This window comes from Ovis aries, chromosome 14, assembly GCF_016772045.2.
Source record: "Ovis aries strain OAR_USU_Benz2616 breed Rambouillet chromosome 14, ARS-UI_Ramb_v3.0, whole genome shotgun sequence".
Classification (NCBI taxonomy): Eukaryota; Metazoa; Chordata; class Mammalia; order Artiodactyla; family Bovidae; genus Ovis; species Ovis aries.
The window spans coordinates 53,231,992-53,340,273 of record NC_056067.1 but is presented as its reverse complement, the minus strand read 5'-3'; the positions used below and the strand labels follow the sequence as shown (position 1 = coordinate 53,340,273).

At 49.6% G+C, this 108,282-nt stretch overlaps 4 protein-coding genes across 10 annotated transcripts; 3 read left to right on the top strand and 1 right to left on the bottom strand.

Annotated features, from left to right (window-relative positions):
* Window positions 1–25,050: 25,050 nt before the first annotated feature.
* LOC101120688 (insulin growth factor-like family member 1) lies at window positions 25,051–27,773 on the top strand. Its single transcript, XM_015100251.4, has 4 exons — window positions 25,051–25,244; window positions 26,287–26,340; window positions 26,453–26,717; window positions 27,589–27,773. Exons 1-4 carry the CDS (start codon window positions 25,154–25,156, stop codon window positions 27,611–27,613), a joined length of 435 nt encoding a protein of 144 aa, XP_014955737.2. The 5' UTR covers window positions 25,051–25,153; the 3' UTR covers window positions 27,614–27,773.
* Window positions 27,774–40,113: 12,340 nt separating this feature from the next.
* On the top strand, window positions 40,114–44,688 carry PGLYRP1 (peptidoglycan recognition protein 1). Its single transcript, XM_004015325.5, has 4 exons — window positions 40,114–40,408; window positions 43,125–43,246; window positions 43,937–44,114; window positions 44,249–44,688. Exons 1-4 carry the CDS (start codon window positions 40,140–40,142, stop codon window positions 44,295–44,297), a joined length of 618 nt encoding a protein of 205 aa, XP_004015374.3. The 5' UTR covers window positions 40,114–40,139; the 3' UTR covers window positions 44,298–44,688.
* Window positions 42,974–65,133, bottom strand: CCDC61 (coiled-coil domain containing 61). Of its 7 annotated transcripts, XM_060398133.1 has the most exons (16): window positions 65,096–65,133; window positions 61,310–63,869; window positions 58,505–58,626; window positions 56,812–56,970; window positions 56,480–56,562; window positions 53,503–53,660; window positions 52,766–52,927; window positions 47,948–48,158; window positions 47,787–47,869; window positions 46,915–47,084; window positions 46,721–46,796; window positions 46,294–46,433; window positions 46,141–46,219; window positions 45,908–45,965; window positions 45,189–45,267; window positions 44,763–45,075 (listed from the first exon to the last, which is right to left on the bottom strand). In XM_060398133.1, the coding sequence occupies exons 4-16, from the start codon at window positions 56,957–56,959 to the stop codon at window positions 44,978–44,980; spliced, it is 1,545 nt and encodes a 514-aa protein (XP_060254116.1). In that variant the 5' UTR covers window positions 56,960–56,970; window positions 58,505–58,626; window positions 61,310–63,869; window positions 65,096–65,133; the 3' UTR covers window positions 44,763–44,977. The 7 variants fall into 7 exon arrangements, 6 of the variants coding, with proteins under 6 accessions (XP_060254116.1, XP_060254117.1, XP_042088141.1 ...); XR_003591577.3 differs by lacking the exons at window positions 58,505–58,626; window positions 61,310–63,869 and adding an exon at window positions 42,974–43,658 and having other exon boundaries at window positions 44,802–45,075; XM_060398134.1 differs by lacking the exon at window positions 58,505–58,626.
* Window positions 65,134–81,359: 16,226 nt separating this feature from the next.
* On the top strand, window positions 81,360–107,752 carry NOVA2 (NOVA alternative splicing regulator 2). Its single transcript, XM_027978509.3, has 4 exons — window positions 81,360–81,501; window positions 92,045–92,188; window positions 97,271–97,437; window positions 106,318–107,752. Exons 1-4 carry the CDS (start codon window positions 81,417–81,419, stop codon window positions 107,398–107,400), a joined length of 1,479 nt encoding a protein of 492 aa, XP_027834310.1. The 5' UTR covers window positions 81,360–81,416; the 3' UTR covers window positions 107,401–107,752.
* The last annotated feature ends 530 nt before the right edge of the window (window positions 107,753–108,282 follow it).

Here is a 108,282-nt window from a genome sequence, read left to right as displayed (position 1 = left end):
ACACAGGGGAAAGCAGAAATGAAAGTTTGTGAAAGATAGTCTTGACACTAGCACTTAGGTGCCTGAATCTGGCCTTACCTGAACACCATTTTAATCATGGAACCATTATGGGGTTTTTGGTGGTTGCTGTTATTGTTAAATATTGTTTTATTTATTTACTCTGTGCTTAGATTAGTTGAGTTGATGTCAGCTGCTTACCCTCCAAAGAATCTGGATAAACTGAGGGACTATGTCCTAAACCTCAGGAGAGAGATGTGTGAATGAGAGGCCAAATCTAGAAAAGGCTGCAGGAGAAGCAGTATTCTATTCAAGGGAGCAGGGGTTATCCAACTCACAGCAGAAAGCCAATCTGAGGCCTTACGGTGTCCAAGGAAAACTAGCATATGTTAAACAAAATTAAAACAGGACTAAAACTTATACACATAGATGCGCCAGGCATCTATGATCTAGGTATGATCTAGGTATGATCTAAGTTTAATGTTTTAAACTTCACTTGGTTGTTCCTGGCAGCAAAAGCAATACAGGAAATGTGTTTGTTGAAATAGTTTCTAAGTTTTGCTAAAAGGATATGTCTGAGGGACTTCCCTGGTAGTCCGGTGGCTAAGACTCTGTGCTCCCAAAGCAGGGGTCCCGAGTTCAATCCCTGGTCAGGGAACCAAATCCCATATGCTACAAATAAGGTTTCACACGCCGCAATAAGAAGATCCTGCATGCCACGACTTAGATCAAAGATCCCATATGTTGCAGCAAAGATACGATGCAGTCAAATAAATTGATTGATTTTTTAAAAAGGAGTGAATTTTTTTTTTTTTTTTTTTTGCCTGAGCTGCATGGCTTATGGGATCGAGCCTACCTAGTTCACTACCAGGGATCAAACCCAGGCAGGCCCCTGGCAAGGGAAGCTGAAATGATCTGATGCTTCCTCACTCACCTTCCTGGTGGTTGATGCTGCCTGTCACCTAGAACCTCCCCTGGGGACTGTGGCTAGAGCATCTACATGTGGTCCTTCCATGTGGCTGCCTGGGCTTCCTCCCATCATAGCCGCCAAGTCCCAGTGGAGAGGAAGACTGAGTGAGAACACACGCAGAAGCTGTGTCTCCTTTACAACCTAGCCTTGGGAGTCATCCAACGTCACTTCCCGCGCATTCCTTCCGTCAAGGCAATCACAAAATACTGCCCAGTGGAGGGAAAGAGACTCCACATCTCGATGGGAAAGATCAAGCTTCCACAGGGAAGAACATGTGGACCTGGAAACATTACTGCAGCTATTTTGGGGAAATATCTGCCACGCTTTTTACAGAACATTACCTTGGAGTTCTGCCTACAAGCAGTGCCGTGGAGGTGGAGTCTTAGGGTTTGGGATATTGGAAGAAAAAATGCGTATTTTATCAACAGGGAAATAGGGTTCAGCAACAAAACCCCAGAACCACGAACATACCCAGTCTGACGAGTCAGCATTACTGGCTACTGTTTTCTGGGCATCTGCTTGGGCATTTTACCTGCTGACGTTCACTTTATGACTCACTTTCCCTGCTGTCGAAGCCTGGGGAGAATAGCTCCTAGCCGTTCCACAGCCGCCACCTCTTGTGATCTAATTCTTTTTTAAATTTCTAAACATATTTATTTATTTGGCTGCACCTGGTCTTAGTTGTGGTAGGTGTGATCTAGTTCCCTGACCAGGGATCAGACTCGGGCCCCCTGCATTAGGAGCTGAGTCTTAACTGCCGGACCTCCAGGGAAGTCCCATCTTGTGATTTGATCTTATCTCAGCTCTCCCCATCCCTGACTCTGACTGTTAATAATATGGGCTTATAAAGATCAGCTGGCATTCCTGGAACACTGCCAGGAGCAGAAAATCCCTCCAAACTAGAGCCAAGCCAGCCTGGAACCAGACGATGGATTAAATAGGACGAGCCCTCAGTGCTATGCACGGGCTCTATGCTGAGTGCAATTCCTGCTCTTTCTGGAACATCAGGACAGCTCCATTAGGTGGGCTCCATTATTTTCCTGCTGATCAATGGTTATGATCCATGGTTCTACAGCCAGCCTGCTTGGGTTCAAATTTTCCCTCCATCACTTGCCAGCTGTGTGAGCTTGGGCATGTTGCTTAACTTCTCCGTGACTGAGTCATTTCTGTAAAATGCTTTTAGTTTAAAAATAGAAAAACCCTGAAGTAGATCAGACTATTGTTTCCAAATCTTCACTCCCCTGCCAGTCAAGGGGCTCCATCCTGGAGGGTGAACGGGCATAGCTCAGACAGGCACGGTCACTACGTGTCCACACGCAGACATGTCCGTGTGCCTTTTGATGTCACACACATAGGTGTCATGTAACAGGCTGCCATTAACACACAAGTCAGTAGCAACACATGGATTCTGACAAGTGCACGTGCTGGCACATACCGTGATTGAGATCTATGTCTTGGCCTTGCTGTTTAGTCGCCAAGTTGTGTCCTACAACTCTTTTCCCACCCCATGGACTGCAGCCCGCCAGGCTCCTCTATCCATGAGATTTCCCAGGCAAGAATGTTGGAGTGGGTTGCCATTTCCTTCTCCAGGGGATCTCCCCAACCCTGGGATGGAAACCGGGTCTCTTGCGTTGGCAGGCGGATTCTTTACAGCTGAGCCACCAGGGAAGCCCGTCTTGGCCTTAGGCATACCTTAATGTTAGCCTGCTTGTTGCTGTTGGCACGAGGATGCGTGTTGATGCATACACAGATAAGTGACGCGTGTAGGTAGCCGGGTTCTGTAACAACACCTGTCATCCATAAGACACGCGAAACTCACATGTATGACTGTAAGCACATGCATCTAAAAATCTCTTGCATCACATGGTTCTCTGCAAAGACTCTGACGTGTATGTTGGTGTAAATGTGGGAAACCACCCCGCCGCGGGGGTGATAGTGACTCAAGCCCCCCTGCACGAGTGCTCCGCGCTTTGGCACGCCCTGCAGTGAAACCTCTCGTTAGACTCCGGAGGCCAGGACGCCCCTCCCCAGTTCTCGAAGCCCCCCTGCTCCCTGGTACATCCCTCCTTCGCGGTTCAGTGAGCAAGTCTCAGCACTTGCAGCCATCCTGGGAGATGTGTGTAAATCTGTAAGTCTTCTGACATTTTGGTGGCCCGGGAATCCAGATTGTTGCGATGCACTGTGCGGCCTAGACCAGAAGGGGGTTTCCTGGGTTCCTGCTCGAATGGGGTGCAAGAAGAATCTCTTAACGACCGTCTTAGGCTACAGAGGCTCCCACTTTTACCTATTGCCAGCAAGAATTTTGCATATATATTAAAATCTATCAACAACCTCAGATATGTAGATGATGCCATTCTAATGGCAGAAAGCGAAAAGGACCTGAAGAGCCTCTTGATGAGGGTGAAAGAGGAAAGTGAAAAAGCTGGCTTAAAACTCAACATTCTGAAAACAAAGATCATGACATCCTGTCCCATCACTTCATGGCAAATAGAAGGGGGAAAGTGGAAACAATGACAAGTGTTACTTTCTTGGGCTCCCAAATCACTGTGGACGGTGACTGCAGTTGTTAAATTAAAAGATGCTTGCTCCTTGGAAGGAAAGCTGTGACAAACCTAGACAGTATATTAAAAAGCAGAGGCTTCACTTTGCGGACAATGCTTTGTATAGTCAAAGGTATGGTTTTTCCAATAGTCATGTACATATGTGAGAGTTGGACCTTTATTTTTGGGAGCTCCCAAATGACTGCAGATGGTGACTGCAGCCATGAAATTAAGATGCTTGATCCTTGGAAGAAAAGTTATGACCAACCTAGATAGCATATTAAAAAGCATAGTCAAAGCTATGGTTTTTCCAGTAGTCATGTATGGATGTGAGAGTTGGACTATAAAGAAAGCTGAGCGCCAAAGAATTGATGCTTTTGAACTGTGGTGCTAGAGAAGACTCTTGAGAATCCCTTGGACTGCAAGGAGATCCAACCAGTCCATCCTAAAGGAAATCAGTCCTGAATATTCATTGGAAGGACTGATCCTGAAGTTGAAACTCCAATACTTTGGCCACCTGATGCAAAGAACTGACTCATTTGAAAAGACCCTGCTGCTGGGAAAGATTGAAGGCAGGAAGAGAAGGCTCAGCGGAGGATGAGATGGAGTTTGAGTAAACTCCGGGAGTTGGTGATGGACAAGAAGGCCTGGAGTGCTACAGCCCATGGGGTCACAAAGAGTCGGACACAACTGAGCGACTGAACTGAACTGAATATGCTCATCATATTGGAGAATCATAGCACTGACATTCCCCGTCTTTAGGGTATTTGAGTGCCAGACAAATTAGCCAGTCGCTCTGTTTTTTCTTCTCTCTTAATAGATATATGAATGTTTTCATTTAGCCCTTATTTCAAAATGTTGTCTATCAAGAAAGATAGACATTTGACTGGATCTTGTCGTATTCACTTTAAATCTAAACTTATTAGTCATCAAAAGCAGGGACATCTGGCCCTGTAATGTCTGAGAATGTCGACCTAGTGGATCACTTCCTACTTATCATAAATTACAGACTCACCATCAGTCGTCCACAATTCTGAGATCCAAAGAGCTCTGAAAAGGAGAGCATGCCATCGAGTCCACTTGACGGCAAAGGCTGACCCCACATGGACCACTCTGGTGATCTATATTTATCCCACTGTGGTGTAAACAGCCCACATTTCACTGCGGGAATATTGATCTGTTTGCTTCCAGGACTCACTCTGAACCCAGGTGGGCTGACCTCATACATGTCACGTATACAAACCACCTTTCTAAAAATCAAACACCTCCTTCATTCTTAAACATACATGCTTAGTAAAGGACTGTCGAGCTTATTTTTCTTTGGGTTCTTTTCTAAACTACAGATAATATCTTGCCATCTCTTCTAAATTAATTTTTTTTTGGTTGCGTTGGGGTCTTTGTTTCTGGGTGGGCTTTCCCTAGTTGCGGAGCACAGGTTCTAGGTGGATGGGTTTCGGTAGCTGCAGCATGTGGGCTCAGGAGCTTCGGCTCGCAGGCTCTAGAGCTTGGGCTTTGTAGTTGTGGTGCATGGGCCTAAATGCTCCATGACATGTGGGATCTTCCTGCACCAGGGATTGAACCCGGATCCCTGGCATTGGCGGGCAGCTTCTTATCCAGTGCACCACCAGGGAAGTCCTACCATAATTTTTAGAGATTATAGGTACAGATGAGTTAGTCTGTGCATGAATTTCATTTCCTGGTAACAAAAGGAATATATTTTAAAATCTATTATTTTTAAAGGGGGTACTGGATTGAATAGATTTTGTATCTATTATTACAGTCAATTGAAATGATTATATCACTAAGCCAGTGATTCCCAAAGCATGGTCTGCAGACCCCTGGGAGTCTCTGAGCTCCTTTCATGAGCTCTGTAGGATCAAAACTACTTGCATCAGGATACTAAGATGTTATTGGTGTTACTCTTTTAAAAATTTATTTGGCTGTGCCAGGTCTTAGCAGCATGTGGGAGTCTAGTTGCCTGACCAGAGTTCAAACCCAGATCGCCTGTATTAGGAGTGTGGAGCACTAGCCACTGGATCACCAGGGAAGTCCCCTGGCCTTACGCTACTTCCCGCTATAAGGTAAAGTTTTCCAGAGGCTATGTGGTACTTGATTATGTCATTGCTCTGATATTAACATGCAGTGTATTTATCATTCCTACTTTCCAATCAATAAATAAATCTTTAAAAAGTTATCGGTTTAGGGGCTTCCCTAGTCATCCAGTGACTGGGGCTCCATGATCCCAGTGCATTACAGGGGGCCCGGGTTCAACTCCTGGTTGGGGAACTAGATGCCACTTGCCACAATTGAGACCCAGTACAGCCAAATAAATAAGAATTTTTAAGAATGATCAGTTTAGATTCATATATGGTAAATTGGAAGACCTGTCCTTTAGTGTGGTGGTGCCAGCTCTTACTGGCTCAGGAGAGTGAATTGTTTAATTTCTGATCATATGTGCCAATTGTTAAATCTTTGGTAGCATGAAATGGGTCATGGTTTGGAGGATTTACACCACAGAGACATTATATCACGGATTTTTTTTCAGAGAGCTGGATGAACATCACACCATATTGTGTATTACCCACACCAACACAGACTCTTCAGGATCCTGGAGATTTCCCAGGCAAGCCAGTGGTTAAGATTCCCATGCTCCCAATGCAGGGGAGCACCCATTTGATCCCTGGTCAGGGAACTAAAATCCTGCATATTTCCCAGTGTGGCTAAAAGAAAGAAATAAAGAGATGTTATAAAAATGATTCTTCTTTCCTCGATAATTTTTAAGAATATGAGGGCGTTCTGAGACCAAATCATATCAGAACCAGTCCTCTATCTAAACGAAAAGCAATCAAGCCCTAATCTAAGCCTGACGCGCCCCCTGGTGGATGTGATGATATACACACCCCCAAACATACACACCTAAAAAGTGCGTGGATGTGTGTGTGTCTGCTTGGTTGTGAAACAGCAATGTACACGTAAAGATCACAGTGGTCACGTATTTTAACACTTTCCGTTTACTTTTATAACTTTATTTATTACTTCTGGGTGTCCTGGGTCTTCTTTGCGGTGTGCGTGTTTCTCGCTGCTGTGACGTCTCTTGTCGCAGGGCACGCGCTGAGGGGGCACGGGTTTCAGTGCTTACAGCTCGTGAGCTTAGTCGTTTCAGCTCCCAGGCTCAGTAGTTGTGGCCCACGGGCTTAGTTGCCCAGTGGCATGTGGGATCTTCCTGGACCAGGGATCCCACTCACGGTCCCTGCATTGGCAGGCAGATTCTTAACCACTGGACCACCAGGGAAATTCAGTCTTCACTCTTACAGGCCAATTATTTTGTAGAACAGCCCTCGATTCGGGGTTGTCTGATGTTTGCTCATCATTCGCTCCAGGATACGTATCTCTGGTAGGAACACTATAGAAGGGATTCCGTTTTCTTACTGCGTCCTTTCCTGGGACACGTGATTCTGATTTGTATCATTATCCATGAAATTAACTTTGATTACTTTTAATGATTTGAGCCTGTCAATATCTCTTGTTTTTGTATTGTTTAGTCGCTAAGTTGTGTCTGACTCTTTCGTGACCCCATGGGCTGTAGCCCACCAGGTTCCTCTGTCCATGGGATTTCCCAGGCAAGAATACTGGAGTGGGTTGTCACTTCCTTCTCCAGGGGATCTTCCTGACCTGGGGATGGAACCTGTGTCTTCTGCATTGACAGGCGGATTCTTTCTGCTGAGCCCAGGGAAGCCCACCCGGGAAGAATACTTGTGTATAATGGAGGCACTTTCCCCCCTGTGATCTGTGCTTCCACCAGATGGCGCATAGCATTCCTTCAAGTTACAATGTCGACAGCCATTCATCGCCGGTTATTGCTTAGATCCATTCATCCACGAGTCACAAAAATAGTAATCATGTAATCCTGCCCTTTATTCCAGGCTTTTTTTGTTTGGATTACTTCTATGAAGAAAAAAATTCTTTCTACACTAACTGTATGTCCTGAGGTCCAGGTCTTACGTGAAAGGCAAAATAAATACTTGATTTTGGGGGGGACCAATTCTCATAATACTGACCTGGTTCCCTGATCCTGTAACAGGAAGAAGGCTTGTCCTTTTCTCTCCTGTCCATGGAGGAGAAAAGTGTCAGAAGACAAAGTTCAACTGAGTTAATTTTAAAGATCTTATTGGTTTTATTCAAATACTCATGAGTTGGGTAGTATCCAGTTTAGCAGATGGAGAGGGGTACCAGGTGCTGTCATAAATCCTGTCTGTTCCCATAACAGGCACAAGTCCTTTACACCCCAAAGGCATAAAGGCTGTCAGTATAGATGTTAACCTTCATTCCTCCGCCCTTAAGGCAATTCGAGTGAAAGTCATTCATTCACCTTTCTGAACTCACTTAGCAGGACCTACTATGGGGCTTCCCTGGTGGCACAATGGTAAAGAATCCACCAGCCAGTGCAGGAGACGCTGGTTTGATCCCTGGGTTGGAAAGATTCCCTGGAGACGGAAATGGCAATCCACTCCAGTATTCTTGCCTGGAGAATCCCATGAACAGAGGAGCCTGGCGGGCTACAGTCCATGGGGTCACAAAAGAGTCAGACATGACTGAGCGACTGAGCACAACCTGCTGCTGTTGCTGCTGCTAAGTCGCTTTAGTCGAGTCCAACTCTGTGCGACCCCATAGAAAGCAGCCCACCAGGCTCCCCCATCCCTGGGATTCTCCAAGCAAGAATACTAGAGTGGGTTGCCATTTCCTTCTCCAATGCATGAAAGTGAAAAGTGAAAGTGAAGTCGCTCAGTCGTGTCCAAGAGCACAGCATAGGGCTTGCTATTCAAAAGGTTGTGTTGATTACGGGTAGGGTTTCCTGCCTAGAAAATCCCGTACTCTTCTTGGAGGTAAGAACCTTGGACATGAAAAGTAAGATCAACTTGGAGAAGAGGGATTTCTGACAAATCTAATCTAGGACAAGATAATAATCTGATATTGGCGGCACCATTTGGGGATGTCCGATCAGGGGGTAAAAGAAGCAAGGCGTCAGGGTTAAGGTTTTGACAGGGGTGTATGTGAGAGGCGGAGAGTAGGTCTGTAGAGACATGAGAGGTTCTGTGTGTTCTCATTAAATGATCAGTCTTCACAGCCTGAGGGACTCAAAACCAAATCATAGATGACATAGAAGTTTGGGAGTTGCACACACAGCACCTTAGGAGCATGTGCTCAAGGACAGGAATCCCTCCCTCAGAATCACTAATTCTGCTTGTAAAAATATGAACTGGTTGATACCACGAATTACTGCTGCTGCTGCTGCCGTTGCTGATGCTAAGTCGCTTCCATTGTGTCTGACTCTGTGCGACCCCATAGACGGCAGCTCACCAGGCTCCCCCGTCCCTGAGATTCTCCAGGCAAGAACACTGGAGTGGTGCCGGGGTCTAGCCCCGGTGGATCCAGGGTAATTCGAAGGGGAGACGGAGTAGGCGTCCTAGGAAAGAACTTATTTAATTATAGATATATAGAGAGATTAGAAACGGATAGTGTAGTAGGAAAATTAGTGGAGAAAAAGAGGCTGAATAACTTGGTTTACGTGGAATACCAATCACCACCTATGTAGGCCACAGGCATCTTTCTGTTCTCCGGAAGGAGAGGAGGCACTGAGGCCTCCCTGGTCCAATTTTAGAAGCCCAGGCAAGATTAGCAGGCTTGGTGAGTACCCACGTACCAGATGGGAATTCAGCCAGAAAAACGGAGAGCGAGAAAGAAATGACATGGGGGAATCAGTCTTTCCAGAAACTGATCCCATTTCTTTACTTTTAGGTTTGCTTATATACCTTTTGTTATAGATAGGGATGAATACAGAGTCATGCGGGGGTCAGCAGTCCTGACCTTCATCAAAATCAGGTGCTTCACATAAATATAAAAAAAGGTCTTAGGGGTTTTACATCATCTTCTGGACGTGAGGCTTGCTGACATTTTATGATCCTTTCTTTCTTATAACAAAAAAACTTATTTTCTCCAAGGGTGTTTTTTTCTTAAACCAGGCACCACCCTCCAAATAAAGTTGCATTCCTATAGGGTGAGGGTATAGTGAGTTACAATCAAGAAAGGAATTTATTTAACCTAAGGTTAACATGATTAATCTTAAAGGTTAATACTTATTTCTCCTATATGCTAGTTACATTCATTATAAGGGCAGGGAATATGGAGATTTAGCAGCAAACATCAGCCCAACAAATGAAAACTCTTCACCAATGTTCCCCTTAAGATCTATTTAGTCGTAAGATAAAGTTACATTTTTACATAGCAAGGACACAGTGATTTATAACAAAGTACAGTGATCTATTACAAAAGAGAAAATTCATTAACTCAAAAAGTCTAGTATTGCTAACATCAAAAACTGCTATATTTCCTTTTCTATATTCCAAATACATTGATTAATATATTCCCAGGTGCCTAAGGATATGGAGGCCTGGCGGCAATCATTGACTCAACAATGAGAAAAAGCCCTATGCTAATTAAGACTTTCAAAATACTCCAAACTCTCTGTGCTGTTTATGGTTGAGATGTAGTAAACAATCATGTGTATAGTGGCAGGAGTGTGGCTAATCCTGTCACACAAGCTAGTCTGCCAGTAGAGAGGTTTGACCTGAGACACCCTTGTCACGCCCAGGAATTTTCATTGACTGGAGCTGCAAGATTACTTCTTCTCCGAGAGAACCGGTGGGGAACAGCCCCCCTAAAGTCAGAGGTGTAGGTGAGAGCACGAAACAGTAAAGTAGGCAGACTCTGGTTTTGGGGGTAGATGCTCAGGAACAGGGGATTTCCTGAGGCTCGACCCGCCTTTGCGTATGCCGAAGCCTCCTTCCTCATGACCTTTGCCATGGGCGGAGTTCCTCACGCTGGCTCCCGGCAGAGTGGGTTGCCATTTCCTTCTCCAATGCATGAAAGTGAAAAGTGAAAGTGAAGTCACTCAGTCGTGTCCAACTTCTAGCGACCCCGTGGACTGCAGCCCACCAGGCTCCTCCATCCATGGGATTTTCCAGGCAAGAGCACTGGAGTGGGGTGCCATTGCAAGAAACACGACTATAATGAGGTACCACCTCATAGTGCTCAGAATGGCCATGATTTAGTCTAAAAATAATAAATCCTGGAGAGGGTGTGGAAAAAAGGGAGCCCTTCTACACTGTTGGTGGGAATGTAAGCTGGTGCAGCCGCTATGGAAAACAGCACGGAGGTTCCTCAGAAAATTAAAAATAGAACTACCATATGATCCAGCAATCCCATTCCCGGGCATATATATTCAGAGAAGACTACAATTCAAAAAGATGCATGCACCCCTCTGATCATAGCGGCACTATTCCTGATAGCCAAGAGATGGAATGGTTTGCCTTGGAGATGAACAGAGATCATTCTGTCATTTTTGAGATTGCATCCAAGTACTGCATTTTGGACTCTCTTGTTGACCACGATGGCTACTCCATTTCTTCTGAGGGATTCCTACCCGCACTAGTAGATATAATGGTCATCTGAGTTAAATCCACCCATTCCAGTCCATTTTAGTTCGCTGATTCCTAGAATGTCGACATTCACCCTTGTCATCTCTTGTTTGACCACTTCCAATTTGCCTTGATTCGTAGACCTGACATTCCAGGTTCCTATGCAATATTGCTCTTTACAGCATCGGATCTTGCTTCTATCACCAGTCACATCCACAACTGGGTATTGTTTTTGCTTTGGCTCCATCCCTTCATTCTTTCTGGAGTTATTTCGCCACTGATCTCCAGTAGCATATTGGGCACCTAATGACCTGGCGAGCTCCTCTTTTGGTATCCTATCATTTTGCCTTTTCATACTGTTCATGGGGTTCTCAAGGCAAGAATACTGAAGTGGCTTGCCATTCCCTTCTCCAGTGGACCACGCTCTGACAGACCTCTCCACCATGACCTGCCCATCTTGGGTTGCCCCGCAGGCATGGCTTGGTTTCATTGCCTTAGTTGGCAAAGTAATGTCTCTGCTTTTGAATATACTATCTAGGTTGGTTATAACTTTTCTTCCAAGGAGTAAGCGTCTTTTAATTTCATGGCTGCAGTCACCATCTGCAGTGATTTTGGAGACCCCAAAAATAAAGTCTGACACTGTTTCTACCGTATCCCCATCTATTTCCCATGAAGTGATGGGACCAGATGCCATGATCTTCGTTTTCTGAATGTTGAGCTTTAAGCCAACTTTTTCATTCTCCTCTTTCACTTTCATCAAGAGGGTTTTTAGCTCCTCTTCACTTTCTGCCATAAGGGTGGTGTCATCTGCATATCTGAGGTTATTGATATTGCTCCCGGCAATCTTGATTCCAGCTTGTGTTTCTTCCAGTCCAGCGTTTCTCATGATGTACTCCGCATATAAGTTAAATAAGCAGGGTGACAATATACAGCCTTGACATACTCCTTTTCCTATTTGGAACCAGTCTGTTGTTCCATGTCTGGTTCTAACTGTTGCTTCCTGACCTGCATACAGATTTCTCAAGAGGCAGGTCAGGTGGTCTGTATTCCCATCTCTCTCAGAATTTTCCACAGTTTATTGTGATCCACACAGTCAAAGGCTTTGGCATAGTCAATAAAGCAGAAATAGATGTTTTTCTGGAACTCTTGCTTTTCCATGATCCAGCGGATGTTGGCAATTTGATCTCTGGTTCCTCTGCCTTTTCTAAAACCAGCTTGAACATCAGGGAGTTCACGGTTCACGTATTGCTGAAGCCTGGCTTGGAGAATTTTGAGCATTACTTTACTAGCATGTGAGATGAGTGCAATTGTGCGGTAGTTTGAGCATTCTTTGGCATTGCCTTTCTTTGGGATTGGAATGAAAACTGGAATTTCTTTGGAAGGAATGATGCTAAAGCTGAAGCTCCAGTACTTTGGCCACCTCATGTGAAGAGTTGACTCATTGGAAAAGACTCTGATGCTGGGAGGGATTGGGAGCAGGAGGAGAAGGGGACGACTGAGGACGAGATGGCTGGATGGCATCACGGACTCAATGGACGTGAGTCTGAGTGAACTCCGGGAGATGGTGATGGACAGGGAGGCCTGGCATGCTGCGATTCATGGGGTCGCAAAGAGTCAGACACGACTGAGCGACTGAACTGAACTGAAGAGATGGAAGCCATCTAAATGTCCATCAAGGGATGAGTGGATAAAGACGTGGTGCATATATACAACAGAATACTACTCAGCCGTAAAAGAGGATGAGGCAATGCCACTGGCAGCAACAAGGATGCAGCTAGAGATCATCGCGCAACATGAAATAAATCAGAAAGAGGAACACCAACACTGCGTGATATCACTTACACGAGGAGTCTACAGTTCGACACAGATGAACCTATTTACAAAAGAGAAACAGATTCAGACGTGCGGTTGCTAAGGGAGAGAGGGGGCTGGGGAGGGATGGAGCGGAGTTTGTGATGACCAGTTGCAAACTGGTATATACAGACTGGACAAAGAAGAGAGTCCTGCTGTAAATCACAGGGAAATATATTCAGTATCCTGTAATAAACCATCATGGGAAAGAATATATATATATATGTGTGTGTGAGTCACTTTGCTCTACAGCAGAAATCAACACAACATTGTAAATCAACTGTAAAATCAGTTTTACAATCAATTTTTACAAATTTTACAATCAATTGTCAAATCATTTTACTCTGATAAAAATGATTAAAAACAGAAATTATACAGCAAAAAAAAAAAAAAAAACAAGGAAATTTCTGGGTCACGCATTGACACACAAACAGAAGTATTCAAAGGCCTTTGTAAGCCTTAAAAACCAGGTGTCTGTCTCTAGGTCATGCTCTTGCCCCAGTTCCTCCTGCATACCTGACACTCTCTCCGTCTTCCTGTATGTTTCCTGGGAGAGGTTCTCTCTGGCCAGATAAAAACAACACCTAGATGCTGCCAGGAGGAAGATTTAGTCCATTTATTCTTGGGGCAAAGGGAAATCCAGCGAGGAAGCAGGTGAAATGGGAACTGTCAGCATCATCCTGGCCTTCACATCCAGGAGCCCGGCTCTGCCATCCTGGACTTGGAGCTGGGGGAAGGACATGGCTTGGCTTATTCAGGGGTGTCTGTGACCAGGGCCGGCCTGCCTTTCCCAGATGGGCTGGGCCAGCGGGGTTGGAGGCTGTTGGAAGGATTCAGGGGACCTGGGGACTGTTCCAGCCTATATCACTGACCAGCATGGGACCTCAGCTCAGTGTCTTGCTTGAATCAGGTTGAGAGAATTCAGTAAATGGCCAATTGATTTCATATCTACCGTCCAGAACCCCAGCACCTTTTACACACAGTAGAGGCAGAGTCCCAACAGCTGAGAGAGCTTCTGTTCAGCATCGTCACAAGCCTGGGCTCAGGAGAAGAAGTCAGAGCCATCCGCACACAGAGGACCCAGGCAGGCAAGAGGCAGGAGACAGATGGGCCCCAGCGTGAACAGCTGGAGTCGGTTCCCTGTGAACAGAAACTCCAGAGCAGCAGGAGCAAGAGGCCGTGCCCAGATAAGAGACAAAAGACCACATGTTCTTCATCCTCAAAGCATCCACATGTGCAGAAAGGCCAAAAGGGAGGGGGTGTCACCTGTTAAGTGATGTCCTCCTACCCATAGCCATTTTCACTAGACTCCATGTTGGCTAAGAGACGCGTGGGAGCAAGATGACTGGCCACAGGATACCTGGGGGAAACGCCCCACACAAGTGATTCAGACCACCCTGAGGGGGCAGCTGTCTTTGAGCCCTCCCACCTGTCTATCCACACACACTCCTAACTCCTCTCAGTAAGCACTCGACTTGCTTCCCATCTCTCTCTCTCTCTCTATGTGGAAATTTATTTCTACACAGCTGATGGGCCTGGGCCTTGTCACTGACCCCTGGTCCCTGGTGGGCTAGTGGTTAGGATTTGGTGCTCTCGTCGCGGCGGTCTGGGTAAACTCCGGGAGTTGGTGGTGGACAGGGAGGCCTGGCGTGCTGCAGTCCATGGGGTCGCAAAGAGTCGGACACAAGGGAGTGACTGAACTGAACTGAACTGAACTGACTCCAGTCTCCGGCAGGGAACCGAAATCCTGCCTCAAGCCGTTGCAGGCTGAGGCCACCTGAGATGAGGCAGAAGTTGGGGGTGGTCTCTGAGGGAGCTGGCAGTGGCATGGGATAGTGCCACATGTAACGGCTTTTACGACACTCGAGAAGGAACAGAAGCAGGATTCCAGCCCGAAGCCTCATCGCTGTGGAATCAGAGCTCTCAGAGTCCATGGAGCCCTGGCCTGCCCCCCCGCTGCCCTCCTAACAGCACAGCCTCTGAGTCTCCCCTGCGGTGTCGGGGTCCCCCTCCTCTGTCCCACTGCAGGGACTGACGCAGCAGTCCTGAGACACTAGACTCCAGGCCGCGGCATGGGGGGCTGGGCTTCTCCCTCTTCAGTGATGCCAGCCCCCTCGCTGGCCTCCGTGCAGTCTGGCCTCACGCCCCTTTCTGATCATGCTGACCAGGTGTGCATTCCTCCAGAAAACTCCTGGTAACACTGAGGACCAAAGAGAGGAACCCCGTCATGGGAACAGGACATGACAGGGCAGGTAAATTAGGGTTTCTCAGGAAAAGAGGAGGTGATTCCCCCAAACCTTCTCCATTCCCAACTGTAGTAACAGCTGGGTTTAGTGACTCAAGGAGGGAAACAGATATTACATCATTATTCGGCTTACATACAGTCCCAGAGAAAAGCGCATGAACCGACATAGAGGACTCTGCTCAGAGCACTTTCTCTGCTATTCTAGTCTATTCTTATTCACGGAACACATAATAGTGTTTATGCCCAAGTGAACTGGTTTTACATCCTACCCAAAAATGTCCCAGTTTTTTTTAATTGGCTCCGTCAGGTCTCAGTTGCGGCGCGTAGGGTCTTCGTTGCGTCCCATGTGATCTCTGCAGCGCACACGGACTCTCTAGTTGCGGCGCGTGGGCTCAGGAGTTGTGCTCGGGCTTAGTTGCTCCCAAGTATGCGAGATCTTAGTTCCCCAACCAGGGAGGGATCAAACCTGATTCCCTACCTTGCTAAGCGGGTTCTTCTTTTAAAAAATAATTTTCTGTATTTATTTTTGGCTGTGCTGCGCCTTCGCTGCTGCGCGGGCCTTTTCCTAGGTGCAGAGAGCCGGGACTGCCCTCTATTGGTGGTGCAGGGGCGTCTCACTGCGGTGGACTGTCGTTGCAGAGCAGTTTCCAGGGCACGCGGATTTCAGCAGTTGCGGGTTCGTGGCAACAACTCAGCAGTTGCGCTTCCCAGGCTCTAGAACAGAGGCTCAACAGTTGTGGCGCTCAGGCTTAGCTGCTCTGTGGCATGTGAGGTCTTCCCGGATCAGGAATTGAACCCCGGGTCTCCTACATTGGTAGGTGGATTCTTTACCACTGCTCCGTCAGAGAAGTCCCTGCCCCAGTCTCTTCCTTGGGAAACAGAGTTCCCTGTTCACTTTGAAATGAATTAATCACACCTGACACTAACACCACATCGTATATCAATGATACTTCAATTAACGTTTTGTAATTAAAATTTAAAAATTAAATTTAAAAAATGTTAATGAAAAAAAGTTAAAAAGTTTCTAGCTCAGAGGTGTTGTTACAGGTCATCTCTGGGGGCGGGGGTTGGGGGGGTCTGAACATGAATTCAACACTTGCAGCCCTGCCAGAGATGAGTCGGATCCCATTCGCTGTAAAAGTCCTGCTATTTGTCGCCATTTGTCATTTGAGTAGCTTCTTTTTTCTGTGGCTGTGACTGCTGCTTCTGCTGCTTCACAGTATCGGAAGCAGGAAGGGATCTGGCCTGGCCTTCAGGTGTGGCAAGGGGTCGCCTGTGTTACATGGAGCAGGGACCAGCCTGTGACAATGACAACCACAGGGAGAATAGATAGCATGATCAGACATCAAAGGTTGGGGCCTTCTGGCCCCGGGGAGTCCCGGTCTCACCTCCTAACGGGCACGCTGCATACCTGACATCGTTTCAGAAAATATATTCCACCAAGTTCCTGCCTGCTCCCTAGTAGGGGATCCCTGAGGCCAGATGGTGATAAAATTTCCTACAACCCAGGAGGAAGTTCAGTCTTTTTACAGCCTGGTACTGAGGGGAAGTCCCTGACTCTGCAGATTAGCGGTACATTCCAGAAGCACTGCTGGGGTTTGTTCAGGAATCCCTGAACACAGGACCTCCTTGCACTTTCCCAGGGGCTGGGCTTGAGCCTGATGGAGTTTCCCTGGTTGGTATTTGGGGTGTCTGGGACCAGTCCGGACTGTGTCTCTGACCTGCAGTGGGGCCTTATGCCAGGGTTTTCCTTATTTCCAGGGAACTGAGGTGAGAGATCACAACCAATGAGACTTCAGCATCTCTTTTTTCCCAGTTTTCTGAGCATCCTTTGCCAGTTGGAGCACCTAAGACCATGGTGGTGACGAGGCAGCCGTGGTCCCTGTCTTCCCAGAGCTCCAGGTCCAATAGAGATCCCAGACTCAACCCCAGATGACAGGCAACTTGTTTGGGGACTGTGGCTATTTTTTTTTAATTTAACTCATTTTATTTTTTTATTGCACTGGGTCTTCGTTGCTGCCTGGATTTTTCTGTACTTGCGACGAGCGGGGGCTACTCTCCACTCTCGGTGCGTGCGCTTCTCATTGCAGTGGCTTCTCTTGTGGAGCACGGGCTCTGGGGCTTGCAGGCTCAGCAGATGTGGCGCTCGGGCTCAGTTACCTTGGGGCATGTGGGATCTTAGATTCCAGACCAGAGATCAAACCTGTGTCCCGTGCATTGGCAGGTGAATTCTGAACCACTGGACCATCAGGGAAGTCCCTGTGTTTGGGGACTGTGGATGTGGGCTTTCAGTTGCCTCTGCTGCCCACTGGGCCGATGACTGCCCAGGAATGGTCCTGGAGGACAGAACAACACACAGGCACCACTGTATTTAAAATAATGCTTATGTTTCCCCTAAACAACAGCAACAGGCCTCCCCCAAGGAGCTCAGTGCCATGTGAAGCGGGAAGGAACAGTGACTTTGACTTTGTTCTTGGGTCCAGGACCTGGGGTCAGGGTGAGGTTTGTTTTTTCAGTTTTTATTTGTTTTGGGTTGTGCTGGATCTCTATTCCTGTGCCAGCGTTTCTCTCGCTGCCGAGCACTAGGTCCAGGGCACTTGGGTTCAGTAGTTGCAACTTGCTGGCCCCAGAGCAGAGGCTCAATATTTGCAGCCCACGGGCTCAGTTGCTCCCAGGCATGTGGAATCTTCCCGGATCAGAAACAGAACCATGTCTATCGCGTTAGCAGGCAGATTCTTTACCACTGAGCCACCAGGGAAGCTCCACAGTGAGGTTCTTGAATGTGTCTGGGGTCGAGCGTGTGACTTTCCTTCTGCCCCCAAGAGAAGGAGAGCGTGGTCTCCCCAGAAATGCCTTAGAGGTGAGTGAGGTGAAGCTCAAAAGCTCAAAAGTCACACAAATATAGAGAACAGACTTGGGAGTTTGGGGTTACCAGTTGCAAACTCACATATACAGGATGGATAAGCACCAAGGTCCTGCTGTACAGCACAGGGAGCTATATCCAATATCCTGCAAATTCATAATGGAAAAAAAAATAAAAAGAATGTTTATATATGTACAATGAATCACTTGGCTGTAGAGCAGAAATGAAGACAACTTTGTAAATCAACTACACTTCAACAAAATAAAATAAAAATAAAAAGCTGCTTGGACTTCCCTGGTGGCTCAGTAGTAAAGAATCTGCCTGCCAGTGCAGGAGTTGCAAGTTTGATCCCTGGGTCATGAAGATCCCACAGGCCACGGAGCAACCGAGCCCGGGTGCCGCAATTACTGAGCCTGTGCTCTGGAGCCAGGAATCACAAGTACCGAAGCCCTCCAGGCTCCGAAATAAGAGAAGACATCGCAGTGAGAAGTCTGAGCATTGAGACTAGAGAGTAAACCCCGCTCGCCACAGCTAGAGAGGAGCCCGCGCAGCAATGAAGAACCCAGCCCAGCCAATAAATAAATTTAAAAAAAATGTTTTTTTAAAGTTGTCAGAGTCAAACCTGAGAAACTGACCCTCCTCTCACGCAAGGTGTTGCCTATAAATGGTCTATTTGGCCCTTTGGAAAAAGTGCAGAAGTTCAAACCCAGGGCTCTCTGACTCCAAAGCCTCATCACTTTGGGGGCTGGTGTCCTCTGTCTATGGAGCCCTGGTTGGGCCCCCCACAGCCTTCCCGGGTACAGCCTTTCAAACCCACCCCCACTGCCCTGACCTCCTCCTGCTTGTCCACCCAGGAAATGACTCAGCCACCCGGAGAATGAACTCCGGATGGGCAGAGGACTGTTTCCTCACTCCTAAGTGACACCAACTCCAAGCCTGCCCTGGGCAATTGGTTTCCCTTGGGAACTGGCCCGTGTCCACACCAGCCTCAACCGTCTTTTTGGTAGAAACACCACGCTGATGCCAAACACCTGGGACGGACGACGTGAGAGCTGAGCCCATTTTTTCAAAAGACACAGTGGGACAGCAAGTCACCGGAACTTTGGAAAGCAGCAGGCAAGCCTGTGCCTGGAGTCTTTCCAATCTCTTGTCTGTTTATTAATCTTTGTATGTGACTCACTGGGGAAAATAGATATTACATCCTTAAGTGAGTTACACACAATCCAAAAATATGTGATTACCAAGTATTTGTGAAGAGACTCTGCCGTGCACACTCTCCTATATTCCATGAATTTTGTCTTCATTTTAAAAGCTTTAAAAAGCTTTTAATGAATGAATAAGAATCCACCGGCCAATGCAGGTGACCCAAGTTCGACCCCTGGTCTGGGAAGATCCCACGTATCATGGGACAATTAAGCCTGTTCCCACAGCTACTGAACCTGTGCTCTAGAGCCCATGTGTCGCCAACTGTTGAGCCCAGGCACCCAAACCACTAAAGCTCGAACACCCGAGAGCCTGCCCACTGCACCTACCATGGGCCTAGAGCCTGTGCTCCCCAAGAGGAGCCACCGCAATGAGACGCCCACGTGCTGCAAAGAAGAGTAGCCCCACTCGCCACAACTAGAGAGAAAGCCCATGCAGCAGTGAAGCCCAGCACAAGCAAAGGCAACAATAAAATAAAAAGTATCTTTTCAAAAGCCCTAAATGGAAGAGTTAAAACTAGCAAAGTCTTAGAAAAAAGAACGGAGTAAATGTTCATGGCTTTGGATTTGAAAATCATTTCTTAGATATGACATCAAAAGCAAAGAAGGAAAGGAAAAAAAAAAAACAGACAGGCTATGGTGGACTTTTAAAAAAGTTTAAAGTTCTGTGTATCAAAGGATACTGTCGAGAAAGTGAAAATGCAACTCACAGAATAGGAGAAAATATTTGCAAATCACAAATCTAATAAAGATCTGAAAGGTAATCTCCAGAATATATCCAGAATTGTAACTGAAAATCAAGGGCTTCCCTGGTGGCTCAGTGGTAAAGAATCCACCTGCCAATGTAGGAGACACAGGTTTGATCTCTAGTCTGGGAAGATCCCATCTGCCTTGGAGCAGCTAAGCCTGTGCACCACAACTGCCGACCTGTGCTCCAGAAACCGGCAGCCACAACCGTTGAAGCCCAAGAGCCCTAAAGCCTGTGCTCTGCAACAGAAGAATCCACCATGATGAGCAGCCCCTGCACGGCAACTAGAGAGCTGGCTCGCCACAGCTAGACAAAAGCCCGCACAGCAGTGAAGACCCAGCATGGCCAAAAATAAATACACTTAATTCTCTAAAAACCGAAAAGTAAAAACGTTTGAATGCAGATGGTGTCAGTCCAGGGAACACAAGGAACTGTCCACAACACTGGTGCTGACCAATCTCTTTGATTAGTTCTGTTGCTGGACCGCTACTTTCCCTGAGTAGCTTCACTTTACAGGGTGATTCAGAGTCCCACCTGCGCATGCAGGGTGAAGGCTGGTGTGGTTTGCCTCAGTCTGAAACCCTTGATCTGTTTGGTTCCAGACGAAACTCATCCCCTTCTCACTGAGGATCAAACGCACAACTAGGCCTGATTCTCAAGTGTCTTTCTTGACAGCAAAGCCACAAAAAACTGTGAAAAGTGCTCAGGAGAAGATATCCAAGGTGCTATCAGGATGTCATGACATTACAGACCTCATCCTCGGAATTGAGGGGCATCTCAGGAGGGTGGCGTTTAAACTGAAATCTGGGGGGTGAATGGAAGGCACGTGAAGGGAGTGGGGAGAGGGTCTGACAGACACCGCCATGTAAGAACCCTGGAACTTGGGGATGTAGGGGACACACAGGAGTTGGGAAGAGAGTGGTGAGGCATACAACTGAGGACATAGCTGTTGAGCCCTGGGAGGCATCTGGGTTGTGATCAGGCTTCCCTGGTGGCTCTGACAGTAAAGAATCTGCCTGCAATGCAGGAGACCGGGGCTTGATCCCTGGATCAGGAAGATCCCCTGAAGGAGGGAACGGCAACCCACTCCAGCATTCTTGCCTGGAGAATCCCATGGGTGGAGACACCTGGCAGGCTACAGTCCATGGGGTTACAAAGAATCAGACCCAACTAAGCAACTAACACACACACACACATGCACACACACACACACGCACACACAGGGAGTTATAATAAGCCGAGGGCAATAGGGAACCACGAGGAATGTGCAGGAAGGACACTTGGCACCACCGCCTTTTACTGAGGGCCTCCTTGTCTGCAGAGGCTGGGAAGGGTCAGTCCGCCTTTCCCACAAGCGCTGGCGGCTAGGGTTCCGGATGTATCTGCAGCCCTGGGCATCACAGCCACGCAGTCACCAGGTGTTTCCCCAGCAGCAGCCGTGAGTTTAGGCAACGGCTCTGAGGTGCCAACAAGCCACTGAGCAGGAACGGAGTATCTGGATCCTCAATGCAAGGAGGGACAGCCTAGAGCCTCTCCCTCCAGCTACTCCTAAGACACATAAGCTCTTAATCGACTATATCATTTGGAGGATCCAACCAGGGCTGGGTCAAGCCAAACCATCCATTCTTTGGTCACTTGAAGTCACGTTGCAGGGAGCAGGGATGTGTTTGTGTGATCCCAGGGATAGAGCTGTGCAAAGGAGGGACACAGCCTCCCCATCAGCCAGCAGAGGAGGGACCTCATGGATCTGGGGAGTCCCAGCCCTCCTCCTGCATACCTGACATTCCTTTCACACACCTGTAAGTCCACCTCATTCCTGCCTGTTTCCTGGGAGGGGCTCCCTACGGCCAGATGGAAATAACACTCAGACACTTCCAGGAGGAAGACCTAGTCTATTTATTCCTGGGGCAATGGGAAAGCCAGTGGGGAATCGGTGAGAGCAGGAACAGACAGCAACCCCCTGGTATCACATCCAGGGAGGCAGCTGTGCCAGCCGCAGCCAGGACATGTGGGAACGTTCACCTGGGGCTTCCCCAGGGTGGCCTATGAGCAGAGTCTGCCTGTCCTTCCTAGATGGGCTGGGCCAGGGATGTTCAGAGGCCCCTGGACTGGGGTTCAGGAGACCTGGGATCTAGTCCAGCCTGAGTCACTGACCAACAGTAGCACCTTGGGTCAGTGTCTTGCTTGGCTTCAAGAAACGGAATGACAGAATAAAACAAATAGCTGTGTGAAGTCAGGATCTTAGACTTGTTGCCAAGACAGCTAGAACTTTCTCTAGCCATAAGTAGAGGCAGGTCCCCAAAATCTAGTGATGGCATCAGCCGACACAGGCCAGGTGCCCTCACAGACCTGGACTCTGACGTGGACAGTGACTTCCCATGTGTCTCGGTGGCAAAGATTCTTCCTGCTAATGCAGGAGACGCGGGTTCGATCCCTGGGTTGGGAAGATGCCCTGGAGGAGGAAATGGCAGCCCACTCCCGTATTCTTGCCTGGAGAACCCCAAGGACAGAGGAGCCTGGTGGGCTACAGTCCATGTGGTCGAGAAAGAGTGGGACACGACTGAAGCAACTGAGGACGCACACACGTGTCTACTGATCTCAGAAGTGGCCTTGCTCTTCGGGCAGCACCCCGGCGCCCCGCCTCTGTGCTGATCTCCTTTCACTCTCCTGCTCTTCAGTGACTCAGCTCCAGGCCCAGGAGTGAGGTCTGGGCTCGTCTCTCTTCAGAAACAGAACCCTAACCCAGCCCTAGAAAACATGCCTTCTGCCACATCTTGGCTGCTATCCAGGCATCTACAGCACCCCAGATCCTCACAGAGGCAACGGTTCTCCTGGAGCGATTCCAGGAAGCGAATGGAATCAAGGTCATGAGCAATGTGCTGCTTCAGACTCTAGAACATGACTTGACAACTAGCGCTGGGCAAAGGAGGATCCACCCTTGCTTCAAGCCTCCTCCATTCTGGATTTTGTTAATCAACACCCGCAACTTGTCAGAAAACAGACATTACATCATTACCTGGGTTCCACCATTCCTGAAGGCAAGTTTCAGTACACAACATTTAATTGTGAAATAATAAGATTCTGCGCAATTAGCAGAGACGTGGATTGGTCTCAAGACTGTCATACAGATTGAAGTCAAAAGAGAAAAACAAATATCATGTGTGTGTGTGGAATTTAGAAAAATGGTACAAGTGATCTTATTTGCAAAGCAAAAACAAAGACACAGATGAGAACAATGCGTGGATGCTCAAGGGGAAAGGGGCGGGGGGGGGGATGAATCGGGAGACTGAGGCAGACATATATACACTATTGATACTGTGCGTAAAACAGACAGCTGAGAGTCTACCCTATAGCACAGGAAACTCTGTGGTGACCTAAATGGGAATGAAACCCAAAAAAGAGGGGATATATGGAAACATAGCTGATTCACTTTGCCATACAGCAGGAACATGACATTGTAAGGCAGCTATAGTATATACTTGTATATTATATAAAAGTCAATAATTTTTTAAAAAATCCTGGAAAAAAGATTCTTTGCAGCACATACTAATCCATTCCTTAATCTATGTTTTCTTCAATTAAAAAATGATATAGCTGATGACCAGCTTGAGTGGTTGTCTAACCTACTAAAATGTTGCAGTCCACAGTTGGGAACTACTCAGCGACTGCAGAAACCCCCAAACTTCAAGGGGCGACGTGGGACCGGGAGGGGAGCACGTCGTAGCTGGCCCCCCTTTTTTGTTGTTCAGTTGCTCAGTTGTGTCCGACTCTTTAAGACCCCAAGGACTGCAGCACCCCAGGCTTCCCTGTCCATCACCATCTCCCAGAGCTTGTTCAAACTGATGTCCATCGAGTCGGTGATGCCATCCAGCCATCTCATCCTCTGTTACCCACTTCTCTTCCCGCCTTCAATCTTTCCCAGCATCAGGGTCTTTTCTAATGAGTTGGGTCTTTGCAGCAGGTAGCCTAAGTATTGGAGCTTCGGCCTCAGCATCAGTCCCTCCAATAAATATTCAGGGTTGATTTCCTTTAGGATTGACTGGTGTGATCTTGCTCTCTAAGGGACTCCCGAGCGTCTTCTCCAGCACCACAGTTTGAAAGCATCAATGGGAAAAAGAAAACATTTAGGACTCTGGTCACTGCACAGGTATTTCTGCTGTAGCAGGATCTTCCCTGAGCTCCTAACCCTAGTCTCAACCTTCCTGTCCACCTTCCCCAGAGCAGACCTGCTGGGATATTTGTAGACACAGATCTGAATACTCTCCTTCCATGCTCAGGACATGGACACGGTGCCCAGTGCACTGAAGATAAAATCCCTGAGTCCTCAGTGCTCACGAGGGACTGACCCTGCCCCCCTCCCACTCGCTCCAGCTCCCTCTCTCTCTGGGGCTCAGCCTTCCTAAAATACAGCTCAGCCTCATCCTTGAAATATTAGTTCACATATCCCCTCTTCCAGGAATCCCTCCTTGAACACTCAAGGCATCTCATGACCTCCCACCCTAATCTGGGCTCCCATAGCCACTGAGTTTTTACCCAAACCTGACCTCTCTGAGTCATCATGGTCTTAAGGATGGTCTGGAGCCCTCTACGATGCTACCGAGTAATCACTGCAGCTGCAGCAACCTCTGTCTAACACAGGGCTTGCCACACAGCTCATTCTCAGTGAATCTTTATTGCCAGGCTCTTAAATGTGTCTGTCATCTATTTTAGACTAAAAAAAATAAAAAAGGGGTCAGGCTTCCCTGGCAGCTCAGTGACAAAGAGGCAGGAAGGGAAGCCACTGCAATGAGAAGCCTGCGCCCCGCAACTAGAGAGCAGCCCCTGCTCCCCCCAACTAGAGAAAAACCCGCACAAGGCAACAAAGACCCGGCGTTGCCTAAAATAAATAAATAAAATTATTATTTTTTAAAGTCCAGAAAGTAGAAGAAGACTTAGAGGATCTGATCAGAAAGCTGGCGGGTGGATTCATCCTGGGAGAGTGGGAAGGACCCCAAGGATCCGTATTTGCAAAAGAGGCTGCAGTGTTGGGGATGGTGAGAGGGAGGCTCTGGTGAGGAGGAGGAGGAAGGCACCCCAATCGGACTCCTCCTGGCTCTCAAAGGATTGACATCATGTTTGACAGTGACGTGACTAAGCTCACATTCAAAACCTGTTGCTGCCCCAGGGGCCCCGCGTGTCTCTGCAGGCCCGGCAGGAAGGCAGGAGAGCTGATGGCAGCAGGCGCCGCTTTCTGGGGCAGGTGGGGGCGGGGCTCGGAGGCATATGTATAAAACCGCCTGCTGGGATCTGCCGCGCTTCCTTCCACTCCACCGAAGCCATCCCAGAGCCATGACTCCGCGACGCCGCATCCTCGGTAAGAAGGACCAAATCCTGACTCTCTTGGAACCCAAATCCAAAATCAGCCTCAATGCCATCCTTGCCTCAGTCCATCACTCCTCCTCCCTAGCCCCCAGCCAGACAAGTGACCCCATCATAGCAGTACCCCTTCCACATCCCCGAGGGCGTGCATGCCTGCTCAGGCGCTCAGTCATGTCCAGCTCTTTGGGACCCCATGGACTGTAGCCCACCAGGCTCCTCTGTTCATGGGATTCTCCAGGCAAGAATACAGGAGTGGCTTGCCATTTCCTTCTCCAGGGGATCTTCCTGACTCAGGGATTGAACCTGTGCCTCTTGCATTGGGTGCTGCTGCTAAGTCGCTTCAGTCATGTCTGACTCTGTTCGACCCCATAGACGGCAGACCATCCCTGGGATTCCCCAGGCAAGGCTCCTCCATCCCTGGGATTCTCCAGGCAAGAACACTGGAGTGGGTTGCTATTTCCTTCTCCAGTGCGTGAAAGTGAAAAGTGAAAGTGAAGTCGCTCAGTTGTGTCCAACTCTTAGCGACCCCATGGACTGCAGCCCACCAGGCTCCTCCATCCATGGGATTTGGCAGGAGTGTTCTTTATCCCTGAACCACTTGGGAAGACCAAGAGCAGCCCCATCCATGTCCCTGATCAATTTCCAAACTCATGCCCAATGCCATACATTATGACAGGCTCCCACCCCAAATCCTGGCATCTAAATTTTAATATTGGTCATGGACGTAACACGACACCAGTGTTAGCTCAGCTGCCTTTAACACTTGACTCCAGCTGAGCCTCCTGCTCTGAACTCTTCCCTCCCAGGGAACACCCATATCCCTCAGAACCCCAAACCCATTTCTCTGAGTCCTGCCTGCCTCCTCTCAGCTTCCACAGACCCCTAATCCGCAGACACCCAACACAGGTCTGCCTCTAAGCTTTCCCTGAGCCTCGGTCAGGACAGACACCCCCTCGGACCTCCCCTCCTCCAGGCTGGCCTCCAATGGCTGCCCTATCCGCTTTTGAGGCCATGAGTCATCCCTTTTCCTCCCGCAGCTGTCTTGGCCGCTGTCTGCATCCTTTTGCTTCTCCGCTCACATGGTGCCCCAGGTGAGCCCAGGAGGGACGTGGATGCTGGAGGGTGGGGTGCCGCTTCCGGAAGACCCCAGCCCAGGACTTGCCCACCCCGCTGCCGGGGTGACACCATCTCTGTTTCCTCCAGTGTCCCCCACAGGCACTCAACTGTTGCTGTGTCAGTCACACGAGCGATGCGGGGACCAGTTCTATGACCCCCGGCAGTACTGTTGCTATGACGATGCCGTGGTACCCTTGGGCAGGACCCGGAAGTGCGGAAGCTGCACCTTTAGGGTCTGCTTCGAGCAGTGCTGCCCGTGGTTGGTGAACAGGCCCCAGGAGTCCTTCGTGGTGAAGGTGAAAGGTCAAAACTGTTACTCGGCCCCATCCTTGGATGATCGGGTTTGTGGCAGGTGAGGTTCTGCGCCTTCCAAGGGAGGAGGGGGCATGGAGGAGAGGGGACCTGCACACCGGTTCTATGATTCAACGGCCCCCCGCCCCACCGAGTGCTCTTCTGGGTCCTTCTGTCCCCGTCCACCTGCTCTATTCCATCCACCAAAGACTCTGATGCTGGGAGGGATTGAGGGCAGGAGGAGAAGGGGATGACAGAGGATGAGATGGTTGGATGGCATCCATCACCAACTCAATGGACATGGGTTTGGGTGGACTCTGGGAGTTGGTGATGGACAGGGAGGCCTGGCGTGCTGCGGTTCATGGGGTCACAGAGTCGGACACGACTGAGTGACTGAACTGAACGGAACTGAACTCCCTTCTCTGTTGCTTCTTTCTCCTTTTGTTTTTATTTCTATTTCATCCTTTTCTTTGGTCAGCTCCTGTCTCTCTTTTCCACTCCTCTGCCCATCCCTCCCTCTGTGTCCATCTCTCTCTTGCTCCCCACCCCCTCTGTCTCTCTTCAGTGCTGACAGATGATCAGAGGTCAGCTGGATGCTTCGACCTGAATGAGCCTGGAGAGATGTGCCGGCCCCTTAGATCTGGGACATGGAGTGGGTTTTAGAGGGATAGGAGACACTCAGATTCAATCCCTCCCTCCTTATTCTGTCTCCTTCGTAACAGTCATCCTAAATCTGTCCTGAGCAGGGGGACTGGTCCCCCTTCTGTGACCGTGGACAATCGTGAGAGGTGACTTTGCTGTTGGACGTCCCCAGGACCCTGAGCTCTCACAATGACCCCTATGACCAATACCGTGAGGGATGATCAATCCCCAGGCTGGCCCTGGGGACGCTTAATGAGTTCCGTCATTCCCTTTGGCATTTTCTCCACCAGGAGCAAAACGGGAGGCACTCTGTGAATTCTGCAACCTTACATATTCGGTCATGGCGGGACCTCGATGCACACGGAGTCCTTTCTCCACTTCCCAAGGTGGCAAGACAACATCCACTTTTCCACTTAAGAACAAATTTCAAGTTACCATGACCTCCTGGTTGCACTGAATAAAAATTCCACTTCAATCACAAGGCTCCGCTTTCTTGCACTGATGTCGACAGGGTGTGGCACAGGGTCGGGGGCGCGACTCACAGGGAGGGAGGGACGGGGTCTTCGGCGCGGAGTCTGGACTGTTCTCTCCCTCCCAACCGCCCAACCAAGCAGGGAGGGCGGGTCGGCGCGCCCCCTGGCGGGCACTGGGCCCAGCGCGGGGCGGGGCGCTTCTGAGTGTGAACCAGGAGGCAGAAAGAAAAGTCTCCCCTTTCTTGGAAATCCAAGCCCGGGGCTGGACTTTGCACTGGCCCGGAAATTGTGGTGTGGGGGTTGGGACTCTCACAAAGGAAGAATTTGTCTCCAAAAAGGATTTCCTAGAAAGAAATCAAAATTTGTGGCTTTACAAGATTCTGGAAACGCAGAGCACAGGGAAAGGTCAGAGCAGTCAATTTGTAAGACTTCCTCCCCTGGAGTCAGCTCTGCTCAGAGAAGGGCCTGGAAACTTCTGGAATGTTCGAACCTTTAACCGAAGGTCATTTCAGCCCAGGCCTCTCTAAGGGCCACAACCAGTGACGCTAGCATTCCACAAAGGTTTAGAACAGAAAGCTGGGGAGACGGCTGTGATTGTCCGAGGCCCGTTTGGGGGCACGCCCAATTCAGGGACAAAAGGTATCACTTTATTCTGTGTAATTCTGATATAAAATTGTTTTATATCAACATAAAATTAACACATAAGAAAATAATTTCCAAAAAGTACGCTATAGAAGTCTGGGTCCAGGAAGGGACGGGACTGGCCCATGAAGTAAGTGCAAGGAGGAGGGAGTTTGGTTCCAGGGTGGGCAGGTGGGTTTGGACACCCTTTCAAGTTATTCTTCACCAGAACGTTCCAGAAGGGGGCTGGGTGCAGATGTCGCTGGGGCCTTCCCTGGTAGTCCAGTGGTGAAGACTCCGCCATGTGTAAAATAGATAGCTGGTGGGAACCTGGTGTAGAGCCCAGGGAGCTCAGCCCCGTGCTCTCTGATGACTCAGAGGGGTGGGATGGGGGGATGGAAGGGAAGGCCAAGAGAGAGCGGGTGTATGTTTGCATAGAGCTGATTCCCTTCTTTGTATAGCAGAAGCTAACCCAACATTATAAAGCAATTATATGCCAAAAAAATAAACAGAACAGAGGCTAGAACAGAACTAAGCAGGCTTCCCTCGTGGCTCAGAGGTTAAAGCATCTGCTTCCGATGCAGGAGGCCTGGGTTCGATCCCTGGGTGGGGAAGATCCCTTGGAGACGGAAATGGCAACCCATTCCAGTACTCTTGCCTCGAGAATCCCATGGACGGAGGAGCCTGGTAGGCTACAGTCCATGGGGTCGCAAAGAGTCGGACATGACTGAGGGAGCTCACTTTCACTTTCTAAAAATAAATATAAATAAAATGAAGTGCAAAAAAAGAAAAAGACTCCTCCATGCTTCTACTGCAAGGGGCACCAGTGCCATCCCTGGTTGGGGAATAAGACACTGCTGCTGCTAAGTCACTTCAGTCATGTCCGACTCTGTGAAACCCCGTAGACGGCAGCCCACCAGGCTCCCCTGTCCCTGGGATTCTCCTGGCAAGAGAACTGGAGTGGGTTGCCATTGCATTCTCCTGAATAAGACATTACACGTCACGAAAATGAATTAATTAACTAAGAAAATAAAAATAAAGAGAAGATCAGGAGGTGGGGCTGCAGATGAGGGGGTAGGAAGGTGGGACAGGGCTGTGGGGGTGGGGCACTCAGGGTCTAGCCCTATGGGTGGGCCCCAGACTCCATTCAAACATGGGAACCAGAGCTCAGTCTAGGAGATCAAGGGCCAGGCAGCACAGGTTCGTCGGTGAGAGGCTCTGGGAACTTCAGGTTGAAATCTTGCCTCCAAGTGTCCCTCGACTTTTCCTCTTTCTTCTACCCTTTCCCCGTCCTTCCCAGTTGCCTCTTTTCTCAGTCTACGGCCTCAGGATTCAGATCCACCCACCTTTCTCCTCACCAGCAGACTCCAGTTTACTTACTTACTGTAAGTTACTTACCGTAATGTTGACACAAGGCTTCCCAGGTGGCTCAGGGGATCCTCCTGCCAATGCAGGAGACGCAGGTGCAACCCCTGCATTTCGAAGGAATCAGGAAGATCCCCTGGAGAAGGAAATGGCAACCCATGCCAGTATTCTTGCCTGGGAAACCCCAGGGACAGAGGAGCCTGGAGGGCCACCGTCCCTGGGGTCACAAAGAATTGGATATGACTTAGCAACTAAGCAACAGTGTTGACACAGTCCCTTCTGGGTGAGATTCTGGAAGAGGGAGCTGGGTGGGGAGGACTGGCACTACATTCTCTTGCTCCTTTACTGGAGGGGAAGGTGGTAGAGAAGGGGCTTTGAAAATCGCCTCAGCTTGGGATAGGAGGACTGTCCCCATCATTTCCGAGGTGCTGTAGGATCCCCTCCACAGACACCACCAACTCAGCACAGAGACACATGGCCCAGAATGAGAAAAGTTCTAGCATCTGGGTGACCTCCAGTCCTGGCTTGGGACTTGAAGCGGCCTTGGTTGGCGCATTTCTGCGTCCACTGGGGCCTTGACTAAGATTGCGGCAGAGTCACCCCCTTGGAGAGCTTGTGGAATGATAAGCTCACCGTGTTTGAGAGAAGATTCCCATTTCTGGGAGATGGAGGCGACCATGGGAGAGATGGTGCCGGGAGAGAACTGACTGTTCTCCCCCTCCATTCTCTACCCAGTCGCCGTGACTGGATTGTCCATGGGCTCCTCTCACTAAACCTCTTGATGAACAATGTCCATTGGTGCGGAAAGCGCCTTCCAATATACTAACTATTTTATTAAAAATTCCACACCTGTAGAAGCTTCCCTGGGGGTCCAGTGGTTGAGTCCAAGCTTCCATTGCAGAGGCTCCAGGTTGGCTGCCTGGTCCGGCAGCTAGATCCCACATGCTGAAAGTAAAGATCCCAAGTGCTGCGACCAAGACCTGGTGCACCTAATAAATACAATCTTTTAAAATTAAAGGAAAAAAGCAAACAAAAAAAACCCAAAGCCTTTCCTGGCTCAAAGAAACAGAGCTCCTTGGAGAAATGACTGGTCTGGGAGCTGAAGCAGGGAAAGCACAAGATAGGCCTGAAACATGTGGGGCCAGAAAGTGTGAAAGGGAGTAGACACAGAGTAACAGGGACTTGTCAAAAGGACCTTGTCCCACAGTTTCTCATCACACATGACCCAATGCTGCCCTCCAGGTGCTTACTCTTCACCTGCACACCCCATCAGGAGATGCACGTGCGGCGGCATTGGCGGGCTGGGCGGTCCTCGGTACCCATCTCAGCAGGCCAGCGCCTCCATTGCACGAAAGTGGCTCTCATGCAACCCCCTCACACACTTAGACCCCTTGTTCCGCATTTCCAGACGGGTCGGGTGTGTGGCCAGCCTCACCACTGACCTCACGCATTTGCTTCATATGCTTTGGTCCTGGTCCAGCGCTTGGAATCCCGCAACCCACGGCCACTAGTACAACTCACGCGGGGTGCACGGAGGACACTCCACCCAGTCCCGACCACATACCTGGTCGCTGTGGGGCAGAACAGGGAAGGAGAGCAGTTATGTCGCGGGAGAGACAGGCCCCCAGGAAAATCACAAAACAGGACTCCTTCGAGGCTAACCCACCTGAGACGAAGGGAGAAAACGCACGGCGACAAATGTGGACAATCAGGGTCGGTGCGCCCTCTAGCGGCGAAAGTGGGGACCCGCGGGGAAGGATGCTCCATTTCCCACAACGCCAAGAACAATCCCCAGTCAGAGCTGAAGGTGAAATGAAACTGTATTTCATCCAAGTGAAATACAATGTACCAGGCTTTTCAGAAGTAGTTATTCGTTTCCTTACTTACTGTCTGTCTTCCCCACTTGAACGTGAGTGCTGGAAAGTCCTGTTTTGCTCACAGCTGAATTCCTAGCACCTACAACAGGTAAGTGGGACATTGAGCAGGTGCTTAGTAAGTTATATGGACTGGAATTAACAACAATTTTGCCCTCGAATTCAGGCTTGAGTCTGTCTCCGCAGGGGAAGGCATCCCCAGGAGCTGAAATGTGTCCGAGTCCCCGTTTCTGGACATGGTCTGGGACCTCAAAGCTCCCAAATTTGCTGAACAAGTAGCTCTTAGCCTTTTTCTGAAACTTGCACATAGGTCTGTTCCCTGAGTCAGTGATGTAAGGGGATCAGGAGTGCACCCCTAAACCTGAGGAAACCTCCCTATCTCTGGGGCTGTGGACAGAGCAGGGGCAAGCTGGTGGGGTGTTCAGGTGGCCCCCATGGTGGGATGGTGGAAGGGCATTTAGAAAAGAAGAGGGATGGTCTTCAAGTTAGGAGTGGAGGGGCCTCCTGTCTGGAAGTCTCCATGTTCCTGGGTAGAATTCCAAGCTGTCAGGGACTTCTAAATTCCAGTGGGCTCTTCCAGCCTCCAGTTCCTCCCCATTCCTGCAGGATGGGTAGCTGGGAGCACCTGTGAATGGAGGTTGCTTGAGTTAGCCCAGGTAAGGGGAGGAGGGAGGTGTGAAAGGAGAGCAGTCCCCTCCCCCAATAAAAAGGAACTAAAATCCAGTGTTTATCACAGGAGCATCGCGAAGTACTGGAAGACAGACAGAGGGTACCCTCGCTATCCAATAAGTGTGGGAGAAAGCTGCCCCCCTTCCCCCACCCTATCTCCCCACAGTGAACCAAGGACTTTGGCAGAAAAGGAAGTCCGCTTTGAAATTACACCACCCAGAGTCGTTTGATAGGGACTGTCACTTTGCACGTATCTTTCTGTTTTCTTTTTCGGAGGTGTCTTTGTGAAGCGGGTAGATCATAGTTAGTTTAGCAGCTGTTTGTTTGGTGTAAAACTTTTCAAAACTATTTATTGGGACTTCCCTGGTGGTCCAGTGGTTAAGAATCTGCCTTCCAGTGTAAGAGATGTGGGTTCGATCCCTGGTCAGGGGACTAAGATCCTACATGCTGTGGGGCAACTAAATCCTGTATCACAATGAAGATCCCATGTAAGACCCAACACAAATAAATCAACATATTTTTAAATATTTCTTTATTTTGGCTGCACTGGGTCTCAGCTGTAGCACCTAAGATCTTCACTGCAGCGCCCATGTGGGATATAATTCCCTGACCAAGGATGGAACCTGGACCCCCTGCGTTGGAGTCTTACCCACTGGACCACCAGGGAAGTTCTGGGTGTATAACTTTTAAATCTTTAGCAGTAGGGTATACAGGCCTCCATCTGTACTCTATTAACCATCATGTGAGAGGCGGCCCCAGTGTTTACAACAGCCCTGTGAGGGAGGGACTGTTGTGAAGTCCATTTCACAGATGGAGAAAGTCAGGGTGACTCAATGTGTGATATTCATATGCATTTATTGCCAACTGTGTGCTTAGAGCTTAGGCTATAATGGTGTGTGAGAGGGGGAAATGATAGCCCATTTTTTATCTTTAAATGGTGCAGTTATACATCCTGTACTTTGGGGGACAATCTTGTGTTTGCCCATTGATGCAACATAAATATTAAGGGCCCCCTCATTCACTCTTAGGTGTCATGGTTTAGACAATAAATTATATGATGGCCCTTCTTAGAGACCTCACTGTATAGGAGAAGCAAAGATTAAAGAATGAAACAGGGAGATTTATAACTACAGTTGTGACAAATACAGAGATGGAAGTAGCGTGGAGAAAGTAAAATAGCAGGGCTTGTCTTAGTCCCAGATACCAGAAAGGTAGTGTCAGTCTGAGAAGGAGACCCCAAAGGACTAGTAAGTGACAGCTAGGATGCACCAGGCGAGCGGGCAGCACTCCACGCTCAGGAACGTCGAGGGGAACGCAAAGATGCTGCTTTGTATTTTAAACTTGTTCTTGCTAGAATCACCATTTAATTGGACTTCTATCATTGTTGCTATAACAAAAAAAACAAGTATTTTTTACTAACTGCAAGAAAATCTCGAGGGGGTTTCAGTTCATTTCAGTCGCTCAGTTGTGTCCGACTCTTTGCAACCCCATGAATCGCAGCACGCCAGGCCTCCCTGTCCATCACCAACTCCCAGACTTCACTCAAACTCATGTCCATCAAGTCGGTGATGCTATCCAGCCATCTCATCCTCTGTCATCCCCTTCTCCTCCTGCCCCCAGTCCCTCCCAGCATCAGAGTCTTTTCCAATGAGTCAACTCTTCGCATGAGGTGGCCAAAGTATTGGAGTTTCAGCTTTAGCATCAGTCCTTCCAATGAACACCCAGGACCTTTAGAACAGACTGGTTGGATCTCCTTGCAGTCCAAGGGATTCTCAAGAGTCTTCTCCAACACCACAGTTCAAAAGCATCAATTCTTCAGCGCTCAGTTCTCTTCACAGTCCAACTCTCACATCCCTACATGACCACAGGAAAAACCATAGCCTTGACTAGACGGACCTTTGTTGGCAAAGTAATGTCTCTGCTTTTCAATATGCTATCTAGATTGGTCATAACTTTCCTTCCAAGGAGTAAGCGTCTTTTAATTTCATGGCTGCAGTCACCATCTGCAGTGATTTTGGAGCCCCCCAAAATAAAGTCTGACACTGTTTCCATTGTTTCCCCATCTATTTGCCATGAAGTGATGGAACCAGATGCCATGATCTTCGTTTTCTGAATGTTGAGCTTTAAGCCAACATTTTCCCTCTCCTCTTTCACTTTCATCAAGAGGCTTTTTAGTTCCTCTTCATTTTCTGCCATCAGGGTGGTGTCATCTGCATATCTGAGGTTATTGGTATTCCTCCCGGCAATCTTGATTCCAGCTTGTGCTTCTTCCAGTCCATCATTTCTCATGATGTACTCTGCATGTCAGTTAAATAAGCAAGGTGACAACATACAGCCTTGATATGCTCCTTTTCCTATTTGGAACCAGTCTGTTGTTCCATGTCCAGTTCGAGGGGGTTTGTACCGGCTGAATTAAGTATTTTAAAAATCAAACAACAGCTGATGAGTTATATATTTTAAAAATTCAGCTTCCTAAAACATAGCGAATAAATCTAATTTCATCCTATGAATCAAGTACTCAAGTAGTACTATATATAAAAGAGACAACTAACAAAGACCTACTGTGTTGCACAGGGAACTATACTCAATATTTTGCAATATTTATAAGGGAAAAGAATCTGAAAAAGAATATAAACACATATATATGTAAATATGTGTGTGACTGAATCACTTTGCTGTACACCTGAAACCAATCCAACATTGTAAGTCACCTATACTTCAATTGAAAACTTACATGGGACTTCCCTGGTGATCCAGCAGCTAAGACTCTGAGCTCCCAGTGTCGGGGGTGGGGGTTTGATCCCTGGCCAGAGAACTAGATCCTACATACGCAACTAAGAGTTCCCACCTGATGCAGCCAGATATTTAAATAAATAAATATTTTAAAATTACATTAAAAATATTTAAAAGACTCACGTAATACAGTCCCAATTGTTATGGGCAGTATAACAATTACCCATTGTTATAAATTGCTCTAAATGTTCGCAGGGGCATGTCTCAATTTTAGGCTGACAAGACACAGAATAAATAAAATTATAACAAGGGAAGTCTTCACCCCACCTAGCTAATGATTGCACTCTTAGTTTCGTTAAGGAATATGTGTAAATATTTCTGTCTTTTTACAAAAGGTTAGTTGAGTGTTTTGTAATCTGAAAGTTAAAGTACAAGGTTGCTGAATTTCTTCAAGTTCCTCTTTGTACAGAGTCCGCTGAGGGCAAGGTAGTCAAAGTTTCCTCATGGACAGCAAGAGGGCAGGGTGGCTGGGCAACTCCGGAAGAAGGTCTTGGCCACGATCGCGGTGAGGCTGGGGTGGAAGCAGCCCATTCTGTTGGCCATGGTGAGGAGCATGGGTCTCATCCTGAGTCATGAGAAGCCACAGAAAAAAATAAGACTGGCTTTTTGATTTGAGCCTGGGCCTCACAGGGGCCAGGGTGCATGATGCCAGGTCATCAAGAAGGTAGGAGCAAAATCCAGGTGTGAGAAGATGGTAACTGAATCAGAGTGGAGAGAGCAGAAATGGACAGGAGTATCCTGATTGATAAGATATTTAGGAAATGGACTTCCTTGGTGGTCTAGTTGTTAAGAATCCACCTTGCCAATGCACGGGACACAGATTTGATCCCTGGTCCTAGAAGATTCCATATGCTGTGGAGCAACTAAGCCCGTGTGCCACAACTACTGAGCCTTCACAGTCTAGAGCTCGTGTTCTGCAACAAGTGAAGCCCCTGCTCACAGCAACTAGCAGAAGTCCTCCTGGGCAATGAAGACCCAGCGCAACTAGAAGAAAAAAAACGTGGGGGGGATATTTAGGAGATAGCAGCATCATGACTTGGGGATGGATTAAACAAGCATCCAGTCATTCAGTAGCTATCTACTGAGCACCTGCTTGGTGCTGGGCATCATTTTGGGTGCTGTTTTGGGGAGAGGGTAGGAGAGGGTCAAGGATGGTGCTCAGACTTATGGCTTTTGTAACTGGAAGATGTTCATATCATTCCCTCAGACAGGGACTCCCGGAAGAAGGCCAATTCTGGAGGAGGAAATCGTGACCCGTTTTGGAAATCTTGTGTTTGAGATGCCTCTGGAGCACCCCAGTGCAGATGTCAAGTAGGCAGGTGGATGTGCAGATCCAGGATTCAGTTGAGAGCTCAGACATAAAAATAGAAAAGTCATCTGCATTTTGGTGTGACTGAAGCTATGGTCTGGATAAGGTCACCTAGCAGAAGAGTATAATAATCAGCAAGGGAAGAATGAGTCTGAAAGTGAGAACAAAAGGCCAGCCAGAGAAGTGGAAGGAAAATCAAGAAAGTCTTACAACACAAAAGCTAAAGGAAGTGAGCATTCTGAGGAGAAGGAAGTGTTCAGCTATGCCAAATGCTGTCCAATTGCCTAAGGTTATTCAGTGGCAGAGCTGCGCATTATAAATTCTAGCCCAGGTAAAGGTCTAAAATTAAAACACACAGTAACGTTTTTTTAATAGAAAATGTTTTATAATTTTATTTGTGGAAAGATCTTAAGGTAAGGCAAAAAAACTATTTTAAAAAAATTTCAATAGGCTGGAGGAAAAGATTTGCAGTACATAGGGTTAAATCCTCATATGCAAAAACCCAACAGGAAAATTATTAAAGAAATAAACAAACAGTTCCCAGAAGATGGACACAAGCATCCATTAATATGTAAAAAGATAGTCACCTGTCTAAGGTTGAGGAAATGCAAGTAAGACAATAATGAGATACCATTCCTTGGACTGGTCACAGGGCTGGGGAAACAAAACACTAACACTTCTTTTGGAATGCTATTAAGCAATATCTAATAAAATCTAAAATGTAGCCTTTTCCTGACCAGGATATTTGTGCACAGTGTCCTCATGGTATGAAAAGTAACAGAGCTCTCCACTGTTTACTCTATTAACTTTCAATTCTATTCTATTAATTGTATTAATTCTATAAAAAGTGCATTTGTACCCTTTTCTATATGTACCTGATTCTTTAATGCTCTTAAAAAGAACTGAGACACAAAATATACATACTCAGCAACTCAACAATCCCAGTAATGGGGTTGTTTTCTTCACTTTGCAACTTGATAAGAAACAGGCAAACGATCCAATTTTTTTTTAATGGTCAATGGAAAATTAAAGACAACTGACCAAAGACACATCCAAATGGGCAGCAAACAGAGAAATACAAAGTCCCTCGAGTGGTCATAAAATCACCAATTAATGTTCCAAAGAGATTCCACTTCACACCCATAAATTTAAGAAGTGATAACACCCACTTTTGGGGTGAGTGGGGGCTCCAATACATTAGTAGTAGAAATATGAACTGTTAACAGTCTTCTGGGAAAAACAATCTGGTAATATCTATTAAATATGGATACCCTTCGACATAGCAAGTCCATATGTATAATTTATAAACACTCCAATGTGTAAGGCTGCTATGTCTGACAATAATGTTTTGTGTAGCACTGAGGGTGGGGGAGTGAAGAAGGACTGAAAAATCTTCAAAGAAGAAATTATGTCAGACTTCCCTGGAGGTCCAGTTATTTAAGAATCTGCCTACCAGTGCAGGGGACATGGGTTGGATCCCTGATCCAGGAAGTTTTCACATACTGAAGGGCAACTAAGCCCGCGCGCCACAACTGCTGAGCCTGAGCTTTAGAGCCGGTGAGCTGCAACTACTAAGCTGCCTGCCTACAGCCCACGCTCGGCGACAAGAGAAGCCCCTGCAGTGAGAAGCCCGTGCTCTGCACCTAGAGGGTGGGCCCTGCTCGCTAGAGAACGTCTGAGCACAGCAAGGAAGACCCAGCACAGCCAAAAACAAAATTTAGAAAAGAAATATTATGTAACTATTATGAAAGACAGATTAGAACTACGCAGATGTATTGCCCTGGAGAGATGCCTATGAAATATTAGGTGATAAGAGGCAAATCGAGGCTATGGTTTTAATTTTACTTTTAAAAATGTGTCCACATATGTATGTTTATAGGAAGCAGAATGTGGTTTAGAGCTTAATCTCTGGAGTCTGGAACTTGTGGCAAGATCCAGGCATCACCATCTTCTCCCTGAATGTAATAACCCTTTTGTGCCCCAGCTTCCTTGATTATAGAAGAGGCAGGGTTAATAATATCTGCCTCACATACCTTGCTGGGAGCACGTACTGAGGTAATTCATGAACATGCCTGAGGATGCCAGGTGGGCCATTTAGCGATATCATGGGTATAAGTATGATCTCCATGAGCATGCAGAATACGGTGGAAGAAAATATACCACACTCTTCTCATTGGTGACCTCGGGTGGGTGGGGCTGGACAGAGGGGGACCCAGCCGATTAATATTTGTGTCAATTCAACTTGTTACAGCTCGCATACATTATTTTTAATTTTTTTCCATTTATTTACTTTTGGTTGCACAGGGTCTTTTTGCTGTGAGCAGACTTTCTCCAGCAAAGGCTACTCTCTCGTTTCGCTGCGCAGGCTTCTCATTGCGGTGGCTTCTCTTGTTGCAGAGCCCGGGCTCTAGGCACGCGGGCTTCAGTAGTTGCGGCCCATGGGTTCTAGAGTGTGGGCTCAGCAGTTGTGGGACGAGGGCTTAGCTGCCGCTCAGTATGCGGAATCCACCTGCACCAGGCATCAAACCTGTGTCTCCTGTATTAGCAGGTGACTTCTCAACCACAGGACCACCAGGGAAGTCCTTTAAAATTTTTTCATTACAGCATGGTTGATCTACAATGTTATGTTAGCACCTGCTATACAGCAAAGTGTAGCATATGTTATCTTGTAAAAACAAAAAAAGTAAATAATTAAAAAAAAAATATATATATATATACCAAAGTAGAAGGAAAAGCAAAGCAGGCAGTCTTCCCTGAACTCAGCAAGTGCCTCTAGGAGGTACTGGGAGAGGCAACCTCCGCAGGGCAGAAGCCCCGGGGGAGTCTTCTGCCTCACCTGCGATCCCAAGCAGCTGAGTGGTGCTAGGTAACGGCTGTTCCTCTCTGGACCTCAGGATCCCTGCTGTGGAGCTTACCACCAAGGGAAGATCTGAGGTCGAATCCTGGTGAAGCTTATGTGGCACTCTGAGTCAGACATTTTCTAAGTGACCATCCCATGAATTAGATACTTTATAGGATCAGGCCCATTTTGCAGGTGGGAAAAACTGAGTCACAGAAAGGTTAGAGTCACTTGTGCACGTTCACACACTGGAATGTCACCAGATTCAAACACAGGCAGCCTGGCTCTGAATGAGGGTTCTGGACCACCAGGCTCTCCTATCTCCTATGTGTCAGCAAGGTGATCCGCCAGCTTCTGGCCTCAGTTTACTCAACTGTGAAATGGGCTTTCCATGGTGCATCTCTTCCGTTTGCTGCAAGGGTTAAATGGCATCGGGCTTAGGCCCAGGAGAAGCGTTTTCAAAAATGGGCGCCTGTGTTTCTTCAGTTCCTTGCAGGAAGAAGGGAGAAGAGGCCTCAGGGCCTCCCAGTTTTCTCTCCTCCCGGTTTTAAGCTCCTGCTGAGTTGTCCAATGCCCTACTGAGGGCAGAGACAAAGCAGGGAAGAGATCCAGACACTGGGTCTTCCAGAAACCACGGTTTCGCCCAGGGGCCTGTGTGCCTCTCCCCACCCCCGACTCCCAGCTGGATGAACAGGCTCCCCTCTCCCTACCCTGCCCAGACCTGACCATACCACATCCTGTTGGGCCCCCGCCAGAGTAGGAAGAGGAGTCCCTCCCAGGCGTGAGGCAAGACCTTCCCCGCATGGCTCCCTCCACCCCACTGCCCCCACCGAGTCCCCGCAGATAAAGGCCCAGGGCCGGCGGCGCGCCCTAGGCATCTCCCCGCGTCCTGCCTGCCATGTCTCGCCGCTGCGCGCTGCTCGCCTGGGCTCTCCTCGCCCTCTTGGGCCTCGGGGCGGCTCAAGACTGCGGCCCCATCGTGTCCCGCAGAGAGTGGAGGGCCCTGGCGTCCAAGTGCAGCCGGAGGCTAAGACAGCCCGTGCGCTACGTGGTGGTGTCGCACACGGCGGGCAGCGTCTGCGACACTCCGGCCTCGTGCCTCAGGCAGGCCCAAAACGTGCAGCACTACCACGTGCGGACGCTGGGCTGGTGCGACGTGGGCTACAAGTGAGTGCGCAGGGGGGCCGGGGCTGGAGCCGGGGATGCAGGGGAGAGGAGCGCGCGGGGGCGACGGGAGACCGCCGGGGGCCGACTCTGGAGCCGCCTGCCGGATGCCCGACGCAGCGTCTATGTTTCTCCCCCAGGGTCGCCGCTTAGGGCTGGGCGCGTGCAGGCAGTGCAGACGCGCAAGGGGGAGGGGAAGGGGCTGCAGCTCTGACCCCAGAGGAAGGGGCAGATTTTGCAGGTACACAGGAACAAGTCCTGTGCACTGGGTTCGCTTGGTAAAGTCTAGTGCCTGGTGAAGCCGGGGTTGGGCTTCCAGTCCCAGCTCCATTTACCGCTGGTTGAGCCCTGGGGCAGGCATTCCCCTCTCAGCTTCAGGGTCATCTCCGTCCTCTGCAAAGTCAACAGGGTCGTGGGCCACTGCATTGCTGAGCCGGCCAGTACTCCTTAGAACACTGCCTGGCGTGCAGCGGGAGCCCCTAGATCCATGGACTGTTCCTGTGTGCCAGGATGTGTGCCAGGGGCTAGGATGGGCACAGCCATGGACACAGAATCTAGCCCAAAGGGATTTAAAGGGCAGCAGGCAGCAACAGGTGAGGAACAAGGGAAGTCCACAAGATCAATTTAGACAGTGATGGAAGCGATGAAGAAAGGGAACAGAGGGATTGACGAGGGACAGGGTAGGCCAGGAGGCTGAGGGAAGGGGTCAGGCCTGGGGGACAGAGGTCAGGGTGGCTGGAGCTAGCCGGAAAGTGATAGCAAATGAGGAGGAAGAGGTCGGCAGGGGGCAGATGGCACAGGGTCTCGTGGGCTACAGGGAGGACCTCGGTTCTACTCTCAGACAGCAGCCGTGGGAGGGATGCCAGCCGGCTTGGGGTCCGAGAAACTCCCTCTGGCTGTGGTGTGGAGAACAGATGGTTGGGGCTGAGGGCAGAAACAGGGGGCAGGGATTGGTTAGATCTGCCTCTGGGGCCCATGCCCGCCAGCTCCCTCTCCTGGGGACTAGGCTGGGGTCCCACACATGGATTTGTACTCTAATCGGTTTTTGGGCCTCCGTAAGCACCAGAATCGCCTTACTGGAAATGCAGACTCCCAGGCTCCATCCTGAGAGATGTTTCAATAGGGCTGGGGTGAGGCCAGGAAATCTAAGGACCTCCCTCGGAGAAATCGAGAAGCCTCCGAGAGTATCTCCAGCTCTTCCGGCTCCAGGTATTACAATCCAAAGGCCCCAACTTCAAAATTTCGTTTCCAGGAGTCAGGCGCTCTGATTCTGCGTGTTTCCCTAAAGGAATGACGTCCAGAGAGTTTGGCTTCCGGGGCCTCTGGTCTAAATCACTTTAGAGGAAACCTGACTGAAGTTTGTTTCTCCAATTTTAGGCTGCAGAGTCTGATCCCAATATTTTTAATCTCCCTTCCTTGTCACATCTTCTTCGGAGCCTCAGTTTTTTCAGCTGTAAAATGGGGCTCCTGACCACCCACCCTGGTGGTGGTGTTTGAAGTTTAAATGAGATGCGTCCATTTAACACAGATACAGAGAGTACCTGTTGCTTGTGCCGGGGGCAGGGGCTGTGGCAGGGCCATGCCCAGCCCAGTCCTGGTGGTCACTGTGGTACTTCTAGTCTCTTCCATCCTTATTCTGAGAATCTAGTATTCCAAGGGGTGATGTCAGGACCCAATATTAGGAGTCCCCACATTCTGTGCATTCTTGACTACCTCGTGAGCCAGAGGGCTGAGGGGGCCAATCTCGGGTCTCCAAAAAGCCCATCTTCTGGTTAATACCCATGTGCTCAGATGCTCAGTCATGTCTGACTCTGCGACCCCTTGACTGTAGCCAGGCTCCTCTGTCCATGGGATTCTCCAGGCAAGAATACTGGAGTGGGTTGTCACGCCCTCCTCCAGGGAATCTACCCAACCCAGGGATCGAACCTACATCTCTTATTATCTCCTGCATTGGCAGGCGGGTCCTTTACCCCAGAGCCACCTGGGAAGCCCAGCTACCTGAGCTTAATTCCAACGTGCCCGATCAAACTTGCTCAATCAAGGCATGCTGAATGATTGAGCCTAAAGGATCTGCTTCTAGGATTGGAAGCCTCAAGGAGACAGGTGCTGGGGCTCCAGGGTTTGTGTCTGGTTGCGGTGCCAACCCTCGAGTCCCTGATCCTGTCAATCAAGTGCATCCCAGCAGGGAAGAGGAAGCAGGAAGCAGGCTGAGGAGCTTCTCAGTAGAGTCCTGAGAACTCACTAGTCTCAGGACAGGACCTTGGGTAAATACTCTAAGTCAGCTTCCTCAGCATAAAGTGGGGATGACGGCAGTGTCAGAGAATTCCACGTGAGGAGTCAATGAATGAAGAGCTCAACCAATCCTCCAGGGAGGCGGGAGAGAGCTAGGAATCAGACCATGTGGATGGGAGTCACGGAGACCTGGGTGGAAATCCTGGCTCCCTGACCAGCTGTGTGACCTCGGGCAGGTGTTGCCACCTCTCTGAGTAGCTATGGGATGGAGGCAGTGGCAGCTCATGGGGTTAGGGATGCAAAAAGGTGCATCTAGAGCTGTGCTTGACAAATAGCAAGGGCCAGGGTCGTTGTTTTTATTGTGGAAGATTCGGGGATGAGGAGGGTTGTTGGGGAAATTGTGAGTGGTAGGGACAGGGGTGGGGTGAGCAGAGGAGGGAGAAGGAGTCCTCCCCCAGGAAGCCCTCCATCACTTTCCCACCCACAGTTTCCTGATCGGAGAAGATGGGCTCGTGTATGAGGGCCGGGGCTGGAACACCATAGGTGCCCACTCTGGGCCCACGTGGAACCCCATAGCCATCGGCATCTCCTTCATGGGCAACTATATGGGTAAGTGTCCAGCCGTCAGCGAGGTGGCTGACATGGGCTCTGGGGGATGGTACTTCATGGTGCGTCCTGGCTGGGAGGCTCTGCCACCTACAACCTCTGTGACCTGAGGCGCGATTCTGTTTCTCTGAGCCTAGTTTCCTCTTTTGGATAAAGTCCATTTCCAACCACACAGTTTCGGACGAGTTCATCTTTATAAAAGTTCTTCAGTCAGTCCATGAACTGGAGGGATAGGGTTAACCTGAGAAGTGCTTGGAGTGGATTGCCATGTCCTCCTCCAGGGGAATCTTCCCGACCCAGGGATTGAACCCGGGTCTCCTGCATTGTGGGCAGATTCTTCACCATTTGAGCCGCCAGGGAAGCCCCAGAAGTGCTTGATAAGTGGCAGCTACAGCTGTGGATCGGATGGGAAGGTCTGGGGGCAGAGGAGGGTGAATAAATGATCATCTTGATGGCCGACACTTGTGGAGGGCTTGCTCTATACATAGTCACTCATCTTAGTGTCCCCCAGCCCTGTGGGCAGGTGCTGTCACTGTCCCCTTTCACAGATGAGAAAACTGAGGCACAGAGAGCAGTGGCAGGCCGGGTTCTGGGCCTAAATGGGTCAGCTCGGAGTGCAAAAGCACAGCCCTACCCACAATCCCTCGGCCCTTGGAGGAAGCCCCAGCCTAACTCCTGCCTCTCCTCCCCCAGATCGGGCGCCCCCGGCCCGTGCTCTCAGAGCAGCTCAGAATCTGCTGGCTTGCGGCGCGGCTCGGGGATACCTGACTCCTAACTATGAGGTCAAAGGCCACCGCGATGTGCAGCAGACGCTCTCTCCAGGGGACCAGCTCTATGATATCATCCAGCGGTGGCCACACTACCGCAGCGTGTGAGGGCCTGTCCGTCTTCTCACATCCCACCCATCCCAGCAGAAACCCCCCGCCTCCCCCTGCCCCAATAAAGGAGAAGCTCAAACTGTATTCCTGTGTCCTGACATATGCGTCTTCTCTCTCCCTCCCACAGACCTCAGCCACACACCCCTGCCCCACCCCAACACCTCCCAGCACTCTGACCTTGCTGGTGCTCAGAACCCAGAGGTCCCGACCCTGAACCGAGACCCCAGAGATCCCAGCTCGGAAGCAACATCACAGCTCAGAACCCGGAGGTCTCAGGTCAGAGCGCCGGGAATTAGCACCAAGTCCACTGAGACGTCACCACCAGCAGCTCAGGGGTCCTCACCTCCTAGACAGTGAGCCATGCTACAAGACACCCCCTCTCTACCTCACCACCGAAGACATTCAGTGCAGCATCTCTGCTTGGATCGCTGTGGGGATGAGCTGCTCACTCCCAACCCTCGGGTCCCCCCTCTTCATTGCTTTAGAAAGTGCGGGAGTCTTTCCTGAGCCTGTACCCCCATCTGCCTCCCAAGTCATAGCCAGAAATACACACAGGTCCCAGTTACACACCCTGCCATCCCAGCCACCAGATCTTCATTTCTCCCCACTCCACCCCAACCCTTCAGTCATAAACTGAGGGATCCCAAAGGCAAATATGTTTATTTACAAAACTCACTTACCCTCCCTCCCAGCATGCCATGCCTGTGGGAGAGGGTGGGATGGGGCCTCACACGCCTGAGACCCCCAAGCGCACCAGGAGGGGCGGGACCTGGGCGGGGCCAGGACACACCGGCCCCGCCCCCACGCCGAATCCAGCGGTGCGTGGGGTTGGAGGAGCGCCAGTCAGCATCCGAGGTCACGACCCCGTGTCCAGTCGGTTCATGTATTCCTGCAAGGCCTTCAGGCGGGCATCTATTTCGGCCATGTCAGCCGCCTGGTGGTCTGAGCTGTACTCTGTGAGAGCAGGCATAGGTGTGGGGTCTGTAAGGGGCCCAAAATCCTGTCCTCGGTACCATCCCAGTGGGCTCTGGGGCAGGAGAGGGGGCGGTGTAGAGTCCCAGGCTCACCTTTGATGGGAACCCAGCCCCCCGAACTGGCCAGGCGTCTCTGATGGCGACCGCGTTCAAGGGGGGTGGACTTCTGCTGCTGGGGATGGCGGGAAAGGGTGTCAGGCACCCTCTATTCCCACACCCCCCAAATCCCACCAGAACCAAAGGACCTCATAAAAATAAGGGGTGACACCTGCTGAGCACTTATGCAAAACAAGCTCCTTGTATCTTCACCAGAATCTTCTGAGGTGAATACTATTACTATTCCCACTTAGCTGATAAAGAAACTATTGATAGCTACAGAAGCTAAGTAACTCCCTGAATCACACAGGTTATAGCAAGCAGAGGCAGGTTTTAAGACCTGGCAATTTGAGGCCAGAGCCTTGCTGTTAATCGGCATCCCCTGCCCTCCCGGTGGGCTTCCCGTGTGACTCAGCGGTAAAGAACCCGCTGGCTAATGCAGGAGGTGAGAGTTCGATCCCTGAGTCGGGAAGATCCCCCTGCAGAAGCAAATGGCAACCCACTCCAGTATTCTTGCCTGGGAAATCCCATGGAGAGAAGAGCCTGGCGGGCTACAATCCATGGGGTCGCAAAGAGTCGGACATGACTGAGGGACTAAACAACAGCCACCCTCCACCGCACCGTCATTCTCCCCTCCAACCCAAAGGTCTCAAAACACTGCCTCCAGCGGAATTCCGAACCGCCCTTTACAACCCGACCCCAGGGAAGGCACTCACCGTATTGAACCCACTCCACGTGGTGGGGCTGGGCGGCTTCCCCCGGCGGCGGCGAACGCTGAGAGGAGGGAGTGATCAGCACCAATGGGAAAAGTCTGGGGCACCTCCCATCTCGCACTCTTCCTCGGTTTCAAGGCTCCAGCCTCCATCACCCAATCTCCCCTCAAAAGAGTGTTTCGAATCTCCCCAGACATCCGTTTGGAGGCGGTCCTTTCCCCCAGCCCAAGTTTTACCCTCTAGGGAGGGACTCAGAGAAATCCTCTAACTCGCTGCAGGAGCTGGCGGACGAGTAGCGGCTGCGGAAACTGTCCACTAGGGGGAGACGGAGAGTGTGAGCCTCCCTCACCGGCCACAGTCCCGCCCAGCCCGCCCGCCAGCTCAGTTACCCGAGGAGCTGCGGTTTCGGGACCGGTTAGCCGCGTCTCCTCGACCGGTCACCGCTGCCGGCGGCCGAGTCTGGCGAGACCAGGAGACGGATGGGCCGTCCCCGCTTCCTCCGCTGCCCAATCGGTTCCGCTGCTGCTGCCTGGGGAACGAGAAATGAGACGTCCACCTGTGCGCCCAGTCCTGGGAAAGGCATAGCTGCGCCCATGCGGGTCACAGCTAAATAGGAGAAAACCATGCGGAGACACAGACCACGAGGGGGTGTGAGAGACAAGCCAGGGGGAGAGGGGAGGCTGGCGATCAGGAGAGGAGATGGAGGTGGGGAAGCAGGAGCTGGCGACAGGTGATGGAGATGGGAGAAAGGGCTGGATGCGGGCACGCTTCAGAGCGGCAGGGAAAGGGGCAGGTGAGGAGGAAACATGCTCTAACTTCATCTTGATCTCTCTCTGCTTCTTCTCCTTGGCTTTCACAAAGGCTGTCGGGTCGAAACGGGGCACGCGACCACCTAGGACCGGGTGGGGGTGGGGTGTGGAGAGAAGAGGAGGTTGGGGTTACCGGATCACGCCCCCACAGTGCTAGTCCCACACACCTCCTCCCACGGGCAGGGCAGGGCCGTCACGGACCTGTGGGCGAGGGCGAGGGGCGGGCAGGGCGGCCTCGACCCCGGCCCCCGCGGCCGCTCTCCCGGGATGAGGAGCGGGTGGCGCCACGGCCACGCGACGTGGAGCGCTCCCGGGACGTGGAAGCCCGATCTTCCCGCACCGAGGGCGGCACCACCGGCGGGGTCCGTCTCCTGGGAGCACAGACCCAACCCACTGTAAGTTTCCCACCGGTAACAACACTCTTCCCGGACTGCACCATCTCCGAACCTTCAGTCCCAACCCCCACCCCACCCCGCCCCGCCGTCGACTCCTAACATTTCCATTCTTACACACGGCCCTCACAGACCTCTTTTCCCAAGCTTCACCCACTCAGAACCCCCCAACCACCTCCTTAAAAAAAAACCATCTGTCAGTTCCCTACATTCTAACACATCCTCTCAGTAGGCTCTTCTCCCAGAGGTCTCCCAAGCTCCATGGAAATCATTCCCAATTTTTCAACACGCACCCCAATACATGCCAGCAAACATTACCCGGATTCCAATCCGCTTAGCCACGCCCCCTCGCTCAACTAGCTCAACTAGCCCTCAGGCTCCGCCCCCTAGCTCCAGGTCTGGCCTCCCGAACGCCGCCTCAGGCCTGCCCATCTCTCTACAGACCCCGCCCACCGTTTTCAACTACTGACTCCTTCCCTAAGCCGCTGGCAGCCCATTAGGTCCCTGCCATCCCTCCATCCCCGCCCTCAGGCCCGACCAGTCCTCTCCAACGTATCTGGGTCCCGCCCCGTCGCCCAGGCTCCGCCCAGTCACCTGGGCTCCGCCCCGCCCATCTCGCCCTGGAGCCCACCCGCAGGCGGGTCCGCAGCGCCGAAGCCCCGCCCCGGGCGCGCCCCTCACCCCCTCTTGTACAGGGCCAGCTCGGTGTTCAACGCCTTCAGCCGCGCACGCAGGCTCCGCTCCGACGCCTTCACCTCTTCGAGCTGCACGGAGAGAAGAGGGGCGTGGAGGTCCAGACTGAAGCCAAAGTCCGGGCCCCGCCGGCCGCCCCGCCCCCTCACCTCCTTGGCCAGGCGGCGGCAATCCTGGCTTCGACGGCCGGACCCCCGGTGCCCGAGGCTGCGCTCCTGCCGCAGCTCCAGCTCCAGGCCGCGCACGAGCCCGCGCAGCGACTCGACCTCCTGGCGCGCCGCCCGCCCGGCCAGCGCCTCCTCGCGCAACCTGCCCAGCTGGGCCTCCAGCTCGCGCTTCTCAGACACCAAGCGCGACACCCTGGGAGGAGGAGGTAGAAGGTGAATGCCGGGGCCGGGTGAGGGGCACGGTCCCATACTCTGCCCTTCTCCACCCGGGTGGGCACGCACCGCTAGCGTTAGAGAAATGCAAATAAAAACCACCAAGAGATGCTGGGTTGACAGGACCTTTTAAGACAGGGATCCAGCTCTCAGCATCCACACCCACCAGTCCCAGCGTCACCTGCCAGTAGACAGATACACAGCACCACGGAGGAAGGTGTCCCAGAAACCTGAATCTGATTAGCCTGTCGGTTTAACAACCACTTCACGGGAAATACAGGGGTCTAGTCAAGGCTATGGTTTTTCCAGTAGTCATGTATGGATGTGAGAAGTGGACTGTGAAGAAAGCTGAATGCCGAAGAATTTATGCTTTTGAACGGTGGTGTTGGAGAAGACTCTTGAGAGTCCCTTGGACTGCAAGGAGATCCAACCAGTCCATTCTAAAGGAGATCAGTCCTGGGTGTTCATTGGAAGGACTGATGCTAAAGCTGAAACCCCAATACTTTGGCCACCTCATGTGAAGAGTTGACTCACTGGAAAAAGATTCTGATGCTGGGAGGGATTTGGGGGCAGAAGGAGAAGGGGACGACAAAGGATGAGATGGCTAGATGGCATCCCGGACTCGATGGACCTGAGTTTGAGTGAACTCCAGGAGTTGGTGATGGACAGGGAAGCCTGGCTTGCTGCAATTCATGGGGTCGCAGAGTCGGACACGACTGAACTGAACATGAATCACAGTGATAAAATCAACAAGATCCCTGGTGGTCCAGTGGTTAAGACTTTGCCCTTCCTTCCACTGCAGAGGGGAATGGGTTGGATCCCTGGTTGAGGAACTAAGATCCCACAAGCCATGTGGCAAAAAAAAAAAAAAAAAAAAGAAAAGAAAAGAAAATCCAGAATGTGGGAAACTGTATAAATAACCTGGCTTCTTCCACAAAGCAGCAGCATGAAAAAAGAAGGTAAAGGGGGCTGTAATAAATTAAGAGACTTAAGCAGCACATCAACAAACTGTAATGTGGGGCCATATTTGAATACTTATTCACACAAGCAAATTACAAAAAGACATTTGTACACCCAGGGTATCAGATGACATTAAGGTATTTTTGCTAGTTTTGCTGGATGTCATAACAGTGCTTATATTTGTTTGCTTTTATCAAAACTAACCTTATATGTTAAAAGATACATATTGAAATGTTTACAGAGGAGATCCAACATCTGGGATTTGCTTCTCAGAGGACAGGAAAGGGTGTAGATCAAGTAAGATGGGCAAAATGTGTTAGATAACCCCTGACGCTGGGGCACAAGTGCCTGTGTTACACTACTACTTCTGTGCATGCGTGGAATTTTTCCTAAACGTTTTTTAAAAATCTGTGCCTCCCCTACACTCTCCAAGGAGCTTCTTCATTTGGTCCCTTCCAGCTGACTTCTCCCCTCCCCTCCTCTCCTCCCACCTCCCTCTCCCACGATGCTCTTTGCAAATGCAGTTCCCTCCTCCTAAACCATCTCTCCTCCTCCTGGCAGGAATGGCTCCACTCATCCTCCAAACATCAAGTCCCCAGTGAAGACTGCCTGGCCCCCCACCCCAGCCAGGGGTGAGATCAGGCCTCTCTAGTCTCTGCCCCCCGGCTCTCTGTACACTTCCTTCCCAACACCAATCACTGATCAGCCTGATTATCTGTTTTCTATCTGTATCCTTCCTCCAGCTCTCCAGTCAAACCCGGTGCTGGGATCCGGGTTTTGTGGCCAGGCTGACTGTACCCAACTCTATTCCAGTTCTTACAAGCTGTGTGACCTGGGGCAGTTTCACTTCATATCTCTGTGAAGTTGGATTATAATAATAACACCTACTGATGAGGTTGTAGGAATCTATAAACAGTGCTTAGACTGTGTCCAGCACTGAGTGATGGCTCAATAAACATCAAATAGGGCCGGGAAGTGTACGTGGCACACCGTAGGAACTCATTAAATGTTGGATGAGTGAACTAATGAATCTTGGCCTCTTTCCAAACTCCCTAACTTTAAGCTGGGAAGAGGAAGGTAAGAATTGCCTAGCTATGGCTCTCAGGGCAGAAGGCGCCGTCTTGTGGCTATCCTGGGAAACACACGCACACGCACCAGGAAGAATCACAGGGTTCTCCAGCCCAAGGAGCTCCCGCAGCTGAAAGCGGAGAGGTCTGGTCCTTCCTGAGCGCTGTCCTGCCGCGAGCGCAGTGGCCGAGGAAGGAAAAGGCGCTTGAGCTGATTGCTTGGATTCAAGGTTGAGCCTGGCCATATTACTTTACTGTGTACGGGACACATTCTCTAACCTCTCTGGGCCTCAGTTTTCCTATATAAAATGACAGTAGTGCCTACTCTGGGAGGATTAAATGAATTAAATCATACAGCACTGAACAGAGTCCTTGGCACACAGTTAAATGCTCAATAAAGATTGCTGCTGCTGCTGCTAAGTCGCTTCAGTCATGTCTGACTCTTAGCGACCCCATGGACTGCAGCCCACCAGGCTCCTCCGCCCATGGGATCTTCCAGGCAAGAGTACTGGAGTGGGGTGCCATTGCCTTCTCTGCAATAAACATTAGATATTGGTATTATTATTAATACTACAAATAGTATTAGCCCTCCCCAATGTGTACCTAATAGGAAAAGGAGTACATCAAGGCTGTATATTGTCACTCTGCTTATTTAACTTATATGCAGAGTACATCATGAGAAACGCTGGGCTGGAAGAAGCACAAGCTGGAATCAAGATTGCCAGGAGAAATATCAATAACCTCAGATATGCAGATGCTGCTGCTGCTAAGTCGCTTCAGTCGTGTCTGACTCTGTGCGACCCCATAGACGGCAGCCCACCAGGCTCCCCTGTCCCTGGGATTCTCCAGGCAAGAACACTGGAGTGGGTTGCCTTTTCCTTCTCCCCAATGCATGAAAGTGAAAAGTGAAAGTGAAGTCGCTCAGTCGTGTCCAACTCAGCGACCCCATGGACTGCGGCCCACCAGGCTCCTCTGTCCATGGGATTTTCCAGGCAAGAGTGCTGGAGTCGGGTGCCATTGCCTTCTCCCAGATATGCAGATGACACCACCCTGATGGCAGAAAGTGAAGAGGAACTAAAAAGCCTCTTGATGAAAGTGAAAGAGGAGAGGGAAAAAGTTGGCTTAAAGCTCAACATTCAGAAAACTAAGATCATGGCATCTGGTCCCATCACTTCATGGCAAATAGATGGGGAAACAGTGGAAACAGTGTCAGACTTTATTTTGGGGGGGGCTCCAAAATCACTGCAGATGGTGACTGCAGCCATGAAATTAAAAGACGCTTACTCCTTGGAAGAAAAGTTATGACCAACTTAGATAGCATACTGAAAAGCAGAGACATTACTTTGCCAACAAAGGTCCATCTAGTCAAGGCTCTGGTTTTCCAGTGGTCATGTATGGGTGTGAGAGTTGGACTGTGAAGAAAGCTGAGTGCCAAAGAATTGATGCTTTTGAACTGTGGTGTTGGAGAAGACTCTTGAGAGTCCCTTGGACTGCAAGGAGATCCAGCCAGTCTATTCTAAAGGAGATCAGTCCTGGGTGTTCTTCAGAAGGAATGATGCTGAAGCTGAAACTCCAATACTTTGGCCACCTCATGTGAAGAGTTGACTCACTGGAAAAGACTCTGATGCTGGGAGGGATTGGGGGCAGAAGGAGAAGGGGACGACAGAGGATGAGATGGCTAGATGGCATCCCGGACTCGATGGACCTGAGTTTGAGTGAACTCCGGGAGTTGGTGATGGACAGGGAAGCCTGGCATGCTGCAATTCATGGGGTCGCAAAGAGTCAGACACGACTGAGTGACTGAACTGAACTGAACTGAATGTGTAGGACCCCTACCAGATGGAGACGAAGTCCCAAGCATACAGCAGGCACTCAGTAAGTATGCTAGGAGCCTCTGCTTTCCTCACTTCACTCTTTCAGTTCCCTTGTTTTCAAAACATTCCCACCTAGCACAAGGCCTTTGCACATGCTGTTCCCTCTGCCTAGAACACTCTTCCGCACCCCAAGAACCTACCAGGTTCCTGTTACAGCCTCCCAAAGCAGAGGCTCCCTTTCCTGTCTCACCCCATCTCTATTTGCAATATACTTAGGTGGGTATGTGATCAAAGTCTCTGCCCCCTGGGCTGGCACTACATCATGGACAGGGAAAGGTCAGCACAAAAGAGGCACTCGGTGTAGGTGGATTTAACTGAATAGAGCCCTGCCTCACACCCTGCCTTTGCACCTGCCTTGCCCTTTGCCTGGAACACCCCACCCTCGCCAGGCAGGGTCAGGTCTCCCTCTGCACTCCCTCATCCATGGTGAATCTTCTCTGCCTGCAGACATTGTCTCCCCCACTGGACTAGGAGCCCCAGGAGGAAAGAACCAGGACTGTCTCAGTCATTACTGTGTCCCCAGCACCATTAACCCACGGCGGCCACAAAGGAGGGGCTCAGAATAAATATTTGGGAAGTGAGGGAGGGCCAGCTTTCCAACACTGCTAAGCACTGGGTCCTGCGGTGCATGATGGGATGTGTCCCCTCCCCCAGCCCCCACTGCCCACCCCACCCCCAAGACTCACTGCTCCCGCAGGTGCCAGATCTCAGTTTCCCGGCCGTCCCGAGTGTCCTGGCCATCCAGCCCTCGAAGGCGGCTCAGCTCCTCCTTTAGTGAGCGAATGATGCCCTGCAGGACCACAGGGTCCGGCTTGCCCTGGTACGGGAGGGGCAGCGGGTAGTGAATCCTGAGAAGGATTAGAATCATGGCATCTCAGAGGCCAAGAATCCACCTGGGAAAGAACAGGTGACCATTTCTGGCCAAACACTACTACATGAAATTGGTTGAGAGTCTTCTGGGAACATTTTTGTTTCCCTGATGAAAACAGTAGGTACAATTAGCAACCACAGTTCTGTTCCATTTCCTTCTGCTTTGATACAGATGCAATGTCTGGAGGTCCGGCAGCTATTTTGTGACCATGAAGAGATAAGGATGAGGTCAAAAAGCCAATATGTCAAAGATGACAAAAGAAAAACAAAAAGAGAAGGAGCCTGAGTCCCTAATGAAGCTGTTGAGTAGCAGCCACCTACCTAGACATCTTGTTATGTGATAAACTATTGTTCAAGGCCCTGGCAATGGTTATCCTGATACTTGCAGCTAAACACAATACTAAATGACATAAACCTCAACACTGAAGATTCCAAAGGCAAGGCTTAAGCAATATCTCCACCTTGCCTTGGGTACCAGTAGTTCCTAAGTCCTAGCCACATCCTCTTCCATCTGACCACCAGCTACCAGCCTGGTGGGTACCCTTGCACCCACCTGTCAAACTCCACAGAGTAGATGAGGATCAGGTAGCGCTTGGAGTTGAGCTGGGCAGACCTCGAGGCCAAGGGGCCTGGGCGGCCCCCCATCTTTCGGTTCCGCAGGGACTCCAGATCTGTGTAGGTCAGCAGATCAAGGGTGACCGACTCACTGCTCTGTTGGAGAGAATGGAGGAGTTGCCAAAAGACTCTACATGGCCACACCCAGAGCACACAACCCACACACCCAGGCCATGCCCTGATCATTCGCTGGGCTAGCTGAGCTTGCCTACCCAGCTGTGGTAGGCTGTGGGTCAAGATGGCCCTGTGGCGCAGGACATCATCAGAGGGACAAACTGGAAAGAACCACAACTCTCAGCCATAGGAGACAGCTTAGTGGTGTGACTTCCAAGTGTTGTCTGCATACCCCTGGGGGTCCCCAAGACCCTTTTAGGGGAGTACATGCAGTCAAAACAACTTGCGGAATAATACTAAGATGTCATCTGCCTTTTCTTGCTGTGCTGACGTGTGCACTGATGGTACAAAAGTCATGGTGGGTAAAACTGCTGGTGCCCGTTAGCAGAATTCAAGCCAGGGGCGTCGAATATACCAGCAACTGCTGTTTATTCCACTGCTGCCATACAGTCTCCACAGAGGGAAGGGAGGCAGGGAGAAACACACAAAGAAAGATAAACAAAAACAGAAAATGAAACCTAGGAATGTCCCCAGCGAACCTGCAAAACTTACTAACTTTCTTGAATCTTGACCCTTGAGTACACAGATGTTTAACTACTCCGTGTGACAAAACAGAAAGTCCACATTTGGCTGCATATCCAAGTATGACACTTTCTAAGAAAAGCACTTGTGGGGCTGAATTTGGAGCTACATTAGCCACTTTTTCATGGAACACTATTTTTACTTGAAAAGGTACTGACAGACAAAACTATGGTTATTTAGTCTTTGATGTTTGGCAAGCATTTTCTCAAAAATGAGCAAAGTGAGCCCGTCACTTGAAGAAAAACAGCTAACAGTATTTGTTGGCAACGATAAAATTCAACCTTTAAAGTGAAAATTCAAATTTTAGAAAACTTGCGCCTGCCACTGCGGGCTTGACAGCTTCTCAATGTTGAAAGATTTTTCCTGGCCAGATCAGTGAGGATATTAACAAATGTGACTTCCTGATACTGTATAATGAAATGTGTCAGCCTCTGAAAGATCTGCACAATTCCATGAAGCAATATTTCCCAAATGACCAACTCGTGATGTTACAAGTGATATTACAAACCCATGATGTTACAAAATAGGTAAAAAGATACTTGCAAAGTACAAGATATGGCAATAGATTTTAATATGACAGAATAGGAAAAATTCATTGATATGGTCTCAGATTCCACATTGCAAGAAACCTTTCAGAAACTACCATGTATCCGATTTTAATATGTGAGCAGAATTATCTGAAAAAACTATTAAAGGACTCCCTTTGCCGTCTACATATCCCCCTGAGAAGGATTTTTTTTTTTTGCATGTACATCATAGCAGACTGAAGAAGCACATGAGGACCTAGCAGTTATCTATTAAGCTAAACATTAAAGAGATTTGCAATAATGTTTTTTAAAAAACTACATTTCTTTCTAAATAATTTTGGTTTTGAGACTGCTATTTATAAAAATATTACTTAGGTCAATAACAGGTTTGTTACTGTTATTTTTAAAAGAGTTCATAAATATCTTTATATTTTTCTCAGTTTTAATTAATGACATGGCAACCAAATACTGCTAGATGAAACAGGCATAAACAAAAGCTCTTTGGTATCCTCGGTAATTTTTAAGCAGATAAAACAGTCCTGAGACCAAAAAGTTTGAGAATCTCTGGGTTAAATAAATCATGTGCATGGGTACACTTGAATGCTAAGCAACCACTAACAAGGATGACAAACTCAAAAGTTACAATGATAATAAAAACAGACCACACCTGTTTAGTGCTTATTGTGAGTCAGGCACTATTCTAAGCTTTTTACATATAACGCATTTAGCCTGCATGACACTCTGAAAAGGGGACTATCATCCCCACATTACAGATGGGAAAACTAAGACATGGAGGGAAAGTAATTGGCCCCGGGCACCCAAGCAGTAAGTGGTAGCGATGAGTCTGACTTTTAGCATCCATAATCTTGGCCACTATGCTATACTGCCTACAGACACCAAAATGTTAACAGTCTAAGGTGGAGGATAGAAAGGGAATTAAGACTCTCACTTTCTAAGTCACACACATTAGTATCATCACAATTTTATGGGTGTAATTTTATCCATAATCAGAGAAATAATGCAGTTCACAGTTTTCAAACGATGTCTGAATAGTATCTACCTTGCAACCTGCTTCTTTTTTTCCTATTAATACTTTCACCTACTTGACATATATTTTTTTCCAACTGTCTGTCTAGTGGGAGCACTAGAATGTCAGGTTCGTGAGGGCAGATTTTGTTGTCTCTTTTGTTCAGTATTGTACTCCCAGTGCCTGGCACACAACAGATTCCCAGTAGATGAAATGATTAGCTACATCCACTGATATGACTAAATTTTTTATGAAATACTGTTGGATCTTTTTTAAAGGTTACAGAATACCTTGGGAAATTTATCAACTCTGTAAAATTAGAGATCTGCAAATATACACACCACACACGTTCACAAGTGAATAAAGAAATGGAGAGATGGCTGGAGTGATTTTCATCAAAATACTAACAAAATATTACCAGGAGTGGATGAGGAATGCAGTGATTTTTACTTTCTTCTCTACATTTCTCTGTGACTTGAATTATCTCCATGAGAATCACTGTCATCACAATTACAATGAGAATATGCCATGTACATTTGGGAAAGAAGAAAAGACAGCCCTATTTCCTCAATGAAAGAGAAGTAGAAGGTCTTGCATACATCAGACGGGCATCTACCCTCCCGGGGACCCAGAGGACAAAAACCTCCCCCAACCCTGGCCCCTACCTGGGTGAGGGCCGACTCCAGCATGTTACAGAAGATGCTGAACTGTTTGAAGTTCCCTGTCTTGTGAGTCAAATCTTCGATGACTAGGTAGAGAGAAAAGTCCTTCCTGAGCTCTGACCACTTGCCCAGCCCAAGGGCAATGCACCCAAGCTTTCCACCTTTCCCCAACACCAGTGCCTCTGGCCTGAGGGATGAGTCCTACACCCTCCCCACCTTAGAGAGCTCTGGTCAGCTAGAAGGGGCAAGTGGGCAGGATCCAGACTGGCCTCATCTTCTGGGAGACACTGACTCTGGGGAAGGACAGGCAAGCCCACCCAGGCAGGCACACTCACAGTTGGCATCGAACTCGCCCCGCCACTGGTCGGCCGTCATCCGGTCCTCCACCTCCAGCTCCAGCACCTGCCCAGACACCATCACCCGCACGGCATGCTCCACGCCCCGGAAGACATAGTCCACCTGCAGGCCAGCTGGCTGGTCCATGGCCAGTGACCCTGGAGAGGCGGATGAGACAGAGACCCAGAGGGGCTGAGAGCCCAGGCTCAGGAGCTGGAAGGCCAGAATCCTGGTCCCACCATGCACCACCTTAGGAAGAGGTGCTCCAGTTTCCTCATCTGGAAAATGGGTACAGAAACAGCACCTACCTCATAGAGCTGTCATGAGGATTAAATTGAACAATACACATAAAGGCCCTGGGAACTGTGTTCTGCACATTATTATGCCTAATATATGCTGATTAATAGAATATATGATTTCCAGTAAGAGAATCATGATTAACACTACTATTAATTTATTAATCCTTATATGCATTATATATTTATTACTTATTCATTTATCCAAACATTTGTGAAGAAAAGTCAAGCTGGAAAGAGAGATGGAGCATTGAGATCAGGCTGGCAGAGATTTTAAATAGGGGGTCAAGGGCAGGTCTTCTGTGGAGGTGACATTTGGGCAGAGAATTGAAGGAGGTCAGGGAACAAACCATGTAGCTACCTCTAAGGAGAGTGGCCCAAGTCAAGAGGAGAGCCAGTGCAAGGCTAACAGATTCTCCATGGGACACTTGAAGCATTTACACTGAGTTAATCATTGATCTTCTTCATTAGTCCATTGCAAGTATAAGTACTTTCTCTTAGCCAACAGGACTACTACTCACTGTTAGTGCTAGAGAAGCTGGAGGAGGGGGTCAGGCCTCCATCCTCACCCTGAGTTCTAGGGAGTCATTCAGAATGCCAGCCCCGGGCTGCCTGGGTTCATAACCAGGTTCAGCTCTGGGCGTGTACATGGGCGAGAAACTTAACCTCTCCTGGAGCTAGATTCCTTACCTTTAAAGCACGTGCCCTGCCATACAGAGTGAATTAAGTCAGAAAGAGAAAAACAAATATAGTATATTAACACATATATATGGCATCTAGAAAAATGGTAAGGATTTGGAACCATTTGATATGGAATGGAACCTACCTGCAGGGCAGGAATACAGATGCAGATGTAGGAAATGGTCTTAAAGACACAGGCAGGGGGAAGGAGAGAGTGGGAAGAATTGGGAGAGTAGCACTGATATTTATACACTCTAACTCGTAAAATAGATATAGCAAGGGAGCTCAGCTTGGTGCTCTGTGATGACCTAGAGGGGTGGGGTGGAGGGTGGGTGCGAGGGAGGCTCAAGATGAGGGGATATATGTACATTGATAGCTGATTCACATTGTACAGCAGAAACTAACACAACATTGTAAAGCAATGGTACTCCAGTTTAAAAATAAAAAAATAAAGCACATGCTATCCTGGGTGCTGGGGATATGATGAGAAACCAGATTCTATCCCTACCCTCAAGAGGGTGGCACTAGTTAGAGACGTAAAAATGTCAAGAAGAGGAGAAAGAGGATGCTAGGGGGTGGGGTTGCTCCTTTTTAGCTAAGGGGGCCAAGGAAGGGCCACCCCTTCCCCACTGAGCAGAGGCCTGGAGGGAAGAGAGGACACAGGTGAATATCTGGGGAATAGGCTCCATGTAGAGGGAACAGCCAGTGTTCTTGCCTGGAGAATCCTAGGGATGGGGTCGCATAGAGTCGGACACGACTGAAGTGACTTAGCAGCAGCGGCAGCAGCAGAGGGAACAGCCAGGCAAAGGTTCCAAGGTGGGATGTTCCTAGTTTGTTCTGAAAACAGCAAGGAGGTCAGCATGAGGGAGGGAGAGGGGAAAGCGAGGAGATCAGAGATGTAACGGGCCAGATGATGTTCCTGCAGGCCTTTGTAAGCCCATAGGAGGATAACAGCATTCATCTCCTTGGATTGGCGTAAAGATTAAATGAATTAATCATGTAAAAATCCTCAGCAAAATTGAGCCACGTGTGACACACACCAAGCATTCAATACGTATCGGCATCATCACTTTTTTTTTTTACTGAAATGCAATTGATGGGCATTATGTCAGTTTCAGGTCTACGACATGGTGACTTGACATCTGCACACGTGGTGGAATGATCACCACGGTAAGTCGAGGAAACATCTGTGCCTGTACAAAGTTACTTCAATATTATTGACTATATGATGTGGCTTGCTTTATAACTGGAGGTTTGTACCTCTTAATCCTCTTCATCTCTTTCATCCCCACACCTGACCATCATTATTCTTGTTATTACTACTTTGCTGTTGTTTCTGAGCTTGAAAGGGACTAGAAAGACAAGGCAAGCCCATTCTCTCCTCAGTGTACTGATGGGGAAACTGTGGCTCCGCGAGAAAAAGAGCTCTGTCCAGAGTCCCACAGGTGCTCCAAAGACAGGGCTATCAACAGCTGCACCCCCCCCCGCCCAGCTCGCAGGGACCCCTCCTGTGCTTAACTCCCTTCTATTTAGTCCTCATACTTTCCCCAGTTTAGTCCTTCCTGAAGTCTGATATTAGAAAATTTAATATTCTGAGAAAAAAACGAGCCCTGGGAATTCGGTGCTTGTCCAGTGGTTAGGACTCCTTGCTTTCACTGCAGAGGGCCTGGGTTCAATCCCTGGTTGGGGAACTAAGATCCTGCAAGCCATGCACAGTGCAGCCAAAAACTAAATAAATAAAATTAAGTGCCACTATTTTAAAAAAAAGAGCCCTGAATCTCTTAGGTCAGTGATTTTTAATCTTTTTAGAGTCCGAGAGCCTTTGCAAATCTAATGAGATCTCTGAAGAATCCCCAGATAAATGAATAGATCCAAAACCTTTGCCAAGTAATTTCAGGGCCTCCCAGAATACCACTCCTGAAGCCCATCCACAGATCCCCTTTCTTAAAGGCCCAAGGACAATTGCCTGAGCCCCAGACATCCTGAGAGGCTTCTCTGACCCTAGGTCCAGGCTCTTAACCTTATTTGGGGAAGGCGTCTCTGGTGTTTTGGAGGCGCTGATGAAATCTGGAGATCACTTTCCCTCGGAAAATTCACACTCTCACAACTGTACTTTCATTCTCTGGAGTTTTAGAAATGGGGGTTAATAATTCCTGACCTATTGGCAAACAAACAGCTACACATTTCAACATATTCCTCATTCCCTGGCCCTTAATACGGGTGCCAGGCAGCGCTGGCCCCGCCCCACCAGGTGTTCTAAACCCCGCCCACCCACTCTGCCCCGCCCACGCCGCAAGCCAATCAGCGGCCGCGCCGACCGGGTTACCAAGGAGTCAAAAACAGCGGCGGAACACCTGAGGAACCACACAGCCTAACCGCCCCTAATTCACCAACCTACTAGTGGTACCTGATATGGGAGACAGAGGAAGAAGAGGGCCTGCCCCACCCCATTCCGGCTGCTAACCCGGCCCCGCCCTCCTCCTTACCCACTCCCGCACAAAAGCCCCCCATTCATAGCCCTTCAGTTGATAACAGGGACTTTCTCATCCAATTGTCCTGATGACACACCCGCCGACCTCAGTCCCCAGATATTAAGCCCCTGAATATTTTGCCGAATTCAATCCTCTCCTCACACCTGCCTCCCTCACCTGCACAAACTGTACTCGCTCCCCTTCCTCCATTCCCTCTTCTAGACAGAATAACCTCCACACTCCCCAGCCAGTTCGACTCTCCCCCTCCTGACCCCAGCTCCCCAACACTCATTCCCTGTATTCTGGCCACTACCCCCCTCTCCCAGTCCCCCATGTTCTACTGAGGCTCCCCCTACATTCTACTTGAATTTTGTCCCCCCTACGCTGTTCCGTCTGGATTCTGTCCGCATATCGGCCCAACGTTCTACTCCACACACATCCCATTTTTCAGCCTGTATTCCATAACCCTCGTATTTCATCTGGATTCCGTTCCCTCTCAAAATTCTATGCAAACTCCCTCTCTCTCCTGCCCCTCACATTTTCCATTTATCTTCCCTTGATCACCACACCGGACCCTGCGATCCTCCAGACCCTGAGCCCCTCCTCCCTCCTTCACGCCTGACCCCACCCCCACTGTCCTTCTACCTGCATCCCCCATCCGTGCTCTGTGACAGCCGACCAGTTGCCCATCCTGGTTGCTGGTTTTGTTCCAGTACCAAGTCTCTCCTAGCTTCTCTCCGCCTCAGCTTCCTGACACGTTCCCCCTCCCCAACCCAGCGGGGATGCCTTGCCTTTGAGGCGCCGCCCCCCACCCCACCCCCGTCAACCCGTGACGTCAGAACCTCCACTTCGTGCACTAAGTGTGGGCTCTCCAGCGCCCCTCTCTGGGCCACACACCTAACCCCGTTTCTCTGGCCTCATGACACCATGGTTTTAGTGCATGAGTGCACGCGCGCGCGCGCACACACACACACACACACACACACACACACACACACGCACTCATTTTCCAACTCCCAGCCCTCCCATCTTTCACTAAAGTGACCCACCTGTGCATTTTCAATGTTGCGTTACCATCCCAGCTCCTCTTCCCAAACTGTGCTCCCTGGATATTTCGGATTTCACAGCTGTCACCCCAGGACTGACCAGAGCTGACAATCCTCTACGCTGGGCTCCCCCAAAACAAATCCACATCACCACCTCCCACACCAGACATGGGTAAATCCCTGCCCCTGGCAGTCCCCACCCCTGATGATTGTTTCCCCACTATCTGCCACACCCAGAGCCCAGCCAGTCATGACCTAGTGCACACACGCATGCACATGTGCACGCGCGCGCACGCACACACACACACAAACACACGGCCTGGCCTAAGTAACTCCTCCTAGCCCCATTCCAAGCTCATGGCCCCTGCCCCCCACCATCACATGGGTGAATTAGGGCTGAACAGATCCCCCTCTCCCTTATCCCTGCACTCCAAAATACAGACCAAAGCCTTCCACACTATCCCCTTGGAATGTATAGACCCCAAAACCCTTTAAGACACCCCACCATCCAGACCTCCACACTGAAGCCCATCACCACCCTTTGGGGTATCAGACTCTCCCTCCCCTACCATCCCTCAAATGCATTTTGCCTTAGATAAGCACCATGCCCACTTAACCAATGATTCACCATTAGTTCCACTCTCTGGTAGGTACTGTAACCATCCCCCATTTTACAGAATATGAAACTGAGACTTGCCTGGAATCCTGCAATGAGGGACCGGCACATTCACCCTCTACTCATTCCTCAGCAGCCTTCCCTCACTACCTTCCAGTTCCTCCCCTAACCCTCTGCTCCTTTCCCTCCCAGAACAAATCCAAATGGGGCCTCACACCTTAAGCCCAGTACACAATGTAAGTTGGGGACCCCAGCGTTCAGATCCTAACCCGCAGTGTGACCCCAGGCAAGGCATTTAGCCTCTCCCAACCTCTCCCCATTAGTAAAGCAGAGATAATAAGAACTCCCGCCTCACATAGGATTATTGTGGGAACTGAATTAGTCAGTATATATAAGATGCTTCAAATAGTGCCTGGCATTTGGTCAGCTATTACCATCTGTACAACTAGCTGATAAGTTGGTAAACCATATGCCCATGAAGGCATAGCCATTTTGACCATTCTTGTATCTTCAGCTCCCCGGGCCTGGCACAGATCAGCAGCTGCTTGTGAATTCATGCTCGATACCAGGAGACAGGGTTCAAGGCACTGGAGATACAGGCAAGGTCTTCTCCTCTCAGCTCACTCCTCTGTCATCTTCCAGGTCTCAGCTCCAGTGTCCCCTCCTACAGGAACCCCTCCCTGACTCCCAAGCTGGGTAAGGACTGCCTCAATCACTTCAGGGTTCCCAACACTGGCCAGCACCAGGCAAACTACAAAACGGGAGTTGAATGATGAAGAGTTCCACCCAGAGCTCTGAACTGACCCGTTTCTCAAAGTAAGGGCTGCAGACCTTCAGTTTCAACACAGGAGTTGGTGACAAGGCAGCATTCTGGGCCTGGTCCCAAAGCTAGAGGCAGAATCTCTGGAGGTGGGCCCAGGAATCTGCATTTCCTACAAGCTTCCCCAGCACAAACTAGAGCTGAGATCTTCTGCTCCTGGCCACCACATTCTGCCCAGTTTATGACCCCATCTAGACCCCAACACACAACCCAACACCCTCCCAAAGATTAACGATCCTGTCCTGTATCACAGGGAGACCTCTCAAGAAATGTAATGGTGAAACAGTACAAGTAACACCTTTAAGTATTATGCACGTTTCCAGCTGCTGAGTTCTAGATCCACCTGGAGCCCACTCTAGTGAGGGACATCGAAGCAGCCCAGTGGATATAAACAAACACGGATCTACGTCAAGTAGTGGTGAGTGTTATGAAAAAAAATAAAGCCAGAGGGTGACAGGAGCTATTTAGGTTTGGGTTGTCAGTGAGAGCCTGGGGGAATTCAGTGCAGACAGAGGGGACAGCAAGTACATTTCCCAAGTGGAGATTTTATTGCTATGTTTGACCGACAGCAAACAGGTTGGGGCAACTGAAGCAGGATGAACAAGCGGGATTGGTGGGATTTGAGAGCATGGAGGAGGGGGAGCTGGATCAGGTGGGGCCTCGCAGGCTTGGCAAAGACTTTTACTGCATGAGATGGGAGCCATGGGAGGGTTATGAACAGCGGAGCAACATGATCTGACTTTTGAACTAACTTGACCATGGGGTCAAGGGTAGAGTCAGGGAAGTCAGTGAGAAGGCCAGGTAAGAACTGCAACAGACCAGGTAAGAACAGGTGATGGCTTAGGCCAGAATGTAGCAAAGGAGGTGGTGAAATGTGACTGGATTCTGGATGTGGTGTTTTTCTCTTTTTTTAAGCTATGCCATGCGACATGTGGGATTTTAGTTTCCCAACCGGGGATCAAACCGGCACCCACTACATTGGAAGCGCAGAGTCTTAACATTGAACCACCAGGGAAGTCCCATGTGTTCTGAAGGTTGATCCATGAGATTTGCTGACTGACGGACAGTACGTGGGTGAGAGAACAGGAAGGAGTGAAGGCCGACTCCAAGGTTTCTGTCCTGAATACCTGGAAGGATGGAACTGTCATCAACTAGGTTTGGAGGCTGAAGGGGAAAACTTCAAGTTTAGTTTGGGACATGTTTTTGAAGTCTGTGTGTCAGCTGGACTTCCAAGTAGAGAAGAGCCAGCCACTGCACATATGAGCCTTGAGTTCAGGGTAGAGACTCCAAATGGAGATATACACACTTAGAAACATCATTACATAAAGAGTATATGAAACCAAGCAGAGAAGGCAATGGCACCCCACTCCAGTACTCTTGCCTGGAAAATCCCATGGAGGAGCCTGGTAGGCTACAGTCCATAGGGTCGGGAAGAGTGGGACACGACTGAGCGACTTCACTTTCACTTTTCACCTTCATGCATTGGAGAAGGAAATGGCAACCCACTCCAGTGTTCTTGCCTGGAGAATCTCAGGGACAGGGGAGCCTGGTGGGCTGTCGTCTATGGGGTCGCACAGAGTCGGACACGACTGAAGCGACTTAGCAGCAGCAGCATATGAAACCAAGAGACTGGGTAAGGCCACCAGGTGAATGATATAGCCAGAGAAGAGAGAAGGTCATTCTACTGGTGATGAAGCTGAGGCACAGAAGGTTAAACAACTCATCCAGTGGCAAGGCCAACGTTCAAACTCAAGCAACCCAATGCCAGAGCCCACACTCTTAACCACCCGTGGCGTTATTAAGAAGCCTGAGTTAATTCACGTGCAACATTTGGTAGGTGCCTGTCACACAGTTAGCCCTCGGTAAACATTACGTGTATCACAAGCCTTCATAAGTCGTCAAAACACACTCTCATCGCTGGAGTCTTCACTCATTCCTTCCCACAATATTGTTCTTCACCTGCCCTCCACCCAAATCAAAGCTTGTTAACTGATGGCAGGGACCTCCACCACTCCACATCGCGCTGTAATAACCCTCTGTCTTAAAACCTCCCATTAAATTGCAAGTCTGTCCTACAAGGGCATTTCTACGTTTCACCATCTGCTGTATCCTACTTTACACACTTTCCCCTTTCAAGAGCCTCATGCGAAACAAAAAACACCCCCCGACTCACATACTACCCTCTGTCTCACAACCTCTCACGAATGCGCCTACCCGTGTTAAAGGCAACCCCTCCCGATTCTCACACTACTAGGTCAGATGCCTGCTCAGCCCATTCTCCCCCCAGAGCACCCCCTCGCCCCCAGGATCGCTTCCCCCGACCCGCGAACCAGCAGCCCTAGCCGTCTCTCACCTTCTACCGGGACTCCCCTCCTCGCGAGCGGTTCAACTGCCGAACCTCCAACCCCGCCTCAGGATCCGGCCTTCTCGCTGCTGATTGGTTCTGGCTTACTCGCAGCCAAGTTCTCATTAGTCAAAACAGACGCCCGTCACTTCAGCCCCCTCCAGAGCTTGCAATTGGTCAACTCGGAAGAGAAGTTCCTAAATGTGTCGGGTCGTCAGTCTCCTCTCCAATCACTATTGGCTGGAAACTACTGCCAATCATAAAAAGAAGGTTGTTCCTCGGAGAGGGAGGAAATCCCGGAAGTAGCTCTTTGACTCCGCCCACAACCTCCTGCGGCAGAGCAGACCACGCCCATATGGGGCGGGGCGGGGCGGGAAAGTTTCCGACGCGCATGCGCAGAGGGAGGTCTTCGCTGCGGGTTAAGACGCTAAGGAAACGTTCTTAGTGTGAAAACTGGTTGAGATTTACCATCGGTCGGTGTGTTCCAAGCCTGCACGTAGCAGTTTGCAGGCCTTGGCTTATTTAAAATTAGCAAAAACCCCGCACTGTGAGAGCTATAAAATCCCATGGAGGGAGGAGCCTGGTGCGCTGCAGTCCATGGGGTCGCTAAGTGTTGGACACGACTGAGTGACTTCACTTTCACCTTTCACTTTCATGCCTTGGAGAAGGAAATGGCAACCCACTCAAGTGTTCTTGCCTGGAGAATCCCAGGGACGGGGGAGCCTTGTAGGCTGCAGTCTGTGGGGTCGCACAGAGTCGGACACGACTGAAGAGACTTAGCAGCAGCAGCGGGAGCTATTATAATTCCCATCTTGTCACTAAGGAAATAGGCTCAGAGAGGTACAGCCTCTGGCCCGGGATCACACAGCTTGAAAACTACCCCTATTTTGGTTTAAGAGTTATCAACAGGGCGGATATAGCTTACAGAATTTAATAGGGGAGTAAGGGAAGGGAGCGTTCTTTAAGAAAAGGAATACAAAATCACTAACAAAATTCGGTATGGACATGTAAATTTACTTAGAATGTGAAATAATAACATATTACATATTTAAAAGAGCTGGCAAATACCACAAACATTGCAAAATCCCAGAAGATAATGTAATGTTTTTTATTAATTTACTGCCTGACACACCTCTGTGGTTATGTTTCCTACTTTTTTGGCTGCATGCCCCTATTTCATAACATCCTTACCTCATAATATCCTCATCTACAGAGAAAGAGAAAAGTAAATTATCTACTCGATGGAACTTTTCTTTAGTCATTATCATTTAGAAAAAGTTCACAAGACAGTATTGGTGATGTCATCTAAGTATTTTGGAAATTTGGGGAAAGTTTCGTGAAGTTTGTGGTTCAGAGGGTCTGCCTGTAATGTGGGAGACCCAGGTTCGGTCCCTGGGTCAGGAAGATCCCCTGCAGAAGGAAATGGCAACCCTCTCTGGTACTCTTGCCTGGGAAATCCCATGGATGGAGGAGCCTGGTAGGCTACAGTACATGGGGTCGCAAAGAGTCAGACACAACTGAGCCGACTTCACTTTCAACTCATCTTAGCTATACATTTTGGAAAATGCTTCTACATTCTAACTTCTGGCTCAGTCCTTTTAATTCCTGATTCACTTTCTTATGCAAGTGCTTCTGGAGTAGATCACTTTAGGACCATTCATACAACAACAAACTGGCCTTGTACCTAGTGAGTTAGCACCTTGGACAATAGGATCATTCTGGAAGCCATTTGAGACACCAGGACAACTGGTTAGGTAATTCAAGTATAGCTCAAAGTGTCTATGAACTATGGGTTTCCCAGGTGGCGCTAGTGGTTAAAGAGCCTGTCTGTTAATGCAGGAGACATAAAAGATAACAGGTTCAATTCCTGGGTCAGGGATTCTTGCCTGGAGAATTCCGTGGATGGAGGAGCCTGGCGGACTACAGCCTATAGGGTCGCAAAGAGTCAGATATGACTGGAAGCAACTTAGCATGCATGCACATCTATGAACCGTATAAAAATATCCCACAGAACCCAACCTAAAAGTACCTTCAACTCACCTTCCCCTCACCTAGATCTTATCAGTAACCAAGGTGACTCCAACACCATACATGGTAGAGAGAAATGCCACACAGGGACACAGAACTGGGAGAAGTCAATCGTCTTAACCAATTGCATTTTTTAAAAATTTTTATTCGTTTATTTTGGCTGCCCCAGGTCTTAGTTGTAGCATGCAGGATCTTTAGTTGTGGCACATGTAATACTCATTGCGACATTTTGGATCTAGTTCCCTGACCAGGGATCAAACCCGGGCCCCCTGCATCAAGAGCATGAAATCTTAACCACTGGACCACCAGTTGTTGTTTAGTCTTTGAGTCATGTCTGACTCTTTGCAACTCCATGGACTGTAGTCCTCTGTCCAGGCTCCTCTGCCCACAGGATTTCCCAGGAAAGAATACTGAAGTGGGTTACCATTTTCTTCTCCAGAGGATCTTCCCTACGCTGGGATCAAACCCATGTTTCCTGCATCGGCAGGCAGGTTCTTTACCACTGAGCCACCAGGGAAGCCCCTGGACTATCAGGAAAGTCTCTTAACCAACTGCACTTTGAATATCTTACTTTTGCAAAATTTTCAAACACATCAGACCGCAGGGACACCTTACTGGAGCCATGGAAAGGCCTATGTAAACCAGGGGCCCTGAAGCTTATGTGAGCTTTATGATAAATCCACTCTTAATACCAGTCATCATGCATCTATTGAATTGAATATTCACTGTGTGCCAGAGGCTAGTGCCAGAAATCCTGCCCTGAAGCATCATAGCTAGTCTTGACACAGCCACCAACTGCTTGTGAGGGCCCCTTCCCTTGCTGGGTGTGAGTTTTCCCACCTGTAGACTGAGTATTGCTAAAAAATAACATTTTGGGTTATTATGATGCCCAGACATAAAGTTCACTAGACAGTCCAGTTAAGAACTTGGGAGTGTTTCAGTCAGAAAGACCTGGATTAGAATCCCAAAGTATATGAAAAAAAAAAGAGAAAAATCTCAAGACTTCATCTTATCATCTTGGGACTACCAAGATAAGCCATGCACTTTCCTGAGCTTCATTGGCTTCATCTATGATGCAGTTCAATGCATTCACTCCTTCATTCATTTGTCAGCTGTTTACTGAGCACCTGCTGTGTTTGGGGCACTTTTCTATATTCCAGGCACTATGTGCTGAGAGTAGGAACCTCAGTGAACAGACAGAAAAAGCCTATGCCCTAGTGAAAAGAAAACATATAAATAACATAAAATATAATAAATATTTATTTATATAAATATATTTATAAAATATAAATAGGGACTTCCCCAGTGGTCCAGTGGTTAAGACTTTGCTTTCCAATGCAGGGGGTGCGGGTTTGATCCCTAGTCAGGGAACTAAGATCCCACATGCCACAGGTGGCCAAAAGTTAAAATAAATAATAAATAATATTTTTTAAAACGTGCAAAGAAGAAAAGAGAAAGATGTGTCTCTTTAAAAAAAATATGAATAAATAAATGTTAGGTGGTGAAAAGTGCTATAGAGAAAAACAAAAAGCAGAGTAAAGTGGACAGCATGGTCAGAGATGTTCTCTCTGAGAAGGTGGCTGAGACCAGAGACCCGAAGTAAGTGTAGGAGCCATCCTTGTGGTCCAGAGGTAGAGCATTTCAGGAAAAAGAACAGTCAGTGCAAAGGCCCTGAGGTTGAGAGCATGCCTGATGCGTTTAAAGAACAGTGAGGCGGTCAATACTGAGTGAGTGGGAATGTGTAGATAATGTCTGGGAGAGAGCCAGAAGCCAAGCGGTGTAGGGTCTTAAAAGTCATTGTGAGGTCTTTAAGTTTGACTCTGAGTGAGGAGGGATCTGTTGAAGGGAGAGGGCAGCAGGGGCATAATTTTACTCACATCTTGAGTGGTCTCACTGTGTTAAGAATAGGCTGATAAGGGACTTACCTAATGGTCCAGTGACTAAGACTCTGTGCTCCGTCTCCCAATGCAGGGGACCTGGGTTTGATCCCTGGTCAGTGAAACTAGATCCCACATGCCACAGCTAAGGGTTCTCATGCTGCAGCTAAGAGTTCTCATGCTACAACTGAAAAAAAAAAAAAATCCTGTGTTCCACAACTAAGACTCAGCACAGCCAAATAAATAAGTAAATATTTTAAAGAGAGAGAGAGAGAGAGAGAGAATAGCCTGTTAAAATAATTCCAATGAGATAAAATGGTACGACCTGTGGAAAACGTGTTGGTGGTTCTACATAAAGTTAAACATAGAATTCTCAGGCGACCTAATAATTCCACTCCTAGGTATATATACCCAAGAGAATTGAAAACTTGTGTTCAGAAACTTTACATGAATCTTCACAGTGGTATTATTCATGATAACCAAAAGGTGGCAACAATCCAAATGTGTATCAATAGATAAAAAGATAAATAAAATGTGGTTTGTCCATACAGTGGAATATTATTCAGCAGTGTAAAGGAATGGGGTACGGATTTGTGCTGCAAACGTGGATGAACCCTGAAAACATTGTGCTGAGTGAAAGAAGTCAGACACAAAGGGTCCCATATTGCATGATTCCATTCACAGGAAGCATCCAGAACAGGCATATCCATAGGGACAGAAAGCAGACTAGTGGAGGCAGGGCCCGAAGCTGGGGCGTGGGGGTGTGAGGTCTCTTTGGGGGATGGTGAAAATGTTTTGGAACTAAATAGAGACGATGCTTTCACCACACTGTGAATGTATGAAAAGCCTCTTGTCTGTGCCTTTTTAAGTGGTTAATTTAATGGTATGTGGCTTTCATCTCAATAAAACAATTTTTAAGCAAAAGATTACAAAAAAATCATTCACATGAGAGGTGGCTTTTCCGGGGGTGGTAGCAGTGGAGGTGGAAAGATGTGGTTAGAATCTGCATCTATTCTAAAGGTAGAGCTGACAGAATTTGCTGATGGATTGGGTGTTGGGAGAGAGATAAAGAGGAGTCAGAAATGATTGCAAGGTTTTTGAGCGGAGAAGCTGCCAAGATGAAGTTCCCATTTATTGAGATTAGATGAATAACAGGTGGGGGAGGCAGGGAGCGGATGGGGATCGGGAGTTTGGCTTTAGATGTGTTGAGGTACCTAATAGATTTCCAAGTGAAAGTGTTGAGAGGGTAGCTGAATTGATGAGTCTGAATTCAAGGATGAGATCTAACCTAAATAGATAGATAGATAAAATAGATAAGCAGGATAGATACAGATAGATAGTTGATAAGATGGTCAATAGATAGTATAGGTAGATAGTTGATAGATGAATGATCAATAGCTAGATAAATAGGATAAATATTAGATATAAATATAGATAGATGAAAGATAGACAGTTGATAAATAGTCAATAGATAGGTGGATGATGAATGAATTTGGGAAGCCATCCCTAAAGGAGTAAGTGGAAAGAAAAAAAAAGAACAGAACCAAGGACTGAGCCCCCAAGATCCTCCAATGTTCAAAGACCCCAAAGATGAGGAAGAAACAACAGAGGAGTCTGAAAAGGAGCAGCCACCGAGCCAGGGGTGGATTCATGAGAGCGGGGTGTCTTAGAAGTCAAGGGAAGGAAATAAACCTAGGAAGAGGGTGTGACTGTCCACAAGAAGGCTCAAGTAATATGCAGGCAGGTCACTAAACTATTGGGTTGAATCACAGAGAGGTTCCTGGTAACCTCAAGAGTTGATCTGGCCAAGTGGTGGAGCCAGACCCTAACTGGAATGATTCAAGGATTGGAGAAAAAGAATTGGAGACATTGGTACAGATACCTTTTTTGGAGTTTTTTGTTGTTGTTGTAAAAGGCAGCAGACCATTGGAGCTATAGCTGGACGGGGTTTAAAAAGCTTGGCTGTGTTAGAGTGTGTTTTTATGCCAATGAGATGATCCAGAAGAGAAGGGAGAATTGATGATGCAGGAGAGGAAAGAATTGCTTGATTTACAGCCCTGAGTAGCAAGAGGTGGAGAAAGCAATGGCAATCCACTCCAGTACTCTTGCCTGGGAAATCCCATGGACGGAGGAGCCTGGTAGGCTACAGTCCATGGAGTCGCAAAGAGTCGGACACGACTGACGTGACTTAGCAGCAGCAGCAGTAGCAAGAGGGGATGGAATGTAGTGCACACGTGAAGTGTTCTTGGCAAGGAGAGTTTCCCAGCTTTAGCAGGAGGGAAGGCAGAGAACAGGGTCCCTGGTGCTGGTAGCTGCGACACAGTTGCTGGGAATATGCAGAAATTCTCTTCTGATGGATTTAAAACAGGATCAGGGTCAAGGGTGAGAGTGATGCCAGGGAGGAGATAGTTGAGGCTGAAGGAGGGAGGAGAATACATGAAATACACTTCCAGGATTGTGGGAGAGTGAATGGACATGAGCAGGGCTTCCAGGGAGGAAATTACGGTAAATCCAGATTCATCGAAGTGTGTGTTTTTGTCCAGCCATGTTCAGCAGGTGCAAATACACGGCAGAATGAGAGTTAGGTGAGAATTGCCTGCTGATCTCATTCACATAAAAGCTGGGGACAGGAGCTGGTACTTGGTGAGTGCTGGGAAGGAAGGTGTCTGTGATCGTTGTAAGTGCTTTGATTTTGGAAAACTGAGGGGCTGTGAAAAGAATAGGGATCAGGATTTTGTCCAACTTTATCCCTTTACAAATGGGGAACAGAGGTCCATGTGAGTCTCTTTCAAGTTTCACACACTCTAGCATGATTTTTTTTTACGCGAGATGCTATTATTACTATACTTGTAAAATGTCCCAAAAGCTGAATCCATTATCCAATTTGCCAAGGCAATTAGCAAACATCCCCCAACCCCCTCTGGATTGTCCTGTGTGATGATTGCAGCTGTGATAATTCAGAGCCTTCATTAAGCCCTAGGTGTCTTTTCTGCATCAACTCATTCAGAGGCAATGAGGTGGTGAATGAGCGTGTCTGCCTGGGTTTGAATTCAGCTCTGCTCTTTCTAGTCGATTTCTCTGTGTGTCAGTTTTCTCATCTGTAAAATGAGAGTGATACCAGGAGCATGGGTCTTGTAGTGTTTTTGCGAGGAATACATGAGTTACTACAGGTAAAATCCTTGCTTGCTAAGCTAAGTCACTTCAGTCGTGTCCGACTCTGTGCGATCCCATAGATGGCAGCCCACCAGGCTCCCCTGTCCCTGGGATTCTCCAGGCAAGAACACTGGAGTGGGTTGCCTTTTTCCTTCTCCCCAATGCATGAAAGTAAAAAGTGAAAGTGAAGTCGCTCAGTCGTGTCCGACTCTTCAAGACCCCATGAACTGCAGCCCACCAGGCTCCTCTGCCCATGGGATTTTCCAGGCAAGAGTACTGGAGTGGGGTGCCATTGCCTTCTCCTGCTTTGTAGTTAATACATAATAAAGAGTGGCTATTATCATCACCCTGAATCCTCTTAATGATACTAGAAAGGAGGTACTATTCTTATTCTTTTTGGCCATGCCTTGTGGTATGTGGGATCCCAGTTCCCTCACCAGGCATCAAACCTGCACAGCCTGCATTGGAAGCTCAGAGTCTTAGCCCGTGGACCACCAGGGAAGTCCACAGTGACAGTGGCTAAAACCTTAACGTGTTAACACTCAAAGATACACACATACACACACACAGAGGCAAGTTTGTAGTTATTCTAGGTGGAGATGAAAACTAAAGCAACCCAGAGAAGCTTAACTGATTTACATAAGAAAGTATATAAAGCGATACTTTGATTAGATTGAAAATAAGACAGTTTAAGAACACCAAGCTCTGGAGAAGTATGTGGAAGAACAGGTCATTGGGCACTGAAGTGTTAATAGGTGTATCCTTTCTAGAGAATAATCGGGCAATACTTTGAGAAATTGAATCTGAGAATGCCAGACAATCTGATTTCCCTAACGTCCAAATGAGGTGGGTATGAGTATGAGCCTTGAGTGGACTTTAGGTAGCAAAGAGTTGGAAAGAATTTCATGTCCCATCATTAAGTCTCAAGAGTGTTAGTCACTCAGTTGTGTCTGACTATTTCCAACCCCTTGGATTATAGCCTGCCAGGCTCCTCCGTCCATGGGATTTCCCAGGCAAGAATACTGGAGCAGGTTGCCATTTCCTTCTCCAGGGGATCTTCCCAACCCAGGGATCGAAGCTGGGTTTCCCACATTACAGGCAGATTCTCTACCATCTGAGCCACCAAAGAAATCTCAAGCAGTGGAGTATAAATCATTTATAATTCAATAAAATATTTTTTAAGTAGAATATAAAATATATCCTGGGACAGCCCATAAAAAGAGGTAGAAGTTGACATTCATGCCATTCTTAGTAATGCTTTAAGATGTCAGCTTGCAACAATCTAATGAGAAAGGTACCACGATTTGTGCATAGTCGCTCAGTCATGTCTGAATCTTTGCAACCCCATGGACTGTAGCCCACCAGGCTCCTCTGTCCATGGGGATTCTCCAGGCAAGAATACTGGAGTGGATTGCCATGCCCTCCTCCAGGGGATTTTCCCACCCCAGGGACCAAACCCAGGTCTCCCATATTGCAGATGGATTCTTTACTGTCTGAGCCAGCAAGGAAGCCCATCACGATTTAACAACCCCCATCTTACAGGAGGGCCTCCCTGGTGGCTCAGAGGCTAAAGTGCCTGCCTGCAATGCAGGAGACCTGGGTTCAACCCCTGGGTCAGGAAGATCCCCTGGAGAAGGAAACGGCAACCCACTCCAGTATTCTTGCCTGGAGAATCCCACGGACAGAGGAGCCTGGCGGGCTACAGTCCACGGGGTCGCGGGGTCGCGGGGTCCTGAGGTCTCAAAGAGTTGAGCACGACTGAGCGACCTCACTTTCACTTTTCTTTATTCTACAGGTAGAGAAACCAAAGCACAGAGAGGTTCGTAACTTGCCCCAGGTCATTCAGCTAGTGGGCTCCTGGGCTGGGACTTGAACCCGGACAGCCCCTTCAGAGTCTATAAGACTCATTCCTGGGACTTCTCTGGTGGTACAGTGGATAAGATTCCATGCTTCCAGTGCAGGGGAATGTGGGTTCCATCCCTGGTGAGGGACCTGAGATCCCACATGCAGCACAGCCCCCCCGCCAACTTTTTTTAATTAAAAAAAAAAAAAGACTCACTCCTCAGGAACTGGAAATAAGCACAGCCACATAGAGAGCTCTTAGAAAAGAAAGATAATAAGGTTCATCACTCAATAATATTTTGCAAATTTAAAGCACAGACGACAAAACTGACCTTAAGGATACACAGGGATCTTTGTAAAAGAATAGAAGAAAGATTGGAGGCCAAAAATTAAGCACATTAGAGTGGGTGCTTACAGGAGGAGGAAGACCATGGAAGGGAAATGACTAAAATTAAATCCCACCAAAGATGATTGTGCAGAAATCAGCTTCAGTCTTTGTACTTGTGGTTCTAAGCTCGAGAAGCGTTGATGTTCCCAGGGAGGGGAGAGATGATGGAGGGTGTGGGAGTGCACCTAGAAAAATTTGACTGAGAAGAGAAGGACTCATGAGGAAGAGAAGTAGTATAGTAGAGTGAAGCGGTAGTTTCGGGGGGCGGGCAGGGACTTCAGCAGCCAGGCTACCAGGGTTCAATTCCCAGCTCTGCGGCAAGTGACTTCACTTCTCGCTGACTCGGTTTCCCTCTCCACAGCAGGTGGAGAAATGGCACAAAAAGCTTCGCCTCCCTCCACCAAGCTTAAGGCAAGAATTCTATATTACTCCTCAGTGTTCTTACAAAGACCCCAGTTTTATTTCGCTTGCATACAACACAGTGTGTGATCTGATTTGCCTTTAATTTTGGATGCGCAGCACATGGCACCTTAGTTCCCACACCAGGGATCGAACTTGCACCTCCTAAAGTGGAAGCTTGGAGTCTTAACCACTGGACCCCCAGGGAAGTCCCTGACTTGCCTTTTTAAAGGTTGGTTCCAGCTGCTGTCAAAAGGAGAGGTGAGGATGGGCAGAAGTGAGGAGCTCGGGAGAGGGGCTCCCGGTGAGAACCCAGATAGGGGCGTGGACCTTGGTTGTGTTGATAGAGGCAGCGAGAGGGAGGTCAGATTTGAAATCTAAAGGTGCCGCAGCCAAGGTTTGCTGACAGATTGGATATGGGTGTGAGGGAAAGAGGGGACGTCAAGGGCGAATGCAAGGTTTTTGGCCCGAGAGACTGGGAGAGTTTGGAATTTATCCCAGAGGCAGTAGGAAGTCCCAGAAAGATGTTGAGGCTGGGGCAGAGGGGGAGGGAGGGATGTGGTCAGAAGGCGTGATCACCAGAGAGGCATCCAGGATGGGGAGCACAGGTGGGGATGGATTCTAGCCCTGGCTCAGCCTCCAACTCACCATGGGCTCCCAGCAAGATAAAGCTGTTCTCTGGATCTTCACTTCCTCATCCCCCCCTCCCCCCACCCCCCCCACAAAGCTATGAGGAACAGAAGACCTCCAAGTCTCTCTCAGCACAAGAATTTTTGCTCTAAGATTCTCTGACTCAGGTAAACACAAATCCCACAAGATCAGACCTCCTCTCTTCATCCTGCCTCCCAAAGCCCATCCTTGCTCCACTGGACAGGACACCGACCCTCCCTGGTCTGGGAACCTGGCAGATAATGTCAGCGACAATGGCAGGCTGTGTTTGCAGTGCTGCGCCAACCGCTGTCCACACTCTATCACATGGAGACCAGACAGGACCCCCTGAGAGGTGGGTGCTTTATTATCACTCCCATCCGTAAACCGGGAAACAGAGGCTCTGGAGAGGTGCAATGATCAGTCGAAAGTCACACAGGAGAACAGGGACTCCAGCGATGTCTCCCCAGCTGCACTACTATCCACTGCCCTAGTCCAGCCATCAGCGCCTCTCACCTGGATGGTCCCCATCATCTCCTCCCTGGGCTCCTTTCTTCTACCCCAGCCCCCCACATAGTGTTCTTCATGTACAGCCAGAAAGAGCTGGTGATAAAACCTAACTCAGGGACCGCCCTGGGCGTTCAGTGGCTAAGACTTGTGCTTCCAATGCAAGGGGCCTAGGTTTGATCCCTAGTCAGGGAAGTAGATCCTACAAGCTGCAATTGAGGTCACATGCTGCAACTAAGACCCAGCACAGCCAAATAAATAATTTTTTAAGAAAAGAAAGAAAGAAAGAGAAAGTCATTGCTAGTATTAAATTTTTAAAAAACCTGAAGGTTGACTCAAACCCTTCCTCCAAATCCTCCCACGGTGCCCATCTCACTCGAAGTCAAAGCCAAGTCTTCACACTGGCCCTCAAGGCAGACACAGTGTTCCCTTTCTGACTCCTCTCTGCCTTGACCCCTCCTGCTCTCCCCTCCCCAGCTCTTCTCTAGCTTCCCTGGGAGCCTCCTTCTTCCTCCAGCAGGCCAGGTGCACTCCAGCCTCAGGGCCTTTGCACCCTCTCTTCCTCCAGAGACCCACATGGCTCACTGCTTCACCTCCTTCCTCTTCTGCTCCGAGGTCACCTCCTTGGCAAGGTCTTCCTTGTCACTCACTCAATTTAAAATTGTAGAGAATTCCCTGGCAGTCTCAGGGTTAGGACTCTGCCCTTTCACTGACAAGGGCCCAGGTTCAATCCCTGGTCAGAGAACTAAGATCCAACAAGCTGCTTGGCTCATTCAAAAGGAAAAAACAAAACAAAACTTCAGCCTCCCTCCCATCCCCTGCATCCCAATCCCTCATCCCTCCTTGGTGTTATTTTTCTCTGTGGCACTTAGCATCATCCAACAGACTATATGTTACTTCTTTTGCTTTTTATCCTCTACCTCCCTGAAACGTGAGCTTGTGAGGTCAGGAATTGGTGTCTGTTTTGTTCACTGCCCCATCTCCAGTGCCTAGAACAATGTCCAACATGTAGCAAGCGCTCAAAAATTTCTTTGTTGGATGGACTGAGTGAAGATTTGCCTTTAGATCTGATGCTCATAACCACAATACACTGTGTTCAATCCACCACATTAATTATTCTATGTACCCTGACAGTGCTCCCAGTGTGGCCGAGAGTCCAAGATCAAAACAGGTAAAATCACTTGGCATGTGTCCCTGCAAAGAGATCACACCCCTCCACTGGCATTCAGGCAAAAAACCTCTCCTGTCTCAGGCTGGCCCCTTCCCCTCCATTGCCGTTTTAATTCCCATGTTACCCCGCTGCTTAAAATCCTCCAACGACTCCAGGATTCCACCTTGAAAACTCCCAACCAGGGTTTTTCATACACTGAGGGACCGTGGAATCAACCAGCATTTTTCAATAGTCTGGAATGGATCAGAGTCTGGGCACACAGTATAGACGTAGTATGGGTGAAGGTACAGGAGAAGTACGATTTTAAGAAACTTTTGTTTCAGTGTTTTATGCATCGGAATCACGATGGAAATGTGTTTCTTACTGTGGGTCAAAATATTTTGCCAAACCCTGCACGACACAGACTGCCTCTCTTAAATCCCATGCACAGACTGGATGGATGATGTTAATATCGGCTTAGATTTCTCTTTGCTGGGACCCACGCCAAGTGATTTTACCTGCTTTCGTCTTGGACTCTGAGCCACACTGAGAGCACTGTTAAGACTCCCAGTTGACTGACGGTGAGACTGAGGCTCATACTGGAGAACGCTCAAGTCTGAGGTCCCCAGGCTGGGAAGAAGGAGAGCAGGGCTCGGGTCCCAGCCAACCTCCCTCTTGAGCCTGCCCACTTGCCCTCTTACCCTGCCCCTCCCAGTCTCTTCCCCACCAACCCGAAGAACAACTTATCTCCAGAGCCTGTCAAATTCTTCAATACCCCATCCAGCCGGACTGTTTGAACCCCCATTTTTCAGGTTAGAAAGCATTTCCAAGAATCCACTCTTTTCTAGTCAGGAGAGATAAATGGCTAAGGAAGCATCTTTGCCTGGCTTCAAATTACCTGCTTCAAAACTTTGTAGCTGTGTGATCCCAGGCAAGCTCACTGAGCCTCGATTTCCTTTTCTGCAAAATAGGAATGATAATACCTACCCATAAAGCCATGCTTAAGACTTAAATACGATGGGATTTGTGCAAACTTCTTAGATCAGTGGCCACACACCTTGACTGGGAATCTTCCCAACTGCCCTGTGTAATTGGACTGCTATTTGACCCCCAACTTTGTCTCAGAAAAGAGGAGGTTCTTGCCTGAGTTAGAACAGCTAGGAAGTGGGAGAGTCAGAATGTGGATGCAAATTTGCCTGAGCTTCTAACCGCTAAGTCAGAATAGTCCTTCAGGATGTGAGCATCAGCAGCAAGAACATTTTCCAAATTAAGGAACAGGAGACTCAGAGAGGGTAAGGACATGCCCAAGCCACACAGCAGGTAAATGGCAGAGCCAGGTTTCAAAGCTAGGCTTATGTGTGTCCAGCCCAGGTTGACCTTTGTCCCATGAGTCCTATAAAACTCTGATGGGGCAGGACAAAGCTAGTTGAGATCTGCCCTCGCCTGCAGCTCCATCCAGGGGTCTTATAGCCCTCCTTCTACAGCCTAGGGTGAGTGCTTCCCTAAAGGGTCTAAGGTGAGGTTACTGGGGTGGCACGGATGGTGGCAGAGGGTGCCACAACCCTCTCCACCAGCCTCTGATTGGGGCCCTGCAATCCCCCAGGATTTGGTGCTTGGAAAGCTGACGTTAGGTTGCTATGGTGATGGGTTTGGGGCGGTTGCCATAGCAGCAGAACTAGCCTGGGTTTAAAAATATCTAGGAGGAGGTTTGTGTTTGTGTGTGAGTGTGAGTGCGTGACCGACCGTGCTGTTGTATGTGTCCAAACGGGAGGGCTTGTAGGGGGGTGCGGTGTGGAGCTGGGACTGCAGGCATGACTTGAGGGTGGGGGCTGAGCCCCGCACAGAACTCCGTGTGTGTTACGAGTGTCGCTGAGTAGCCTGTGAAGTCCCGTGCATTTGGAGCTTTCGTCTACATGGGCTGTGTATCTAAATGTATGTGATTCCCCAGTTAGTGTAGAAGACATACGTGAGTCTGTTTGTCAGCCTGTATATCACATGTCACTAACATGTATGCCTTATGTAACATAGGCTGTGTATGTCTTGTGGTTTTGATCATATACTTGTAACTTCTCAGTGTGTGTGTGGCCAAGTGTGGAGTTGTTTTGGCTCTGAACAGGGGCACCTGGGACACACTCAGATATTAGATATGTATCTTTTTGTGCAGGAGAGCCTGTGATGTGGCTTTGGGTCCACATGAGTGAATGCACATTATGTATTATGGGCATCTGTGTGTTAGTGTGTTAGTGTATGCCTATCTCCTGTGAGTCTTCATATATCAGAGTGTGCCTGTGTCAAACTACTGAGTGTGCACCTGTGTGTCTGCAGGGGGGCCCCGTGTGACTCTGTGTTGGGGGGAACTTCACATCTGACGCCATGGATGTTGGAGTATATATACCTGTGTGATGTGAGTATATGTGGCCTGGAGGGTTGAAGGTGTGGATCTCTGCCTGACCCCAGTATCTCCCTGCATCCCCCTGCCTCTTCCCTGTCTCCATGGCAACCAGCTCCTCAGCTCCCTCCAAGAAGATGGAAGGGGAGGATCCAGACTGCAGTGGACCACGACCCCCTCCCATCCCCCTTGGCTCTGGGGACAATGCAGGGGGAGGGGACAGATGGGCGGCCACCCCATCCACCCCAGGCCATCTGCTACCTTCCCCATCCTATCCTGGGGACCTGAGAGTGTGGCAGAGGAGGGACAGGAGTGGGACAGAACAGAAGGAGGGGGCCCCCCGCTGCCTCAGTTACCCCCATTCAAGGCCCCTCTGAGCCAAATCTTGCCTGTGGCTGACCTAGGAAGGAACAAGAATCCTTGGAGACCAGAAATCCAGGGAGAAGAAAATCTTCATGTATCAGACAAAATCGAATATTAGCAATGATCCATTCTCAGGAAGGGCCCCCTACTTACAGTGACTTTGGGCTCTGAAATTAAGCTTGTCCTGTGCTTTAATCCCAGCTTTCCCTCTATCTACCTGTGTGCCCTTGGATAAGACACACTCCAAGTTCCTGGACCTCCATCTTGTCATCTGAAAATCAGGTTTTCTTAATGCCATGTATAGTAATACTTACTCTTTCAGGACCAAAACTGTTTCGTCCCCTGTTGTATCCCAGTGTTTGGGACAGTGCCTGGCATTTGGAAGGCTTATTAAGTACTACCGATTGAACTGATTGTCAGTTGGGTGCTAGGATCAGCGCTCCATGTTTTGAGTCAGGTGTCCATTGACTCAATTCCCTGAGCCCTTGCGGTAACTTTGCTGATTCTTCAAGTGAGAGAAGAAAGATTTGAGGAACAATTTCACAGCTGTCAGGGATGGGAGACATGTGAAGCAGGCTTTCTTATCGCGACCAAGTTATGTCCGATGACTGAGGCTCAGTTTCCTCATCAGTAAAATGGAGATAACAGGAATACCTCACAGAGTGGGTCGCTGTAAGGTTAAATGTTTGTGACGTGCTTACTGAGGGCCGGACCTGGCACACGGTAAGTGCTCAATAAACGCTCATTACGGCGAGGCGCGGGGGAACGTGCGGAGGAGCTCAGGGTCCTTATTGTAGCCGGGTCCCTCTTGTGCCTGAGGGGAGGGGCGTGGTCAACCCAGGGGGCGTGGTCCAGGCTTCAAGGGCAGACCAATGGGGCGCCGAAGGGCGTGGTCCTGACCTGCATGGGCGTGACCTTGCGCGGGTGGGAGGGGCCAGGCCGCTGTGGGAGTCTCCGGGAAGAAGATGCTCGGGCCAGCAACCACCGCCAACCCAGCCGCCGCTGCCGCCCGCGCTCGCCGCCCCCCGAGTCCCCACTAGCGGCCGCCTCGGCCTCCTACCTCCAGCCCCGTCCTCCGGCCCCCCGCCCCGGGCAGGGTCTGGGGGGCTCGGCCCTCTGCCCGGGGAGCAAAGAAGGGGGTCCCGTCCCCTCCAGTGGCGTGGCCAGTCCCCGGCCTCTGTGATCTTGAGACAGACCCCACCCCTCAGTGCTCTCTGGGCCCTCTCCGAGACCCCCTTTTCCCTCCCGTCCCGCTCACATCCGCTCTCCGGGCTCTGTCAGCCCCCCAGAACCAGCTCCCTCCCTCCTCCCTTCTCCCGGGTTCCCCCTCCCCCATCCCGCCGCCGCCGCCCCCTCCCCCTCCCACATCCCATCCCTCCCCTCCCCCTCCCCCGTCCCCCCGCCCCCCCCCCACCATGAGGATGATGGCCGCCGGCGCGGTGCACGGCCTCTTCACGGCCTCCGCGGCCCCGCAGCCGCCGCCGCCCCCGCCGCCGCCGCCGCCGCAGCCCCAGCCTCCCCAGCAGCCGCCGCCGTCGCCGCCGCAGCCGCCGCAGCAGCAGCAGCCGCCGCCCCAGGCCCCCCCCATGGAGCCCGAGGCCCCGGATTCCCGCAAGAGGCCCCTCGAAACGCCCCCCGAGGTGGTCTGCACCAAGCGCAGCAACACGGGAGGTGAGAAAGGGTTGCGGTTCGGCGTGGGGGAGCGGGCAGGGGGCCTCGCCTTTCTCCAGCGTCCTCCCCCGCAAATGGCAGGTGCAAGGGCTCAGGGGAGGGGAAGGGCGCCCCTCCCTAGACTGGGGAAAGGAGAGGGGAGTTGGGGAGGGAACCGGCCCCCTTCCCCCTCTCTCCGCGGGCCCGGGGCCCGCGAGCTTTGTCTGCGATGAGAGGGGCTGAGGGGGAGGGGGTGGTAAGTGTCCTTGGGGGCGCGCAAAGGATGGGGGGCGTGGGTCCCTCCGAGCGGGTGTCTCTGTGTCCTTGAGGGGTGTGTGATGTGACCGTTTCGGGGCAAGGGTGTTCCCGAGCTGGCGTGTCCTGGCGGGGGGAGGGGAAGGAGCTGAGGAGGCCTGTGGACCCGGAGCCTCCCTGGGGATGTCCTGAGCCAGGGTTGCGCCCGAGGGAGGCATGTGTGGGCCACGGGCGGGATTGTGCTGGGGACAAGCTAGGTGGGTGTGTTGGGTGACATGGGGGAAAGGGTGGGTGTGGAAAGCTCAGTGAGAGAATGTGTGGTCGGGACAGGTGCGTGTGTGTGTTCATGTGTATACGTGTGAGCCCTGTAAGGCCTGGATGTGTGACATTAGGGATCATGGATATGACAGGAAGAAGGGTGTGTGTGTGTGTGTGTGTAAGAAATGAAAGGGGCTGGGCTTCATGTTTGAGACCCTCGGAGGGGTATGTGTGACAAGTGTGTGCGTGTCACCCCAGAGGGGACTGTGGAAGAGTGTGACACATGAGTGAGAGGGTCTGTGTGACATGCAAGGGGGTGTGTGTGGGCTGCCGAATGGGCCGGCTCTGGGTATGAGCCATGAGAGGCCGTGTGGATGAGAAGAAGGCAATTCAGCGTGTGTGACACAGGCGTGTCCCTGGTGGGGTGGAACCAGGAGAAGCTGGTGAGGGTATATGACAAGAAAAGAGTGTGGGTGTGACTCCAGAGAGGCTGTGGCTGGGTGTGACACATGGAGGTGTGCAACGGTGACATCAGAGGGGGTGTGTGCAACAAGGGAAGGTGGGTGTATGAAGGGGGAGAGGCTGGGTGAAATTCACAAGGGTGTGTAACAGGGAGAGGGAAGGATGGGGGCCCATGTGACAGGAGCAGGAGCGTGTGCCTGTGACACCCAAGGGGCTGGAAAAGGGAAGGTCTGTGTGTGACACCGGAGTGTGTGTATATGTGTAACAAGGGGTTGTGTGTGAAATGGTTGGCGTGGGGATGATTCTCTGTGCGTATGACAAGGGAGAGTGTATGTGTGTGTGTGTGCGTGATGGCTGAATGTTTGACAACACGGAAAGGGTGTGTGTAGAAGACAAGAGGGACCCTCACAGTGTGTGTGTGAAGAGGTATGTGGACCAGAGAATAAAAGCTAAGCTGGGAACTCTAGGTGTATGTCTGCCCGTGGGGTAGGGTTTGTCAGGGGACTCAGAGAGCCCAGCCCATTAGCTCCCTGGAAGGAGGGAGACCCCAGAGCAGACATGCCCCTCCCAGCGGTCACCTTGGCCAAAATCTTAACGCTTCCTCTGGCCTCTTCCTCCGGATGGGAAAGGGGTGGCCTGGGGCAGAGCGCAACTCTTCTAGTGGGTGCGGTGGGGACCTCCCACCTCCTCTCCTCGGATGACGGGGAGCTGAATCTCTTCCTTCCATCCCAGCCCCCTGCCACCCCTGTCCATGTGAGATAGGAATCGGGGAACCCCTGGCTGCCTTTGAGGGTGTCCAGCAGAAATTGGAGGAAAGGGAAGTTGGGGGAGGGGTGGGAGGGAGTTTCCTGTCCTTCTTCCTGCTCCCCCACCCCCAGCACATGCATGAATGTGTCCCGGCCACTTCCTTGCCTCCTTCCTGCCTCACTGCCATTCCCAGTCCTGGAGAGGGTCGCGGGACCCAGGCGGTCAGTCCTGAGCCCAGTCCAGTGGTCCAGCCCCACCCCTGCTGGGGGGAGGGAAGAGATCTCATCCCTGTCTTCTCTTAAAGGGGCTGAGATGTTCAAAATCTGAGCAGTCAGAGCAAAACAGCACCATTTAACAGTGATGCTGCCAAGGACGGTGAAGTCCTAGCGCTTGGCACCTACTACGACTCAGGCTCTGAAACATGGGGTAATCTCCCAATACAATCCTCGGGGGAGATGATTTGAGCTGCTTTTTCACATGAGGAAAACTGAGGCTCAGCGAAATGAAACCACTTGCCTGAAGTCACACAGCTCATAAGTGGGGGAAGTGGGATCTCTCCAACCCTGGGCTGCCCAGTTCCCATGTGCTCAGCCCTCCTCCAGCAGCAGGGAAACGGATGAACCCTTAGGGACCCTGTCCTCCCGACTCGTCCACCTCCCGTCTGTTGGCCCAGGGGAAACTGAGGCCAGGAGATACAAAAGGACAGTCCTCCATTTACAGAAATGCTCAGGGGCAGAGCTGGGCAAGCGTCCAGGACTTTTCATCTCAAAATTGAGGGCTCCTTCCAATAATACTTTCATGTCTGTGGGATGCTGGGTCAACCTCACTCCTTTTCTGAGCTTCACTGTCACCATCTGCCAAATGGGGAAATAAAAATAATCAGAATGATGATAGTAGCTACCAATTTTATTGCTTAATACCTTACATGCAGTATTTCATTTAATTCTCCCAACACTCTATGATGTGATGATAATAATAATAGTAAATTGTAACAATGACATTTATGATGCCACAGTACATCAGAAGTATTATGGAAAACACTTGGCACTCAATTGTTTAATAAGCCTTACAATTCTATTATGTTACCCATCTTATAGGTGACACATTGAGGCACAGAGAGGTTAATTAACTTGCCCAAGATTAGTTAGTGAATGAGAGGCAGAGCCGAGATTTGAACTCGGGAGGCTGGGTCCGTTGCATGAGTAGGCACTATAGTGAACCCCATTTTCAGTCGAAACTGAGGCTCGGGGGTGAGAAACTTTCGCAGTAAGTCCCAGCAGACTGAACTCCTGCCCACGGGGCCAGCTTAGGGGCTTGTAGAGGAGATGGTGGCTGTTAAAAGCGGCTTCTGGGCGCTGTGGGTGGCAGGCAGACATCGTTGAGAGGGAGGCGAGGCGCTACGGACAGGCAGGCGTGAACCAAGAGGCCGAGTGGAGACTCCAGTTGGAAATTCACCAGAGAAACACAGTCCCAGTCTGGTGGCACAGTAACAGATGTCCCCCTTGAGTATAGCCGATAATTCTTTTTTTTTTTTTTTTTTTTTGGCCATACCATGAGGCATGTGGGATCTTGGTTCCCTAACCAGGGATCGAACTCAGGCCCCGGCAGTGAAAGAACAGAATCCTAACCACTGGACCACCAGAGAAGTCCCACAGGTGATAATTCTTAAGGTGCCACTGGATGGCCCCCTATACACCTGACTGTATTCCCATCTCTCTCACCCCTACATATTCAGAAACATGAACTCCCCCATACACAGGCACAGACCTCACGCCCCAGTCGTAGCTGACACCAGCCAGGCCTTGCTCCTGAGATTCTCGATCTTTAACAGCTATCACCAAGGTTGCTAGCCCTGGAGTGAGAGCCTCCAGGGTTCATCTTGTCACTGCCACGTGCTTGGTGTGTGACCCTTGGGCACGTTCTTTCACTGCTCTGAGCCTCAGTCTCCTCATCTGGAAAATGGGAACTGTAATATCCACCTCTACCACTCCAGGCTGTCGTGTGGGTTCAGTGAGATCGTGTATGTGTTCAGTGCCGTTGTGTGAATTCAGCAAGATGCCTGGTACACAGTATCAGGTCTGGCAGATAGTAAGCTCTCAATAAACAATAGCCATCGTTATTATTACTGCTCTGGAGAATGTCACGTTCCCGATTCACCATCCACTGGTGATTTGCCCAAAGGAAATCACGCCCCGTCCATCTCTCTGTTGGAGCGAGCGTCACAGCTCAAAGACAGCATCGCACCTCTCAGCATCTCATCCCTTCAGAAGCATGTCTTGGCTGCATTATATCTCTCGAAAGGGCGGGCAGCACCATCATTCACAGAAAGACATCACCCACCAGTGTCCCGCCCCTCCTCAATGGTACCGACCACACCCTGGCATCTTTTCCACCACCAGCATCCTCACACACTCCCAATGACAATATCAGCATCCCACCCCAGCCTCCTCAGACCTCCGCAGAACACATTGATGCTTCCACCCCTACCCCCACACAAGAGCAGGTACCGTGAGTACAACACCCCTGCTTTGGTCCCCCACAAGCATACGGTCACCAAAAACCCCACCTCTGCCGCATTCACTTCTGTCCTACCTGTGTCGTGAACAGCCCCATCCTGCATCCAAACCACCTTTCAGCATCAGTGCTGAGTGAAAAGTGCCACTCTCGGGAATTCCCTGGTGGTCCAGTGATTAGGAATCTGCTTTCACTGCCAAGGGCATGGGTTTAATCCCTGGTCAGGGAACTAAGATCCTACAAGCCACACAACACAGCCAAAACAACAACAACAACAAAAAACACACACACAAAAACAAAAAAACAGGGCCACTCTTCCCATACATAGCACCCCAAATCTCTTGGGTAAGTCAGCATTATTTATGGAGGTAGAGGAGTATTGGTTCCTTGTTGGAAGCCTTTATAAGCTTTCCTGAGGATCAGGGACATGGGAATGGAGACCAGAAACCCAGAATGCCTAGAAGAAGGAAAGACAGCCCGATCCCAAGGTGGAAATGTTGAAACTGCAGCAGAGGGGAACCAGGAGAGCTGAAATTGGCATCTTCAGTTGCCGTCCTGTGTAGAGGGAGCAACTAGCTGGACCCCAAGGGAAAAGCTAAGGGGGTAGGGGAAGGGTAGGTGGGTAGAAAGTTCTGGCATTTTGCTTCAGTAGAAAGAAGTTTTTCACAGGCAGAACCTTGGTGGTTCAAACAGGGTGGGATATGTGAGGTCTGGGGGCTTCCGGGTTCAGCTGATGTCACGTGTCTGCCCTTTGCTTCGAGGCAGGCTGGCAGATAGCAGCCTGGCTCCTTCTTGGAGGAGGTGAGCTTCCCACGGTGGGAAATGGAGAAGAATCTGAAGAGCACTAGAGCAGACTATGGGCTGCCATGGGGACTCCAGGACCTTAGGATTCTGAGCTTCTACAGGTGGGCGGTCTCGGCTGGTCACTCTCTGTTGGACCCTGACCTCTGAGGAGGGGCCTCCAAACTTCCACTAGTCTGATATAGGGACCACCAGGCACCCACAAGGTGGTTTAAGCGGGGATTCCGTGGACAGACTTTTTCGGGGGAATCATTTTGGGTTTAGATGAATGTGCTTTGGGAGGAAAAAAATATAACCAGTCCTTCGAACTCTATTAGCAATAATTTTTTTCAATGTCCTCTTTCAATAGATGCATTTACATTTTAAGAGGGAATGGACTTAAAAGGCATGGACTCTCTGTCTTGTTCTCTGCTATGTCCCCAGGATCTAAAACAAGGCCTGGCATGTAGTGGATGCTCAGGAAGGATCTGTTGGAGGGAGGGAGGGAGAAAGGAAGGGAGGGAGAGAAAAAGCAAGGAAATAATAATACAGAGGGATGCAACAGTTCAGGAAGAGAGGTGGATGCTGGAGGGTGAGTAGAAGCAGAGCCTGGTTTCTTATCAATGAGAACACGTTCCTCCTCCGAAAAGCAGGGAGACGCCTGGGGAGAGGTGATGAAGGAAGTGGCGTCCCCCCATCCTCTTATTTCCTAACAAAACCCCAAACCTTCGAGGTGCATTTCTGCATTGATAGTGCACTTAGTGTGTGCCAGACACTGTGATAAGAGCTTCGCCTGTGTTCATGAAATAGGTAATAGTAAAAATGATGATTGTGATGATGATGATACCTGACATTTCTAAAGTGGTCTACACGCCTGAGACCATCCTAAGGACTCCAAGGATTAGCATTGAATGAATGACAGTTAACCCCAGAAGATAGCGCTATCCTGTCCCCACTTTAGAGATTGAAAAAACAGAGGCCCAAAGAGGTGAGATGACTCACCCAAGGCCACACCACCCGTCAGTGACAGAAGTCCGCGCTCAGTCGAGGGCTGTTTCTGTCATTTCATTCAGAGATTCTCAGACAAAACCTGAGGAAGTGTGAGCGAGGGGAGTGAGGGTGTCCCCAGTTTTCTGCGGAACAGTCTTCAAGAGGGAAGCTGAGGAAGTGGCCCTGGCTGGAGAAAAGATGGGGAATGAAATCAAAGAAGGAAAAAGGATGGAGTTCTTGTGAGAAACCCTCCCCATCCTTCTGAACCTGCCAAAGATGGAGAACCGGCCCCATCTCTGTGTCAGGTTGAGGGCCAGAGCAGGCAAGGGGCCACCTCTGTGAGCTCAGGGAAGGAAGTCATTTGTTGGGGGGCTGCTTAGGAAGATGGATGGAGAGGCACCCTGGGGGGCTAATTACCTAATAGGCTTAATGATCTGATTAGGCACATTTAAGAGGATTGCCTTGGGCTAAAGGAAACCCCTTAATTCTGGACCTCCTTCCCTTGCCTGGAAAGCCACATCTAGCCCCTCGCCCCCACGCCTCCGTGTTCACACAGCAGGGTACCCAGAATTTTCTTTCTCTTTATTTATTTATTTTTTGTCATGCCATGCAACAATGCAGGATTTTGTTTCCCAGACGAAGGATCAAACCCGTGCCCCCTTCAGTGGAAATACACAGTCCTAACCAATGGACCACCAGGGAATTGCTGGGGAACCCAGAACTTTCAATCTTAACGGACCAAATGGGGATGAGCAGGGCTCCCAGCCCCCAGGACCCTGCCCCATGCTTCTAACAGAGCAGTTTCTCTTTTATCTGCTTTGGATGTTGGAGTTTCATTGGAGACGTTGAAACTACATTTCCTTTGCTTAAAAGAAAAAGTTGACAACCACTGGGGGATTGATGGTCCAAGACCTTAAGCTTCGGAAACCAAATGGCCTGGCTTGTCCCTTCTGTTTCCCAGAATTTGTGTGTGCTCAGTTGCTCAGTCACATCTCACTCTTTGCGGCCCCGTGGACTGTAGCGCACTACGCTCCTCTGCCCATGAAAATTTCCAGGCAAGAATACTGTAGTGGGGTGTCATTTCCCCTTCCAGGGGGTCTTCCTAACCCAGAGATTGAACCTGTGTCTCTTGCATCTCCTGAATTGGCAGTGGATTTTTTACCACTCGTGCCAACAGGGAAGCCCTTCCCAGGGTTTATATGCCTACTATGGGCTGGGCACTGTATGAGTCCCTGGACGTGAGGAAGAGCTTCAGTGACGTGGCCCACACTGGACCATGGTACATCCTTCTGAAGGCATGAAACAGAGATCCATCCTCTCCCTAGGGTTCCAGGAAAAGTTACAAGAAGATGGGACATTTGAGGGGAGACCTGAAGCACAAAAGGAATTCACTGGGGGAGGGGCGGTCTTTGCGACCCTGCAGACTGTAGCCTACCAATCTCCTCTGTCCAAGGGAGAATACTGTAGCGGGCTGCCATTTCCTCCTCCAGGGAATCTTCCCAACCCAGGGACCAACCCGTGTCTCCTGTGCCTCCTTGCACTGGCAGGTGGGTTCTTTACCACTGAGCCCCCTGGGGGAGCAGAGTTCTAGGCAAAGAGAATGTGCAAAGGCCCTGAGGTGGGAGGGAGAAGGGAAGTTTGAGGAGCAAAAAGGAAGGTGGATCTAGTGTTCTGGGAGAAAGATAAGGATGTGAAGCTGGAGAACAGGGCGGGGCCAAATCACAAATCAGACTCAGAAGGTTCCTGAATTTTTCCCTGGGAGGACACAGGGGCAACAGTTTGATTAGAAGATTGCAGAGGTTAGGCAGTTGCCTTGAGACTGCATTAACAAAGTGGTTTGCGCATGACTAAGAAAATTGCTTCATAACAAAGAATAACCAAAGCCTCATTAAGGACCCTTGGTGCTGCCTCCCACCTCAAGGTCTTGGAGCCTATCCTGGTGCATACCGGTCTTCAGCTGCCAGCAGGGAAGAGTGTTAAGCATGGGTGGACCAAGAATGAATCAGAATTGCATTTGAATCTCAACCCAGCAACTGTCTTGGTGCCCTTGGGCTGGTACCTTAACTTCTCTGTGCCCCTCTGCGCCTCCGTTTCCCCTTATGTAAAAGTGGAGGGGACTTCCCTGGTGGTCCAGTGGTTAAGAATTCGCCTTCTAATGGAGGGGGTGTGGGTTCAATCCCTGGTGGGGGAGCTACAAAATTTAAAGCAGAAACAGTATTGTAACAAATCCTATGAAGACCTTAAAAAATGGCCCACATCAAAACATAAAAATAAAAAATAAGGAAAACATAATAATAAAAAAGATAATAGAGAAGGAAATGGCAACACACTCCAGTATTCTTGCCTGGGATATGCCATGGACAGAGGAGCCTGGCAGGCTTCAGTCCATGGGGTCACAAAGAGTCCGACTCCACTTAGTGACTAAACAACAACACATATATAAACTATGTTGCGATGAGGGAGCTTCCGGGTAGCTCAGCGGGTAAAGAATCCACCTGCAATGCTGGAAACCCCAGTCCGATTCCTGGGTTAGGAAGATCCCCTGGAGAAGGGATAGGCTACCCACTCCGGTATTCTTGGGCTTCCCTGGTGGCTCAGACAGTAAAGAATCTGCCTGCACTGTGGTAGACCTGGGTTTGATCCCTGGGTTGGGAAGATTCCCTGGAGGAGGGTATGGCATCCCACTCCAGTATTCTTGCCTGGAGACTCCCCATGGACCAAGGAGCCTGGCAGACTCCATGGGGTTGCAAAGAGTCAGACACAACTGAGCAACTAAGCACATGTTGCAATGGAAAAAAAAAATTTTTTTTAAAGGAGCGCATTTTCCTTACCTCACCGGGAGGTTGTGAGGAATGGGTGAGATCAAGCTGGCAAAGCTCTCAGCACAGCACCAGGTCAGTAATGAGTGTCAGAGCCTCTCCAGAGTCCAGCCTTCTGCTCCCCTCCCGCCTCAGTGCTTCCAGCAGTCAGACCAGCGTCACCTCCTGCCTGCACTGTTACAGTTGCCTCTTCGCTGGGGTCTTCCACCTGTGCTTGTCAGAGTCTGCTCCCCTCATGGGCCTCAGGGGGATCTTTTTAAAACCTAAGACATCACACATGGGGCTTCCCTGGTGGCTCAGCAGTAAAGAATCTGCCTGCAATGCAGGAGAGGTAGGTTTGATCCCTGGGTCGGGAAGATTGCCTGGAGAAGAAAATGGCAACCCACTCCAGTATTCTTGCCTGGAAAATCCCATGGACAGAGGAGCCTGATGGGCTATGGTCCACGGAGTCACTAAAGAGTCGGACACGACTGAGTGACTGAACTCCTCTGCTCAGAGCCTTCCTGAAGCTCCTGTCTCACCTGGAAGAAAAACCACCTTGGCCCACAAGCTTGAACACCCCACCACCATCCCCACCTCTCTCAGCCCTCATTTCCTCCCACTGTCCTGTCTCACTCAGCCCCAGCCACACTAGACATCTCACCCTCACAGCCCAGGCACACCCTCACCCCAGGGCCTTTGCACTTGCCCTTTCTCCACACGGCCACATGGTTCTGTTCTGTTCTCTCCTCCACAGCTGAGAGACAGTATATTTTAATGGTTCAGAGCAGGGACTCTGGAGCCAGGTGGGACTCAAATCTCAGCTCTACCACTTCCCAGGTGGCACTACCCAGGTACCTGGGTACCTGATGGGTACCCAGATGTTGCTAGTGGTAATAATCTGCCTGCCAGTGCAAGAGATACAAGAGATGTGGGTTCGATCCCTGGGTTGGGAAGATCCCCTGGAGAAGGAAATAGCAACCCACTCCAGTATTCTTGCCTGGAGAATCCCATGGACAGAGGAACCTGGCGGGCTACAGTCCACAGGGTTGCAAAGAGTCAGACTGAAGCAACTGAGCACATACGTGACACCATCTACTAGCTGTGTGAGTGGGAGAAATCCCTTCACCTTTGTTTCCTCATCTCTGGAATTTTTTTTTTTTAAGTATCTCCCTCTTAGCATCAGTGTGAAAATGATATTTGTAAATTACTCGGAACAGAGTCTAGTATGTGTTAGGTACTGTGGAAGTGTTTGTTCGACAAAGAATGCTGTATGCTTGGGAAGGGCTTTCCTGACCACCGGATCTGACAGTCCAGAGCCTGCACTCCCCATCCTCTTTCCTGCCTCTTTTTGTTTCCTCAGTACTTACCACCCTCCGACAACATGAAATGCACTGTCTTGTCTCCCCTGCTCTAGAAGAATGTAGCTGTGTGCTCTTGGCTGAATCACTAAAACTCTTGACTTTATTTGTGAAATCAGGGGTCTTTGTTTTCTTCATGGCTGTTTCTCTAGAATGGTGCCAAGCCCAGAGCAGGTGCTCAGGAATTCTTGGTGAAATGAATGAATGAATGAGTGAGTGAGTGAGGATCATTACGTGTATTATTTCCCTACTGCTATTCTCTTGAGTCCTTGCTTCTGTATGTTGCTGTGATCACAGCGGGTTTCCTAGCCCAGCCCATGCCTGTGCCTCCCAGGAGGTACTATCCGAAGGTGAAGACCCCTCTCTCCTGACTCCCCTCCCTGCTGTGTGCCCCTGCAGAGGAAGGTGAATACTTCCTGAAGGTGCTGATCCCCAGCTACGCTGCGGGCTCTATCATCGGCAAGGGTGGGCAGACCATCGTGCAGCTGCAGAAGGAGACGGGAGCCACCATCAAGCTCTCCAAGTCCAAAGACTTCTATCCGGGTGAGCCCCAACCCCGGGGCACACTTGCTCCGGCCTCCCATCCCTCCCATCTGGGCCCTCCAGGAGTGGGGAAGGCTCCCCTAGGGGCAGTGAGAGTGGTAGGGGGCCCCTCCTCCTCCCCTTAAGGGGACTGGGCAGCCCTGGGCTCCAGGGGCCAGGCCTGAGCAGATGGGGGTGGGGGCAGGGCAAGACAATGGACTACTGCATATTCATGAGCTCATTTGCATGATGTGGTGGCAGATGTACCCATTCCCACACACCTGCCCGTTGGGTCTGTTGGAGGAGCTGGGGGGGTGGTTGGCCAAGGAGGCAGGTGTTGGGGTGTCCCTCAAGGCTTGGGGGTCAGCCATCCGTGTTACACAGACCCTCAGTGTTTCCCTTTGGATTTCTCTGTCACCCCATCTCACCCGATCTGAGTCACACTGGTTCTCCATCTGTGTGGTTCTTTCCATGTCTCTCATCCTGTTTCTATCATCTTTCTTTCTTGTCCATTGGCCGAGCCACACGGTGTGTGGGATCTTAGTTCCCCAACCACGGATGGAACCCGCGCCTCCTGCATTGGAAGCGCAGGGTTTTAACCACTGGGCCGCCAGGCAGTCCCTTTCTCATTCCGTTTCTGACCTCCTCATCTCTTGTTGCCTGAGGCTCCACTCCCATCGGCTTCTCTCTGTCTCCCCACGCCCTGTTTCTCCTCTTCTCTCTGGTTCCGTGTGGAGGTCCCCCATCTCTGTTCTCTTAGCCGCCCAGCCGGTCTGTCCATCTCTGCTTTTCCCTTTCTGTCACCTCCTCTTCTCTTCCCTTTCTGTCTTCCCATCTCTCTCCCTATATTTTCCTTTTCCTCCACCTCTTAATCTCACTTTTTTCCCTCCAACTATCTGTTTCCAGTCACCCATTCAACCAGTATTTAGTGGCACCCCTCAATGGGTTCATTCTCTGCAGGGGGTTGCTCCTCATTTCTTTCCATCCCTGCTCCCCCATCTCTCCCCTTACAGTCCTCTTTTTCTCCTCAGTCTCAGCTTCCTCATATCTTTTTTCCTCTCTCTCCCCAATCAGCCCATTTTCTGCCTCTTCTCCAGCTCTATCTCCCTTCCTCCAATCATAAATTGTCCAGGCCCCTCCCCTCTCACTAATCCCCCTCAATATCTCTCACCCCCTTCATAATTCTCTCCCAAGACCAATGCCTGAGCTTCAACATCTAGGAATCCAGGGAAGGTCCACTGAATTGCATCTTTGGTCCCGTGCTGGTTCTAGTTCATCCTTAATCCCCTTGGATTTTCTAGGTCAAACACCAGAGCTGAAGCCCAGGGTCAGGACAATTTCATATTCTCTCTTCCTGTGTGTCTCTCTCTCCACCCCGCCCTCTGCCTCCCATCTCACTAAGCAGCTTTGGCAAGAGGTTTAGAGAACAGTCCAGGGAACCTGGCACAACCCCCTTTTCTCTTCCACCCTGGCCCAGTTTTCCCCTCACCCCTTTAGCCCACAAGGTACGGATGAGACCTCTGCTTACGACACCCATCCAAGGACACTTGGTTCCTTGCCCCTGGATCTCATTCTGTGACATAACACACGTCATCCCCTCCCAACGCAGTGACACGCCCCACTGGCCAGGCAGCTGAGAACCCCAAAGGATGGGCCAGTCATTGACTCTCTTCTGGGCCAAACACTGCTCAAACAAGCAATGTGAGCTAAGCATCTCTCCCCAGCCCCTGGACTTGCACCCAGTCCTGCTCCCCACCCCCCACCCCAATTCGGAACTTCCAGATCATACAGCATGTGCCGGCTCCTGGCTCAGAGATGCAGGAATAGCCCTCTACATCCCAGTCCTGTCCCTGGGACTTCCCAGGGCCCAGAGGAACATAAGAAATGGAGATGCTGCTGCTCTCGCAGTTTCTCTGCTTCTGGCTGATACCCTCCATTCATTCATATTCTCTGAGCCTCTTCTCCAGCCCAGCCCCATGCCAGACCAAGATGGGGACACAGCAGTGGCTGAGACACCCCAGCTTAGCCCTCATGGATCTCGCATCCCAGTAGGGAAGATAAACCGAATACCAGTCATGACTTAGGGTGGTCAGGGCTGGGACTGGGGAAGCCCAAAGAATGGAGAGAGCCCAGACAGAGCACCTGACCCAGACTGAGATGATCAGGAAGGGCTTTCTGGAGGAGGAAGCCAGAATAATGAAAGAGTAGGCTAGGTAAAGAGCAGTAAAGTGTGATGAGAGGAGATGAAAGAGCATGTTCAAAGGCTGCGGGGTGGAGGTTAGTTGTTCAGTGTGGCTGGTGAAAGGACAGGTGAGAATGGAGAAACTGAAAGGGTCCTCTGGGCCTAGTTAGCTCACACACACACACACACACACACACACACACACATGCACATATATGTCTGCACTTAGGTATCTACTCCATGAAACAAAAATCTGTGTGGGGGCCAGAACACATGAAGGGTGCCCCCTCCTTGGTACAGGAACCCCCAAGCTCCAGATTCAAGTCTTCCGAGTCATACATGGAGAAACTTAGACCCTGAAGGAAGCAGGCACCTGCTCCAAGCTGCGCAGTCTTCTGTAGCTTACCCAGACCTCCTGATTCTAAAATTCCTTCAGATTTTAAACAGCTGCCTGAAGCCCTGGACCCTAACCCCAGAAGAAAAACAGACACTTAAAAAAAAAGTATTGATTTATAACATCTTTGCGGCTGAGTTGAACATCTTATGTATTCTTTTTTAACATCAAAAATACAAAAGCAAAATTGCAATCATTGTATGCCTCCCCCCAACACATACACACACATACACTCCACCCACACCAAGTTTAGCACAGCGTGGCTAAATGTTTAAAAGCCCAGACTCTGAAGCCAGACACATGGGTTCAAAACCCGGATTTTCCACTACTGGCTGAATGAATTTGGACAAAACCAAAGTGCCTTAGTGTCCTTAGCAATAAATCAAGAATAATAATATCACCTACCTCATATATTAAAGTGAACAAATATATATATACATATAAAATGCTTAGAATGATGCCCGGCAATTGGTGTTATGTAAGCACCAGCTGTTATTATTAGATATTCTTTCAGGGTTTAACTGAGTCCCCCAAAGCCCCTGTGGATCCTGGTTAAGAACTACAAGGGGGTGTGAGATCACAGACTCCCTGAGCTGGAGGGAAGCCTCACAGAGATGGAGAGCGGGGCCACTTCAGCCAGGCTCTCCCTGGGGCCACCCCACCCCCCAAGTTCCCACCCTGACCCACACCCTTTCCTATTTACACCCAGACGGAGGCAGCCTATGCGCTGACTCACGCTTGGCTCAGACCAAGCCATTGTTCTGGGATGGAGGGGAGTAAGAGTGAGGAACAGCGGCCCAGAGGACATGGAGGATGTCAGCTACACCAGTGACCCAAGACGGGGACACCCAGACACATGGCGAGACTGGCATGCCAGGCTGAGCGACGGCAAGCGAGGGGTCAGGGTGTAACACCAGCGCGCTGCACTGGTCTACCCACAGGACACTGGACACTCACCCCCAAGTGTCCCAGACATGCAGGCACGTGGAGCCTGGGCACCCAGGACCCTTTTTAGATCCAAGGAGCTAACTGGCCCTGCAAATAGAGCCCTTCCCAGGCACACACACACCCCCCACACCTAGCACGCCTGTATCATCCAGGCACTCACAGCTTCACACCGGCCAGTCCTGGTGGAGTCTTCTTTGTCTGGCTGTAATTCAGACCCCCAGACACGCACACAAATACATGAATTCTCCAAATATCAGTTCTTATATACTGACCCCTGGGTCTGCCTGTCGGTTTCTTTCTCTTCCTCATCTTCACCCTCATCATTCACAGTGTCTTGCCTGTTACTTGTACATGTGCCTTTGCGTGTACATATGCAGTCCACACACCGTTTGCCCAGGTAGTCTTTTGAACACCCAGAGGTGTCCGGATATCTTTCTCCCTTACATAAACACACACACATATGCACACACAGGCACACTGTCCTACCATCTCCAAGTGCTATGCATTTATCCTGCAATGTCAATGCCACTTCCTGGGATTCTTTGTTTCTTACTCTGAAACCCTCGTGCACACCCAGCTCAGTCTTAGAGTGTACATAACCTTGAACATCACAGCGGCATCCAAAGTCTTTCCCCCGCCCCACAGAAAGTGATTTCTTTACTGAAATCACTATGTCTTGCAGTCTGTTTGTATCCTGGTCTCTCCTGCTCTTTCTTTTACACACATACACAGATAGATATTTCAGCCAGTCCTACCCAAGAAAATACATGCACACACACACACACCCCCCACTCACCCAAATACTCATAGATGTATTTGCATTGGTCAGTGACACCCAGAGTCTCTCTCTCATACGTATACAACCCAACATCACCTAGAATTAGCACCTCTTCTCTCTGCTACCCGCCCCAGTACACACACGCACACGCACACCAAGGATGCCCAGGTCAGAACCACCACAAATATCTGGAGAATCGCCAGCAGAGGCACCCTGCCGTCCTTTCTGCATCCCCATCTCCACTCTTCCATGAGTTGTCTTTGACCCACTCTGCTCTCCCCTCTCCCCACCCTTGCCCTCCCCCACCCCTCAGCCCTCCATCTGGTGGGTCCAGGCAGGCACTCAGGCCTCTCTGCTGTCTCCCCCATCCCCCAGCCCTTCCCCATCCTCTCCAAAAGCCCAGAGGCCGTCGCTGCAGGCTTTCAGGGGTTGCCAAGGCAACGGGGCCTCGTCCCTCATCCCCCTGGGGGTGGGCTGAGGACCCGGCCAGCCACACCGATAAGGGGGTTCCAGTTACTGTGGCAACCGTTGCAGGCCTGAGCTCTCGGCTTCTAGGAGGTGGAGGGGGGGCAGTGAGTGAATGGTTACCAAAGCAACCGAGAGCCAGCAAGGACTGGGAAGAGGCAGCTGAGCCCTGTCTCCCTTGCCCAGGGCTGTTGTGGGCATAGCAAAGCACTTAAGCATCATTCTTCCATCCCCTGGGTTTGTTTTAAGGGAGGGAGAGGACGTGAAAATAATAAAACAAGAATTCCACTCACTCTTCTTCTGATGAGTGTGACCCCTCTCTTCCTTGCTCAACAGGAACCACAGAGAGAGTATGCCTGGTACAGGGCACAGCAGAGGCCTTGAATGCTGTGCACAGCTTTATTGCCGAGAAGGTCCGAGAAATCCCACAAGCAATGACCAAGCCTGAGGTGGTCAATATCCTTCAACCCCAAACCACAATGAATCCTGACAGAGCCAAGCAGGTTAGCAGGGATAGAGGCTGGGTTTTCGTAAAGCTGGTGGGATTTGAGAGAAAGCACTTCTTCCATGTAACTGGATTGCGATAAGAGCTCAGTGGCATGGTGGTGGTGTTTTGGCTGTGAAGTCCTGTCTGCTTCTTTGCAACCCCATGGACTGTAACCCGTCAGGCTCCTCTGTCTGGGAGATTTCCCAGGCAAGAATATCGGAGTGAGTTGCCATTTCTTCTCCAGGGATCTTCCTGATCCTGGGATTGAACCCACATCTCCTGTTTGCCAGGCAGATTCTTTACTACTGAGCCACGTGGGAAGCCTGCTTCAATGGCATAATAGTTACAAAACATTTATCAATCAAATACATGGTAGTGGTTCGTAAAGAGAGTCAGCCTAAGGACGCCAGACCTCTTACTAGAGTGACTTGATTCAGAGGGAGCATGAAGGTCTGGGAGAATCTGACCGAGACCCCCTGAAATATCCCTCCCTCCTAGGATTCACCAAATCCCCTTCTCTCTTCCACCTCATCCCATTGTCTCTCAAAACCACCTGCTTCCCACTTCCTGTTCTCACCGGAAGTAACCACCCCACCCATAGGCAACACAGTACTGGTACCCACTCTGTTCACTAGTTCTTGGATAGGAAGGAGTTTAGCCACCATTTTGGGAAAATGGTGTTTCCTTAGGAAGCGAGGAGGCGGGTCTTTCTCCAACACAGCCCTCTTGAGGAGGGATGGAAGGAGGAGGGCAGAGCCTTTCGGTTGCCTGCATTATCAGAAGCCGTGGGGTAGGGCTGTGGCAAGAGTGGATCAGTTGCTTCCTGGGCCTCGAGGGTTACCAGACCACTGTGCACACCGGGCAGGTGGGCTTCCTGTAAAGCCCCTAACAACATGGCCCTGGCTGGGCAGGGGGCCGAGCAGAAGAAGCAGAACTCGGGTTGGCTGCGGTAAAGTCCCCATTTGCTCTCCCTCTCTGCACTCCCGTAGACGTGTGCACACAATGCAAAAGGGCAAGAAGCCCTGAGCAGGCGGACAGGCCACTTGTGAGGGTTCCTGAACAGATGTCTGCCTGGAAGCAAAGAGACAGGGCCTCGGTGAAAGGAATCTGGGATTCCTGAGAAATCCTGTTGCCCTGAAATGGGAGAACCCACGGGTCTGAGTTTCTACCAGTTCGTGGGGGAAACGGTGGGCAGCAAACCCTGGTAGAATACTGCGGATCAGAGCGATCCCCCCAAAACCTGCCAGTTTGAGGCTTGGAGCGTGGCTGCTGTCCTTGGTGCTGAAGCAACTCCGCCCCTCGCGCGCAGCCGGCCCTCTCCTAAATCCCTTCCCACCAGCAGGCCACAGCTTCCCTACAGTTTGCAAGGAAGCGAAGGTACTGCCTCTTCTCTCTGCCTTGGTCGTGGCCGCTAGGGGCTCAGGGTTCATCAAAAGTTTGTGCATGTTGCAGGGAAAATGGGGTCAGCACCATTAGCACCTGAACCTCTTACTCCACTCCCTAAGCCACAGGAACTCTGAAATAGTGGAGTCTAACAGTTATAGAACCAGGATTTTTTTCTCTGCCTTGTTACTCAGGGGCTTCAAAGAATGAAAGAGAGAATGGCTGAAGGTTCAGACTCTGGAGTCAGATGTTGAGTTGAATTCTATTCTGATAGTTCCTACCTGCAGGACCTTGAGCAGGTGACTTGATTTCTCCATGTAAAATGAGATTCATAATGGTACCCGTTTAAGGGTTGTGGCTAGTGTTTATTAATGTTTGAAAAGCAATTATCCAAAAATGTTTCCTATTGTTGTTACTATGGGATTTTTGAGTCAGGAGGCAAGTCTGTTCCCTTTTTGCCTTGGACTTGCTGTGTTGCCCTGTATCTTCTTCTATTATGTATGCTCAGCTTCCCTTTCTTTACAGTAGGGAAGCTGGGTCAGACTGGGATTATAAACTGAAATGTCTCTGGAGTTCAGAAAGGGAACATAAAGGACTGAGGATGTGGCCTTATCATAGAGGTATCATGCTATCCCTAAAGTGGGTAGTTGCTGCTCAGCTCCACTTGATTCTTATCCTTTGGGAATGAGGACGGAGCATTATTGGGTTGACCCAAAAGTTTGTTTGAGTTTTCCTATAACGTCTTCTACATTTTTCAAATGAAGTCAAACATATTTGAAATCAATCGATTTTTCAAGGTTGGTTCAGTTCTTAAAACATTATGTGGCTGTGGGCTGGCTGTGGCCTGAGCACCACCAGTTTGCCACCTCTGGTTTAGACGGTGGTTCTCAGCCCTGGCTGGTATCTGAATCATCTAGGTTAAAACACAGATTCCTGAGTCCCAGCCTGGGACCACTGAATCCAGATTTCTGGGGAGAAGTCCTGGGAATCTGAACACGAACTCTGGCCTGAGATCAGATCCTGGCTTTACTAGTCACTATCTCTGTGATCTTAAGTAATTTACTTAACTTCTCGGTGCCTCCCTTTCCCAATCTATGTGTGTTAGTCACTCAGCTGTATCTGACACTTTGTGACCCCATGGACTGTAATCCGCCAGGCTCCTCTGTCCATGGCATTTCCCAAGCAAGAATCCTAGAGTGGGTTGTCATTTCCTTCTCCAGGAGATCTTCCCGACCCAGGGGTCAAACCTGGGTCTCCTGCATTGTGGGCAGGTTCTTTACCATCTGAGCCACCCAATCTATAAAATGTGCTAATAATAGTACCTACTTTATACAGTTGTTAGTGGCTGCTGCTGTTATTGTTACTGTTGTTTTTAAATCTCCAGACTTGCAAACGTCTGAGGCAGATGGTCTCTGAGGTCCTTCTGGCTCTGAGACACTTACAATTCTATGGCTCTGTGATTGCAAGATTCGAGGGATGTATTACTCTAACATTCTACTGTTCTAACATCCAGGATTCTATAGAACTGCATCTGCAGATCTAAGATGCTGTGGTCTTGCAATCTGGGCCTATCGTGAAGACAGCTACTGTTTTCTGAGGGCTTCCCTGTGCCAACCACCATGGAGTCACCTTAGTCATTGAATATCCCCAGGACCTGAATAGGGCAGCTGTGGTAATGTCAATGTCAGCAGTGAGGAAACGGAGGCACAGAGAGGTGACGGCTTTTGCTTTCACCATCCCTTGGTGGACACAGTTTCTTGGGTGGAAAGTTTTGATCCTTCTCCTGTTGCTCTGAAATGCTGTATCACATACTAAATCCCTCTTTACTCTTAGGCCTGGTTTTGCACACTCTTCTGTTCTATCCCCTTGACTTGTCAGACTTCCCTTTTTCCAGTGATTTCTTTAAAATAACAGCTATATTGAGAGATAATCCACATACTGTAAAGTTCACCATTTTAAAGTGTTTAATTCAGTGGTTTCAGTATAATCACAAAGTCATGCATTGATCAACACTGTCCAATTTCAAAACACTTTCACCATCCCTGAAAAAGCCCCATACCCATTAATAGTCATTTTCTATTTCCCAGTGCCTCTGCCCCAGCCCCTTCACCAGTGATCTACTTTTAGTGCCTGTGGATTTGCCTATTCTGAATAGTTTATGTAAATTGAAAGATACATAATGATATATAATGTGGCATGCTGAGTCGTGCTTTCCTTCCCCTAACATAATGTCATTAAGATTCATCCATACTGTGCGTGCATACGTGCTAAGTCGCTTCAGTCGTGTCCTACTCTTTGTGACCCTATGGACCGTAGCCCCCCAGGCTCCTCTGTTCATGGGCATTCTTCAGGCAAGGATACTAGAGTGAGTTGCCATTCCCTCCTCCAGGGGATCTTTCTGACCCAGGGATCAAACCCACAGCTCCTACGTCTCCTGCATTGATGGCAGGTTCTTTACCACTAGGGCCACCTGGGAAGCCCAAATCCACACTGCGGTGTGTATCAACACTTCATTCCTTTCTGTGGCCAAATAGTACCTCATTGTATGGATAGACCACATTTTGTTTATTTATTCATCAACTGATAGAAATGTAGGATTTTTCCACTTTTTAGCTATTATGAATTATGCTGCTAATGGACAAATGTGTGGATTTGTCTTCAGTCCTCTTGGGTAAATACGTAGGGTGGAATTTCTGGGTCATAGGATAAAACCTACGTTTAACTTTTTGAAGAACTGCAAGACTGTTTTCCTAGGTGGCTGTGCCACAGATGCGGGATTTAAATGCAGGTCTGCCCCTAGGGACAACAGTCATTGCATGTGTACCTACTATCATTCACCCACCCTTGACTAAGTATGTGTCAGGCATTCGTCTAGGCACTGAGAACCCAGCAGTAAGCAATAAAGACAAAATTTCTACCCTGTGGTCCTTAAATTCTGCCCTGGGAAATCAGAAAAGAAGCAAACAAATAAAATGTATAGGGTGTCAGAGAGTGAAAAGTACTATGAAGACAAGATGGAGAAAAAGGAAAGGAAGTATGGCTACCTTTTTTCTCTTTTTATTTGGAAAATGTTTAAAGAACAGTACAATGAACTCCTTATACACTGCACTTAGACTCACCAGTTATTAACATTTGCTTTTTCTCTACACACAGACACACAGACATACACATTGACTTTGGTGTTCTTTTTGTTGTTGATCAATTTGACTCTTTTTTGGCTGAACTGAGAGGCATGCCAGATCTTAGTGCCCCAACCAGGGATCAAACCTGTGCCCCCTGTATTGGAAGCATGCAGTCTTAACCACTGGACCACCAAGGAAGTCCCTGTTGTTGATCTATTTGAAAATAAGTTGTAGATCTTATGACTCTTCACCCCTAAATGCTTCAGTGTCTAGCTCCCCAAAACAAAGATAGTCTCCTATATTATTATATTATTTTATCACACTTACAAAAATTAACACTGGGTTTTTAATATTGCTTAATAAAAAGTCCATATTCAGATTGTCCAAAATGTATTTTAAATGTATAGAGTATTTTTATTAAAGATTCAGTCAATGTTCCTGCTGCTTTTGGCTGTTATACCTCCTTAATCTCTTTTAATCTAGCATAATCTAGGATATATTTTTGAAGGCAGAGCCAACAAAATTGCTGATTGGATGTTGAGTGTAAAGGAAAGAGAGGACTCCAAAAGGTTGGGACCAAGTAGTGGTAGGATGCATTTTCCTTGTGCTGTAATGAAGACCGTGGCAAAAACACATTTGAGGAGGAAGATGTTTCATTTTGGACTTTTGAGGGGTCCACTCAACATCATACGAGAGATGTGAAATTAGCAGTTATGAATCTGAAGGTATCCATGATGGAGATGTAAAATAAATACACATGAGCTTTGATAATCTGGGTGGGCAGGGAAGGGCTTTCTGGGGGGGTGCATCTGTGCAATGAATGAAGAGAGTGGGAAGCCCTCTTTTCTGAGGAAAAGCACTCCAGGTATGGGAACAGCAGGTGCAAAGGCCCTGAGTCTGGGCACAGCTTGGCGAGTTGGAGGGACTGCAGGGAGTCTGGTGTGTCTGCAGCGAAGTAAGCAAGAGGGAGGAAAGACTGAAGTCAGATCAACAGGGAGCACAGCATGTCGAGAGTATCAGTTCTCAGCCCTGTTTGATTGTTTGAAGGATCCAATGTCCGCTTTCTCCTGGATATGTTAGGTTGGCCAAAAAGTTCATTTGGGTTTTTCCATTGCATTTTATGGAAAACCTGGAATGAACTTATTGGCCAACCCGATATTTTACCATGCCCACTGTACTCTCTGAAATTACATATACAATGAGCCTATTTATATAAAGAGAAAGCATATCTATATCTCTAAGATCTTTAACACTTGTATTGAGATATAATCCACAAAAATACGTTGGACCCATTTAAAGTATGCAGTTCAGTGGCTTTATTGTATTCGGAGTCAGGCATCCATCACCGCAATCAATTTTAGAAGTTTCATTTCCTCAAAAGGAAATCTTGATCCCCTTAGCCACCACCTCTCAATCCTCCCAGTTCGCCCCACCCCAGCCCTAAGCCACCACTAATCTCCTTTGTCTCTATAGATTTGCCTGTTCTGAACATTCATATAAGTGGAATTATACAATATGTGGTCTTCTGTGCTGGGTTTCGTTCACACAGCATAATGTTTTCTAGGCTCATCCATGTTGTAGCAAGCATCCGTCCTTCAACTGGCTTAAATTGACTGTAATCTTCCATTGTACAGATGTACATTTCTCATATCCCTAAATATTTTTTCATAAAGGAGAAATGAAAGGAAGGTGATTTGTTATAAAATGAGTTTTAACATGGTGGCTCAGACAGTAAAGAATCCACCTGCAATGCAGGAGACCTGGGTTTGATCTCTGGGTGGGGAAGATCCCCTGGAGAAGGGAGTGGCAACTCCAGTATTCTTGCGTGGAGAATTCCATGGACGGAGGAGCCTGGTGGGCTACGGTCCATGGGGTTGCAAAGAGTCAGATATGACTGACCGGCTAACACTTAACGATGAATTTTAATATGTAAATGTTCAGGCAGGGCCACAGTAGAAGAAATAATGAAATAGCTGCTCACACCTAACATGGCCTGAGTGACACAGCAAGAAACATGGTGATCCAGAGCATAGTAATGGATATTTAAATGATACAGACGGCATTACTACCAATGTCATGGTTTTCTTTTTTTTAATTGAAGTATAGTTGATTTACATTGTTATGTTAATTTCTGCTGTACGGGAGAATGATTCAGTTATTCGTATATATACCTTCTTTTTCATATTATTTTCCATTATGGTTTATCACAGAGTATTGAATATAGTGCCCTGTGCTATTCAGTAGGAACTGGTTGTTTATCTGTTCTATATATAATAGTTTGCATGATGTCATAGTTTTCTAAAATGATGAATGACTCTTGGTAAAGTTCAGAACAAAACAAAACACAGCCTTATCTTGATTTACTGATACTGTAGTTACAGTCCTGAAAATTTCAATAGATCTTAAAACTGTGCAAAAGAAAAAAACACTTGGTACTTAACATGTAGCATGAAGTTCAGTTCTGGGTTGGGGGATTTGTAAACAGACTTTTCACCAACATGAATGTCCAGGGGGACATTCAAAAGTCATATAGAACCTGTGACAGTTCTTCATTGCGAGGAACTGACTCTCACATTATTGCGTGCAAACATCTTTGGCCCTGCCCATTGAATGCCCACATCTGCCCCCAGTTATTTTGGCAACCAAAACCACTCCCACAGTTTCCCAGACACCACTGGGGTCAGGTTTAGGGGTTAAAACAAAGAGGCAGAGATGAGAGCTTCCAAGGATTGAACCCACAGGTCTGGGGGGATGTGGGAAGCACTGGAAAGGAGACGCACTGTAGAAATGCTCTTGGAGATGTGAAAGGGGACATTTGGTTTTGAAATATCCCCACTGGTGTTAAGATTGATCTGATTTCTAGCTACAAAGGACGTGCTGCTCTACAGCTGAGAAGGGGGACCATCCTATAACATGACCAGTTTTCCCCATCTTCTCTGATGTAAGCTTTGTTACCATCATTTCACAGATAAGACAGATGTATAAGATTGCTGAGGCTGTAATAACAAGGTTCCACAAACTAGGTGGCTTAAACAACAGAATTCATTCTCTCACGATTCTGGAGGCTAGAAATCTGAGCTCTAGGTGTTGGCAGTGTTGGTTTCTTCTGAGGCCTCTGTCTTTGACTTGTAAATGGCTTTTTATTCTCTCTCTCTCTCTCTTTTTTTTTTTTTTTTTGCCATACCTCATGGGTTGCAGGATCTCAGTTCCCCAGCCATGGATTGAACCCGGGCTATGGCAATGAAAGCCCAGAGGGCCTTGGCAGTGAATGCCAGGAATTCTAACCACTAGGCCACCAGAGAACTCTTGTCTTCACATGGTCCTCCCCCTTTGTGTGTCTGTGTCCTAGTCTCTTCTTATAAGGACACCAACCATATTGGATTAGGGTCCATCCTAATGACCTCTCTTAACCTTCAAGGCCTGTTTAAAGACCCTATCTCCAAATACAGTCTTATTCTGAGGTACTAGGGGTTAGGACTTCAAGAGGTGAATTAGAATGGATGGGAGCAACAATTCAATCCATAACAACAGAAGAGTTAATCCAGGTGACCATGTCATGGGGTGGAAAGCACAATGGAACAGTAACCCATGAGGCTGCAGTTCAGTTCCTTCCGGGTAACTTTGGGGCAAGTGCCTTCACCTCTTAGGCCTTGGGTTGCTCATCTGTAAAGTGAAACTAATGATGCCTTTTCTGAGGCTGGGAGTCAGAGTACTTGATGTAGAAGGACACGGGCACAAATGCAAGCTTGGAGTGGGGTCCTGGCGGGCTCCCACTTGGTCAGCCATTAAACTTTTAGGTGCTGGATGTAAGGAGGACCCACGGGTCCCAAGGACGGGGTGGCTGAGAGGCTACCAAGGGGAGTTGGGAATACTAGCGCCTTTTTTCTTTTAACTAATAAATATGGAAAATTTCAGTATTTCTGCACTATTATTTTTATTTATTTATTTTCTTTTAGCTGTGCTGCAGAGCATGCAGGATCCTAGTTCCTCCATCACTGATCAAACCTGTACCCCCTGCAGTGGAAGTGCAGACTCCTAACCACGGACCACGAAGAAAGTAAATATTTCTAGCCAAGGACTTCCTTGGTGGTCTAGGGTTAAGAATCCATGCTTCCACTGGAGGGGACACGAGTCCGATCCCTGATGGAGGAGCTAAGATCCTGTATGCTGTGTAGCCAATAAAATAAATTTGAATTAAACAATTTTTTTTTTTTTTTTCCTAACCGGTAGGACCATACTGGTGCATATCCAGGGGGCTTGCTGGGTCTGATTTTGGACACTTGAGAGCCAGGGGTGGGAAGTACCTTGAGACCGCCAGTCTTAGAGGAGTATTGCGGTTCAGTCTCCGATGACCCCGCCCCTAAAGACCCTCCCTCTGGCTCCCCACGCAGGCCAAGCTGATCGTCCCCAACAGCACGGCGGGCCTGATCATCGGCAAGGGGGGCGCGACCGTGAAGGCCGTGATGGAACAGTCGGGGGCTTGGGTGCAGCTGTCCCAGAAGCCGGAGGGCATCAACCTGCAGGAGCGCGTGGTGACGGTCAGCGGCGAACCTGAGCAGGTGCACAAGGCCGTGAGCGCCATAGTGCAGAAGGTACAGGAAGATCCCCAGAGCAGCAGCTGCCTGAATATCAGCTACGCCAACGTGGCTGGGCCAGTGGCCAACTCCAACCCCACCGGCTCGCCGTACGCCAGCCCCGCCGACGTGCTGCCCGCCGCCGCCGCCGCCTCGGCCGCCGCCGCCTCGGGCCTGCTGGGCCCGGCGGGGTTGGCGGGCGTGGGGGCCTTTCCGGCCGCCCTGCCTGCCTTCTCGGGCACCGACCTGCTGGCCATCAGCACGGCACTCAACACGCTGGCCAGTTACGGCTACAACACCAACTCCCTCGGCCTGGGGCTCAACTCGGCCGCAGCCTCCGGGGTCCTGGCCGCCGTGGCCGCCGGTGCCAACCCTGCCGCCGCCGCGGCCGCCAACCTCCTGGCGTCCTACGCCGGTGAAGCAGGGGCCGGGCCAGCCGGAGGGGCTGCTCCGCCTCCACCGCCGCCGCCGGGAGCCCTGGGGTCCTTCGCCTTGGCCGCGGCCGCCAACGGCTACCTCGGGGCCGGGGCGGGCGGCGGGGCCGGCGGCGGGGGCGGCCCGCTGGTGGCCGCTGCGGCCGCCGCGGGCGCGGCTGGGGGCTTCCTGACGGCGGAGAAGTTGGCCGCCGAGAGTGCCAAGGAGCTGGTGGAGATTGCGGTGCCTGAGAACCTGGTGGGAGCCATCCTGGGCAAGGGGGGCAAGACGTTGGTGGAGTACCAGGAGCTAACAGGCGCCCGCATCCAGATCTCCAAGAAGGGCGAGTTCCTGCCAGGCACGCGGAACCGGCGGGTCACCATCACGGGCAGCCCCGCGGCCACGCAAGCCGCTCAATACCTCATCAGCCAGCGGGTCACCTACGAGCAGGGAGTGAGGGCCTCAAACCCCCAGAAAGTGGGATGAGGCCTGTGGTGTGTGCTCCCACCTGGCTCCCTGCCCCTCCTCCTCCTCCTCTTCCTTCTCCTCCTCCCCCTCCCCAACTCCTGACCTCAGCTCGGTATAGTCCTGCTCCTCTTGGGATGGGGCTGGGGTAGGCCTGACTGCACTCCCCTCCACCCCTTTTCTGGTAGTCATAGGCAGGATTGAGTGATGGCTGGGGACGAGGCCAAGAAGCTCCCTCCCCAGCCCTGAACTGACCCCTTCTTTCCTTCCTCCCTATGCTTGACTGGGCCTGACCCTCCTCTCCCAGGGCCCAGGTCTGTGTGATATCTGTATATATTGCATTTTGTTGATTTTAATAGAAAACAAAGCGTTATTTTCTCTTTTCTTTCCCTCCTTTTTTTCCCCTCCTTTGATAAGGATTTCCCCTCCCCCCTTTATAAACTTTTTGTTTCCATATGGGAGGAGGGGAGGAGCCTCTGGGTCCCCTAGAATGAGGGGCCTCCCCAAAACAACACCCGCCTCTCCTGCTTTCAGCTCCGGATCTGAGGGACATGATGGAAGCAGAGGTAGCGGAGGAGTGCGAGTTGAAATGGGGTATTTGGAGCAAGGACCCCAGAGTTCCTAGATTTTCTCAGCTACTCTCCCTCCCTGCTGGAGTTGCCCCTCCTAGGTGGGACTTTTCAACTCTTTTGTTGTCAGATTGTATGGGGGGGGAGAGGGGTGCGGTGCTGCTGGGAATAAGGCCGGCTCTGGGATTGGGCCAGTCCGGTGGGCAAGACTGGCAAGAGGCTGGAACAACTTCCTGTGGCATCTCCTATGGCTTTTCCTAGAATAATGGGTATGAAGGTCTTTGTTGTGATGTCACTGAGTCAAGTACTTTCCTGGGGTGCATCTGGCACTTTG

What these genes read in the sequence shown, in the direction of transcription:
- PGLYRP1 (XM_004015325.5), top strand. Translation starts at nt 40,140, where the DNA reads ATGTCTCGCCGCTGCGCGCTGCTCGCCTGGGCTCTCCTCGCCCTCTTG. An exon ending in CTTCATGGGCAACTATATGG is followed by an intron (nt 43,247 to 43,936) that starts GTAAGTGTCCAG and finishes CTCCTCCCCCAG; the next exon opens with ATCGGGCGCCCCCGGCCCGT. An exon ending in TGGCCACACTACCGCAGCGT is followed by an intron (nt 44,115 to 44,248) that starts GTGAGGGCCTGT and finishes TCCCTCCCACAG; the next exon opens with ACCTCAGCCACACACCCCTG.
- NOVA2 (XM_027978509.3), top strand. Translation starts at nt 81,417, where the DNA reads ATGGAGCCCGAGGCCCCGGATTCCCGCAAGAGGCCCCTCGAAACGCCC. An exon ending in CAAGCGCAGCAACACGGGAG is followed by an intron (nt 81,502 to 92,044) that starts GTGAGAAAGGGT and finishes GTGCCCCTGCAG; the next exon opens with AGGAAGGTGAATACTTCCTG. An exon ending in GTCCAAAGACTTCTATCCGG is followed by an intron (nt 92,189 to 97,270) that starts GTGAGCCCCAAC and finishes CTTGCTCAACAG; the next exon opens with GAACCACAGAGAGAGTATGC.
- LOC101120688 (XM_015100251.4), top strand. Translation starts at nt 25,154, where the DNA reads ATGTATAAAACCGCCTGCTGGGATCTGCCGCGCTTCCTTCCACTCCAC. An exon ending in TCCGCGACGCCGCATCCTCG is followed by an intron (nt 25,245 to 26,286) that starts GTAAGAAGGACC and finishes TTCCTCCCGCAG; the next exon opens with CTGTCTTGGCCGCTGTCTGC. An exon ending in GATGATCGGGTTTGTGGCAG is followed by an intron (nt 26,718 to 27,588) that starts GTGAGGTTCTGC and finishes TTTCTCCACCAG; the next exon opens with GAGCAAAACGGGAGGCACTC.
- CCDC61 (XM_060398133.1), bottom strand. Translation starts at nt 56,959, where the DNA reads ATGGACCAGCCAGCTGGCCTGCAGGTGGACTATGTCTTCCGGGGCGTG. An exon ending in TACTCTGTGGAGTTTGACAG is followed by an intron (nt 52,928 to 53,502) that starts GTGGGTGCAAGG and finishes AATCCTTCTCAG; the next exon opens with GATTCACTACCCGCTGCCCC. An exon ending in GCCGCCGCCTGGCCAAGGAG is followed by an intron (nt 47,870 to 47,947) that starts GTGAGGGGGCGG and finishes CTCTCCGTGCAG; the next exon opens with CTCGAAGAGGTGAAGGCGTC.